The following is a 144,179-nucleotide window of genomic DNA, read 5'->3' on the forward strand; positions in this document are numbered from 1 at the left end:
TCATCTTCTCACTTTAGCTAGCTGAATGAGCAGACTATGTTAACTGCCAACACTTTTTTACATTTAGTTCTGTGGAGGGAAGAGTGGAACTTTTCTATGGTTTGGTTTTGTTCCCCAGAGCTGGGTCAAAAAGACTATATTCATTCATTCTGCTAGCCTGATTCTCATCCTGGGTCATGGGATCATACGTTTTTGGTTTTTATTGTAAGATAAAGGGGACATATTAAATTGTGAAGATTATGCCTTACCAACATGTTATCCAGCATATCATCAGCACACCAGGGAGGGATAATGTACGAATTCAAGAACAAAGTCTCTTTGTGTACTATCCGAAAAATGATTATAGCAGTGATATCCTCCTTGTTCTTTTCTTCTTCTTCTTCTTCTTCTTCTTCTTCTTCTTCTTCTTCTTCTTCTTCTTCTTCTTCTTCTCCTCATCCTCGTACTGCTCGTCGTCCTCCTCCTCCTCCTCCTTCTCCTCCTCCTCCTCCTCCTCCTCCTCCTCCTCCTCCTCCTCCTCCTCCTCGTACTGCTCGTCCTCCTCCTCCTCGTCCTCCTCCTCCTCCTCCTTATCCTCCTCCTCCTTCTCCTTCTTTTTCTTCTTCTTTTCATGACAGGGTTTCTCTATGTGTAGACCTGGATGACCTCAATCTCACAGAGATTTCCTGCCTCCGTCTCCCAAGTGCTGGGATTAAGGTGTGCACAACCACTGCCTGGCGTCTCATGTGCTTCTTGATTATTCTAGTTCATTAGAAATTAGTATATGTGAAAAATAAAAGCCCTTTGCTTTGGTGGCAAAGTAGATTGATTTTTCTTTTTAGGTCATAGTTGGCCACATCTAAACTCATATATTTTCTGTCCCAGAAAGTCAGCAATATACTTTGTTCCAATTATTTTTGGTTTCATAATTCATTTAAACAAAATGTGTTCCTGTCTTTGAGTATCTGGCTGTCTTGGCCTTAGCTTTTAGAATTTTTTTGTTTGTATGTTTATTTTGCTTCTATCCTCTATTAGATATACTCAATTTGTATTTATTATTAGATGATTTAGCTGGTGGAAGAGTGGATGTCAGAGGCTAGGACCAAATAAAGAGCTGCTTCTTCTCTTGATTGTTTTCACTGAGGGGAAGTGCAGTAGTTGTGTGTGAAGGTGTTCATTTTGAATACTCTATTTGCTTTCTGCTGATTCTAATATGGAGCCCAGTATCCTGTATTTGGTTTCTTTGACCATTTTGCACTGATGCACCCTTTCTTATTCTTGTTGTAATAAATGGGCAGTTGTCACATATGCATTAAAAAGGCACTTATGTGAAGAAGAAGTGTCTTCTAAAGTTATCTTTTGAAAAGTCAAGGAGAGGGGCTGGGGAGATGGCTCAGTGGCTAAAAGCTGTGGCTGCTTTCGCAGAGGACCCGGGTTTAGCTCTCAGCACCCACCACATTACAGATGACAACCATCTATAGCTTTGGTTCCAGGGGATCTAACACCTTCTTCTGGCCGCGGAGGGCACCAGGCCCAAAATACTCACACACATAATTATAAATACATCTTTATAAAATAAATGAGGATGACTTTATAAAACTCAACTAAAAGTTTTAATAAGCACGTGTGTTTATTTTAAAATGTCTCTGGGAAACATTTCCAGGTTGCAATGCGATCTCTATTGCTTTTATTTCACCTCACTAAGGCAGACTGAGGACTTCAAACTTTCATTTGGGAGGCAGGGCCTGGGACAGAACGTTTGGGACAGAACTGAAAAGAGGACATTTGCTTAGCTTTGACGTATTTGTTTTGCAGCAAAGCCTATTATTTGGCTGCTAGTCACCCTTGTGTGTTTTAAGAGCCACAGTGTGGCTACAGATCACAGCTGCATGTTTAAAGCATGAGGCCGTATGTCTGAGGGAGCGTTTGGTGCTAACTAGGTGTTGGTATGCCTTTTTCTGTTGCATCTGGCACCGCTTGTTTGTAGGAACCTTCCTGGGACAATGAGGGGATGAATAAAGGACAGACACACTGACAGGAGAGATGGCATCTGTGCATGTGCTGGCTCGGCTGGAGTAGCACCAACTACCCAACAACTGGAAACTCTGCCTGCTTCTTACCTACAGCCGAAGGAGGGAGTGTTAGTCTGGAAGGAATCCCTGCAGGGGAGCAGCTTCAGGTTCCTCCCGGTGGAGGAAGCTGCAGTTGCTAGTTTTGGCACACACTGGTCAATCATTTCTTAACACCTGTACTTGGACCAGAGGAAGGCTTGGCCAATTCCCATGCGTTTGGGGCGTTAGACCTTGTTAACAGTACACTCTTATCCAGGGCTTCATTCACTCCTTACATATTCACTCAGGGCCTCCCCAGCTGCCCACACAACACTACCTTTCTCTTTTTATGAATTATTTCTTTTAACAATGTAGACATCTAAATCAATACATTGTCTTCTCACTGTGCCCTTTCTTGGTTAAGACATGGTCATAGCGAACATTCAGAGTGAGGTGAACTCTAAAGTGTGGTTTGTAATTTGAAATACAGAACTCGCAAACTTTCAAGGTCTTAAAGCAAATACAGCATCTCTCAACCCTTAAAACAGACACAGAAAATAAGTGTTCGGCTGGGCACTGAGAAACGGAAGACCCTGTGCAGGGTTGGGGGGGGGGGTATAAACAGTGCAGTTGCTGCAGAGAACAGCAGGTGATTTCTCAAAGAATAGAATGGTGGGTTTGTACAATGCAGTGCTTCTGAGGTGCCTGAGCTGCGAGTCATGGAAAGGACTCAAGGAGATGCTGTTTTCTATATGCACATTTATAGCTGAATATTCACAACTGTCAGAATGGTGGATGCAGGCCAAGTTCACACTGACGGGAGAGCTGGTAAGACAATGCTCTTATTAGTAAAATGGAATCTTAACTATTCAGCTTTTAAAGAGAAGGAAATTGTGTCACATGTAATAATCCAAATGAACATTGAGGTCATTATGAGAGAAATAAGGCAGCCTCAAAAGAAATATCATCTAAGTGTGGTTCAGTTGATAAATTCTAAGATTTATTATTGTTTTGAATCTAAAACCTTCATAAACATAGAACACTACCACACACACATATGCACACACATGCACACACACAGGCACACACACATGCACACACGCAGAGGTACATCTTTCATGATGTTTACACAGTACAGTGGTAACGTGTGTTTTCTGTAACCAGGCTGCTGATACTCAAATCCTGCCTTTCCTGTCGACTCCTGAGTGACCTTGGACAGCATGACTTCTCTGAGCTCTGGCCTTCTCATTGGTAAGTGGAGATATGAAAACTGTTTATCTCATAAGGTTGTGGTAGGGATTAAAGAAACTCAACCAACACCTGCAGCGATGCTCTAAACCTGCCGTGCTCTAGGTGTGGGAGCTAGCTTTACCAGTTGTGAGTGCATGAAGCCTTCTTAATGCACTCAACATCTCAGGGGCTAGTGATATGGTACATGCATATTCTTTCAGAACCTGAAATAGAGTTTCTAACTGAAGTATCTAATAGACATTAGGTAAATGTGAAAGAATAAAAGCCCATTGCTTTGGTGGCAAGTAGATTGATTTTTCTTTTTAGGCCAGAGTTGGCCACATCTAAACTCATTTATTTTCTGTCCCAGGAAGTCAGCAATATACTTTGTTCCAATCACTTTTGGTTTCATCGTTCATTTAAACAAAATGTGTTCCTGTCTTTGAGTATCTTGCTGTCTTGGCCTTTGCTTTTAGAATTATTTGTGCATTTGTTTTGCTTTTTTCCTCTATTAGATATACTCAATTTGTATTTATTATTAGATGATTTAGTGAGCTGCAAAATCACAAGCATGTCAATTTTGCAAAAAACAACAAGATATCATATTTACATAATGACTACAGTACAACCAAACTTGGACATTTTCCTGTACATAACAATGATATTCAAATTATTAGGATGCTTAGAATACAGCCATAAACTGACCCTGTCAGGTTTCTTCCTGTAAGATAACAACATACTGTGGTCTTTTTTCTTCCTAAAAACATTTAATGAGGCTCTTACCTGTTTCTTCTTCATGTTGCGGTCACTTAGAGTGCCGGAAATGATCATGCATGTGTATGTGATGTTTAAATCAAAGGAAGCTGGATTCTGAATTTGTTCTTCAAGCTTTTGCAACTGCATTCTTACTATAATTTATTATAGCATAGATGTATCATGTACACGCAAGCCTAAACAGAAAGCAGCATCAATATGTATGACTAATACTTTAGTTCTAGAGTAGAAGCGTGGGACTTTTAATTTTCCTTTTAAGTGAGGTGTGTTGACAACACAAGGGCACTGGCTCCTGCTGCTGTAATGGTGGGGACGAGCAGCTAAGTAGAGGATCTCCAAGTTCGTTCCCTGAAAAGGAACAAAGAATTGAACAACCCTGAAGACAGAAGGCCCAAGTCACAGCTAGATATTCTGGATGGAAGAAGCCTAAGGCTTGAGGTCTGTTAAATGGGCACTGGCTGGAGTCTTCTGTAGGGCCTCTGGGTGCTCCCCTTCCCCTATTTGTTCCATCTAGATACCTGACCTTTTACCTTCCCATTGTTCCTCATTGTCTCTTTTTTTGCTTTAACTTCATTTTTATTTACTTTTTCTTTTCCTTTTTAAAACTATAATGACATCATTTCCCTTCTCTTTGTCCCCTCCAAACCCTTCCATATACTCTTCCCTACCCTTTTTCAAATTTATGACCTCTACTTTCATTAATTGTTATTGCATGCATATATGTATATGCATATATGTTTATATTCCTAAATATAACCTGCTAAGTCTATGTAATGTTACACACACACACACACACACACACACACGCCGATTCCTGAATATCCACTCTGAGGCTTAATATTACTCTTTGGCCTATTAGCTTAGGCTTATTATTAACTAGTTCTTACAACTTCAATTAACCCATTTCCATTGTTCTCAATTTTACTACAAGACTTGTGGCTTGTTACCTCACATTGTGCTTTTTCTGGAAGCTGCCTGTGTTTTCCAGACTCCGCCTTCTTTCTCCCTGTATTCAGTTTGGTTCTCCCACCAAACCAAACCACCCAGTTTGGTTTGCCCTGCCACAGGCCAAAGTAGTTTCTTTTTAAACCAATGGTAATGAAACATATTCACAGCATACAGAGGGGCATCCCGCATCAGTCTTAAGTCCAATCAGCTTTTGGTTACTGCCAAGTTATGTGTGCCACTACTCCACCATTGGTGCTATTGTGCTGTGCTGGTCATTGCTTTGTTCATAGGCATCATTGCTGGGTAGGACTGTTGGTTGCTTTGCTCCTTTGGAAGTTTGTATAATGCCTACCAGTACCATGAGAGATCGTCCTCATGGAAGAGGCATTTGGCTCAGCTCTAGAGCACTCTCAGCCTAATGTCTGAAATTCATCGTATCTTCAACAACTTTGAGGGGAAGGGGCGAACCAAGGGTAATAAAGATAACCTGTATCACTGGGAAGTCTCTTTAACAACTCTGACCAACAATTCAAAAGAGGGCTTTTCTTGCCTAGTGTTGGGAATTTTGTTAGATGGTCTTTGGCCCTGGGAGGAAGTACAGTTAAGTAAATTTCACTTAAACTATATATGTATATGTAGTCTTATATGAACTATAGGTATTTTAGGTAGATAATTAATAATATGATTTCTTAAGATTTTTTCAGATATATTACTGTTTTTTTATCCTACTCCCTCCTTCTTCTGTATTTGTCTTCCTCCTCTCCTTAATTAAAGCCCCCCCCCCCATATTTCTTATTTCAAACCTTTAGCATCCTGCTGTTCCCCCTCTCTATTGATCTCCAAATGAACACAAAAGGGTTCCTTTTTACTTTCCTGGTTTCTCCAGCCACTCCAGTTCTGCACTCATATCTGAAGATTTGGAATTAAGAACCTCAGAAGACAGAGGCATGAGACATTTGTCTGTCCAGTGTGTTAAATTTCTTTATAAAAATCTACTCTTAGTAACTCTGTTACAACAGGCTGAACTGATATAAACCATGTGCTGTCCTATTTTGATAGAGCTTTCCTGCTGGGCCAATGTCTTGGTAAATTTTCTCTTATTCTTGTGTCTCTTTCTATATGATGTGTGTGACATTCCTTCCTTTTGATCACCTTGAAAGCAGTCTTTTGACATTGAAATCATCCAGAGAATGTCTAGGGCAGTAGATGTCTGAGCTCAAACTCAGGTGGATTGTGTTCAACTCGAGATAGCTTTGGGCAGTGGCAGTGTTGTAACCAATGAGTTTTATTATTCAGTGTATGACTACTGTGCATTGATAACTTTCCCAAGCTCGTGGGCCGCAGGACTCTGTAGTTTTGCATCCATTCCCAGCTAATGTTTTGCCCACTGAAGTTAGAAAATTATCCTTTTTATCTCATGGTATTGATAAAGAAACATAATATGTATTCTTTGTACTTATAAATATGAATACAACTTTTATACTCATATTTCACTTTCACATTTAACCTGTAATTTGCTGCAAAAATACATTTTACAATGCTGAAATTTTAAAAAATAAAGCATAAATCCTAATACTGTATACTTGTACCCCAATAGATTATCCGTATGTCCTCATACTTTGTGTATCCATGTTCTAAACTTGGAGGAACTTGGCAGGATAGGTTTACTTTATTATTTTATACTAGATTATTTTATTTCCTAAAAAGAGCCAAATCAAATGCTCCAAATGGATGGTAGGTGCGTTAATTCACAACCATGACGATGTCCAGACTGTCATCATATCAAATATGCATCACTTGGTTGAGGTTCAGGATTAACATTTTCAAAAGTTCTCCATATGATCCCAGTGTGCAAAACAAGTTGCAAACCTCTCCATGAGGACAGCGTTTCTCCACCTTGGCATGCATGAGAATTACCTGGAGAGCTTGTTAAAGTAGGGGCGGCTCGCAGTTACATCACGGTTTTATTTTAACAAGCTCCCAGGTGAAGCTGGTGTTACTAGCCTGTGCTATATTCAGCAGCTTCATCAGACGAGATAGGTATCCATCTCTCCAAACAGAATAAAGTTTGAGTAATTAAAAACTGATTTGGCCTATGGCTACGCTGATAATCTGGACTAAATTATTCTTTAAAACAGTTTAAGTATTTAACGAAGTTCAAATACCAACAATTGTACGTTGAATGGTGCCTTTCATAAATCTATAGTCAATTTACATATTGGTCACATGATCTTAGCCACATGATGACCAAGACAAGTTCAGTAACATAGCTTTCCCCTGTTTTGGAAATCTGTGGTTAATATTATATATTCTCCATACAAGATGGGCCAGATTTCTATAGCTAAAGTTTCTTTCTGTTCCAACATTTAAGTCTTCTGAGACTGCTCTGGGACTATGTCTTAACTTTTTATGCATAAAACAAACAGGAATGGAGAGATAATTCTAGCCCAAGATTATCATTTGTTGGCTGTATATGACCAAGAAAGACATTCCTAAGTTTTGGGGTCTTTTCTCTATCTCATTTATAAAATAAATTGGAGGAAATGAAAGTTTTTAAACCCCTACCAGTTCTATAATTGTTATTCTTTTCATTTTACAGACTCCCAGACTCTGGGCAAACGAGCTGTTTTTTATGTAAAAGGGCTTGTGATGGTTCACTAACTCAGTACATTAAAAAGATTAGTTCAAATGTCTGGCTTTTGGGACTTTAGCCTTTTAGCTCTCAGGAAAAAGCAAATCTGATATAAACGGGTATATTTCCATGGTGACTCTGCTTGATCCATCTGTGTCTGGGAAGCCTAGCCACAAATATCTTTACAACTATTAAAACCACCAGTTTAAGTCTTCCTCTTGCAAAAATAATAGAAGGATCCTATCTCCATGGTGGAAATATATCCTCTTGTATCAAAAGTCTATGTACTAAGCCACAGAATTGTGAACGTTATAGCCAGATTCAGAAAAGAAAGATTAGCGAATTTTTGTAAGGTCCCCATTGGATCTTCTATTGTCTACACACAGAGCTGTTGGGTAATTGCCAAAGACCCACTGTGAGGGAGAGCTGAAAGGCTGGGAGGGGCTTATTACTGATTTTAAAGACAAGCAATGTAATACCACAGATGTTCATAAACAACTCAAGAAGCTTTGAGATGTTTTTTAAGAAACAGAGTAGATTATAAGGTCACTGTTAATTAACCAATATCCTGGCTGTACTGCCCAATGAATAATTGTGGTGAAAAGCTGTGTTCATGGAGATGTTGAGATGGATTTGTATGCACATGCAGTAAGAAAAATTTGATGCAGCCTACTGTTCAATAATAATAAATAAAATGTCTATTGAAGTTGTTAAGTGAATCATTCCACTTGTAGAAGGTAATAATATGTACCACTAATTTAATGACAGAGAAGTTAACACATGTGAGAAAGTTGTTACAAGTGGTGAAGTTATAAAGTCTAATGCAAAGTCAGTGCTGTGAATGTTAGTACTTAAGAGACAACACCATAATCCGTGGTTAGAGCAGGAAGGCATTTTGCTCCCTTGCTTCCTAACTTTGCATAGTTATGTCTTTGTTATCCTAGCACCCTGTATTGTGAAGCACATGGTTCACCTGGAACAAAAGGTTGAAGCACAGACTTTTCAGTCATCTTGCCTGCATGCCAAAATCATGTGTTTTGTAGAAGTCAGATGCACTGGGGTAACTCTGTGGCCTCTCTTCTTAGCTTCATAATTTATGCAATGGGAACAATTTTAAAAACTATGTTATATGGTGCCATTTAATGAATATATATAAATGCAAGCCACACTGGAGAATATGAGGTATAATAAGCAGTGTTTATTTACTGTTTTGTGTTGTGTAAAATGATGGCATTGGTTTTGTGTTAATGTTCAATTTAGGAGTAGAAACATTGACTTTTGGCTTTCTACTGTGGAGGTTTCAGTCCTCAAGCTTCGTTGGGCTCATGGCTGGACAGCACATAATGGCAGAAGCTTTTGATGAGAACCAGATCTGCTCTCCTCATGGCAGAGAAGAGGTCCTTATGGGTATACTCTTTGACCCAAGATTTCTCAACAGGGCCATCTTTTCCCCCTTTTTTCCTCTCAAGATCATAGTGTATCGCCTAATATGATTTCAGGTTCAATATCCTATTTTTTAAAAATTATTTAATTCTTCTTCCTTAGAAATTAGAATTTATGTCTGTTGATTACTTGATTTAACAAGCTGACATTGATTGATTTTCAAATGTTAACTCAAATTTTTCATAGGCACAAGCATTACTTGGTCACAAAGTTTTCTAACATTACTGTTGTTGACATATTGATATTTTGCTTAAGGCTTTTAAAATGTCTAAGTTTATGACTTATAGTCACCTAGAACTTTCTTCTTTAAACTTCAAAATTGCTTTTAGTTTAATTTTTTACTGTTTAGTAACCTGCTGAGTTTAATTAAGTTTACTTGTATGAATATGAGTTGAGGATATTTGCTGTATCATGGACAATGTACCAGTGACTACACAACTGAAGAAAATGATACTCTTTCTCCTGACATCTATTAACTGCCAATGTTCCTTTAGGCAAAGATGAGCCATCACATCCTGAAATAACTTATATGCATTGGAGGATCTTCCCATTCAATAATCTTGATGACCTCAATCTTGTGTAGGTTTTGTGTAGGTAACCAGAGCTGCTGTGAATTCATGCATGCAAAGGCCCCACCATATCCAGATGGTAGTGTTTCACAGCACTATTTCCCATCTTCCGGTTTTAACATTTCTTTATGCTCTTTTTTCTCTATGTTCTCTGAGCCTCAGAGGGGGCTGAACTGATATTTAGGACTGAGCACTCCAAGATCACTTATTCTCATTACACCGACTAGGTAGGAGTCCCCAAGTTTACTACTGCCCATTGGGAACAGAATGGTCTTTTATCCTGTAAAGTTTGGTCAGTTGTACTGGTTTAATAAAATGCTGATTGGCCAGTAGCTAGGCAGGAAGTAGAGGTGGGCAATGAGAATGGGAAAATTCTGTGAAAAGGAAAGGTCAGTCTGCAGCCATCACCCAGATGCAGAGGAAGCAAGATGAGGATGCCTTGCTGAAAAAGGTACCAAGTCACATGGCTAACACAGGCAAGAATGATGAGCTAATATAACTTATAAGAGTTAATAAGAAACCTGTAATAATAGGCCAACCAGTTTATGATTAATGTAGACCTCTGTGTGTTTCTTTGAGACTGAATGGCTGTGGACCAGGAAACCTCTGCCAATAAATAGTATCAATGTGGAGAGCTAAATCCACTTAAAACCTGAGTTTGGGAAAGAAATCTAGACAAAAAAGAATAGAGTTAAGCATGACTTCTTGGTAGCATTTTTGTGGTAGGCTCTGTTTGCTAGAGACAAGTGCAAAGTTGTTTCTAAAGTCTGGAAGAGTTTGTATGCAATTAGATTTCATTTTTCTTAAATGCTTAATTGAGCTCAATAGGGAAACAATCAAGAGTTAGTTTTTTTTGTAGAGCATTTTGAATTGTCATCTTGATTAATATTAAAATATATTCAGGTTGTTATTACTATTTACATTTGTTATGTCTGTTCTCATAATATGATTGAAGGACTTAGGTTTAAAAATTGTAAAACTTGTTTATCAGACTCATAATAACACCTCTTTTCATGACCTAATACTGTTCCTGGTCCTTCCACATTGAATACACCATATATTTGCTTCCTATTTTATTGTCATCTTTACTCCAGCCTTTCCCTATGATCTCAGTGACCATCGTGTGTTCTAACTATTACACACTGCTGGAAGTGACAGAAGCCTTTTTATTTGCTTTTCAAGATTTAATATTCTATTTCTCTATCAATCAATCTATCATCTATATCTATCTATCTATCTATCTATCTATCTATCTATCTATCTATCTATCTATCTTTAATGACCTCTGCATAACCAGTTTACCATCCTAAGAAAGTTATGAATTGAGTGAGATGAATATAAATCCCTTGCTCCCTCTTCAGAGAACCCTTCGATAAGTCAAAATAGATAAGCAAGGTTTGATCTGCTGCTGCTGGCACCTGGGGCCAATATCAGAAAGACAGGGTTTCTAGAGATCTGCTGAGCTGCAGTGAGTGAAAGAAAGTTAAAACAGGAGAAGCCTCTCAGTCTGTGTGTGCTCTGCCTTCTGACTGGCTGACCATTCGTGCATTTACTGTCAACCAAACCTTTGACTGTTTTCTAGAGTTCTGATGCTGTGATTCTGATGTTTTACCTGTTTTTAGTCTTTCTCTCTCTTTGGAGTTATCTATCTTGTATCTGTAAGAGATGGATTTCTTCCTTTTTCAACTAAGAACATGTGTTTTCTTCTTTGTGGTATTTTATTTGCATCTTTCAACGTTCTGATGTGCTTTAAGCTTATACAAAGAAGAGAATCTGTGTGAAGTTAGGTGTGGCTATGGCAGTGCTGTGCTGTGCTAGCTAGGATGGCCCTGGACCGCAGGGCGTACACTCTCTGCCAGCACTCAGCCTCAGCTTCAGATCACCTCAGTGCTGTCTGAGAGGATGGTGCTGCCTCACTGAAGGTTTTGGCACTGTAGAGGCAGTACCTAACTGACCTGGGACACCAATTTGTCCCTCTCTTCCCAACTGGAGTAGTGTTTAAGGTCAGCTTCAGAACTTGCCAGTGGGTTAGCTGAGGTGTCCGTGGAAATTTTACCACAGACTTCCTGATTTCTTCCCTTTTCTCCTATATATACTTAGCAGGATGCTGTGAAAACTCTAGCAATCTCCACGTCAGCCTTTCTCCCAGCAAATGAAAGCCTTGAGAGAGTGCTTTCTGGAAGCAATGGTATTCAGTCCCAAAACTGAAGTAAGCATAAGCCAGAATAGATACAGTAAGTGCCCGTGGTTCCTAAGGTTTGTGGGTTGAGGTTGTGAGCGTGTGGTAGTGTGGCTCATGATTGTTGAGGAGGAAGAGAGGAGGTAGAGAACACATTTTGGCTATACCACGTGAGATTTTCTATCTACCTTGGGAAGTTTTGGACCTTAGATACCTATAGAAACACTTTATAAGATGCTAGGAATATTGGTAAAGAGACACCGTGAAATGTCTTTGCCAGATAGGATTTGAAATATAAGGGTTAGGCAGGTGTAAAGGGACTCACCTGTCATCCCTGCACTTGGGGAGCAGAGGCAGGGGATCAGGAGTTCAAGCCAGCCAGGGTACATGGAACCATGTTTCCATCTCCCTCAATAAATGCAAGAAGGGGCTATTTCATTCAAATAGTGAATATTGATATCATTACTTGATGTTCTATAGCACGGAGTCAACAGAAACAGTCACAGAGATGAATATTTGCTAACAACCCAGATCCTCAGAGGAAGACCATTTCTCTGTGGACTCACCCAGGATGATGCCTTTACCCTGTGGGGACCATACCGCCTTCTTCTCTATGGCTTTCAGGAAAATGGCAGCCAAAGGGGGAGTTCTGTACACTGTCAGCCCTCAAATCTGCAACCTGATCATGGCTGTGCATTTATTAAAGGTATAAATCTGAACTTGTGCTGAAGAGGTACAAGAGAAATTTGATTTGTGTAATGTATAACAAAGAAGAGTCACCCTAGTTTCTAAAGGCAGCCTTCTTGCTGCCTCATTAAATGATCAGGATTGCAGTGATATTTCCCAATAGGTGACATCAGTGGCTGATCTGTCCCCTATATTTTAAACACAGCAGAGCAGGCAATAGAATCCTAACCAACCCCAAGCCAATATTCACTTTTTGAGTTGTGAATAATTCATCAGAACAGAAAAATTCTGAATTGATTATTATAAAAGCTGAAACCAAAAATTAAGCTCTCTATAAAATTATTCCTCACAAATATTAAGACTATTAAATTAGGCATGGATGGCAGAAGAATTAAAGGGAAGAAAAGGGGAAAATGAACCTCTGTATGGGCGCATCAGTGGAGAGAAAAGCAATGATGCTTTTCCTGAGATCTGAGCAAGCACTTCTCACCAGCAGAAACATCAGTGCGGTCATTGTGATCATATCTGTGACCAAATATACAAATCATGTAGCAGAGGACAATTTTTTTTTCAAAAGCAACATTGCCACCCTTGTGTGGCAAGCTGGGTCTGAGCACTACAAGGCACTCAGTGGCAAGGGATGTTTGTGTATGGGGTGCATGAGAAAGACTGGGAGGCAAAAGGTTATTTTGTGGTCCAGATCTGACTCAATTGCTTCTGCAGATCTATTTAGCAGCTCAACACAAGAGATGCCATGTCTTACAAGTGTGATAACTCTGTTCAACAAGAACCAGTCTATGCATCACCCACTGACCTTCGAAAAAGGGTGAGAAGGGACTCGGTTTGCGAAGGTATTCCTAGAGTCTTCTGTTTACCCAAGTAACTTTGGTAGGCAATTTACTTTCTTTTCCACATGAGCTGTCATAGTCATCAGGAATTAGCAAGAGACATGCCTGCACATACTTTGATTACTTCTAATATTTCCTCCGTTAGATTCAGATACAGGAGGTCACATTGGCCCGTATGCAGTCTTCTGAATCATTTGCTTCCATCATTTTTACTATATAATGTAACATTTGTGTCCAGGCATTTAGTAATCACTTAGTGAGTCTTTATTTTTGTTGAAGTTCATTTTTGCATACTCATCGACCTTTTCTTTTAACTGGTTTGCGTTTGTCTTGCCCTTGGGAGTTTGACATATCAAAGAACAGCACGATGGTGGATGTGTAACCAGCACCCATCTTGCCGATCTCAATACTTTCTGTGTTCTCAGGACTCTCTGCAGGTCCTTGAGGAACTGCTCCTCATTCTCAACTAAACGTTTTGATAAAGTATTTAACTGTATTTGAATCCTCCTTGGCCTGCTTTTGTTTGACCTGAAATATGTAGCCAGCCAGTAACAGTCCCAGTTTCTACAGGTGTCATTAATTATCATACTAGCCGTATTCTTTCTGCCCTCTATTTCCTGTTTGGTCAGTCATTATTTTAATTCTATACAGTTGTATTATTGCTGCAGTTTGAATCAAAGTCTCTCTCAGCTGTTCAAGTGTAAAGACTGGTTGTCAGCTGGAATTGCTGGGGGGGGGCCTCTAGGACATGGGGTCCAATGCAAGGAAGCTAAGTCACTGGGGGTTACGTCATTGAGCAGACACTGTGACCCAAGTCCCTCCTTCTCTTTCTTTCCTGTCCAGCCACTGGGAAATGAACAGGTTTTGCCTGCCATATGTTCTCCAACATGGTGCGCTGCTACTGTACCACAGCTCTGTAGGCAGACTTTTCTGTTCTGTGCTCCCAAATAACTACATGGAGACTTACTATTAATTATAAATGCTCAGCTGATAGCTGAGGCTTGTCTCCAGCCTGCTCTTGCAACTTAAATTAACCTATTTGTATTAATCTGTGTGCTACACTGAGACTTGTTTGTCTCATCTATGAACTTCCCATGTACGTCTTCTGAGTTTGGCTTGTGACTCCTCCAACTCCTCCCTCCTTCTTCCCAGTGTTCTTTTTGCCCCACAGATCCTGTCTAGCTGTCAGCTAATCAGCTTCAGAGCAGCATATCTTCATAGTGTATAGAAGGATTATTTCACAGCACACCCCAACTATAACTGGACCAGCGGATCATAGAAGAAAACCTCTAAACTCATGAGCCCAAAGAAGCCTTTCTTCACTTAAATTGATTTATCTCAGAAATTTTGTCGTAGAAATAGAAAAGATACTCGTAACATTATCTCTGCATGAATAGAAAAAGTTCCATCAGACACAGGCTATTTCAATGATAGTCTCTTTGTTATTTAGATGGACACCTAAATATATTCAGATGACACATTAACTTCTTGGAACTCAGTTTTGCTCATGAGCCCTTGTATTTGATCTTCAGCCTTTGCTGTACTTATCTCATTTCTTAGTCCCTAAAGTATGAATTATCAACTACCTGGATCTTATTCCATAAGCTGCAAAGTTAAAAATTTGCACAGTTTTCATGTTTGGCAAAATTTCACAGTGAAAGATAATAATGTATTCAGAATAAACAGGATTGGCTTTGGGAATGAATCCAATTTTGGATCTTTAGCAGGGTTGGACTTCTACTGGAAATAAAATTAGCCAAAACTGTGGCTCAAAATCTTTTGAAAGATAAAGCTTCAGGGATTACCCTAATGTATTCAAGGTGGCTATGCACTTTAAGTACAGCTAATAATAAGCTCCCTGGAAAGGACGAGGGGGGCTTTGGCAGACTATCAAAGTTCAACAAAATCAGCATCAACTATGCCCAAGACTACCTTTCCCAAAATACTGGTGCATTCACAATTACCATTTCATCTGGAATGTTATCTTTGGGAGTGTGGGAGGCATTTCTCATTATCATGGAGAAGGGACAATAAGTTTAGCCTCCCACATTCAGTGTGTTTCCTCATCTTTTATCATAGTGTCTGAATTCTTAATTTCTTCCTGCAAAGGATAAGGCCACCCAGGAGCTGAGATGACGGGCTTCAGCAGAGGAACTTGTGGTATAATTTGGCTATAGACCATGAAAGCCCCCCCCCCCCCCGCACGTTGAGACAGAGTCGCTACTATAGGAAATCCTTCAGCCAGTAGCCCTTAAGTTATCTGCCCACTTGGGCATGGCCTTTTATACTATAAATGTCGATGTAAAGTGCATGCCTGCTCTCTCTTCTGGCTGCTGGATTCTGTTGCTGTTCCCTGTTCGAGCAGAGGACTGTGATCTGTGAGTCTACACCTAAATAAATAACCCTCTATTATATTCAATTCTGAGCTAGAGTGGGATTTCTTTTTAGTGGCCATCTTCATCTGGCACCACAAGTGGATACCAACTCCACAGCTACCATGTAGATGGGTCCAAAAGGCCCAAATGGTCCACAGCCCAGAAGGTCTCCCACCCCTGTCCACCTGGCTTGCTTTCACCTACTGTTTTTTTTTTTTTTTTGTAAAACCCCCACCACAGCAGAGCTAAGTGCATAGTGACTTCGAAATTTCCCAATCTTGTGCATATTTCCCCTACCACTGCCGTGTTCTCTGCTGCACAGGGACTTGCACACCTTCCAGGTTGTGCTCCATGCTTGTGAGTCCTGGGCTCCTTGCTTTGTGTACGGAGTTAATTCGATTGCTTTTGGTTTGTCAAACAAAGCATATTTGTCAGTATTTGACCAGCACCAAGGGAGAAGGCCGAAGCTGCTCAGGACTATTCAATACTGTCACAGGTTTGACCACCAGTAGTGACTCTGAAACCATGACATGAAACCTTTAGATTATTATACCTAAAACAATTTACTGGATATCATAACACAAGTAACTATTTGATTAATAAATAAATTAATAAACTTGAAAGTTATATATTGGCAGACATTACCATGCAAATTTTAATAACCTTTTTGCTGATATATTGTATTCTGCAAGGCTTATATGGTTATTGTGATACATCCATTTATTGGATATTGGGACTGAGTTGTTTTCTTCATATTATATCATTAAGAAAATGGTTTCATAACAGAGCCAAAAATGAGGCACTTTTAGAAATGACACAGTCTTTATAGACTAATAATGAATAGTTAGCTGACAGGATTTAACACTATCAAAATCAAAAGTTACCTGAAAAAATTAATACTACTGAAAAAGATAACTTTAATTTGACAGACAAAATTTAATACATTTTAAAGGGTACTGAGAAATTATTTGAAAGAATTCATACTGTTGAATTTGACAGTCAAAATCTATTAAAAAGTTATGATAGTTAGCAGAAAGAGCATCTCTCCAGGAAGGTAATCTGCACACTATCCAAATAATGTCCAAGGATAAGATGTTATCTTTAAAGGAAAAACTTAATACTCTGAAATCACATGCACAGAATGTGGATCAAAGGCTAGGTGCTTCAATATAATTACTAGAAATATATACAGGCCAGGAGATTCAGGCTTTACAAAAGACAGTAGTAAGAAGATTTGAAATGATTGAGGAAACTATTAGAGCTGATGAACAGAGAATGAAGGTACAAGGACAGGATTTAACATTGCCTGTACCTGTCAGAGATTACTTACCCAGAGGTTTAACTTCCTGGCCTGTGATCTACTCTGACAAAGCATCAAGTTCTAAATGCCCGAAAGGATCCAAAGAAGGCATATGGGTACATCCTAAATTTTTTTTTTTTTACTAATCCAGCCACATTTAAAGTACATAGAAAATACTTGATTTTATAAACTCCCCTTTGTAGCCAGGAATTAAGCAACTACCCTGACCCCAGTCAATTTTCAACTAAGGAGTTCATTTTAAAATTTCCTGTGAGACATCTTCAAGAGATACATTCTCTCTGCTCAGAGGCTGGATTTTCTTCCCCAAGAATCTAACTCATTCTTGCCTGGGGTGCGCAGCATGGACAAAATCTAACACTGACCAACAGTTCCTTGTGAGAGTAGGTTGTGTCTCCCAGATATTGAGGTGAGAAAAGGTTGAGAAGCACAGTTCCCCGTCTCATAGCCATATTATTTAGCTGTGTCTTGAGGTCTTTGGGGGCCTCCTAGCCTTCGTTCATAACAGAGTCCTGTAGGCAATGTTCGTTAAAGCAACCTTATGGAAACTATCTATCTTCTCCTGACAACAGAGCTGCTGCAGTTTCTGGTTGAAACATTAATTCTTGTCTTCATGTGAAAATTATATCAACTCATAACGAAAGCCTAATAATCACACGCTTCTTGCAGAAGGGGGGCGAGAAGTTACATACATGTTCATTTTTTAGTGGAAATAGAAAAACACTTAACTACTTGATTAAGTTTGGTCATTTGATGGGTGGAGAGCTTCAAAACATGAGGTAATAAACAATAATAATATTGAAAAGGTTATTATCCTGTTGCTTTTTGGAAGCCACTCTGGGATGCAAAGAGAGAGAACTGAGCTGGGAGAGGAATAGCTGATTTCATTTTAACCAGTGGTTTCTCTCTTAACAGTAACACACGCATTTAATAGCACTCACACATACCTGTTACTCTCAAACAGAATGAAGAAAGAATAGCAAATATATCAAGATGATGTGTCTAAACTTCTAAATGCTGGCTTTTATCACTTACTAATCACCATCCTTTAAAACAATGTGTGTCTTATTTACCCTGAGTAAATTTGAATTCTGCACCCTGCTCTTTCTGGGTTGGGTGCTGTGGGTGGTGAGATTGTGGGAGGCTCAACCTCAGGACGTCACTCTGTAAATTTAGTATCATAAACCAGTTCTTGGGTCTTACATAAGGCATGAATATTTGTCCTAAAAAGTATGTCTGAAAATCCAAATTTGATTAATATAGCTTTCATATTTTTATATAACACCTTATATATTAAAATTTGAATACTATTTTTTCTCTTTCTTTTGCAGAATTTGAAAGAATTTCCTTCAGGAAATTGTCATTAAGATGGGAACATGAGGGATCAGGATGGTTGAGTTGTGGGCAGGACAGAGTGGGAGAGGAATGGGAGAGATATCTTGATAAAGGGGGTCATTGTGGGGTTATGGAGAAACCTGGTGCAAAAGAGGTTCCTGGGAATCCACAAGGATGACCCCAGCTAAGACTCGTAGCAACAGTGGGGAGGGTGCCTGAATCGACCCTCCCCTGCCATCAGAGTGGTCACTGCCCCAGTTGTCATTACCGAGCCTTCTTCTAGTACCCGATGGAAGCATATGCAGAGATCTACAGCCGAGCCCTGGGTCAAGATCCAGGAGTTCAGCTGAAGAGAAGGTGGAGGGATTGCATGAGCAATGGGGGAGGGTTAAGATTGTGATGGGGAAACCCACAGAGACAGCTGACCTGAGTTAGTGGGAGCTCATGGACTCTGTACCCATAGCTAAGCTGTCTGCATGGGACCCACCTGGGCCCTCTGCTTGTGGGTGACAGTTGTGTATCTTGGCCTTTTGTGGAGTCTCTAGCAATGGCACCAGGACTTGTTGTTGGCACATGAGCTGGCTCTTTGGAAACTATTCCCGATGGCAGAATGCCTTGTTCAACCTTGAGGCAGGGTGGAGGGGCTTGGTCTTGCCACAGCTTGATGTACCATGCACTGCTGATTTCCATGGGAGGTCTCACCCCATCTAGGTAGAGATGGAGGAGGAGCGGATGGGGGGCCTAAGGGGGAGGATGGGGGAAGGGAGCGATAGTGGAGGAGGGAGGGGAAACTGTGGTTGGTATGTAAAACAAATAATAAATGATGAAAACACTGAAAGTCATTGTTGAGCTAAGGAAATTTTAGAGGGGAAGAAAAGCTTTTGTCCTCCCCCTAATTCCATTTAAAAAATGCCTGAGGCATGGCGTGCACCCCTGTAATCCCAGCGTATGAGTGGTAGAGGCAGGAGGATCAGGAGCTCAGGATCATCCTTGACTGCATAACAAGTTTGAGGCCAGCCTGGGCTACATGATACCCTCTTCCCAAAACAAACAGACCAAAAATTAGAGCCTGAAACAAAGATGGAGTCGGGTGTGGTGGTTCACATCTTTAATCTTAACAGCCAGGAAGCAGAGGCAGGCAAATTTCTGCGTTCGAGGCCAGCTAGGTCTACAGAGTGAGTCCCAGGGCAGCCAGGGCTGTTGCAAAGAGAAACCCTGTCTCGAAAAACCAGCAAAACAAAACCCCCAAAGATGGTCAGAGCTTTCTGAAGAGCCATTGAGGCCATAGGCATGCAAAGGAGACATGAGCTTCACGGGACAGTTTTCTGGTCTGTTGTGATGCCTGTGGCGGCTCTTAGGAGGCAATGAAAACTGACCTGCTGATGGAGAAAAAGACGTCATCTAATTCAGAAACTACAAAGTGTTCTAGAAGAATTCTGCCTTTCAAAATAATAGTCAGTACGTCCTTTGATTTCTGGTCATCCTTTTAAAGTTAACTTGACAGATATGGGTTGATCTTCAGATAGACTACTGTAGTCAACTAGGAAAAGCGTTTACTCCCTACATAGCAAATGAGCTTTACAATAGAAATATCTTTGTGCTAGGGGAAGATATTTTAATTTTCAACACACAATAAATATATTTGCTAAACAAATTATTAATTTCATTGCATGTGATGCATGTTCTGTAGTATATTAGCCATTTTTCTGCCCTGTATAGTAAAATATTTTCTACCATAAAACACTCACCTACCTAATCAACTGACAGTAACAACAGCGACAACAAACAAGTAATAAGGTAGAGTTGGCCAATAGACTACAGTTCCTGACCCCGGGTTTCACACAGTCTTCAGTTGCTGGGGTCACTTATGGGGCTGCTGCAAACTGAGATTGTTTAAGCTGCCATGGACAGATGGGTCTGTGTTCTGCAGTGGCGTCTGCAGCTTTGGGAAGCTTCCACTCTGCATTCGGCATTCAAAGCTCTCTTCTCTGTACATCTGTGTTCTACCACGCCCACTGTCCAACACTGCTTTGCTTTGCTTCCAAACTGCTCAGCACCCCATATCCTGGTCTAACGAGCGAGGCTTCACTTTTTCCTTACTGCTGAAATTCTAAAACCTGAACTATAACAAGAGTATCGTCACATCTTAGAAAAGCTTCTAGCAACTACAGAGTCACCATAGCAACACACAATTTGGGGGGATTAAAGCATTTTGAGTGGAAACTGATGAGGAAAAAAACGATGTATGCAGCCAACTGAGATTCTGACTGTAGGCAGGAAAATACCCTGAGGTTTCCCCAAAGGTATAGGGGTAGAGGAAAACACAGAGCTCCAGAAAGGCCTCTGGCACAAAACAAATCTGTGGAGGAGATGAATCAATGACATTGCTCAACTCTCTGCAACCAAGAGTGAAATGGAATGGTCTGTGTGTCCCTGGTTTGTTTCGTTGTCCAGGGACATGTTTACTTTGTAATCTGTGTTCTCTGCTTTGCTCTATCCTTGCTTAGATATACTGCATTGAATGGCATTCTTTTCCAAGTCACAGCTTAGGAAAGAGCACGGTGTGTATTTGGACTATGTTTGGCATTTGTTCTAAATACATGAAACATTTGGTTCTTGGACAACAGAGCAGGATGTGGCAGGGTCTTCAATGGTCATGCCTTTTGCAAGGGACTTGTGCCTTGGAGTGGATTTTCAAGTCAATGCCTACCCTGTGACCCAGCTTTTTTTTTCCATCCTGATGTTTTTCTCCTTCATCTCTATTCTTCTTGAAGACTGAGGCAGAGCCAGAAAGTGGTAAAGCTTTGTGTACAGACTTCTTCCAAATTGGGAGCAATGTGCAAAAGTTTTGAGGAACCCTATAGCTGTGTGAATTATAACTGCTAATCTCATAGTAGGAAATTAGCATAAATTAGCCTAGTGATGATGATAGTTATGAAGAGGTAGAATGAGAAGGATCTCATTGACTACTAAAATAATCATGAGCTGTACACTATCCTAGTTTGACGTTAGTACCTTGTGGTAAACTTATATGTAGAATCTAATTGTAACTGAATGACTTACCAGGCCTACAAAGTCAACAATTCAAAGATGGACCTTCCATGTCCTCTCTTAGCCTCTAGAAAGGTTAGGAGACAGGGATCTGGAGACAGCGATAAGGATTTCAATCCTTGTTCTGCCTCTCATGTCTCATCTGCCCCAGAGCATCCCTAGAAAGCCACTAGTATTTGAATGAGGTGTGGATACATGCTTGATGTAAGACCTTTATTAGTGTTTGCAGAAACAAAAACAACTAAAATAAAAATAAGCACCATTTTCTATTTATCTGCAAAGTTTAGATGGTAACAAGACCTACCCCGCCCCTCAAACCAATCAGAGCTCCAGGCAGCCAATTAACTGATTTCTTTCTAGGATTTCATGTAATAGAGTCATGGAGCCTTCACTATACTGTGTCTGACTTTTCTTCTGCAGGTAGATTCAGACTGTCTTGATACACAATTTGGGCTATCATATCAATGATTCGTTCCATTCTATTTCCTAATAGTAGTCTATTGTGTGACTGAACCTTACTCTTTGTTTATTGCTTATAGCTTTTGGTTATGATGGGTAGAGATACTAATGAACATTTGGTTATAGATCTTTTCTTGGCCAAGGCATATTGTTAGTCATCTTAGGTACATACATACATACAAAAATCCTGGATCATATGAAATGTCCATGCTTAGTTAAACAAACAAATAAACAAACAGAAAAGAAAAACAAAGCAATCCTGAGCTATCCAAAAGACTTCCAAATGTTTCAGGCTATTGTCATTGCCTTTGGTACCCCCACCCCCAGAGGTAGAAGATAATTCTCTGTTGCTGAAGACACCATGCCCTTCAGAAGTATGACCCAGAGGCCCCTGATGGGAAGTGACCTGAATGTTTCTTTTCTGAGGACTAGCATTCATGGTTTCACAAGGTACCATTCAAATTTCCAAAAGAGGAAAACAACCAACAGTCCTCCAAGCTATTATGGCTATGAATCACAAAAATGACCATCATGGCACAATAACCTTAATGGTGCAGTACTGGCACACATACTTTGGCGGTCACCAAAAACTTTCTAATTGGACTTAAGATTCACTCAACAAGAGGGAACCCACACTAACTACCCATGGCTAGTGAAATCACAGATTTTGGAGGAGAATCTACAATCACCACTTTACTATATCAGCATAATCCCTAACATCATCCTCAAATATTTCCTTATATCCATAGATAAGTACAGTTCTCACCCCTCATCAAGGAAACTTTTCTTTGCAACAGATGGAGACCATTAAAGAAAATGATGGCCAATCAAAATGCAGAGTGTGAACCTTAGTCCCAATTGGTACATCTACAACACAACTCTTGCACCTAAGACTCAGAGATAACTGCAGAAGAGGGGACTGAAAGATTGTAAGAGTCAGGGAGTTTACTGTGAGACTGCTTCTCATAGTAATGTCAGAAGTAGCATCCATAAAATCTCATGAATATGGATACCCAAACATGAGCTAAACAGTGACAACAATAGACACATGGATGGGGGAAAGCTCAGGAGGGTTGAGCGCTACACAAAGAACTAAGGCAACAAAGGAATGCCAAGAGTGGGAAAGATAATCTTCCCTAGGGAAGAGCACACCAATTGGGTTTTGATACCAAATAGTCCTAAAAACATATCTAAAAGTAATATTATGGACTGATTGGGTTATACTTAGAAATATATACATACATATATGCATATAACAATAATTTATGGAAAAAATAGTCCATGGAAAAAGTGGTCATGAATTTGAAAGAGAGGAAGAAAGGATTATTGGATGGTTTGGAAGGAGGAAAGGAAATGATATAATTATACTGTAATATAAAATATATAGTAGTAAAAATAGCCCTGCCAAGTTATTTTCCAATGGTCGCAAATTTGCATACCCATTAACAAAGCATGAGGGTTTTAGTTTCTTATATTCTCAACTCTTAATACAACTTATCTTTAAGGTATTGGCCATTTTTGTATGTTTAACATCTCATTCTGCTTTACAGTTGCATTTTCACGGTGAACAATTTGTAGTGAATGTATTTTCTTGAAATATGTCTTCTTTTGTAAACTGTTCAAGTATTTACCACAATTTTCAGTATATTTGAAGGAACTAACTTTGCACGTGACTGCCTTCTCTTATCACAGCCATCATAAAGGCTATCTTATCCGCATTGGTTCCTATGGCAAAAATCAATCGACCATCTATAGATATACATGGGCAGAAGTATATATTTTTCTCTGGAGCCTCTACTTTCATTCACTGATGAAATTCCAGTGTTGAGTCAATGCTATACCGTTGTGATCAGAGTGTCAACAATAAGTCTATAAATCTAATTTTGTGAGTCTTCCCACTTTAAGCATTAAAAATGTTTATGCTTATTCTACTTCCACTACATTTTTCAAGTGAACTTCAACACAGTCTTTTCAGTTTCCACAAAAAAGGAGTGATGGATTGGATTGGATTGAGAAAATCACAGTCCAGTATCCCAGCAAGTGACTTCTTACTGCCTGGTCTTCTCATTTCTGGTCCAGTGTCACTTGGTTTATTTCAGAAGCTTGATGCATCTCAAAGTACAGAGTACACATATTTAAAACATTTATGTCTGAGTATTTTATTTGCTGAAAAATAGTACTTAAAAATAATTTTTAACTTCCATTTTTTTAATTATTAGGAAGGATAGTAATTTATTTGGGGTGTTGATATTAATTTTGATTTGAGTAAGCAGTGATAGGCTGTGAAGCAGAATTTTCAAACATATATATCACTAAACTTTGTTCTTACTCATCTACTAGGCTTTACTTTCACACCTTGCTGGATTCTCTTGATCCTCCTATAATCCTCCCTTCTTCATTCATGTCACATATATTTCATACCTTATTTTAAGAAAATATCTTACCTCTCTCTCTTGAGATTTATTCTTTATCTTTCATAGTCTCCTTTCTATTTTTATAACCTTTACACACACATATAAATTTAATGCTGTATTCTGTATATGAGAGAAAAGCTGCAGTGATTATTTTTTCTGTGTATGGCTTATTTGATTTAATATAATAATCCCTATCTGCATTAATTTCCCCCAAAATATCACGATTTTTTCCCTTTATGATTAACAAAATTATGTTGGGCTTATGTACCACTGTGACAGATAATTCTGTCCTGACCACTCCCACAGCTGTTCAGTCTCAAAAAGCATACACAGAGGCTTACAATATAAACTGGTTGGCCTTTAGCTCAGGCTTCTTATTAATCCTTATACCTTACATTAACCCATAATTCTTATCTGTGTTAGCCACTTGGCTTGGTACCTTTTATCAGTGAGGCATTCTCATCTTTCTTCCTCTATGTCTGAATGATGACTGTAGACTGAACCTTTCCTCTTCCCATAATTCTCCTGTTCTGGTCACCCCTCCTATACTTCCTGTCTGTCTACTAGCCAAGCTTTATTAAACCAGTACAAGTGACAAACCTTTACAGAGTACAAGATCATTGTCCCACAGCATACCACATTTTCTTTATCCATTCTTCTCTTGATAGATATGTAGGCTGGTTTCATCTCCTAAGCTTTGTGAATGGTACATCATCATCATCATCATCATCATCATCATCATCATCATCATCAACAACAACAAAAACGACAACCAAGTCAACTCAGCATGATTAAGTGCCTCTGTGGAATGTTGACTTATCCAGGAGTCATAAACTGGTTCATATGGTTTGGTTTTTATCTTTTGAGAAACCTGTACAGTGACTTCCATAACAACAGCACCAATTTACTTTCTAAGAAGTAGTATATACATACAGTTTTTTCTTTTACCACTGATGATGATGGAGACATCAGCATTTGTTGCTGTTTCTTTTCTTGATGTTATCCAGTTTTCTAGGATGAGACAGAATCTCAAACCAGTTTGAATTTATATTTTCCTGATAACTATTGATGTTGAACACCTTTCAAATATTTATTGGCCATTTGTATTTCTTTGAGAACTGTTTGTTCAGCTAATTAATTGACTTACTGTTTGGATGTCTAGGTTTGGGGGCATTTAATTTTTGGAGTTCTTCATATATTCTAGATATTAAGCCCTTGACTGATATTGTCTTGGCAAGAATTTTCTCGCATTTTGTAAGTTTCCTTTCCACTCTGGTGGTAGCTTTCATTGCTGCAGACTTTCTTTTCTTTTTGATTTTACTGCATATCACCTGTTAGACTTATGATTTGTGCTAGCAGGGAACTTTTAAGAACGTTTTGTTATATCTTGGAGAGTCTGAATATATTTTTGTAGCAATTTAAATGTTTCAAGTCTTATATTAAATACTTATTCAGTTTCAAAATAATTTTGGGCAGTGTAAGATATAGGGATCTAGTTTTATTCTTGTACATGTAGGCATCGAGCTTTCCTGTCATAAATTTTATGTGCTTTGTTCTGATGTATATATATACATACATACATATACACATATATGTATATACACACATATAATATATTGGATATATATATATATATATATATATATATATATATATATTGCTTTTTGAGACAGGTTTTCTCTGTAGCTTTTGGAGCCTCCCCTAGAACTAGCTCTTGTAGATGAGGCTAGCCTCAAACTCACAGAGATCCACCTTCCTCTGCCTCCTGAGTGCTGGAATTAAAGGTGTGTACCACCATCTCCCAGCCAGGGGTCCTCTATTATTTTGGCTGACTTAAAAGTCTGTTTTTGTTTTAATATCATGTTGGCTTTGCTCTTTTGGCTTTGTAGTGTCGTTTGAGAGCAGGTATTGTGATTCCTCTAGTATTGTTCATTTGACTCATAATTGTTTGTATTGTTTGCACTTATTTGTGCTATCATATGAATTTTAGGATTACTTTTTCTCAGTTTATGAGGAATGTCATTGGAATTTTGATGGGAATTGTCTTGGCTCTGTAGATCACCCTCAGAAATACAAGCTATTCACAATATCAGTTCTGTCATTCCATGGGCATGGGAGGTCTTTTTTTTTTTTTAAACTCATATTGTCCTTATTTGTTTCTTTAGTGTCTTCACGTTTTGTTTTAATTGTGGAAATCTTCTACTGCTTTGGTTAATGTGTGCTAGGTGTCTTATAGATTTGAAGCTTTTGTGAATGGGTATTTTTTCATGACTTCATTCTTAGATTGTTATTGGCATATATAGAAAAGCTATTAATTTTTCATAGCTGATTTTATATAGTGTTACTTTGCTGAAAGTACTTGTAACATCTAAGAGAATTTTCATGAAGCATTTTTTTAATGTAAAACCATATAATTTCCTATTTACATCATTTGTAATTATTTTGTCTTGTCTTAATGCTCTAGCTAGGACTTCAAGTATTTTATTGGGGATAAACAGGTCACAGTGGGCACCCTTGACTAGATCCTTAACTTATAGGAGTTTCTTTTATTAGTTATTCTTTATTTATTGTAATGTTGATCTTTAGTTTGTTGTTGAGGTATGTTTCTTCTGTTTATAATTTCTGCAAGGACTTTATATGAAGTCATGTTAAACTTTGTCAAGGGGAAGATTATGAAATTTCTGTCCTTTAGACTATGCCTGTATTGTTTATTGATTTGCATATATTGAACAAACCTTACATCCCTGAGTTGAAATTAGTTGGTGTAAGTGTATAATCTTATTTATGCATCCTTCAACTTGACTTGCAAATATTTTTGGTATCTATTTTAATCAATAAAAATAGTCTGTAGTGTTCTTTTTGTGTTTGTGTGGTGTGTGTGTGTGTGTGTGTGTGTTGGGAAGATCATTTCTCTGCTTTGAGTATCAGATTAACATCGGCTTTACAAAATGAGTTTGATAATGTTTTTTCCCTTTCTATTTGCAGAAGAGTTTGAAGAATATTGATGTTATCTCTTCCTTAAAAGTTTAGTAGATGCAGAAAAATTTTCATCCTCTATGTTTACTGCTGCTGTTATATTTACCATTTAACAAGGAAATGTAACCTGTCTAGTTGTCTATCACCAGGTGAATAAATAGTGCAAATCTAGGACATATGTAAACAGTGTGTTATTGAGTTCTAAAGAAGAACAAAATCACAACATTTTCAAAAGAGTGTATAACATTGAAGTCACCCAGTCTCAGAAAGAAAAATAAATCACATGTTTTCACTCACAATCACAGCCTAGAGTGTATATATGTATTATACATGCATATATGTAAATGGCTGTAAGTGTGGGTACATTGTGCAATGTGATGAGGAGAACAAGAAAGGCTACTATTAGGTTACAAGGAAAGATGGAACATGGGTAAAGGGTGTGGGACTCATAAGAGAACATATAAAGCTAGTTGCTTTTTTGAGTTTAAATTCTGTCATGGATTATTCATTTTTGTGGCTGAAAAATGCTTAATAATGAAATTGAAAATTGATGTTGTAGGCAAAAATCCAAAGTGAAGCCCGTTGACTTCATTATGTCTGTCTCAAATGTATAGAAGTGGATTAAGCTGTATAGACTTTGGGACTGGTCATACAATCCTGACTGAATGATGCTTTTATTTAAAAATAAATTTACAGGTTATTGAAAATAAAGTGGTTTTAAATAGTGGTAGACTCCCTCAGTAAATATGTCTGGTCCTGGGGTTTTCTCCATGGGAAGAGTGTTTATTGTTGCTCCAGTCTCCTTTCTTTTTATGGATCTAAGTTGCTTATAATTCTTGATTTAATTTTAGTAGGTCATATGTACCAAGTTATTTCTCCATAATATATTTTAAGTCTTTTTGACTCCTCACCCTCCCAACAACAATATTTGAAAGAAGAGATAAAAGTGAGCATCCTTTTATTTTCCTAATTTGAGGGGAAATAATTTAGACGTTTAAACATTTGTCTAAGAGTTAGGTTTCTTGTAAATGAGCTTTTCCTTTTATGATGATTCTTAACAATGTGATTTGACAAATACTGTATCATAAATGAATATTGAAATTTTTCAGATGCTCCCTTTGGTCTACTGAGAAAAAGCACATTTTCTCCTTTATTTTCTTAATAGGCTAAATTATAATGATTGATTTTCGAGGCATAAACACTTGGATCTCTGGGATTAATACCATTGCCAGAAACTTTTAAAATGTGCTGTATTTGGTTTACCAATATTTAGTTAAAAGCATTGCCATTTATGTTCATGAGGATTATTTATCTGTTGCTTTTTTCTTTTCTCTTTTTAAGCACCTTTCCCTGGTTGGTTGTTAACTGACCTTATCTAATTAGCTATAAAATGTCCATCCTTGTTTTTTTTTAATTGTGAATCTACTTTATTGACTAATTTTAATAATAATTACAGTTCATTTATTTCCTTGGGCACACACACATAAATATATAATGTATATATATATATATATATATATATATATATATATATATGTATAATGCTTCTAACATGATATTAGTTGTAGAATTTTTAGCACAGTGCAAGCTTGGCTCATACCTCTGGGCGTAGTGATAACTGTCAATATTTCTTATTATTACTTTGACAAAAATTTCATTTTATTACAAAACAATTTAAAATATTTATGTCTAGTTAACTTATTTTTAAATGTTAAACACTCCTTAGCAGCTTTCAAATTATTATTGATGACCTTTGTTTTGGTAGAATTTTTTCTTTCATGTCCAGGAATGTATTATTGAGTATTTTTCCATAACCCGATGATATCTGAAATTGGGCATGAAGACACCTGAAATTTACATTGTTGCATTTTTGTGTTTTATTTTTGTTGCCTTTATAAAGATTGTCAGAATTCAAGAAGTCTGCTAAATGTTCAGGGGATTGGCATATTTCCTGCAAGCCTTGCTTGTACGCTGTGTTAGGGGTTATCTGGAGACATCCTCACTCTGCAGTATTCTAGCACCTCTGCTATCTGTGAATATCAGGATCATTAAGGTGGTGCCCAAAGATTCTCAGGCGTCATTTATCGACCCTGATCATATCTGGACTGTACGTGATACCTATGAACACACGCTATGCGTCTCCCACTTTTTTCTTAGTACTTTTTCTCCTGGCCTCATTGTGTTTTCTTTGTGTTGAGAGGTTGAGAGGTTAACAGATATCATTTCCTGCATGTAGATTTTGGAAGGCTCTTTTCTGTGTGAGTTCTTATCTGCTTCTGCAACCCACCAATTCTAGCCATGTTAGCTCCCTTTCTTGTGTGTATTTCTCTTCAACTCACAAAGATGAGCACAGTTTGGTTAAGGATTCTCCTGTGTGTAGCCAGTTTGGACTGAACTAACATCAGGCCCTCAATGTGCACCTTTGTGGTTTCTCCTGTGCCTACGTATGTTAGCTCAGTGCTTCCCAGAGTGTATCTTCTGAGATGATTGTTTAGTTTTTTACGCGTTAGTAGAGGAATGGTATGTCTACTTCCCATTTTTAAAAATCACAACCAGGAGCATCATCCTTTCCCTGCTTTGTGTGGTTAGGAAAATCGAAGCCTTTAGCCATAGAGTAACAACAACAGTGCATTAGCCACAGGCTGAGGCTTCCTTTTTTTTTTTTTTTTTTTTTTTTTTTTTTGGTTGCACAATCTTCCGGGTGGTTCCTAAATTTCTGAGTTTACTTGTGCATCTCTTGATGAAGATACTTCTAACATGAAATCAGCTGGGACATTTTTAGCACAAGCTTGGCTCATAGTACTGGACTTGGTGATAGCTATCAATATTTCTCATTATTACTTTGGTAGAATTTTATTTCTTTAAAAACAAGCAAACCATGATTTAATATATCTATGGCTTCTAACTCATTTTTAAATGTTAAACAGCCCTTGGCAACTTTCAAATTATTGTTGGTGACCTTTGCTTTGATACAATTTTTTTTTAATTTCAAGTCCAGGAATGTACTATTGAATATCTTTCCATGGACTATCAAAAATACTTTTTTCCCTTTAAAAATGTATGCCAGAACAGAAAATAAGTGTGCTCATGCCCACGGGACCCCAAAATATCAAGTGCCCCAGGTTTTATGATCATAGACAAGAGTCACCGTATCTTGCTCATGGGGAAGTTTTAAGGAATAATTTTGTGGATACTCCATCCCAAATTCTTAGTTCAGGGTACATATCAGAGGGCTAATTCCTCATGTGGTGGATATCCTCTTTATTAGCCCGAATACAGTGTGTATTGTCAGTATTCTACAATCCCTCACCTATTATAGGCATGGTCCCCAATTTGCGGCTTTGGGAGATGGTGGAATCTTTAGTAGGTAGGGCCTAATGGGAGATACCATAACCTTTGGGTTCGTACCCTTGAGGGTAATTCTGGGTTCTTTCTTTTTTTCTCCCAACCATGAAAGCTGTTATATCTGTCACTCCATCATGGACTGGAACCTCCTCAATTGTCACATTTTCTCTTTAAAAGTTGACTCATCTAGGGTATTGGTTATAAAGACAGCATAATCATTGACTCAGACCATAACAGACTCTTGATATCATATTTACAGATAATTGATTTTATAATTCCTGAGGGTATCCCAGGAGGAAAAAAAACTGTGGATCCTCAGGTTTCTTGTATAAAATGATGACATATTTGCATATAAAATGCTGCCCATGTACTTTAAATCATTCTCAGATGATAATACTACAATACTTAAAGTGATATAAATGTATAAATAGATGCCATGCTGTGTATTCAGGAAACAAAGACAATATAAAACAGTCTGGACACATTCAATGTAGGCACATTCTTATCCTTTTCAACCTGAGATCGGTAGAGAATGGGAGATGGTGATATAGAAAACTCTATGACCACTCAGAATACAACTCTGTATGTGTATATGTGTGTGTATCCCTCCAGCATTTGTCATAGCCTTGGACATCAGCCTCTCAAGCCCTGGCACTACTGACATGTGAAATCATGCTTGGCATTCAAACTACAACTTTTAAAAATCTATCTTCTATCATATTAATAATTACTTATCATCTATCTGTCTGTCTGTCTATCTATCTATCTATCTATCTATCTATCTATCTATCATCTCATTTACCTATCCACCTACATCTATCTCTCTATCACCTATCTGTTTAACTGTCTCTATTTATTCTGGGCATCAAACCCAGGGTTTCATGCATGCTAGGCAAGGGTTCTACCATTGAGCTGTACTCAGTGCTCATCAGCTATAAAATCTTGTGACAAGTAGAGCTTATCAGAACAAAGTCAGAAAAAATGAACATGCCCATCACTGAAGATCAGATGATGTCATAGGCTGATTCTCACAGACTTCAATGTCTATGATAGGAAGGTAGGAGATGTGTCAGCCATACGTAACCTCATGGATTAGTTGGACAAGGGGGGATACAGGAGTCTTGCTTTGCCATTAGGAATAGCAGGTGTGCTAGTCAGTAGCACCCACGTGTTCTCACAACACCAGTTGTTTCACTCTTGTTGGTGTTTGGCTTGTTAATAGACTTATATTCATATTATCAGGTAGCACAAATACACAAAAGGCCTTACTTTTGATCTAAATGACCTCTGAACTGTATGTCCTTATTAAAACTTCATAATAATGTTGGGTATTAAAATAAATCAATATACTATCTATTTCTAAAAAATTCAGTGATGATATTATTGACTTTTTTCCTTTCCAACATTGAGTTGGTTTATAAGAATATAGAGTTGAGTGTACTTTGGATGCTGTTGCTACAGAATTGCCTGAGTATGTCCAGAAATTCTCTGTTACCAGTTTGACCTTTAATAAAGATTTGACACTTTGGTTGTTAGGTTAGAGCTATTCCCTTATGATCAGTTATTATTCTAGAATGATCAAGTTATACTAACAATGTTATGAAAGTTAGAGCAAAGACATTAATGTGGAAGTAGAAGAGTTTGTTTCTTTACAATGCATCTGTTTCCCAAGGCTTTAGCTGAGGAGCTCATTGGAACAATCTGGAATAAAGACATATGCCCCCTGCTGGGGGTGCTGCCACCACTGTCTCACGCTTTAGACTTTTTGAACCTAGAAAGTAGCTCCAATGTGAAAACACATGCAGCGCAGATACTTATCCTCTGCCCTCAATCCCCCCTCATTTCTCTTCCCTTCTCACAGAAAAGTAAAGAGATACCCATGAGACTCGTATTTATGCTTGCTTGATATCTTTGATTAGAGCAGCTCAAATATCAGGATGGTTCCAAAACCCTAAAACTGAAAGATTCCATGTATATTTCAGTAAAAGAAAATCATCACGGTGCTGTAAAATATATCTTTCCATCTTCACCCAACCTTCCCTCAGATCAGTAGGACAAATTTTCATTGAGTTCAGCTAAAGAAATTACAGCTGTTCAAAAGAACTACCAGTTGCAGCTTGTTAGTTCTGGAACTTTGCTCAGAACTTCACTGAACTTGATATTTTGATCTCTTGTGTTAAAAAAAAAAGTGGTGAAGGTTGATCCGTTAGGCTCCAACAACAAAGTCTGCTCTTAACGGGGGTGGTTCTATATTTTTATGGGCTTTTTCGGAAGGTGACATGTTGAACATAACATCCCAATTAAGTATTGATGGGATGTTGATTTTCTAGACATTGGAGTTTTAGTAATGATTGCTTGCTCAACGTGCGCCATTCTAAAAGTAAATAAATAAAAACACCACAGAGGTAGTATCAGTCAAATGGATTCATCAAAGAAATCTAACCCTGCTACCTTCTTGGTATTCTTGTCACGTGATATGAATTACATATGAGAAAAACCATAGACATGACAATGTCTTTTCCTTTACTGTTGGCTGATACTTTGGTCCTCTGATTTTTTTTTTAACAGGTTTTTACAACAGATTTTTACAGATGTTTTTTTCTCATACTTTAATTCAAATTCATATTCTAGAAATCAATCCAACTAGTCAAAATTATGGTAATACAATGCCAGTGCCACACTGTAGTCATGATGTAATGTTTAATGTGCTGAGTACACCATCACTTATTAAAAATAACACATGAAAACATGAATAACATACCTGTCTGTACAGAGGAACATGGTATGATTTCTACTTAACATTTGACATCACACTTGCAAAATCTCCCTGCATTAACATAGTGGGAAACAATAAATACTAACACTAACTAATATGAGAACACAAAGAATACAGGCAGGTCTCCATGGATCAAGGCTGTAAGCCCTGGAAACTCTAAACTCAGCTATGACTTGTCTCCTGGGAGCCCACCTGCCTGGGCTGAGGGGTCACTGCTCACAGAAGTTCCTCCTAGAAACGTCCCTGAAAACTAGAGTCATTTGATTTTCTATGTCTCAGACAGGAGATATCAGGAAGACTTTATGTTTCTGTCGGGTTGTAGTATGTCCATCCTTTGCTGAGATGGGCAGCTGGTGCAGGCTGGTGAGGAGACTGTGAGTGGGCATTGGTTCCTTGGGACTCTGTCCTCTCCACCCTTGGATCTTGAAAGCTGAAGACTAAACCTGTGGAAAGAACAACAAAAGCTCCGCTCTAAGGAAGTGGAGAACTCGGAGGTGGGGAGGAAGACTGGTCTAGGCAAGAAGGGTTAGTGACTTCCTTAAATTTAGGCCAACACTGTGGTCACATGAATATTCAATATGAACATTCTGAGTAGAGAATGGTTATCTTACCCACACTGGCCCTCATTCCATAATCTCCATCTCCACTGTTACTGCTTTGATTCATCCAAGCACACAGGCCGGAGGTGTGGGTGGCATCAGCAGTACTGTTTCTATTTTTCCCTGTCCACAGCCAATCAATTGGCACATCTTGTTTTACTCTTGAACAGTGCTAGGCACTGAACCCTGAGCCTTGCACAAGCTAGACAAGCACTCCACAGCAAAATCCCCAGGCCCATGGCTTCCAAGTCCTGGGAGTGTTATCCAAAGTCTATGCTAAGCTTTATGATGTAGAAGGAGCTGTAGTTGAGGACATCCTTGATGTCTCTCCAGAACAGCCCAGATGGTTGAGCACATGTGAGAGCAGAAGGGAGATGAGATGTACTGGGTAGGGAACGAGAAGGTGGATGCAAATGGGGACCAACATATTAAGTGAAATAAGCCAGAATCAGAAAGACAATGCGTACACCTGTTCCTGTTCTGTGGACCTTAGATTTTATATGGATAATATTAAAAGCAAAAATGAGGCTGTCTGGGGGAAGGAAGGAAGAGGAGAGAAGGAGGAAGAGAAAGGGATAGATATAGGGGATGTGTATGGTCAAAGTATATGACCTACTTGAATAAAAAAATGGTGATGAAATCCATATACCAGTAAAGATTCTGGCCTTAGCAGGAGTTCTGTGTGATAATAAATTATGTCCTGTAGTCATGCCACCGTTGCCTCTCCTTGTATGAGAACAGACTCAGTGAACAATAACAAGACACATTTACAGTTGCCAAAAATGCTCCTGACGGCACGTCACACACCTCTGGTTCTTTGATTACAGTGGCATTCAGATGTAAACACAAGACTTTTTTTTTTTTCCTTTGGTTTTTCAAGACAGGATTTCTCTCTGTAACCCTGGTTGCCCTGGAATTCATCCTGTAGACCAGGCTGGGCTTGAACTCACAGAGATCCATCTGTCTCTGCCTCTTAGTGCTGGGGTTAAAAGTGTGAGCCACCACTGCCTGGCTAAACACAAGATTTTTAAGTCAATTACAAAAATTCAAATAGCTGTTTTTGAGTATGGTGCCAACTATTTTGAGAATAAAATCATCTTTGTTCTCACAACTGTTATCAAATTGAACTATAGAGGAAAAGTTGAAGCCAAAATAAGTATTAAGGCTCGATGTGGTGGTTATCTTGGTTATCAGCTCAACGGGATCTGGAATCAAGTAAATAAGAGATCAACCTGTAGGAATACCTATGAGGATTTTTCTCTTCTTTGAAATGGAAAGAGCCACTCCAAATTAGGGTCCCACCTTCCAGTGGCAGGACAAATAAAAGGGAGGCTAAGGGAGACTTGCTTTTTACCTGTTTGCCTTACTCATGCTGCTGCTGCCACGGATGCATCCCTTCATTGATATCAGAGCCCTGTTTCTTCAGGCATCAAATGTGCACTGAAGATCAGTAGCTCTCCAGGAAGCCTCCAGGCCAGAGCAGCACTGCAGAGGCCTTCATCCTCAGGGACTGAGCTACTACTGGCTTCTCAGTCTCTCCAACATGAAGGCAGCTCTTGTTGGACTAGCCAGCCCACACTGTGTGTGCTAGCTGAACAAGTCCCTTTTTAGTATATATTTGTTTATAGAGTCTGTTCCTCTAGAGCACCCTGACTAATACATCCCTCAATATGACACTAGATCTGCAGAGTAAGGGAACTATTTTCTAGACCCCTATCAACCCTCCTATTGTTATACACATAGCAGGTGAACGGATGAGCCAGCATCTTTCTGTAATTGTTTTTTATTTCTCATGTAAGATTTTATTCTTCCAGTCAATAATCCTTTGCAGAAGTCAAAGATCACAGCTCAAAAGTTTTTTGGACTTCCTGCCTGCCCTGCTAATTCACATTAAATATAATTACCTGAAAAAAGTGGATGGTCACTAGATGAAACAGAAAGTGTTAAATGTATCTAGAATGTTCATTTGAGGTGACAGATTTGAATTTGAATGATTGTTTTCTGTTGCATACAGATTCGGAAACCTCTTTGCTCCTTCCTTAATTCTAACGAACTCACTCCAATTCATTCTGAATCTCCGCGTTGATATCTGATTTTGAGTTGACAACCCAGAAATTACTCACTGGTTATTACATTCTAAGCGCAGTGACAGAGATATGTATGTTGAAGAAAAGGTAACACAAATAGATGGTACAATTGGCAGATGTCAAACTTGTTTCTTCCCACACCTTTCTGATCTTTAGTCTTCTGAATATGGTTATGCAATCCCAAAATTATTCAGAAGAGCAACAAGAGTTGCGTAGGTTTGCAAATCCAAAGAAATCGTAGCCCAGGAATATATATTCTGCAGGTGTATGATAGGTATGTGTTATATATGGTGTGGCTATCTCTGTCCAGGCATGTAGGCATGCACACGAGCACATGTGGAGGCCAAAGGTTGATGGCGTCTGTCTTGATCATCCTAGTATACTGAGGGAGAGTTTCTCACTTGAACTCAGTTTACCTATTTGTCTAGTGCGGCTAGTTAGCTTGCTTGTTTCTGGGGCAGTCTCTTTCCACTGCTGAGAACTAAGATTATAAGGGGATTGCCACACTCATCACACATTCAAGGAATCCACAGTGACATCCTGACACTAGTTCAGGAAGCACTTTACACACCGAGTCATCTCTCCAGAGTGGATTTTTAAAAAAATATTTCTTCCATTTCTAAATATTGTCAAATGATTGCATCATTGCCCTCTTCCTTTTCCTTCCAAATCCTCCATATAAACCCCCCCTTTCTCTATTTCAAACCCATGGCTTCTTTTTTTATTAATTGTTATTAAATGAATATATGTATATATGTAGCACTGAAGAAGTAAATACAATTGACTCAGTCTATACAATGTTTCTTATATATATGCCTTCAGATATGACTGCTTGGTATTGCATAACTGATGGATGTGCTCTTCCCTGGAGAAGATTTTCTTTGGCTCTCAGTATTCCTTAGTCGCCTATAGCTCTTTGTTTAGGGTTGCAGCCTACTGCTAAATGGGAGTTGGATAATCCCCCCGACACACACTCTGCATCTCTCCCTGCCTTTAGCCTTCCCCATGTGCCTAAGGATTGCTACAGTTTCCTCTTCCTTCATTTGGGTGATGCTCCCTTGTGAATACAGGCCTCCTGCACCTGGGTTAGGCAAGCTTCCATAGTGCAATGACAGCTTGAAGGACTTTAACTAAGACTGCATTTCTGGTCACTCGGTTTGAATAGTTTGGTGCACATAGCCATGTTTCATGGATCTAGAGAGGAAGTGCCTCTGGATGTGTCCTTAGGCCAGGAAGGTGGTTGGGGTTTTGGTGGAGCTGGACTACCAGCTCTGAGCCAGCCTATGGCAGGAAGGTACATCTTAAATCCCATGTAGCTTCTGTTTGCTGTCACTCCTTGCAATAAACTACATGCAGTAAGCTACCGGTCTGTATGTATTGCCCCCGTGTCCTGTGAGTTGCCACTACCCTATGAACGTTGCCTATCCCAGATGCAGGAGGATTCTACTCACAAGGAAACATGGGAGCTGTGTCATTCTTAGGCAGTGGGGAGGGCCGCTGGAAGAATGTTCTAGAGTCAAGACAGCAGTTGTTTTTCTGATAGCTTTTCTTACAGTCTGTTTTTAGACAAACAGTCAATGATGCTTTCATTGACAGCAACCATTAAATGCTCAGAGTTTAAAAGTCTATAAAATAATCTGAGGTATAGCAGGCTACGGAAGCAAATATTAATGGGTGTTTCTGTGAATGGGATTAGGGAACTCACATATTTATTGCCCAGGTATAGGGAGGATCCATCAGCTGTCAGTTCTTGGTTTTCCCCTGTGCAGAGCGCTCACCTGAGAATAGAGGAGAGGTTTGATCTATGTGCTCAGAGAGATGAAAGATGAAAATAAAGTTTCCTGGATTTTCATTTTTTTTCAAGGAAAGTTCATTTTTTTTTCTGCAAGATTGTCATTAAAGTCACAGTTTGCCTCTTGGTATTATCTGGAAATTATTTACCAAGATTTATGAGCTTTCTTTGGCTATCTTATATTTTCACCCTAAAGGATCCATGCTAGCTCACTCCCTGGGGGTGAGGGTGTGGACTAGGAGACGTCTCAGGGGAGATGCCAGATGGGTCATTATAGAGTTTCCCTTTATGGCTTTTTCCTAGGCAAATCCACACTACATACTTAAAGTGCCATTTTATCAGGAAGGTATTCTTGGGTCCTTCCATTTAAATAATTCAGTGGGAGCTTTGGGGAAACGATTTATAAGCCAATGGGAATGCTTTAGTGACAGTAAGGGAAGCATATAGGTGATATCCCTCAATGTCAGTGATAGTCTGCTGTTGGATAGAAAGGTTAAAGGATGAACCCGGATGGTGGGAAGATGAGAGTCCCCAAGCACTTTTTACACGATACTGAATTTGTGATTTGCATCCTGCATCCTTCAGGGAGCATCAAGTATCAGCGCCCATCGTCATCTATGGATGGAAGCATTGTGGGTAAGATGCTCCAGCTGTTAGGATACATGTCATCATTTTACTCTAGCGTTTATCTGTCCGTGCTTAGCACAGCTGTCTTCCAGTGCCAACGTATGTGTCACCAGTTACTCTCACAGGTGTGGAAGTCATAAATAGTATCAGAGAGCCAGGAGACAGACTCAGGACTCTTTGCAGTTGTGATGTGCATAGAGGTCCTGTGCTGGAGGAACTGCTGAGCACAGGGTGACATTCCTTGCAGCACCAATCATACTACAAACTTCTGCTTGCATCTCTTTAGTTTGCCAAAGGCATACCACTTACCTGAGGCCCATGGCTATGAAATAGAAGAATAAGAAGTAAACTAGATACATTTTCATTTAACTTCTTCTATGTGACAGAAATCACATAAAGGACATTATATTGAGAACTCATTACAGTTTCTAATAGTTGACCTTAAGTTCTGTCCAATCAAAAACAGACAATATGAGAAAAACTCGGCACCATAATGGTTTTGGTAACAGTTATTTTAATACTGATATTCATGTGTAATGATTTGAATCAGAAATGTCCCCCACAGGCTGTATTTGAACACTTGGTCTCCACCTGGTTCACTGTTTTGGAACTTCAGTGAGGGGGAGCCTTGCTTGGGGGAGTATGTCACTGGGGGTGTGCTTTGAGAGTTTAGAGCCAATCCATACTATCCTTTCCCTGTCATTGTTTTGTGGGTGTGCATGAAAACGTGGTCATCTTCCTGCCCCTGCTCCTATGCTCTGCCTTTCCCACCAGAAGGGCTCTCTGCCCCTGGAACAACAGGATAATGTGGTGACCAAAGTAGAGGAAGAGGATTTGGGGAGAGGAAACTGTTAACATTGGGAAAATGACACGACACTTAATCACAGCCCCTGTACTGTCTGTAAACAAACAAAAAATAATTTTAGCATGCACTGGAACTTTTCTTGAAAATATGAGGTTTTAATGTTCATTTTTTCCTTTTCCTTTCTTTATTGCTTATTCCTTATTCAAATAAACATGTGTTTATTGTTTCTCTTATGACATAATTTGTTTTGAGGTAAAAGTCCTGAGATTCTATAGTGAGACATGACTGTACCCCAAACCATGTATGGCTGCTGAGATTCCAATTTCATTGTATTCCCATTTATGCATATTAAATAACACTGTGTGATTTAGACTTTGAAGTAAATAATGTCAGCTGTAGCAATCTTCAATTATGATTTATGGGCATGCTGATGTCTTCTTATCAGATGCATTTTTTCATTTAAGTATTTTAAGGTTATTACTTGTGAAAGATAAACTTGTGAAATTATATTAAACTCTATCATTTCAGGCTCTATTCTAGTTATATTTTAGGAATGGTTTTAGCATTGGTCTTGGGACAAATGCAAAATAATTTAAAAAATTAAATTTCTTACGAGGGTGGTGAGAAAGATGTTATAAAGAAGATATATTTGAATAAGTTTGAAGGGCACTGAGAAGACATTTGATTGGAATAATGAAGTCACCAAGTCTTGTTAACAATAGACTTTAATCAAAATTCTGTAGTCTAAGGACCATTTGAAGGTCATTATGCTTAGCTTCTTAGTTCTAGGTTATTAAAATTGATTCTGAACCACCAGTTTCTATCTCATTCAGATATTTTCCAGTGGTAATCAGCTGGATTGGCCTTTGGGGTAATTTTGAAAGCAGTATGGTTCCCAAATCCAACTGGGAAGGAAGGAAAGTATCAGAGACAAACTCTTAACAGGCCTAAGATAATATTACTTCTTTAAACATGGATCTTAACAAACTCCTGTAGGAAGGAAAGGGAAACTTGTAAGGTTGAGGATCATCTATCTACATTATCAGCTTCACTTGTTGCAAGTACTATTCTGAGAGAGCCAAATCTGCTGTGCAGTTTGCAAACAGAACTCAATAAGGTTTCAGGGTTTGTTGTTGTTTGTTTGATTTTTGAGTGGGGGAATTCTCTTGAGAAACCTATGATCCTAACATCAAGTGGTCTTTATTATTGCCAGCTCCTTGCAGCTATCACTTGGAGATCCCACGCAATACCTCATCCCACATCTCCAGAGTAGAGGAGACTGTAGTGCACTTGTTCAAACTCCTAAAGAAGGGCAGGACAGCACAGAGAACCTTTGTGATGTTTCCTGGCCAGATACAGGCAGATTCTTGAGAATTTCTCATGATCAGTGGTGTTATCGTGTTCAGGCTCTCTCACGTGCTAACTAACGCACATTCAGGTCGCTTACTCAATTTCTCACTCCCTTCGTTTGTGCAGTAGAATAAACTTGGCTACATAGTCATTGCTGGTGAGTAGCCAAGAAAATCCTAGACATGGATTTATATTACTCTCTGGATGAGTTTGTTGTTTTGCTTCATTAGATGAGGTTACTCCTGAGAGAGAAAATAGAGAGGACATAAAAGAAACACAGCAAAGAATATTAGAGATGCAAGAATAAAAACCAGCATCCCCTTAAAAGAAAAATGGTGGACGGAGAATATTATCAAAGGGAGAGCACTTGCTTAGTATAACTCTTGGTTCCTTCTCCAGTGAGGAGAGAAAGGAAAAGAAGAGAGAGGATTAAAGTCTATCTGTGCTGTGTTGGGGGCCCTGGCTTTTCCAGTCCTGTGATTTTCTATGATACTTTATTTTGCTTGGTGCATCCTGCCTGATACTCAAACAACATTAAACTTTTGATACCTTGCTTTTTGTTTTGGACACTACTTAGAGCCTGTTGTTTTGTGAATTTTTTAAACTACTATAAATGTTTATTACCTAGCTCTTCACTCTAGTGTTCATTGGACATAACACATGATCCTGAAACCATGTAACCTGATATTTAAATTAGAGCTCTATGGATTACTTTGTAAAACTTAGAAGTTGTTTTTAATTTCTCTGTTTGGTGATATCCCTGCTTTAGCTACCAGTCTATTTGAACCAAGGGAAAATAACTGTTAATTTTTCAAAGCAAGCTTGCATATTATTTGTTATTGATCTGGACACAAACACATCTAAAACAAATCACATCTGCGCTGTGTGAGAATTTTATATTTCCAATTGAGTCAAATACGGATAGGGAATTAAAGGCACAAATGATGATTATATCAATAGGAAAATTTATTTTGTGCTTCTTGGGAAAGTTAGTTGAGATTGTGTGAAATAATATAGACCATTGTTTATATTTTAACTAGAAAATCATAACTCCATATGACCACATAGACACACACACACACACACACACACACACACACACACACACTCACTCCTTGCCCAAAATAAAGCAAAACATCAATAGAATTTTGAAAACCCTGTTAAACTTTCTGGTCTTTGGGCCATTTCTGCAGAACAGTGAAAGTCTAACACTACTCCCCCCTCATTCATTAGAACATGTCTCTACTTCTACCAAAAGCAACCCCAGTAACGCAAGGCTCAAGACTCCAGTTTATGAAAATGACATCTTAGGAATCATATCCTCTCCGTAGCAGGAATTTGCATTTACTGAGAGCTACGGTGGAACTATTTCTCAAGTTCTGTTTGGGGCTGTTTTTCATGGACTAAAGCCCAATGCTGGAGTCAGATTGCCTTCTAACCACCTGTTTTTTCACCAAATGGAAACTTACCAGACTCATGAGAGATTGTTTTAACAGTGAGCAGCTTCACACTCTCTTTATCGGACTGAGGCCTGTTTGATACAGAGACACTTGAGTTAGCGCCAAGGTCAAGTGCAGTGTGTCTGCACAAGGAAGCGGATGTGGCCCAGGGGGAAGAAAAGGTACAAGCAAAGACTACTTTTTTATAAGACTCTATGACAAACTCCACGTTCCTTCACTACAAATACAAGCGTACTGTGCAGCCTTTTCCGGTACTTTTTGAAGCACAATGGCAGATTCCATCACTGTCACAGTGGTGACCATCAGTTATAAGTTTAGATAAACATCACCTGGATCATGGAGATGAATGCCTAAATGTCCTGTGTCTACAGCTCTGAGTTATGAGGTAGAAGACACAGAAACATTCATGAACTTTCTGATTGAATAGTGAGGCCCAGGGACATTCATTTTTATCAGATCAGAAGATCGTAGTATCTGAACCGACTCTTTTAAAGAGACTTTCCCATATTGTTTCCCAGATTCCAGTTCCAAAACCTAGCTGCTTCCCTTAGATATCCTGAGAGCTTCCATTTGGAAGTAAGAGGATAGGTCTCCAAGAGTCATTATTCCTATAACAGTAACAATTTAGTGAAATAAAAAATATCACTATGAATGAAGGATACATATTCAGGTAAATAAAGAGAATGTAATGACTTTCTTGATTTTCAGCACAAACACAGTGCCTCCTGGCTTACTAAAGCCGTGCATGAAATAGCTGCCTGTGTTACTACCAGCTATTCTGCTTGCTTTGCCAATCAAAGTAGAACAACATTGTGCCCAGGCAAAGCTCGTCAGAAGCAGCTTGAAGAACAGGCACTGCTTTCCTTAGCTGTGGTGAACGTGTTGAACATTTCATCAGGAAAACTATCTTAAAATGCTATGTCATTTGCATATTTTGTTTTGTTATATGCATCTTTCACCAAATCTTTTCTTCATATTTTTTTCTTCTTTCTTATACTTTGTCTGTATTTAAAAGCAAACTTCTCTTTTATTTGTCTTTAAATAGCTCTGACAAACAACCAAATACTTCCTTATATATTTTTTTTAAAAAGAAAACATACTATTAAGAGTTGCAAAGTAAAAAGGCCAAGTAACGTAGAAAGGCAGATCTATCAAAATTATATCTAACTTCTCCATGGAAACAATGAAAGCCAGAAGGTCCTGGTCAAGTGTTATGCAGACACTAAGATACCAATGGATAACAGCCCAGACTACTATACCCAGCAAAACTTTCAATCACCATAGATGGACAAAACAAGATATTTCATGACAGAACCAGATTTAACCAATGCCTAACCACAAACCCAGCCATACACAAAGTACAGGAAGGAAAACTCTAAACCAAGGAAGTTAGCTACATCCACAAAAACAAGGATAATAGATGATCTTACAGCAGTAAATCCCAAAGAAGGGGAAAATATACAAAAGAACATCACCAACGATGAAAACTGAAATAATAGGAACTAGCAATCACTGGTTAATAATAACCCTTAATTTAAATGGACTCAACTGACCTATAAAAAGACACAGGCTTACAGATTGGACACAAAAACAGAATCCATCCTTCTGCTGCATACAAGAAACACACCCCAACCTCAAAGATACATCACCTTAGAGTAAAGGGTTGGGAAAAAAAATTTCCAATCAAATGGACATAAGAAATAAAGCTGGTATAGCTATCCTAATATCTAACAAAATAGACTTCAAACTAAAATCAATCAAAAGAGACAAAGAAGGATATTCATATTAGTTATAGGGAAAATCCAAGAGGAAATCTCAGTACTGAATGTCTATGTCCCAAAGCAAAGGACACGGTCAACAAGACAAAAAGGCAGCCTAGAGAATGAGTAAAGATCTTTACCAAACCCCACATCGGACAGAGGGCTGATGTCTAAAATATACAAAGAACTAAAGAAATGGTCATCAAAAGAACAAATAGGTCTAATAAAAAATGCGGTACAGACCTAAACAGAGAACTCTCAACAGAGGAATCTAAAACGCTGAAAGACACTTAAGGAAATGTTCAACATCCTTAGTCATCAGAGAAATGCGAATCAAAGCAACTTTGAGATTCCATCTTACACTTGTAAGAAAGAATAACCAAGATCAAAAACACTGATGACAACTTATGCTGGAAAGAATGTGGGGTAAAGAGAGCACTCCAGCATTCCTGGTGGGAGTGCAAACTGGTACAGCCACTTGGATATCAGTATGGTGATTTCTCAGAAAATTAGGAAACAACTTACCTTAAGACCCAACAATACCACTTTTCATTATTACCCATATGATGCTTAATAATACTACAAGGACATGTGCTCAACTATATATAGTACCATTATTTGTCATAACCATAACCTGGAAACAACCTAAATGCCCCCCTACTGAACAATGGATAAGGAAAATGTGGTATATTTACACAATGGAGTACTGTCCAGCAGAAAAATATGACATTTTGAAATTTGTGGACAAATGAATAGATCTAGAAAACATTATATTGAGTGATATAACCTAGACCCAGAAAGACAAATATCATATGTACTCACTCATAAGTTGCTTTTAGACATAAAGGAAAGAAAAACCAGCCTACAATTCACAATCCCGGAGAACCAAGACAACAATGAGGACCCAAAGGGAGACATACATGAATGTAATCTACATCAGAAGTAGAAATAGACAAGATCTCCTGAGTAAATAGGGAGCATGGGGACTACGAAAACAGGTAGAAGGGGTGGGGAGAGAAAGGGAGGGGAGCAGAGAAAAATATATAGTTCAATAAAAACAATTTAAAAAGAAAACAATACATAAAATGTGAGTATAAGTTAAAAATTCTTCTATATGTAAATGACAGGATTGAATGATAGGTGGGAAAAAACAGCGACGCAGGCCAACTTACTGATCATTCCCGTTTTCTGGAGCTCCTAGAAGAGAAGATGGTTATTAAATGTGACATCAGGGCCTCTTTCTGCCGAAACTCTCTCTAAAACCAGTTTTACTTTTCCTGTCTACTCATAGACATTCACTCAGACACAGTTAACACTCAACCTGGCATGGAGCTGTCCTTGTTAAATAAACTACAAGGAATTTGGTTCTGGTTTAATTTTTACCTATAACATCACATTACTTTGAGAATGCACCATCTAGGATTGTCTATCATGTGGACACTAGAAACTTCCATATCTTTGCTATCTCTCAGAAACTTCTCAAAGGATTGGTTGCCCTTGACAGCCAGAGAATAAACTTTTCTATTTTTTTTTATGCACTGCTCTTTCTTGGGAGACAAATCACTATAGTTATGGCAGGTGAGAGGGAGATATCCTTTCTCTTGGGTTGTACCACAATGTCACTCCCAAGACAAGCCTTCGAAGTGCCACTGAGGCAGCAAGCTTTCCAAGTGTCTGATAGACACTCCTTGGGTTCACTGTGAGATTGTTTCCTATTGTAGGGTCATGCCCTCCCTGAAGCAAATGTTAATATGTTCCACTCATTTGTTTTGCCCTGATTATATTCCATTCCATTTGGCTCCTGTGGCAATTTCTCTTCATATCTAATCTGGGTCCATCTTTGGGATGGGCCTCTTGAGTATGTCTCGTCTGCTTTTGAGTATTATTATTTTCATGAAGACCTTGGATATCATTAACATTTAGGCTGCTTCTATTTCTGTTGCCCAACCCAAGACATTCAACTCGATCTCTAGTTACCTAAGATTAACCCATTGTACCCCATGCAGCTTGCTGATATCTAACCATGTCTTTCTCTATCAGACATGTCTTTCTCTATCTATAAGCATCCAGCAGTATGTTCTTATTACCATAAGTGCTAAATACAATGTTGCCTGTGATGTTCATAGACCCCCCAATTCAGAGTAAGCTGATCCTATTTGAATGCATGTTTTAGCATTTTTGCTTAGAGTATGATAACAATGGGTTAATTAACGGATAGATGCCTGCCAGCAAACTTTCTGCATATATCCCATGCCTGATCATCTATGAAAGTTCAATCTACGGCAAACATTGCTCAGATGAGCTTCATCTCCAACTTCTGCTTCATGTTGCCTTCCAGAGGGCAGAGCGGGCTTATTAATACTGTGAATGTAATGAAGTCTCCCCCGACGTACTTGGTGATTAACTGCAGGTGTTTAATGGTCTAATTTAAAGACAACAATGCTGGAAATTCTGTGTGGAAACAAAGCTAACAGTAAGCAAATAGACCTGGCTGGTTATATAACTTCCACACATTATCCCATTAGAGTCAGTTTTAATAGAAAATGTCACTTTTAGCCTCACACATTTTCAGAGTTTTCCAGTTAAACAATTCTTTTTCAATACGTGGTATTTTTTATAAGTGGATTTAATATATTAGTCTTTATCCATCTCATAGACTGACCACCCCCAGGCTCCAACTGTGATACTGTGATGGCTGTATTCCCATAGAAATAGGGCTGGTGGCTTAAAAACGGGTGTGTGGGGGGGGGAACTGGTTTATGCAAGTCCTATTTCCTCTTTGGAAACTGGATAAGAAAATGTTTTTCAGACATAGATTTGCTCTCTCACTCCTACAGGAAAGCGCATTGTTTTCTTTTCCTTTTCTTTTTTTTATTTCCCACCCAGAGAGCAAATGAATGCCTCTGTTTTGGTCTGCTAACTTCTCCTTTCGCTGTCATGATCAGCTCCAAGCGTCTGTGAGATGCACAGTCAGTGGCCTAAACCGCATTCATTAGCGCCCTAGGGTAAGAAGGTAACCATGTAGCTTATAAGCCATATAAAAATAAGTACCTTTTACCTTCTTAAAATCTTAAGAGGCTTAGGTAGAATTGTGTTAGTGAAATAGTCAGAACGAAAATAAAGGGAAGATTTGCTTCACAGGCCATTTTAAAATTTTACCTCAACAAGCGTAGAATAAAAGTCTACTGCTATATATATCAGGCAAAATGCAAAAGGAACTGTATGTGCTCTATGGTAGGACAGTTATTGCTGGGCTCACAGGGAATACAGGCACAGAGCAAAGTAAAATTATCATGAAGCTGTTAATCTGATTTGTAGAGTAAAAATTAAAGGTATAACCTGTTCTGTTTAACGAAGTGGTATGTTATCAAAAGGTACAGTTGCTGACTGAATCTTATGGAGTAAGTTGCAAGTGTGTTCTAAAAGCCAAGTGGTGGGCTGGCTTGACATTCCAGAAAAATGACAAGAATGGATAAACATATAAAACCTGAATTTCATAACCTATCCAGGGCAGGTGTCTGGAATTGGCTAATGGACTGGAGTTCACGCGATAGAGGGATTAACCGAGCTAAGCAAGTAGAGGGAGGTGCCGGCAAAGCATCCACTCAGAAGACAGCACCATTCTGGGACTAGGAGAACAACTAAATATAGAAGGAAGGACCATGAGTAGAGAGTTTTGTTTAGAATAATGCATTAACATCGGCTGATTGGATGAGACAACTGTACTGTTCTAAACTAATGTAAGCGGAGACTGCACATTTGTTTCCTCGCTGCCCAGACTCGAATAATAACACAGAAACTATATTAATTACAACACTGTTTGGCCTGTTAGCTCAGGCTTCTTATTAACTAACTCTTACATCTTAAGCCAACCCATTTCTATTAATCTGTGTATCACCACAAGGTTGCGGCCTACCGGTAAGTCTGGTGTCTTTTTCCTTCAGCAACTACATGCCGTCTCATTGACTCCACTTGCTCTCTTTATATATCTCTGTTCAGATTTCCCACCTGGCTTTGCTCTCTGCTAAACCACTGACCAAACTCCAATCCATCAGCCAGTTCCAGACACCTGCCCTGGATGTGTTATGAAATTCAGGTTTTCAGCCGGGCGGTGGTGGTGCACGCCTTTAATTCCAGCACTCGGGAGTGAGTTCAAGACCAGCCTGGTCTACAAGAGCTAGTTCCAGGACAGGCTCCAAAACCACAGAGAAACCCTGTCTCGAAAAACCAAAAAAAAAAAAAAAAAAAAAAAATTCAGGTTTTCATACGGTTATCCATTCTTGTCATTTTCCCGGAACGTGAAGCTTGCCCACTACTTAGCTTTTAGGACACATTTGCAACTTACTCCATAAGATTCAGCCGACAGTTGTACCTTTGGATAACATACCACTTTGTTAAACAGAACAGATTATACCTTTAATTTTTTATTCTACAAATTGGATTAACAGCTTTGAGGTTATTATCGAAATTGTACTTTGCTCTATGCCTGTATTGCCTGTGAGCCCAGCAATAACTGTCCTACCATAGGCCACATACAGCTCCTCTTGCATTATGCCTGCTATATAGCAGTAGATTTTTATTCTGTGCTTGTTGAAGTATAATCAATCTGCTAAGCCACTGGTCAAAACAGCTTCTTTATTAACCAAAGGTAATAAAACATATTCACAGCATACAGAGGGGAAACCCATCAAGCTAAGATGATTATGATGACAGAGAATTGATGATGGTGGACTCTAGATGAAGAACACGAGAGAATGTCTTATCTTTATAAACCATCTACTCTAAAATATTAATTTAATACAATAGAAAGCTTATTGTAAGGAAATGATAAGCCACACAACGCCACCACAGAAGAAACCTGTGTTGGAAAGAAGTTGAGCCTTCAAGGAGGGAAATAGGTTCCAAAGTATAATTCTTGAGATTACGTCCTTCTAAACTAAACTTTCATACACCTCTGCTTACTCGATGACCCAGACACATTCTATTGCACATCATCTTCAGAGTACACACCTGTGGCTGTCCCCACAGTTGAGGACATTTCATTAGCTTGAATGGATCTATATTCTACTACCAGATCTTAATCTTCACTTCTTACTTTGAGCAGTATACAGAGAACTTCTCCCTGTTCTTTCTGATCAGGAGACATGATATCGTCACTAAAACTCTTCTCCTTTTGACAGTTTTAAGTTCAAGGTTGCACTAAGCAAACACCCATCTTACTTTTGGGGAAACAAAATGAAGCAAAACAAAAGGTCGTCACTTGCCTGGTTCTCTCTTCCAGCACATTCGATACAAACCCACTAGAGTAAATACCAAGAGTGTTATGACAATCAGCGCGATGACCACAGGCAAAATAACATCTGAAAAGTATTGGAGACATTGTCAGCTGGAGTGATGCTGATTCCATACAAACAGACCATGCTGGACAAAACATGCATGCTTCTTTCTTTAAACAACATCCTGTCTTAACACTAGTATAATTCAGGCAATAATTAATCTGATTCACAGATTTGCTCTGCGTGTCATTTCTAACATATCCACTTGATGTCACTCTTGTAGCCTTTCTTAACCAAACTTCCAAACCTCGAGGAGATGGCGTCCCATCTTCCTGGAAGCTGGGCGCATAAGGAGAGAGGAGACCAGAGACAAGAGTTCTCTAGATTAGAGTTAAACCACTCTCATTCATTATACTTTTTTTGTATTTTATAATGATGTTACTTTAAAAACAAAGTGCAGCTGACTTGGGTGGTTCTAATCCAAAGGCTGAAACTTGCAAGTTTCTTGGCAACATGCTGCCTTAAAGCTAGAAAATGGGTGAAAGAACACTAGATGTATTAGATAGCATTTTAGAAAGTCTAACAATGTCAGTAAAAAGAGTTGGGTATGTGCCCACGTGCATATGTTTGCAAGGGGGTTGCTTGTTGTTGTGAATTCGTGGAAGGCTTTCCTGTTTTGGCTAACAAGAGGGTTTTTGAGTTTTCAGTGATAGTCGTGTGCAAGGGTAAAAGGTTAGTGGTTAAAGCAAAGGAGCAGGGAGGGGGAGAAGTAGTCAGGTCTTCCCATCTACTCCTGTTCTTCTTGCCTATTTATCAAGGGGCAATAATATTATAATTCTTCAGTAGGGTAGCTTACATTTCACTATCAAGTCAATATGAAAGCGTACTTGAAAATAGATCTTGAGTGACGTTTCCTCCTCAAAATGAAAATTTCACAAATCAATGGGTCAGTTCTTTCTGGGATACCTTATTTAATGAAATGGTTTTACTGAAACCAAAGATAATCATTTGTCATTTCAGCTTCGCATACATTCACCTTAATGTTAATTACTAAGGGAACAATCAAAATAATCTATTCATACTTAGCACACCTCTAAGGTGTTATATTGCCTATGTATGTTCAAGTTAAAATAAAATTAACTACCATCAATATAATAAAATTCCATCAAGGTGAAAAAATTGTTATGTAATTTAATTGCTTTAAGACTATTTAATTGGCAAGTGAAGATGGATATGTTGAAGGCATATGGCATGGTGATCTAGAGAAAATTTATGTGTGGTGATTTTGTCTTAGCTGAATACAGTTCCGTCAAGTCATTATTTGTTTTTTTTTTTTTCCTGGTAATTGCTTACCACTAGGACAAGAGTGAAAAAGAAAAAGAAAAAAAGAAAAGAAAGGAAGAAAATGGCCAGGATATATAATTAAGATCAGATTTATGGGGGATTTTTAAAGCAGGCTGCAGTTTGAGTTATAATGGAACTACAGACTAAGTAAAGTAGAGAAAAGACTGTCTATAACCCTGTCCTTCATGGTTCTCACTTATATATTCTGCATGCCTATTTCCATGAATGGAGATACATATGCTACTCACCGGAGTATTGGGAGATGCTTAATGGAGAGGCTGTGACCTCCCCACCCGCAGTGTCTGGTATTTTGAGAGAGAAAACAAACAAGTCACCTTTGATAAATATGTCAATCTATACAACCGTCCCTCTTCCCCCATTTAAGGAAATATCCGTGATTTATAGTTATGATGCTACAAAGGCAAAATTTTCCCTCACTCTGCAAGGGCTATGTTTTGAAAATCAAGATAGATGGTGTTTATGTCATAAAGAACATAGAAGTAGAATACGTTTCCTTTCATATATTCAAAAATCATACCCTGAACGTGTGAGATGCTTTTTGGAGTTGTTAGTGATGCCGAGGGTGATGCGGTGGTTTTAGGCGAGGCATCTGGCAATTGAGTGGTACCTATAGGAAAATCACAAACCCAGATTGAGTTATGGTATTAAGTCTCCATATTGGATTTCTTTGCAGATTTAAACAGTCTGCATTTTCAAAGACCTGGGAAAGCACTTGATTTCGGTATAATAGGTTTCATAAAATGGTATTTCTTCACGTATTATTTCTGGAAAAATGATTAACTTTGGCATCGCACAAACTGAATATCAGTATTACATTGTCCAGAGCAGAACTGGCCAAGAACATTTGAGGAAGTTTCCTACTCCAGTCCACAGTGCAGAAATAAAGTCGTGAGGTTCTTGACAGGTATAAATCTACGATAAACACGAACTCCTTTTCAGATACTTTCAACTATGGGAAACTGTGTTTTATTCAATACCTGTGCTTAAAACAGATATAAATGCAGAAAACTTCAGGTTTTATGATATTTCCCAATGGTCGGAGATAGACGATCACTGCAGAGGCTTTGATGAGAAGTAGGGGAGAACCAATGGACCAATGGAGACTCTTTGGTTTCCCTCCTTAAAGCTCCGCAGCTATATGAACACCTTCCTTAGAAAAATAGATGCTTGATTGTTTCTTCTCCATTTACCGTGAGCTTTTTTCCTTCAAGCAAGATGTCTTTGCCATATTCAATCAGAATACCAAGCAGATTATCATTATGAGTAAATATTATTAAAAATTTAAAATATAAGACAACATACCTTAGTAGATATAACATAATGCACGACATATCAAGAAAGAAAAGAAAATACAAACACGGAATGCTTTATAATTCAATCACACTCACTGTGAAATGAAAGTAAAAATGTAGTTTAGAACTTTTGAAAATGAATTCTTTGTCTCTTGTGGCAGAAAGTTCTCTTTTGTATCATAGCTGCTGGCTCATCTTTCCACCTCACTCTCGCCATGCCTCCCACAGAGCTCCTGCCTCAGCCTGTGTGCAGTAAGGCAAGGCTGGCTGTGTCCCAACGTTGCTTAAGATTCGTTCTGAGTTCTGAGGCCCCGGATAATTGCACCAGGGAGATTGATATTTCTAGGGCTGCCACGGCTGCTCTTTCCTCCTTTGCCACCCACAGCCCAGCACACACTGCGAGCTCTGTGGGGGAAGAATCATGTTGGGAGTCTGCCCTGTGCTTGCTTGCCAGTCAAGAGATCTGTGGGAGGGAGCTAGATGCATGCCCATGAGAACAAAGAGAAATGTCAGGCTAGTGCTCAAAGCAGGCAAGGAAAAAAAAAAAAAAGGAGTATTAAGAGAAAGGGTGGGAGCTCGCTGAAATCCCGGGACTGTTAGTTGTGTTTTGCTGTGGGGCTGGATAGTCTTCTAGGTATTTCAGGAGAGGACAAGATGGCTGGCTGAGTAACCAATGGGCTGGAGATTTACCAACAGCTAGTTACCAAGGCTCCACACCCCACCTCATTTCCTCCTCAGGTTCAGGCCAAAAGTTGCTCTCAGAGTGATTATTTCTGATGTAAACGACACCATCCCCAGCTTTCTGTGTTAAAATGTGTTGATCGCCCAGGGCCGGTACTGCTCCATTAACCACAGACCAGAAGATTGCCTTGTTAACCCCACGTGAACGCTCAGCGCTGCCGAGACAGAAACTTCCAGGTTTCTATTTTGTTTCTCTTCTAACTAGAAGTCTTACTTAAAAAAAAGATCTTTTCTGAATTTAACAAACACACATTCACACAGAAGCACACATGCACGAACGCACACGTGTGTGTAAGACTATTTGGTGTTTGCATTTCTTTTATTTTTCTATTTAATTAAAAATACTTGTTATGACATTTCTTGTATATTAGTGCCCCTCCATTTGAGAAACCCCGTCTCTAGCAGGATCATATGGCTGAATGGTACTTGGATAAACCCACTAATTGTGAGCCTAACGTTATTGTTTCTGTAACTATAACAGAGGGATTCAGTGTAGTCTGATGATCTCCATTTATTGTGTTGAAAATGTGCTACTATAAATTTCGACCAAAATAACCGTGCCGGAAAGGGCTCAGCGGAAGAATAATGCGGTAGTTAGGGACATGATGCTGAAAGCCGGGGCCAGAACAAAACTCTGACTGTAAAGCTGACTTCCTGTGGAGGCTTGACACATTATTTCAGCTCCTTTTGTCTGATTTGCTGATACGTAAAGGGCTTTAAAATAGTTTTATATTATATTGTTGCTGTAGCGATTAAGTAAGAATAAATTTAAATTGCTAGGAGAGCCACTGGTCCTAGTATGGTTATTTTAAGTTATATAGTGTCGTATAACATATGCTGTATGATATTGCTATATTGTAGGATTATGCCTCTCAGAAAGTTGGGCTTCCCAGCTAAAAAGAGTTTGTCCAATTCCTCCAAGATTCAGAGTACAGCTGTGTGAAGTTGGCTTTTCAGACATTTCCATGCTTTCTGGTGTTTCTTTTCTCCAGTCAAGAGTGGAAGAAGCTGGAAAACAAGTTTCTCTTAGATCCCCCAGTTTGCATCTGGATCCTGATTATTGTGACTGTGATGGCTATTAAACTCTAGGGGAATTGTTAAATTCACAATTTAATCGCAGCTTCCAAACTTCAGGTCAAAACTCAGAGCAAGCTATGTGGAGCAAGTTCTCTTAGAGCCAAGTCTATTCTTTTGAAATATAGTCACATTTTTCTCATAGGCCCTGACAAAAGCCTTTTTTTTTTTTTCACTATGTAGCCTTGGCTGTTTTGAATGTAAAGGAGGCTGGCTTCAAACTCACTGAGATCTGCTTTCCTCTGCCTTCTGAGTGCTGGGATAAAAGGTGTACATCACCACATACATGCTTTTGCTGTTAACCTCCTACTAACAGTGTAATTGACTGTTGTGTTCAGGAGTCTCAGCTTGACTAGAGAATGGTCTTCAAAGGCCTGAAGCTATAGAATTGTATGTGGCTGAGATTCCCCACTTGTTCTCTGAGCTCCATCTTGTGCTGGTCTGAGGCCGTACTGCCCTTCCCCCTGCCCCACCGCAAACTGATGAAAGCCAAGTGTCAGGCTGGCAGGGACAATCATGCCCACCACTTCTTAAGAGTCATGGATGTCTCCTAAGATGCTCTTTGGCTGCAGTGTTCCTTGATGACTTTTCTAAAACTTCCTAAACATGAATGTCAAGCTAGAAGGCTTTCACTGAACTGCCCTCTCCTGTAAATGTATGTTTCCTGTCCCAAATAACTGACTCAGAGACTGTATATGAATTATTAATGCTCGGCCAATAGCTCAGGTTTGTTACTAGCTAACTCTTACACTTAAATTAACCCATAATTCTTATCTGTGCTTTGCTAAGTGGCTTGGTATCTTTGCTCAGAATAGCATTCTCATCTTGCTTCTCTGCATTTGCTGGTGACTCTCTGTCTCTACCCTTCCCTTTCCCAGTATTCTCCTTGTCTGGCTCTAGCACTCGATCTTTTCCTGCCTAGCTATCGGCCAATCAACTTTTTATTAGCAAATGAGAGTAATACATACTCATAGTGTAGAAGACAATTGATCCACAGCACCCTCCTGCCTTCTTTCCACATCAGACTTACTTTCCTGTCTGACAATTTCTCTGCCATTGCTCTCCACTTTACTTTCATGTATTATCTCCATTGGGGGTTTCCCCTTTAATCACTGTTGTATTTATACATGTGTCTAAATACATAAATACAACCTGTTGCGTCTCTTTAGTGTTGACTGTATGATTTTAGTGTTCACCACTTGGCATTGGATAACAAATTAGAGATCTTGTCCCTGGGGAAAACTGATTCTCCCTCTCTAGAGCATCTGTTAATTTCTGGTAGCTCTTTATCTAGGGGTTAGATACAGAGGACTTTTGTGAGATCCTCATCCACGCTGACAGGTTGCATTGTATTCATTTTTATTTACTCAATAATAACCACAAATTATTATAGGCCCACTCTATGTCTAACAGTAACTGATTGAAGAAAGCACAGTACAGTCGAAGATACAGTTAAGGTATTTCAAATGATCTAGGCGAAACTAGGGATAAAGAACAAGCATCAAAATATTCCAAGTGTCATGATGAGTGAGCTATGCTACCTCTGATGAAACAAAAGAAAGATTTGAGGAGCTTTAGTATTGATGTATACTGTAGGTGAAGAAACCAGCACCAGGAAATAAGAGCCAAGGCAAATGGAGGAAGTAACCATGCTACAAGAACTTGCGTAAGTGCAGGTGCTGACATTAGTCACAATGATGTGTGCTGAGTATCCTGACACCTAGGGAAAGGATGGAGTCTATGCTGGGCTTCCATTATCAGAAACAAAATGGATTTGGATAAAAAGCAACTAGAACATACGTGGTTCAGCTAACGGATGCTATGCATACAGTTGGTAGAGCTGTGTTTGTAGAGGGGACTAAGACAATGGGAACACTGAGTACTCTTCCAGCTTTAAGAACTTCAGGACTTCTTGCTTTGTCATAGTTTTTATGAGGATATATCCATGATGGATCCCTCTGGTCAGTTAATAGGTAGAACACCAGAGGAGAGTTTTTCTGCCTTTGAGTGGCTGAGATTGAGCTTGAGTGTCCTCAGCTTATGTTTCTGCACTGGGATACTCTGATAGCAAAGTCAAAGTTTTATCTCAAATGTCCATCATTTTTCTTTGAGCCACCAATGTAATTAACCTGAGATATAACATATTCTTTTCAGGAAATAATTGTGAACTGAGATCTATTTAGTTTAGATAACTCTGTTGAAGTTGATACTGAGGGAGAATAATTTCCCATTTCTTATTAGGCTTACATAGGTACTAAATGCCAAAAAATTATGCATGAGATCCAAGAAGAAATGAAGCAGGATATTATTACTTTTATATGCACCAAGTAATTTCATTCCTAAGAAAGTATGCTTAATCTTGTGTCTTAAGGAGAGATACCATGGCTCAGGGAGATGAGGTAAACATATCTGAGAGTGAGAGAAAATGTAAGTTAAATGTATTATGAAACCATTTCTGTTTCCCTTACATTCTTCCACAGGATCAAGAGATTTTTAAATAAGACTATTGTATTTGCTTATATATAACCATGCATAAGGTTAATGAAATTTGTTCTTTGAATTATGAAAGGTTTAAAATGTTCTTTCTCTACCAGTATCAACAATCTCTAAAAATATTAAGGATTTTACCTCTAATCTGAATGGGACAGTATATATCAGATATTATCCTAAATGTTTTGCAAGGAATAGGTCTCTCAATTATTATTGTGTTATTGCTTATGGTTTTCAAAGCAAAAACTGAAGCCCAGAGAGATTAAAGATCCTCCCAAGATCACATCATGAGTAGGCTGTAGAGCAAATATTTCATTGCAAGCTCTAGAGTCAATTAATTGTTTTGGTATTATAAAACCCTAGGCTACACACTCCAGGTAGCTTTTGATAGGTGTATTCCTAGCATGAGTGGGTCCTTGCTGAGTAGAAATGTCAAGATTCTGTCACTGAAAAATAGAGAACTCAGTAGACAATACTCTGCACAGAGTGATGCATGCCTCACTTTTTACAGCCTTCTGGAGGTGGGGAGCACAGTGAACATGCTCACACATCATGGCCCCTCCTCCTTTCTAATGGTTTGGTGGGTTGGTCTTATATTGTCTGTTCCTGTTTCTACTTTTCTACCAAGCTTTATGTCCACATTGTAATCACAGTTCTGAAGCACAAATTTGAAGAATGAAGGTATCTTGGGACCTTAATTGTGCTGGCCATTACAAGAGAACTGAGATACCACCGTGATGGTTATCCATATATGGCCAGACATTGGGCCAAGCCTTACTATGGAGTGCTTTTGGTTGAGGTTAACATTTGAGTTGGTAGACGAAGAAGATTGCCTTCCCCAGTGTGAGTGGGTATTGTGTAATCTGTTGAAGACCTGAGAAGGGTAAGGAGAAAAATTCTGCTTCCTCATGGCCTTGAGTGGTGACACTGACTTTTCTTGCTTTAGATATACCAGTTTTTTGTGTCTTTTAAAAATAACTTATTTTTAAGTTTTGTATTTGTTTATACATGATGTGTGTATGTGTACTTATGTATATGTATTTTTATGTGTGTGAGTATGAGTGTGTGGCATATATGGAGGTCAGAAGACAATCTTCAGTGTAGATCCATAATTTCCATCTTGTTAGGGACATTAATTCAGAGTAAAAGTCAGGTGGCCAGACATGGGGACTTTTTGATGTTAACATTTTAGCTTTTAACTGTTGTTTACAGCATCCTTTTAAATACCAGGGCCACATTTTCTGTAAAAGTAGATGAAGAGACTGTACTCCTTTGAGAGGACCCACTGACCAGTACAGAACTGGGCAGCGACCTTCGTAGGTGTAGTTCTGATCCCAGGACTGGCTCTACCTATCCCCACCAGAGTCCTCACGCTTATCCTTGGTATTCCTAGATTTAGCTTTAAAACTTGAAGCCTCCTAACATTTAGTTGTCCTGTATTGTTCTCTATTTCACCTTGCTTTCAAACTGGCGTATGTGTATATACATACATACATATACATACATGTATATACACATATACCTATCTGATCTCATTCTTGGGATATTTCCAATGAATATTCAGAGAAGAGAAAATGAACTTACCTGGCACTTCTGGTGTTTTGATTGAACTCTGATTCTCAGCTTTCAAGGAAAAAAATGGAAACATTAAAATTAATTGTTGATTATAATACCTGGTTTTATGGTTGTTTCAAATGTAAGTTTTATAGACATCAGTTTATTTTGGATATGATATGTGTGTCCCTCAAGCCATAGAATCATGGAGCTTTATGACTCCAAGAAACCCCTGAGAAAGAATCAACTAACTTTTTTGTCTCTCCCCTTTTCTTAATTTTAAACAAAAATTTCCTCATGGTATCATCATAGGTACAAATATACTTGTAACTTCCTCTTTTTTGCAAGACAGTGTTTCTTTGTGTAGTTTTGGTTGTCCAGTGCTCTGTTGATCAGGCTGGCCTTGAACTCACAGAGATCCATCTACCTTGTAACTTCTTCTTTTTTTTTTTTTTTGATTTTTCGAGACAGGGTTTCTCTGTAGCTTTTGGTTCCTGTCCTGGAACTAGCTCTTGTAGACCAGGCTGGCCTCGAACTCACAGAGATCCGCCTGCCTCTGCCTCCTGAGTGCTGGGATTAAAGGCGTGCGCCACCACCGCCCGGCTTGTAACTTCTTCTTTAAGGCTTATTGTGCTATGAAGTGTTTGTTGCAATGTCTCAGCTCTGTCTTTTAGTGTGAACTGTCATACATATGAAACACCTAAAGAAAGTATATCATGAACTGAGCCAAATACAATACCTAATGAAAGCATGTAATTCTATATTTATAAAACTTTATTTAGAAAAAAGAGGCAGGGGCACCTATTTTGCATCTCTGACTAACTAGATCTTGGTCCGGATCACTTTTACATGATCTTACAAATGAAATACCTACATACAACACAGTGAGCCACAGGTACTTCTATTTCTGTCTCAAAGGGGCTAGCCTGTGCTATTGTCCTATTAAGACCATATACATCTTATCTTGGAAACAGGCAAGAGTCAGAGAGCTATACTTGAAACTTAAGGGATTCCCGGGTGGTAGCTACAGCCCAACAGAGATGGCAACAAGAAAAATCACTTTAGAGAACCTTCAGAAAAAAAGCCCTTTCAGTAACTTTGATGGCATGGTCCATGAAGAAAGAGGATTTGCCTTGTGAAAAATATAGAAAATAAAAAAATAGAAAATACTTCTGAAGCAAGTTGAGGCCTAATAACACTTACAAATGATTTGCATCTTGTATATATTCAACTCGGCGGCCAACATTAGCATCCCACATTCAACCACCTCAGACAGTACCCTTGAGTGGTATCCTCCAACCGACTTCTTCCCCCCTGCCTTCTTGGATCAGGGCAAGGGACCCTTGTCTTCCAGTTGCTTAAGGCCAGAAAATTTCTTCTGGAATCTCCTCTCTGTTAGCCTCTATACATTCTGAAGCTCTAGATTAAAGTTTGTTCATCTAGCTCCCAAGAACTTTTACGAAAATGTCTTGAAAGTTAACCTTGATTCCGCACCACATCGCTGTTCCTTAGTGTGGTTGGCCTGTCTTAATAGGATCTGGGGAGCCCTACCTCGGTCCTCAGTCCTCTGACCCATCAGCTGCTTCTTTAACTCTGCTCCACATTGTACCTGGTGCTGATAGACCAAAGGTTCAAAGATACAGAGTTCTTCCAGACCTGTGTTTCTTGTGTTCTTCCCTGTGTTTCAGGGTTCTCTCAAGCCACCTCACTAAACTGTGTTTGCACATCCTTCAAACCAGCCCATCACCTGACTTTGTTTGCAGCCCTGCAATTTTATTATTATAGTAACATTTACTTTCTGCTTGAAAAATCGCTTGTTGTTGCTGTATTGTATCTCTCTGAGGATAGATTTTCTACCTTAGATAGAGCTGTGATTCTAGTACCTATCCCTAGAATATGCTGTAGTAAGTCTCTAGTATATGGAAAAGAACACATTTTAAATTTAATGATTATGAGAGATATTGTTCCCAGTTTGTAGATCTGCAAATATTAGCTGAGGAAAATCAAATTACTGTCTTTTTTTTTTTTTTTTTGGTTATTTTGAAACAGAGTTTCCTAGTAGCTATGGAGCCATTCCTGGAATTCGCTCTGTAGACCTCGAACTCACAGAGATCTGTCTGCCTCTGCCTCCCAAGTGCTGGACTTAAAGACATGCACTACCACTGCCTGGCCCTCAAATTACTGTCTTAAAAGTGGAACCACAGTGACAACTCAGAACTTTGGTTCCAAACCCATCTACTATCACTAAAAGAGACAGTTTTTTTCCTCCTAAATATTCTAAGTATAAAGCTTATATAATTAATTTCTCCTTTGATAACTAATTAAAATACTTTTGAAAAATGGCACAATGCTGCATTTGGGAGATGCAGTTAAAATATTTATTAGCAACTAGGATTAGAATACAAAGAAAATCAAAACCCTTTCTTCCTTTTCTTAATATCATGTCACAACCTTTTCTGCTGATAGACTTATCTGGGAATGAATAATTCTAAGCTTGGATCAAATAAGACCTTCTGGCTCTCCTTTATTTGAATTTCTTTTAGCCTCCAAAATGCATAATAATTTTATATGAATAATAAATAAGGAGTATAACTGTGTTCTGAAACTTTGTTGGAATGTAAAGAAACACATCAGTTCATCTCATTATACTGAAGAGCCCAAGGTCAAAGCCTATATACATATACCTGTGTATGGAGGAAAAAGGCTGAGAACAAAATTCTACAGTTGTCAAATACTTAACCAATATGACTGAGCATAGTGGCCACAAACCTACATTTCCGTCACATTGAAAACTGAGGCAGGAGGATCACAAGTTTGAGATCCCAAGTCAGAGCTCCACAGTGAGACTGTCTCTCAGTAAATCAGGAAGTTAGGAATAGCTCAGTGAAAGGGTACTTGCCTAGCATGCTCAGTGCCTGGGTTGGATCTCCAGTACCTTCAAAACAGAAAGGAATGTGAGCCTCCTTCTTGAAATAGAGGAAATAGTTTAAAGACAACAAACTGTTTTTAAATGAATACAACATTTAACACAGACCCAGTTTAGAGGGCACAAAAATCTTAGCAAAAAATGAACGCTCTGGCATATGGCTAAGTGTGAGTATCTCTGGTTTTTATTTATAACTGTAAGGACGCATATGCACTGTCAGAAGGCCACACTCGGATCTGTAGAGGAAGCGACAGAAGTCAGATCACAGATGCATATGGGACACTTTTGCTAATATTCTCACAGTTGGATGATCAGTAAAAGACAGAACTGTTGGCATCTGCTGCTGAGTTGTAGCCTGTAATATGAAACTGTGCTCTTAAAAACTGAAAATATATTTTCAAAGGTAAACCTAAACATTATTTAGAACAGAATGCTTTACTAACAATACAATAGCTAACTTTGCTTATTTCACAGGAGAGCCTGTGTTTTCAGATAATGCACTATAGTGACACACAAAATGTGATGTTAAAGGAAAGAGAAAGACTATATAGAGCTATTTTTACATATGATCATCCGCTTCTATTGAAAAATAAGTTATGAGCAATTTCCATTGTATTTCTTTGTCATCTGACAGTAAGACAGTGGGCATGAGATTATTTTTGTTTTTCTTACGCTAGGCCTTGCGACTAAGACTATTATTCTGCAGATGCATCCTGTTTGTGCCCACAGCATATGTTGTCAAATAGCTAGCCAGACAAGGGGGAAAGCTGTGGTTAAATCCTTGCCTATAATGTCATGGGGAAATGGCTCAGATTATAAAGTAGCATTGGCAGCTTTGGCAATCAGACAAATTAATGATTTCTAAATTGTAGGATGATAGAGGCTCGCATTGCATAAAATAGAGTCTCTCCAGTGGTTGGAAGGGAACATTCAATGAAGATGTTATTTCCTGTCAGTTTAATGGCCGTGGGGATACTATGAGGATGCGATGTGTGTATGCGTGCTTGCACATGTGTGTGCCAGCATGTGAAGGTGTGCTTGCCCACGTATATGTCTGCAGAGTCCAGAGGTTGATGTTGAGCGTCTGTCAATTGTCCTTCACTTGAGCTTTTGAGACAGGGCCTCTCACTACTTGACCTGGCACTCACCGATGGCTAGATTGGCTATGCAGCAAGTACAGGGAGCCTCCTGTCTTTGCCTCCCAGCCCTAGGTTAGAGATGTACACAACCATGCCTGGTTTTTCACGGTGCTGCTGGGGATCTGCCCACAGGTGCGCATGCTTACACATGAGCAGACCGTTGACTTCCTGAGCAATCCCCTCATCCCAGGTTTTATCTTACAACAAATCTCTAGGTCAGTTCTTCTCAACCTTCTTAATGCTTGGCCCGTTACTCCAGTTCCTCTTATTGTGGTGATCCCCTAACCATAAAATTAATTTTGTTGCTACTTCATAACTGTAATTTGGTCTCCGCTATGGATTGTAATGTAAATATTTTTGGAGTTAGAAGTCTGCCAAAGGGGTCGTGACTCAGAGAGGTTGAGAACCATTGCTCTAAATGAACATCCAGAGGCCCCAAAGAGCTTCACAGATGGTCAAAGGCCACAACACAAATGAATGTTTGTACTTAATTTTTTTTCTTATCTAAGCATTTTAAATTGAGAATCTTTACTCATAACCACCAGCCAAACTTTCTCTTGGCATGATCAGAGACACCATTTTTTTATTTTATTTTATTTGAAGACAGGCTTGGTGCCTTGGAGAAAAAAGTCCTGGGTGTGGCTCATTCACATGGTCAGATAGTAGTACCTCTGAAATGTCTACCAATTATTGTGAAATCAACTCTTCTTTTGTATAACAGTAAACTCCACATTAAACCACGAATAATTATGTGATAAGGGAGGAGGAAGTAGTGGAGGATGGGAAGTCCAACACAGGGCCTGTGGGTCACACCTATATCTGAGAAAACAGCTGAACACTCAGTTGTAAACTTACTGAAAACATTAGGGCACATTTCTGAGATTTTTTTTTTAAATTGTAACTCAATTGAGCAAAGGTTCAAGTGTAGGCCATAATTTCACGTCACAATATCAAGAGATATTGTGATGGGAGAAGGGAATTGGGATTTATAATAAGATTGGAAAGAGACATCCTATAAATGGCCAGAACTTAGCAAGAAAAAAAGACCATTATTCCCTCTCCCTCATATGAATTCTGTCATGACTGAGGAAGGAATACAGAACAAGTTTATGGATTGATGATCCATTGCAAATCATTATGCAATAAGGAAATTTACTTGCTAATCCATTTATCGTATATAAGTATTATCATTAATGATCTATACATAATTGTTATGCATTTTGATTTCCAGAGGCATCAGTCCACAGTTACTTGGCCGTGTTGCTTTGAACTGTGCTGAGGTGGTGTGCCGTGATGGGACATAGAGGAATTAGCTGGCAAAGGCCATTTAAAGCAAAACCATCCATAAATGTAACACACCATCATGAGGCCAGAGCCTTCACGAGCCAATCACCACCCGAAATTCCAAGCTCTGCCTACTGCCCTGTGAAAACCAAGCCTTCAAGATAAGTGTTTTCGGGGACACCTGTGGGACCCAAGGACCCAAACCACAATAGCACAGGAAATGAAAGAAGTGAATGTCATATTTTCAGCACCTTAGTCCTAAACTAGAGACTCAGAGTGAGAAGATTAGTATGTTTCCATGTAACACCTGTGCACTTCATGTGCTGGCTCACAAGAATCACTGTTATTGGCCTTTCTTTTGAATCCCATCCCAGTGCCCAGGAAGTTAAACCTACATAGAGATGGCGAGTGTGTAGCAGCAGAGCTAGGTGCACTGAAGGCTAACACAGGTCATTGGTCTGAGATGTGTTTCATGGTGACACCCTCCAAAAGTCTTGTGGATATGGGATCTGTGGGAAAGGGATCTATGAAATATAACATATCTAAACCCTTGTGATGGAATTCTCGTAGATTAAAGTAGGCTTTGGATCCCATACCAAATGTCTTGATAAAACTGAAAGCATAGACTCCATGGAGAGGAGAGCATGAAAAGAAACTCATGTATAGACACGCAGACAAAAGGTGGTATGGAGGGACAGAGTATCTGTGATACCACAAGCAAGTTCTATCCAAGAAAAGCCCGCAGTCTCCGGAAAGGAAGTGAGATCCCATTCCCGGCCTCTAGATGGAACCCTGATGCAAGCTGGATTAGAGACTTTCTGACACTAGAATTGTGAGGTGATAAATCTCTGTGGCATGATTGTCTTCCATATTTAGGCCTTTTTATGGATGAGACATTTTTATACAGCTTGCATGTACATAGCTATACAAAATAGACAAATTATTAATTTTTAATAAATCAGAATAAAGTGGTTTAACTTATCACTCTAGTATATGTATAATTTTTCCACTTATTAAATATGATGACATATTTATACTATTGAGATGGGTGTGCTTGTTTATTTTTTATAAAGAATTAATTCTTTGGTACTGCAAGACAAAGAATTTCTTCAATAGTCTACGGCTGGCTGATGCCTTGATTTGATAATCATCAGTGCCAAGCCTGCCTCATATAAGTATGTAGTACAAAATGGTAGAATTATGCATAAGGAAACTTCAGAAATTGCTAAAAATTCTGTCCTACTATAAAGCTAAAATTCATTTAATAATTTTAAAAATTAACTCAAGTCGGTAGCTCAAAGAGAGACTTTAGAAATCAAACATCTTAACACAATACCATCTAAAGCAATAGTAGTTTGATATTTGTATGTTAAGAAATGATGGAAGTTAATATTCAGGAGGATGCCTATATGTTTTTCTTTGGGTTCTCCTTATTTAGCTTCTCTAGGATCACTAATTATAGGCTCAATGTCCTTGGTTTATGGCTAGAAACCAAATATGAGTGAGTACATCCCATGTTCCTCTTTTTGGGTCTGGCTTACCTCACTCAGGATAGTGTGGGTCTGGAAAAGCCTGGGATAAAACCGGACTCTCTGAACACAGCGGACAATGAGGACTACTGAGAACTCAAGAACAATGGCAATGGGTTTCTGATCCTACTGCACGCACTGGCTTTGTGGGAGCCTAGGCAGTTTGGATGCTCAACTTACTAGACCTGGATGGAAGTGGGGGTTCCTTGGACTTCCCACAGGACAGGGAACCCTGATTGCTTTTCGGGCTGAGGGGGGGGGGACTTAATTGGGGGAGGGGGAGGGAAATGGGAGGCGGTGGCAGGGAAGAGACAGAAATCTTTAATAAATAAATAAATAAATAAAAATTAAAAAACCACCAACAACAACAACAACAAAAAGAAATGATGGAAGGCTAATATTAAGTCTTTTCCTCATAAGTAGACCATCATGATTCTTTAAGGACTTTGTATGTACAGTATTAACACAGTCATGGCAGTCCCTGCCAAACTACCCAAACTAGGGTTTCTCATGGTTCATGCTATCCAAGGTACTGTGAAGGTACAAAATGTTTCACTGGGACTAAGAATAAAAGCTTTCTTCAGTGGGACATGAAGGCTAGAAGTGCTTCCAAACCTCATGAATGAAGGAAACCTGAAGTTACTCACCTTCATTCAACTAACCCAGGGACCACAGACAGGTCACACACAGATGTTGCCATCGTGGATGGACTTATTCTTCAGAGGAAAGAAGTGGCAACCTGCTGAGCACACTGGAGTTCATCTGGACTTCATGAAGTACTTATTACACGGCATTCGTTAACTGCCCACTAGCTAGTAAAGTCCTTTCATTTGCCTAGTATATCACATTTAATGTCAATACGCACCTGGTCAAACCTCTCTGAATATAAATTAATTAATGGTAACTTTTCAAAGTTGGCATAGTCATTCATTCATATGTTGTGGCTTCCATACTGAAAGTGTGATTTTTTTTTAAAATAACTTTTCAGTTTTGTTTTATTGAAAACACGGGCGGTGGTGGCGCACGCCTTTAATCCCAGCACTCGGGAGGCAGAGGCAGGCGGATCTCTGTGAGTTCGAGACCAGCCTGGTCTACAAGAGCTAGTTCCAGGACAGGCTCCAAAACCACAGAGAAACCCTGTCTCGAAAAACCAAAAAAAAAAAAAAAAAGAAAATGTTTGGCAGTTTTCATCAAGCTTCTTCAGAACCAAGTTTTCTAAATTTCAGCACTCCAAATAATAAGTCACTTTTCCTCTCAACATACACTATCTGTTTTCAAATAGAATGCTTAAAATGTCAAGTTTGCGGGTTTTATTTCACAACCAAGAATTCTTGATTGATAAACGGCCATCTAAAATCTGGACAATTATAAATGGAAAGTAGTTTGTGTTTTGTGGTAAAGGGCATACGTTCTTAGGGCATATGCCCTTTATGACGTCTTTGTCCTACTGAAGACATGTGTGCCCATGATCCCTTTACTTAGCAAGAGCCTTAGGTTAACACGAAGCTTCTCAGAGATTCTGGTCTATGCAATCTGTCATCTAAGATGTCAAAGTTTAGATTTTTTTTTTTTGTACAAAGTACTGATGAAATGTTCAGCGTGCTGTACTGGTTTGGGCTTAATGACACTATTTAAGCTATTAAGTTATGATGTTAACACAGTCCAAGCAATGTTGGGTTATCTTTCTTTCTTTTTAAACTACCAGTCAGTTAGTATTTAAAGTTTATATAAAAATTCTGTGTGTTGTTGGGACATATTTTGGTTCAATTAAAATCCTTTACATCTATAATAGAAGCATTTAAGACATTTTATTTCAGGGAATATAATTTCTGTCATCATTGGACTTAATTTAAAGTTTAAGATCCTGACATTTGCATTTAACTTTCTGTTTATTCTTTTTCCTCTTTTATTGCCTTCCTTTGGATTGAGCATTTAATTAAAAGATTATTATTTTTTAATTATATGTATGCACATGAATCTGTGTATGGGTATGTGCACATGTGTGCACGTGTTGCAAGAAGCCAGAGGAGAGCACCAGATACCCATGAGGCTGGACTTAGAGTCAAGAACTGTCTAATATGAGTGCTGGGGATGGATCTTGGGTCCTTGGGACGAGGACTGAGCCATCTCTCCAGTCCCTGTACTAAGCTTTCTTTTAGGATTTCAAATTTTCCATTATACATCTTGCAACAGTATAGTTACATCTCTCATCTCAAAACGTATGCTATTGCTTACATATATTTATATTGTTATATATAGTTTACATATATTTATATATATTGTTATATATATTCTTAAAATATATTTCAAGCCTCAAATGCACTTGTTTTATTTTAATCAAGCAGTTAGTTCTGTTGAAAGGATTAAAATGAGGCAGAAGCTTTTTGTATCTTCTTGTGAGTTTGTCACTCCCAACTCCATTTTCCTTTATTTAGATCTAAATTTTCGTCTGGTGATATATCTCTATGGCTGAGTGTCTTTACTCATCATGAAATGTCTCAGCTCTGCACGTCTGTAAATGTCCCCACAGAACACCAGGGTGACAGTTTCCCCTCCAGGAGGGAAGATGTTCTTCGCTGTTTTTTGGCAGGCATTGTTCCTGAAGGAGCCTCGCTGCCTTTTCCCCGTGTTCTTTCACTTAATGTGTTGTCTTCTCCCTAACAACTTGTTTCAAGATTTTCTCTTTATCTTTGGTGTGGTTTCTTTTCTGTTTCTTTTTTTATTTTGGGCTCATCATGCTTTCCAAATCTACTGGTCTGTAATTTTTAATCATATTTGGGAAAAACTTTTCTCTCCACCTTTCTTGTTCTTTTTTCCAGGAGTTCAATTATTTGCGTTTGGATCACTGGGACCCATAACTTTTTAAGTTGTTTATTTCCTAGGCTTTCTTTGTAGCATTTATCTCCCTTATTTTCTCCCTTGCTTCTATTGCTGTATTATGTTTAAAGCCACAATTTTATATTTTATTATTCTTTGATTTTAATTCACGAATTTCACACAAAAATGTTGAGACTTTTTTGACCCAGGCCATGATATAATATAATAAAGAATTCTTATCCAGAAGAAAATCAGTTGCTTCCTGTAGTTGAGATGTGGTGTTCCTTGTGTATCCATTAGATTAATTGATTTCAATAGCATTTATGGGCTGGGGCATCAGATGGCAACATGACTTCAATCAAATATTTATTACAAAAAACTTGCAAATAAAAAAGTCCTTCAGTGAAATTAAACAGATCTAAAGCCTTGGCCTGTTCTTCTTGTGGACTTTGAGGATAATATATAGACACCATTCTCTCAGATTGGGGCTCCTTTTCCTCTTCCTTCCTATTTGCGCATCTTTCTTTCTTTCCCTATCTGATTGTTCTGGACTCTGAGTGCTCTATGGGGTAGAAGTAGAGAGGCTGGGCATCCTTAATTCCTGATATTAGAGTGAAAACTTAATGTTTTTCTCTACTAAGTGTGAGTGAACTAAATCTATTACATTGATGGAATTGTCCTTTATATCCATCTTGTTGAGCACTGCTTTCAAGAAAAAGTGATAGATTTTGTGATGTTCCTTCTTTCTGTGTCAATTGTGATGAGTACATTTTATTTATATTTTGTCTCACATGGTAGTTAGTATTTTTACAACTTTAATCAATTTCTGTTCCATGGGTAAAGCCCACTTAGGGTCACATGTTATAGAAATATAAGACACCAGACTATGAGCTCCAAACAAATGAAACAATTCAATAAAATGGACTGATAGATCTTTGGAGTGGTGTGTGGTCCTACTTTGCTTTTCTGTTGCTGTCACAAACACTGACTAAAACATGCTTGAAAGATAAGGGGTTCTTTTTGGCTTACAAGTTCATTATTGATAGAAAACAGGGTAAGAGCTTGAGGCAGGAACTTGGAGAACCGAAGCAGAAAGCTTGGTGCTCACTGGCTCGTTTTTCTTGACTTGCTCATCTACCTTCCTTATATGGCCCAGACCCACCTTTCCAGTGGCGGTACTGCCCACAGTGGGCTGTAACTTATATATTTAGCTAATTTTAGGTACATTTACAATGAGAGCTAGAAGCAAAAACAGAGTAGAAAAGCTTGAAAAAGTATGCCGTTTGACTACAAAAGGAATTTGGTCAGTGTGGATGAGGAGTGTGGCTGTGACGGTGGTTAGCACCAGTAAAATAAGATGTTTTGAGGTTATCTCAAGAATTATTCAGGTGCCATCTACCGTAGGACCAAGAGATAAAGGTTTTCCAACTCATTTGGAAGCCTGTGCCTGAGAAGAGAGCTGTGAGTTGCCATGCATGTACAGGGCCATGGGTGTCCGTTGCTCAGACACTCTGAGGCCATGGAGGCTAAAGTCTAGTGTTATTCAAGTGATGTTGGTATTGTAGACCTTTGGAGGACAAGGTTTAAGGAATTGTGGGGGTTTTCACTCAGATATCAAATGAAGGCTTTAGAGTCAAGGCATCATGTGAGACATTTAGAGTCCTTGTAAGGAGCTCAAGGGTAATAGGTGAGGAGTAATTGAGGATGAGTATTGATCCTGAGCTACAGTGGAGACCCCAGAGGCTTAGAGATGTCAGGCATATACTGACAAAGCTGCGGATGATGAGTAAAGTCCACATAAGAAAGCCCTGTGGTCTTTAAATGCAAAGGTCGTAGGAATAGCAACAACACATTTGAGATCCTCTGGAACTCACTTTACCACGGTTTACAGCACAGATGCTGCCCATTGATCTGCAGGGTTTAATGTTTGCTCTGCTGGGTTTCCAGCTTGATCTGCCTATAGAACCCTTCCTTTGCCTCAGTTTCTCCCTTTTGGATTGAAGATGTTCATGCTGTATCCTTGTATCTTGAACACATAGAACTTTCATTTTGATTTTAAAATGCCTCACAATTAAGAGATTGCCTTTAATAACAGTAGACTCTAGATTTTAGACTTCCGAACATGATGGACGTGTTAAGACTTTGGAAACTCTTGGAGATGAACTAAAATCATTTTGCCATTGTAAGTTGTCCATCAGCCTTTGGGACCCACAGACAAAATGCTCTACTTTGAACATGTATACTCTGAATTTGGAATATTCCTTACAAACTCGCATATTAAACATTAGGTGACCAGCTGGCACTTTGGGGGACAGTCTCACTAAAGTAAGTTGGTCACTGAGGACATGCAAACTTCTCATTTCATTCTTTTCTGCAATGGGACGAGGAGTCTCATTGCCCATATATCCCCACCAAATACAGAGTCAAGTATGTGTGGGTTAGCCCCTGCAACACGAGCAAAATGTCCCCTTCCCTTAAGTTGTGCTGGTTAGGTACCTGTCACAGTAATAGGAAAAATAATACAGGATCTAAGAAGCCTAAGAGTAGCACATACTCTTAAGTACCATGCCATCCAGTGATGCGGACACACGTAGAAACTGTAGAAAGAGTATATCATATATTTAACATATATTTATTTAGTGTATGATATATTTATTTAAATATACCATATATTTAAAGATTATATCATATATTTATCATATCATTGCTTTGTGATGAGAATTCATAAAATTAGCATTTTATCAGTTTCCAATCCTATATTTTATTATTTTTTAACAGGGATTATGTGCTGTAAGATCGAGCCCTAGAACTGATTCTCACTGCCTCCCCAGAATATTGTCATGCCTACCCCAAACGTTTCCCCATCTCCAGTTCCTATTGTTCTTTTGTGTCTGTGGGTTCTCCTTTAAAAAAAGAACAAAACCCGAGACCAAGTCTTGCTAAGTTTCGCAGGATGGCCTTGGATTCACTATTCCCCTGGCAGCTTTGACCTTGAGCTCCCCTTGCCTCCCCCTTCTAAACAGCTAGAATTTCAGGCCTGCACTGCCAAACTCCTAAGTGTTAAACATCTTAACATTTCACACGTAAGCAAGCTCACGAAATGTTTTTATTTCTATCCCAGGCCTATTTCCCTTAGCGTGATGCCCTTCAAATTCACCCGAACCAGTTCACCACCACACAAGGTATGTTTCTCTTCTTTGTACAGTCTTAGTTCTCTCCAATTTTATCTACATTTCACTACTTTTTCTTTTTTTAAATCTCTCATCTGTTGAAGGGCATTCATGATTGCTCTCTATCTTGGCTATTTTTAGTGTGGTTGCAATAAACATAGAAATAAATATATGTCTCCCAGATACAGATTTAATTTATATATATTAAATTATATATACGTGTGTGTATATATATGTATTCCAACACACACACATACATATATATTCCACACACAAATATATATTCCAAATATATATTCCACATATATATGTAGACTGTTTCTATATATGGGATTACCAGATCATATGGTAGTTCTGCTTTTAATTTTCTGAGAAACATCCATATGGTTTTCTTCAGTGTTTGTACTAATTTTTATTTCCACCAAAAATCTACCAAGGTTTATTTTCTTCCAAAAATCTCATCCATATAATAAAATTCATTCGAAATCATATGAGGTTATATCACATTATGATTTTGAGTGAGTTTGGTTTTTGCCATCTTTATGTTTTTACTGAGAAATATGTAAGTATTTTGTCTATTTTCTTAGTGTTTCTTGCTATTGAGTGAGTTTCTTATATACTTAGTATCATAACTTATTAAATGTATGGCCATTTCAAGGTCTATTTTTAGTCGATAAAATGTCACACCTTTGATCTTTTCTGTTGTTGTCACCTGTGATTTTATGGTCATATCCAGGAAATCATTGCCCAGACGAATATCATGAGCTTTAGCACTGTGATTTCTTCTTGTTGAGTCCATGTCTTTTGAAGATATGAACAAGTTTGTGCTGTTGCTTTGTTATTTACCCTGTACAATTTATTAGAATTCACTGTGGCCTCTTTGGCCTTGTACAGACAACAGCTTGATTCCAACTGTAAGTCTACCTAAGTCCCGTTCATTTCAACCACCAGACCTCCTCTTTGTTAGTTAACCTAAGCTCCACATCCATTCTTCAGCTTCTCTTTGCAGACATCTTACGTTTATGTCCCCTTTATTTGGTTTTCCTTGCTAAATGCCATTGTTTGAAAGGGCATCCTCGACTCCAGAGAAACTTGCAACATCGCCATCACTTGTTTGTGTCTTACTTTGTTTTATTATGATGAGCACACCCATTTGTTATTATCAGGTTAATATTTACCTTCTAAACTGTTTTTGCCATCCACCGCTAGGCTAATTCTATTGCTAGCATTGTCTAATATACAACTATAGCCCACAGCGAGAGTAATGGTGATATAGAAGTTAGTGAAAAAATTCATGCATTAACCCCACATTTCTTTATAATTTCAAAAGAATGAATTGATAATTTCTGTTTGTAGAATTCTACAACTTTAGGAGCTTATCTTCTACAGACAGAGGGAAAGAATAATGTGAGAGAAATAAATGTGATTGAAAAAGAATACTAAAAATTATAGGAATATTTTATTTTCATTTTATTTTTTGAAGAGGGAATTAAGGAACAAATCTCATTAGCTCTTCTACCCTAAAGCAATGTGCTTTTGCTCTAGATTTTAGGATTACTTTAGACACAAATACTTTTGTCTAATAAACTTGACCTAAAGAACTATCAGCCATAAAATTAAGGTTGAAGGGAATCGTCGGGGCTCTGCTAGCTAGCATCCAGGGAACAGGACAGATAACTCTGTCATATTATATATATGATATATATTATTAAACAAAATAGTCCTTATGTTCAAACTTGATTATTAAAGCTATGGAGTAAACTTAGAAATTGAGCCCTGCGTGTTCTTGAACATTGTTCATTGTCAAAAGCACTTTGACCAGTCTATATTCAAGAGGAAATGTTAAATCTCTCAGTCTTTCCTGAGTTTGGAAAAATTGATATAATTTACATCCTTAATATATTGAAGACATTCTCTGTTGGGATTTTCTTCATGTGAATATTCCCAATTTGCATTTCAATTTCTTTCAATGTTATACATTTTCACATTATATCTTAGTGGATTGCTTTTTTGAGAGAATGTTCTAATTTTATCAGAGTTGTGTATTTTGCTGTCTTCTTGAAGACGAATGATTTAGTAAATGATGACTCAGCTTTACCGTGATTTCCATTGGAGCCCATACCATTGTGTCTGTGGACAGACCATAACTTGGAAATCCAGTCAAGGTTGTCAGATTGGCTTTGTTTGATGGGGAGCAGAAGAATGCAAAGGAGGAGCATGGGCCTTCTGTAACTGTGGGCTGGCAAACATTCTGAAGGTAGTTCTCCCTGATACATTAACACAGTGCAATCACCATACTTACTTTTGTTCTGGGAACTTGGTAGTGTTGAAGTAACATTTGAAAGAAGATTTGGCACTGTTGTGTTTGTAGTGAGATCTTGGTTCTTCATGACACCAGGAGTTGTTTTCTCTGTTATGTGAAAAACAAAACAAAACAAAACAAAAAGAACATCCATCAGGAGTATAGTAGAGAACCAGCAAGTTTCATTAACATTCATGCCCATGTCCATTCACAACCTTCAGGTTGTTACAGAAAATATTCAGACTGAGAGTTAGAAATCTTACATTCTAAATGGTCAGCATTAGAATGACGTAGGTAATTGCTTCAGAAAGTAGGGTGATGCAGGAGTTTCTTGTGTGTTCGTGATAACTGTTCTCTTACGTGATACTACTAAGTACATAATCAATGAAAATCATTGTATGCGTGAGACTCAGAGAGTCTGGTCATTTCTCCAGTCACATAACTTCCGTGTGAAGAAAGTCATGCCTGGGATCCACCCACATTTGATGAAAAAATCAGTTAAGCACTACCAGAAAGGAGAGGATCTGGAAATGGCAGCAGTTAAAGAGGGCACTGTGGTCTCATGCTGCCGATGAGAAAATTTCATGCATGTAGAAGAGCCAGAGGAGTGGGGGGCGCCAGGAAAACAAGAGAATCTGTTTTATATTGTATTTAGTCAATTCTAAAAGGAAAGCTAAAAGCAATGTTGAGCCGAGATGTTAAAAAAATAATACCGGAATAAGTTGACTTGAAACAACCTATATTTGCATAATCATGTTTGAAATGATCAGTGTTCTTCAGTATTTTCAAAGTTCAGTATAGGGACATGAGACTAGTAGAGAAAATGCATACATGTCAGTCAGTGCGCAATTTGTACTGCCTAGATGGGAAATTTGCTGGCACTGTTCAGGAAAGCAGGTTAGAGGATTCCTATTACAGAATGGGATGGAGTAGACATTTCTGACGCCCTCCAGTGCAGGAGGTCTTGGAATTATAATAATAAGCAAGAATCAATGAAGAAAATTCTTAGTGCTCCTAAGGCATTTGTGTTACAGAAACCAATATAATAAATAGTGACAAATACATTCTCAGACAGAGCTGTGCTGTTTTGCCCCATGGAACTTCTACTTGTACTGTTGACTGGACAGATGGAGAGTACTTTGGGATCATTATCACTCCTGGGCCACTATCACACCAGAGTCCCTTGCTAGTGCCAGGATTACCATTAACAACCCCTGAGGAGGAGGTGCCAGGCAGTGGTGGACGCACACCTTTAATCCCAGCACTCGGGAGGCAGAGGCAGGTGGATCTCTGTGAACTGGAGGCCAGCCTTGTCTACAAGAGCTAGTTTCAGGACAGGTTCCAAAGCTACAGAGAAACCCTGTCTTGACAAACCAAAATCAAACAAGAAAAATTTCACTATAACTTTATATTAAGAGTTTAAGACATTAAAAATTTTTTAAAATCCGAGGGGGGGAAATGTGTCATAGCCTCATCTTCACACCACCAGCAGATTGCTCAGCAACATTTCTGCAGGCTAGGAGGGAAGAGAAAAAATATTCTAAGGCCTAAATGAAATAAACTGCCAACCAACATTACTATGATCTGTGAGGTTAAGAAACTGAAAGGAAGTGACAATATCCAAAAGCAAGCAAAACCCAAGGGAATTCGTGTCCATCAAACCAGCAACATCGAAGATGCTCATGTCCATCAAATCAGCATCACAGAAGATGCTCAAAGAGATGCTGTTACAGAGTGAAAGGAAGACTGTCACTCTCACAAATCATGGTCAGTGCACATTCCACGAGAAAAGTAGATTCACACAGGGGGCATAGAAAGAAATCTAGTGTTACTGGTTCAATAAATTCTTGAACCACAAAATGAATAACATAGGAGAAGAAGAATGTTAAAAGTAACCAGAAGAAAACAAGCCAAATGACTAGCAAAAGTCTCAATAATAGTTTTGAATTTAATTGAACTAAATCCTTCAAGTAGAAGATTTGAATCACTAGAATCAATAAAAATTATATAAGTACCCAGTAATAGCCCAGCAACTCATTTAGCTAGTTAAGACCCACATAGACAGAAAGAAAAGGTTTTCATAGAAATGTGTGTTCTAATGGCTCCCTTTCCTGAGGGCATTGACCCAATCAAAGACCTGTTTCTAGTCTCTTGGTTTCTAGAGGTGCTCCAAGTTAAATGTACAAATGTAAAAGTTTGAAGCTAGGACCCGTGAAAAAGCAAGAAGATGGCACCATTTGTCTTTCTGAACCAGGCTCACTACCTCAGTCATCATGATTTTTTTTTAACTCTATGTATTTGCATGTGTTATTCTTTACACCTGAATAAAATTTCATTGTATATATGTATCACATTTTTATCATCCATTTGTAAGTTGATGGATAGCTAGACTGCTTCCTTTTCCTAGCTATTGACGCAACAACTTGGAAAAACAAGTATTTCTTTAGTTGGATAGAGAGACCTTTGGATATACTCCAAATGACTGTTCAAATTGGGTTATATGGTAGTTCCATTTCTGTCTTTTTGGGTTGCCTCCCCACTGATTTCCTGGTGTGGGAGGTCCTTCTGTCTATTTGTTGCTTTTATTGGTTAATGAATAAAGAAACTGCCTTGGCCTATAGTGTGGGAAGAGGAAGGCTTCGGATTCAGAGAGAAGCCATGTGTCTGTGCAAAAGATTGTGAAAAGTGAAAGCAAATCATGAGCAGAAGAATCAACATGGGACACCTCGCTACCTGACTTTAAATACACTACAAAGCTAGAATGGTTACACAGCAGAATAAGGGTGTAAGAACAAACACACAGACCGAGAACAGAACAGAGAAGCTTCTCAAGCTTCTCTGTATCTACCATTAGCTGATTCTCGACAATGGCACCAAAAATATTCACTGGATAAAGAACAACCTCTTCAATAAAGAATGTTGGAAGACTAGATATTCTTAAGTGAAAGGCTGAAATGAACCTTACTTTATACTCGGTTCAAAAAGTAACTTAAAATGCGCCAAACAGTTAAATGTAGGATTTGAAATTCTTAAACACACAGGAAGAAAACTGGGAGTGAATCACTTCAAACATTGTTCCAGGCAGTGATTGTCTGGATAGGACCCAAAGAACAGGAAGAGAAGCAAAAACTGACAAGTGAGATGATATCACTTGCCAATTATTTGTGTTCAAAGAGATGATACACAGCAAAGAGATATATAGAACATTTCTAGATGAAAAGCTAAAAACAAGGGTAAAATAAGAGAAGACTCAGGGATGCAAGCCCTAAGACTTGGCTTAGAGAATCACCTGTTTAATATGGAACTTCACAGATGAGAGTGGAACCAGAGGCCATACTTCGTTCAGGACTGATGCTCAGTTACCCCATGAAGAGGGGGAATGGAGGGAATCTTGGGTGCTGTGAAGATAATGTATTTTAAAATGCATGTAGTGGGCCTGGAGTACATAGAGTTAAGGTGTGGAGCATAAATGCTAGCAAAGATGTAAAGGTTTGGCCTCTGGCAGCACATGTAGATAGGCTTAGAGTCTTGGCTTGAGGACAGAAAGATCCACACATAGATGAGGGAGAATTATTACCATACAAGCACTGTAATAGTAACACGGTGATGGGATCTTTTGATTCACACATAGTATGTTCCAGACTTCAGCTAAAGAGCACCAATAATCCAGAGTAAAAGGGGGCAGGCTTAAAGTTGCGTATTGCTTTCATTCAGTTTTTCTGACCACTTTCCTCAGATTACAGGGTGCACCGCTGTTGGACTGACTATAACTTGTAACTTCAGAGGTTGCGATGTACTTTAAGTTCAATAAATAAAATTTGATATTTGAATTAAATTAATTTAAGAATACAAACCTTAACTACCATGCATATTAATGGGATTGCATGCTCTTTTGACACTTATCTATATTGTGTAATGTTGAAATTAAGGTAAACATATTTCTTCAAATACTGTCAATTCTTTATGATTAGAAGCTTTCAAATCCTTATTTTTTTAATGCAATGTGTTTTGAAACTATATTCATTGTATTGTACCAGAAACTTTTACTCTACCTCACTGAACTTTTCTCTAATTCTCCCTGTCTCCTCTTCTCCCTAGGCTCTGCTACCTATCATCTAATCTCAGCTTCTTTGACAATTATTTTAGATTCTACATGTAGTTGAGGTTGGTGTCATTTGTCTGTCTACTACTGACTTATTAAACTTAGCAGGGTGCTCATCTCTATCAGTTTAGTAAGGATTTCATTATATTTATGGTTGAACATTATTCCACTGTGTACCTGACTACAATTTTAGAAGTTCATTATCAGCTGCAGTGCTTTGGGTGGATTCTATTCTTGACCATTGCAAATGGTGCTACGATGAACATGGGCATACAGAGGTCTCTTTGAGATAGTGATTTCATTTCCCCTGAATGTCTACCCAGCAGCCAGGTTGCTGGATCACATAATTATTACATGTTAATTATTCTGAGAAATATTTATATGATTTCAGACTACAATATCTACATTAATTGCATCTCTCACCAACATAGTATTTATTTCTTTCTGAAAATAACCTTTCTTAGTGGGGGTAAAGTGGCATCTCATTGTACTTTTGGCTTACATTTTAATTCATAGAATTGTAACATCAAAGTAATTCTGATTTCAGTGTTAGAACCTTTGGTTTTGAGTCCATGTTTCTGACATTTTTAGTATTTTGAGCATTTTTACTTGTATAGGGGTTAGAATAAAGCAAATTTAGTATGAAACATGTTTGAAGGAGTCATATCAGCACCAGATTGACAATTTACCCACCCCCTGAAAGTCAATCATTGCTTAGGGTTGAGAAGAATACAAGTGCAAAGTTAACTCCATTTTTCTAGAATTAACATTTTAGAAGCTGAATTTATTTGGAGAAATAATGAATTTTTGTGACTTACTGTGTGGTTATAACTAATTGACTTCAGGGAAAAAGCTTATTATTTTAATGTTAGAGGAAGGATGATAACCTGCTTTATACATTTCGATCTCTGTGATGAAAAGTACTGTTTTATCTGATATCCACAGTAAAGTCAGCTTTTTTTTGAATAAATTTGGCACAGGAGAATAAATTCTGACAATTTTTAGTTTTTAACATTGACAGTTTTAACATTGACTAAGGCATATACTGGTGAATGTTACGGTTGAGAAATGACATTTGGCTTAGTTTTATTTTTAATAGATGATCCAAACCTACTTATGAATAAATTTAATCTAACAGGTGATGGTTCTGAACATAAATAATTATATGACAATTATAGGAGAACTAGAATAGAATGAAAACAGTTATATCGTGTTCATAGCTTAGAAGAATTAGTTAAAATCTCCATCTTACCCGGAGCAAAGTGCAGATTTGAAGCAAAATTCCACTGACTTTCTTTATAGAAACAAACAAATTCTGAAATATATATGGGACAACAGAAGGCCAATAAACCAAAGCAATTTGGAGAAAGAACCATATTGCAAAGCCACAGTTATCAAAATTGCATGGTACTGGCATAAATCACATATATTGCAGTGAAACAAACAAAAATAGAGAATCAGAAAAACAAAACCAACTATGCATAACTAATAATTAACATGACATCTAGACGTCACAGTGGAGAAAGAATAATATCTTCAACAAATGTTGATGAGAAATCAGATTGTTGTAATCAAAGAGTGAAACTAGATCTCTATGTGATACTACCAACAAAAATAAACTCAAAATTGATAAAAAGGCCTAAATGTGTTATGAAATCATAAAACTTCTATGAGAGAATATCTTAAAGATTCTACAAAATACCTTATTGTAGAACACAAAGCAAATACCAAGAAATACAAGAAAGCTGATTTGATTTTTGTTTTACATGATCACAGTAGATAGGAACTAAAAACCATCATCAGGAAAAACTGTAGGACCTAAAATGTAAAGATTGAGCACACACTATTGAATGATGGAGAGTCATAAGGAAACTAGGAGGGGAATTTAATATCATGGAATTAAATGATAATGAAAATACACCTTACCAGAACCCGTGGGACACAATAGCAGTCTTAAGAGGGAAACTTACAGTTGTAGATGCTTCATTTAAAAACTTAGAGAAAACAGAAATACAAAAAAAAAGATACATCTGAAGGTCATAGAAAAACAAGAAGCCATGTCCCAAATCAATAGATATAAATAAATAAGAAAGATTCTCAGAAATGAACAGAGCAGAAATTGAGAGAACAGTACACAAATTCAATGAGACAGTTGATTCTTTGAAAAGACAAAGGAAATTGACAAAAACTTAGCTGAATGAACGAGAAGAAAGAAAATGAAGGCTAAAATTGCTACATTAGAGACAAAAAGGGGGACATCACAACAGATACCAATGAAATTCACAAGACCTTTAGGACATACTTAGAAAGCACATACTCCAATGAACGCAAAACATGTGAAATGAATAACTTCCTAGACACATATGACCTAGCAAAACATAATCAAGAAGATGTCAACAATTTAGGCAGCTATGTAACAATGAGATTGAAGCACTAGTTACATAATGTCTCAACAAAGAAAAGCCCAGAGTTGAGAAAATTCATTGTCAAATTTTAGCAAATTGTTGAAGAAGAGCAATACCATGTTCCTCAGACTCTTCCTTAAGTTGGAGAGGGAAGGAATGTTATCTGACTCACTTTTTGAAGCTGGTATTGCCCTGATACCAATGCCAGATAGAAGAACAGCAAAGTCTCAGGAAACTCACACTAATAAACATACACGTAACTATTCTCAATGAAATACTGGCAAAACAGATTTATGAAATATTTATTTTATTTTCATTATTTTGAAATTATTATTTTTTAAATGATGAATAATAAGTTTAATTCAGAACTATATATATCTAAGACATCCACAGATTTTTTTGTTAGGACAATATTTTAATGTGTGCTACTGTGCTTGCAGTAGAAATGTATTCTCCTAGGAGTTAATAATAATTTAGAAATTTACAACGGACAAAGACTCGCATTCAAGGAAGAATTGAAGTCAATACTTGACAGAAATTCTGTCTTTGTAACAAGATGATAGTCAGGGGCAGATTTAATTAATGTCTGGATTCCCTCAGTGCCTTCTGGGATAAGATTGTAGGTTGTCTGGATGTCTACACTAAATGTCCTAGGAAGATAGTTCAAAGCCTTGGCAGAGACTGGAGCAGCAGAAACTTATTGAAGACTCTTTTGGCCTCTTTCTTTGGAATAAAAAGAAGAGGTAAAGTAGTGTGCTTAGTCAGTTAGTTTAAGTGTTGCACTAGAAGGGAGGAAACCATTACGAAGGAACACAGGTGGAACTAGGACTTGAACCTCTCCAGTCTTCGTTACTGGGAACAAGAGCCCGAAAACTGGAGCCAAGCTATATGGATATGCTGAAGAGAAGAGAATAGCGGCTAAATTTGGGCAGTATTTGAACATTTTAAAAAACATTTCTTCTAAAGTGTGTGTGTGTGTGCGCGCACGCGTGTGCACGCACACACTCACGCACAGGGTACAGGTACCCAATGAGGTCAGAGATGTGGCAGCTGTGAGTTTCTCTATGTGAGTGCTGGTAACTAAACCTGGATCCTTTCTTTACAAGAGAAGTACATAATCCTAGCCACTAGCAATCTCTCCAGACTCTGGACTTCAACTTTTAACAAGAGAAAAATGGGAAAGAGTTTCTTGTGCTGTTGGACAAAATAGGTTCATTGGGGTTGAACACATAGAATGTCCTCACTCTTGAGAGTGTAAAAGGACCTAAGATGAGTTGTGGTTGGGGACTGGGAGCACATTGCTCCTTAGGCCATTGTTAACAGGATGGCTGGATCCCCAAATCTCTTTATTTTCAAACCCCAGTTACTAAGAAAGGATCCTGTAAAAATTGGGGTGAATCTAGGCCATAAATAAAATATCACTTTATTTTAAATAAAAGTCAATTTGAGCTCTACTTAGAGTGACCTTTGTATAATAAAAATTCCAGAAATCAAATAAGTTGATGTTGTTTGATATCATCAAAGGGATTCAGAATTTAAAATTTCCTTCTTCCAGGCTGGAGAGATGCCTCAGCAATTAAGAGTACTGGCTTCTCTTACATAGCATCCAGGTTTGATTCCCAGCACCCATATTATAGCTTACAACTATTTGTAACTCCTGGTTGGCCATCAGTCACTGTCTTCTGGCCTCTGTGGCACCTGGCACATATACATGTAGTACACAGACATGTACACACATATACAGTGCACAGACATATATACACACATACAGTACCCAGACGTATATGCACATAAACGGTGCACAGACATATATGCATACATATAGTATACAGACATATGTACAAATACAGTGTACAGACATATAAGCATATGTAGAGTGCACAGACATATGTATATATACAGTAACATACATGCAGGCAAAATAGTCATACACATAAAATACAATAAAGAAATATAAAAATAAGTAATAAAGCCCATTGTTCCTTAGAAACTACAGCATCATGTTGAGTTTTGAACTCTCTTTCCCTACAGCTTTGTCTATAATGATTTGGGGCAGAAAATGTTAGTTGCATTTTTTTTCTTATCTATATTTTTTAAATTTATTTATTTATTAAGGATTTCTGCCTCCTCCCCGCCACCACCTCCCATTTCCCTCCCCCTCCCCCATCAAGTCTCTCTCCCTCATCAGCTCGAAGAGCAATCAGGGTTCCCTGACCTGTGGGAAATCCAAGGACAGCCCACCTCCATCCAGGTTTAGTAAGGTGAGCATCCAAACTGCCTAGGCTCCCCTAAAGCCAGTACGTGCAGTAGGATCAAAAACCCATTGCCATTGTTCTTGAGTTCTCTGGGTCTGAAAAAGCATGGGATAAAACCGGACTTTCTATATTTTTCTTATTTCTCTGTTCGTACTAGACTCTGTACAGAAGTCTCAAAGAATGTCCCCAAATCCACTTTCTCCTCCCACACTTTTCACCTGCTTTACACTTGAGTGAATTCTTCACACTAAGGTTCTTCTTAAGTTAGTTTTAAGAGAATATTTTCTTCTGATGAAAAAGAAGATAGATAAGGGTAGACTGATCTAATGTTGAGTGTTCTTAAAGTGGAAATTTGCCTTTGTAACAGGAAGAAATCACAAAATCTTTCCAAAAATTGCAGAGAAGGGAACACATCCCAACTCAATCTGATGATGCTACTATTACTGTGATATTAGAAGATAAAGGTTGCAGAAAAACCACAAGCTTATGTATCTTATGATAATTCTTAGCAAAATAATATAGATGGAACTGGCCTCATAGGAGAAGTATTCTGTAGTGTGACCAAGGAGAATTTTTGCCAAGAGAGAAAGGTTAGGTCAACATGCAGCAATCAAAGGTGCATGCCATGTTGATAAAATAAGGAACAATAACAGGGCAACTGCAATAAATTGAGAAAAAGCATTTTTGAAAACGTAAAATTCTTGCATTATAAAAGCATCTCTAAAAGCTAATTACAGGAGTTTAAAATCACACTAAATGGTGAGATCCTGTAGTTAGATCTCTTGTAGTTAGGAAGAAAGGAATGATGTCCTTTCTCACCACTGTTCAGCATCGTTCCAGCAGTTTTATCAAAGAGACACAACTAACAATAAACCTAAGTAGATCAAAGGCATTGACTTTGGAAATGATGACCTAGATTACATCATGCTATCTATAGAAAATCCCAGCCGCTTCACACACGTGTGCGCATGCACGCAAGCACACACACACACACACACACACAACAAAAACAACAAAATGAATCAGTACTCACCTTCATGTTTTACTGTTGTCAGTGAGTTAGGTGCTGGAGTCAAAGGATGCTCGGGCACTTCACCATCAGTTTTTCCTAGTTTGATAAGATAGATGATGTTGTTATTAACCACAGTCTCATCTCATCTGCCAAGGAATGAGGTTTAGAGATGATCTGCCATCAATCTACAGATGTACCAAGTAACCCTTGTCCTTTACTGTTTTTCAGCTTATTTTGTCTAAACGGGAATGCAAGTACGCAATTATTGAATGACTGATTTAAACACACGCACATACACAGCCACACTGACACTCACACCCATACTTCCTCATCCCCCCGCCCATACACTTCCAGTCCTCCACCCCCATATATACACCATTCACACACACACACATACATACCCACACCCACACACACATACATACCCACACCCAAACACACACACATACACATACATACACACACGCAAATACACACACACATACATACCCACACCCAAACACACACACATACACATACATACGCACACGCAAATACACACACACACACACACACACACACACACACACACACATTCAGTATGAGTGATCCAAACATCCAAACAGCAAGTTTTTATTGCAGATTATTACCTGGATATTATCAAAAATGTAAAAAAAAATCATTTTTAATTTAAAACTAAATTTTGCTGTTTCAAAAATCATTTATTTTTCCTGTGGGGGGAAAAATCCTTGTCAAGTAGGATCACAAAATGTAACATTTATTTTAGAGTTATATTTCATTTCCTTAACTTAGTCATTCATGGTAATGAAATTTGAATAAAAACCAGACATTGAGAAACTTAAAAACTTCTGAAATTAATCTTTTCTTTGTATTTTTGCTATATAAACTTTAGAGACCCAAATAGTTCTAACTCCTAGTATGTCATGCATATACGAAGCAAGATTGTAACGCATTTCCCAGTAAACTTGGGGCCTTATTCCTGCATACTACAGAACAATGGAAAGTATGTTGAGAAAGAAGCCAATGTTACCGGTGAGTAATTGTCAAAATCAGGAGCTATGTGCACTGCACATGACACACACCACTGTCCTTTGCTGATCTGCATGCCTTTGTGTTTCCTTATTTAAAAGAATATTTATTAAATGCCAGGAATTGCTCTTGAAATTACTTGGAGAAAAAAGATGCTGAGGATGGGTATTGCCCACAAAGTCATGGAGGAAACCCTCTTCGTAAAAATCTAATACTGTAAGGGCATCTGTGTGTATATGTGAGTGTGCGTGTTTGTGTGCATGTGTGTACACATATGCATATGCATATGTTCTTGTGGTAAGAAGCGTAACACTTGGGGATTGTTGCTAATTTATCAGTAACCACTTTCAGATATGTGCAGCATGCTACATATGGTATGGTGAATTTCTCTTTATGTGCTGAATATATTAAAATTCTGAAGAGAAAAATATACCGTTATTATGAGGAACTGCTGGTAACCATTAGCAACTGTGATTTGCGTTAATTTAAAGTTCATAAACAATTCAACAATTTCAAACAACTGTTCAGAGAAACAGACTGAAGTTGACATAAACATAAGTGGATTCTGTATATATATATATACACATACATGATATTATATCACAAATTACTATATTTTTCATATTTACATTTTCCACAGAGTGTTCATTTTCAACTCAAACTTAGAGGTAGGAAGATAATTGAGAAAGGAAAGGTGAGGCCCACAATCCTATCATAGTTCCATCTCATCATACAAGGACGTTTATGAGACTAGTTTTTTTTTTTAAAAAAATCTCTTCTTTGCAGTTTTATGCATTCATTTCCTGCACAGAAGATGCGCAACTTAAACACCACTGTAGCAGAGCCTCATATGAGATAGCTGGCCAGAAATACCTCTGGCTGTAGTTAAAATTTAATGTCTGTTTTTATACGTGAGATTTTAATATTAATTCTGAAAGCTTGTTGTTCTATCAGTTAATTTATCTCATTTAACACCACTTCGCTATCAACTCTTTTTTTTTTTAAAAAAAAAAAAAAGGAAGTGCAGAGTTGGAGAATTCTGTTTGAGTTTTAACAAGCAAAGCTTGCCTGAAGATCAGAGTGCAGAGCTAAGACACTAGAGGCCAGGCAGTGGTGGCCCCCATTTTTAACCCCAGGATTCAGGAGGCAGAGGCAGACAGATCTCTGTGAGTTCAAAGCCATCTTGGGCTACAAGAAATTAATCTAGTCTCAAAAAGAAACAAAGCTCACATAAAGGTGATCCCAGTGCTTGGGATCCCACGCCTTTAATCTCAGCACTAGTGAGGAGGAGACAGGAGTGATATGACTTTGCGGAGGGAGGAATATAAGGTGGGAGGAGACAGGAGCTCAGTGCAGTCTGAGGCAGCAGTCTCAGCCTTGGTAGAGACAAGAAAGTGCCTGGCTGCTCTGCTTCTCTGCTCCTTCAGCTTTCAAACCCTGATAGCTGACTCCGAGTTTTTATTGTTAAGAACGATTAGAACTCGTGCTACAGGAGAGGTAGCTCGGCGGGTAAGAGCACCTGTTGCCACGCCTGCTGACCTGAATTCAATCCCTGAAAACCACGCAGGGGGCAGGAAAGTTTGTGTGCGCCATGATGAATGCGTATCATGTAATAGTAGTTTTAAGATAAAAATATAAGAAGGTACATCTGCATCTTTGGACCTCTCTTTCCACTATCTTTCTAAATAGAAAGATATGGAAGCTGTCTTTGGTAGACATCTAACACTGTCCAGTGGCGACCTGAGAGGAGAAAAATCACATTCAAATGAGCTTATTTGCATCCTTTAATATTAAACATCTCTTAATTGAATATTTTGGAAGTTGTTTTGTATACAGCTAAGAACCTATACGGGGGTTTTTGTTTAACTTTTTTTTTAACCAGTTATATCATGTTGGTAATACTCTACCAGAACTCCAAAGTAAAGGCATTGACTATCAAATGTTTCTAAATTATGCCGAATAACAATCAGAGCTATAAATAAAATTTCAAATCTGTTTTTGTGTGCTTCAAGTTCATTTTCTAATGACGACACACTTTGCCTGCTGGATGTTACTCTTACCGTTTGACCTTTGAACAAAATGCACAGGTCACTTGATGGGCATGACGGAAGAGGTTAAGCCTTGCCTGTAATTGGGCAAATCTCTGGAAGCAAGACCTGCTCCAGGCCAAGCTCTCAATCAGTTCTGCCACTACAACTATGTTGCTAGGAGGAGAATTCTCTTCTTGGTTGTGTACCTTACCCACTCCCCCAGCACTTTTCCTGTGATAGAATCAATGCTATCAGCAGGAGGAAGGCACTTAGAAGGTCTATGGGACCAACTCTGCTTTGAAATGTAACAAAGCAAATCTGAATAGGAAGCCTAAATTGAAAAGAAACAGGTTTCTATATTTTTTGTTTAGTTTATAAAAGCTTTTTACTGTGGCTAGAATCAATGAGTTAGCCTTAAGAAAGGAAGAATGAGGAGTGGCTGTGTGTGTGTGTGTGTGTGTGTGTGTGTGTGTGTGTATGTTTGTGTGTGTGTATAACAAGTAGTTTGGTTTAACAATGTCATGGATGTTTGTGGGGGTGGGCCAGCTTATAAACCTGCCTGACATTGAAGTTGTTCATACTCTGACTCTCTACGTAGAACATAAGGAGTCGAGGCACCTTTTTTCCCTGGTGTTCATTACTGTGTGTAACTGTATTGCCTTTAGGAGGATGGGCTCAACCAGTGCGCATACTCCAACTTGCCTTAATGCAGGATGGTGTTAAACAGACTAGGCCGAAGCTGTTTCATGTCTCCCTTCTCTAGTGCTCTTCCTCCATAGATTGGTACCTCAACCCACCCTCCTCCAGCTGCCTGCTCACTTCCCCCAGCTCTGCTTCATCACTACCAGACTGTTTCTCACAGCACAGTGAGTTGCCTTTCCCAGTCCATAGGTGTTGTCACTTGGTCTCATCAGAGACCCCAGAAGGGACTTGCTTCCCACTGATCCCTGTCTCAGTACTGTATTCATGGCTACACTTATTTTACCGCTTAGAAGTACTCAATGCTGGGGGATTCTAAAGTCATAATCATTTGGAAAGGAGGTTTGATAATGGCATTGTAACTTTTTGATAAACTGTCTCAAAATTTGACACACATTTTTAGTGTGGATTCCATAATACTTTAGTTACCAAATAAACAGAGAGATTGAAGTAAGAAGAAAGAAGGGTATGAAAAAGAAAAGTTGAAAAATGTAATAAACACCTGTAAAACTGATCTAGGGAGATAAACATAGGGAAAATAATGAAAATATTCCTTGTTTTATTAGTCTGAATATTTTTGTAATACAAATTAATAAAAGGCAAAATTTATATCTTTTATCACAATTTCACTTTTGAAAGTGGGAATTTAAAATTCACTAGGCGAACTTTTGAGAACACACACCAGAGTGTAATATTTATTGAATGGGTATTATAAATTATCATCAGTGTATATGAAGTGAAACTTGATGAAATATGTGTGTACATTTGTGTGTGCTACATTACGTTCAAGTGTGACACACCCTTGCTTCAGAGAAGCAACTATATTTATGCTCAACTATAAGACACACCCACTACAAAAAATGATAAAAAGATCAACTTTCTCTGCCTCAATATGAACAGGCTTGAAATAACATCCTAATTCAGCAAAAACAAGGCGCATTCCTGGCGTCGCAAATTACATTACAATCCTGCCCAAACTCCTTCACTGAACTCCTGTCTCTATGGTTCATGTAACTAAGCATGCTTCCAGGATTTGTGTTATTATTGGAATAGTACTTTTGGCCATAGAATCTTAGACAGGGGCTGGATGTGACACAGCACCCATAGTCTCTGTCTTGGCTCTTGTGCAAACATCACTGATCGCAAACATAATATGCTCTTGTCAACTTAGAGTCAAATTCACACTGAAGAGTTGAAGCTTGGAGAAGAGAGCAGATAGCCAAACTTTGTAAAAATCCTATTTGAAACCTGGGAACACAGAGGTGAGACAGTCCTTCAAAATGAAACACAACGTTCAGGAGATGGCTGGAGGCTTTCTAGACTGTGACTTCTCCATTTGGAGCTTGGCTTCGGTGGAGCTAACATTCCCCAGTGTACCGGGACTAAAATCCCCCATGCCCCTGTTGTGTATGCTTTCTCCTGATTCAGTCAAGGAGTTCTGATAGGACTGTTTGGTTCTCACTGTAGAATCGAACACAGTGGAAACAGATTCTGCTTGTGAATACCTTTGGTCTGTTAAGTTACCATCAAGTTCAAGTCCAGATGGTTGATGTGTTTGTGTGCGAGCTTGGCCTTAGAGTGAAAATTAAGGAAGGTACAGAGCTGAGAAATACAGCCATCCATTCATTCTAAACATTCAAATTTCTAGCAATTAGCTAGCAAGTTTATTTTTTATCCTTTTGGATACCGAGCCTGAATGAGATAACCCTATTTATATATTTTCCCCTTATGTTACAAGGTAAACAATGTGGCAAACATTACCTTGAAGTGTTTGTATTTTTAGTCGAGTGATTATAATGGCTTTTCTTTTTCTCCCGTTTTATTTCTTTCTGAGACAGGCTCTCTCTGATTAGCTCTGGCTACCCTGGAATTCGATATGCAGAATAGGTTGTCCTCACACCCACTGGGATTTACCTGCCTCTGCCTCCCAAGTGATGGGATTAAAGGCATGTGCCACCAGTCGCAGGGACATTTCAAATTTTCAAAGATGGTTACTGTGGTTTGAGTAGGATGGCCCCCATGGACTCAGGTGTTTGAATGCTTGGCCTAGAGAGTGGCACTCTGAGGAGGTGTGGCCTTGTTGGAGTAGGTGTGGCCTTGTTGGAGGAAATGGATCACTATGACAGCGGGCTCTAAGGTCTCATACATGCTGAAGCTACACTTAGTGTGATAGACAGTTCACTTCCTGTTGCCTGTGGACCAAGCTATAGAGCTCTCAGCTCCTTCTCCAGCTCCATGTCTGCCTGCAGGCTGCCATACTTCTTGCCATGATGATAATTGATTGAACCTCTGAAACAGTAAGTCAGCCTCAATGACACATTTTGCTTTATAAGCGTTGCTGTGGACATGGTGTCTCTTCACAGCATGGAAACCTTAACTAAGATGGTTAAGTATCCTCCTTCAATACTTAGCCAAAATTTTTGACATAGTTGCTGCTCCATCCAGTAACAATTGTGATAAATGTGTTACAGAAATCTCCAAACTAAATCTATTATTAGCACCTATGACCAACAAAGTCTGTCAGTTTGTACGGCTTCCAATTGTTGGCTGTGCCATGTTTAAGTGGAGAACTGAGAGATTTGCAAGGATATTTTTATGACTTAGGTATGATAATTGTTTTCTTCTCTAAAAATAAACTTTGTTTATGTAACAATCACAATAGAACCTTTCCCAAACAAGAAATGATCTAAAAGAATATCATTAAGGAAACACGGCAAGGCCTCCAAACTATACAGGAATTTGTAAATAGTGAAGTATTACTTAGCTTTATAACAATATTTCTCCAGAGTACATATATAGCATCTACTAATTTTGCTTTTAAAAGGGATACTACATCCTCATAGGAAGGTCCTACCTGTAGGAGTTGTTCCATTCTTTGCGTTGTTAACAGGGTTTGTTACTGACATGTTGCCTGGGGTTGTGACAGATAATTTTGTTGTAGAAGTTTCTGGCAGTGATGAGGCCGATTTATTTTGAACATCTGAAAGAGACATGTTTAAGTAATTTCATTAATATTTATTTTTTCAATCAACAGACTAATATAGTTAACTATAGTAAATTAGCATAATTGAGTATGAATGTATCTCTAACTATAATCTATCTCTATCATTTATGTATCTGTCACACATATATGTGATATTTATTGTGATATGATATCCACGATAGCATATATTCTCTTCGCCCAGTTAGTAGAGAGTAGATTCATGATCGATTTCCAGTTGTAAGCAACTGATCATAGCTCAGTATTTGTCCCCCAGGGCCACCCGCTTCTCACAATGGTGTGTAATCTAGAGGATGGCCAGAGTTGTCTGTATGTCTAGAGTTACGTAATAGCTAAGATGACAAATGAAGAACACGTGTTACATTTGAAATTCGATACTATTTTTACTGTAACTAATTCCACCAGCGAATATAACTAAATGTGCATTCTCTGGCAATGGATAGTTTGCTAGATATTTTCATAGCACACTGAAGGCAATCATTACTAAAATGTCAATATTTGTTTATACATCCTTTTTTATTTTTGCTTTTCCTCTCTTACAAAATATCTTCTATTTTATATTGTCCATATGTAAAGCATAAATTAATATTTTATATATAATCTATTATTTGTCATTTATATGAAATATATTTATATACCATATAATTTCTATGTGTTTGTTATATATACATCCATTTTGTATATATTATATACATAAAGCTTATATTTGTTAGTGTTTGTGCTTTATGTTTTTTAAATATTTACTGTGTCATATATGTATGCATACGTGTGAGAGAGAGTGAGACCTTAACCAAGAAAAACAATAAACTTTAAAGAAATTAAACAACTGTAATAGTTTACATCTGGGGCTATCATAAATCCATATTTTCAAATTGCTTATTTTTCTAAGTTGTACTTATGCTTGAGAATTTTAGTCCACATTAGATACTTTTTTGTAATGCTAATCCTTTAACACAGATGAGGGAACCAGTCTGTAACCGGCAGAACTGGGGAAATCAACACGGCTTCATCATGTTTCCAAAGTGAAACACAAGATTTGATAGTCCAAGAGAGTCTGTTCTCTGAATCCCCTTCCTTGTGTGCGCGCGCGCGTAAGTATCTTCCACCAGAAGTGGGAATGTTCCTCGCCTAGAACAACTACAAACGCACAGGCTCTCCACAGAAGTGAGACTGTGGGCACACGGCATAAATGCAGTAAAAAATGTCATCGGGGTGTAGAAAAATCAGTCACGGGGGGAAGACATTACTCTCGGTCGTGCCTCGGTTTGTACAGTGTGTAGAGTAGGTTGTGCACAGCGGACGGACCTAGAGCAATGAGGACTTCGGTTCATATTCTGAACTAGAAATGTCCTGGCAGTAAATGTGTATCAGCACGGAATCTCAAATTTACTTTGTATGTAAAATTTCCTTTGAGTCGGAGACAAAGAAATATTGGCATGTCAGACAGCTGCAGAGTCTCTGATGTCCGGAGGCAGATGCATTTGCTGTTCATTTCACAGCGCTGATGCTCGGAAGGGTTAACTCTTAGCACCGACTCTGTTTATGAACACAGTAAATGAAACTGCTTGACACACAGGGATGTGTTTAGCACGTACAGAAAAGAGCTACGTTTTCACAGGCTCTATGGAAATCAAGTCAAAAGCTTTTTCCTCTCTGGAAGTAAATCTCACACCTTTCATCTGGCCTTCCAGCCCCAGGATTCAGGAGGGAGCTGGAACACTGGAACACATCTACGTGGAACTACCGGTCTCGACGGGGACCAGACCGGACCAGATGGGTCTCGACCAGATCCCCCCCCCCCCCCCCCCCCCCCCACACACACACATCTTGGAGCTATGCATCTTCCTTTTAGTCTTTCATTTTATGATCTAACACGACTTCTAAATCTAGTTTTAAGTGTATAAATTACTCAAAGACAAGTAAACATACCCGTTTAGACTACTAAATTTACTAGTAAATAGCTTGGATGAGCCCTGTATGCAGACTTTCTAAACGGGAACAATCTTGCTTTCCAAACACCATTGCTATCTCCAGAGGTGTTTCTTGTTCCCTTTCTTACTCAACACACATAGAATGACGATTTACATGAAAATCATGTTCTGATAGACTAAAAGGCTCTGTTATATTCCTCCTGGCACCAACCTCAAATACCTTTGAGTCTGGTAGGGATCATAATAGCAACACAGGTTGTCACTGTGGGCTATGGGGCTGTGTTCTGCAAATACTGGCAGTAATTAAAAATAAGTAAGGATTTGTTTGTGTATTGAGAAAGGGTTACCTAGCAGTGTTAATTCTTTTAAGAAGTTCTTTGTAGAATATTTGTCCAAAAAAAAAAAAAAAACAAAAAAAACAAAACAAAAAAAAAAAACCTGAATTGTAAAAAGCATCTTAAGTGACTGCCTTGGTCAAATTCAGGATGGAGTCTGTTTTTGCATCCTAAGGTAGCATTACTTTTGAATTTTCTTGCTTAGAAAACGAATTTTTTAAAGGTTGTTTCCAAAGTTCACAGGGACAACTGGTTAAAAGACAATTCAGCTTGTTAGCATTTCTGCAATCTTTATTGTATGATGTTAAGGTTTGTCTAGCCATTTATTTCCTCTGAATTGAAACATTCCCTCCAAAATCAGGGCAGGAGTGGTGGTGGTCTGAGCTCAGAGGTAAACAAAATGTCACATATCTGGGGAAGTGAGATTCTCAAGGTGTGAACTGCTGAAAGAGGCCACTGAACAGCCTAGCTGGAGAGAGGGAGAGAGAGAGAGAGAGAGAGAGAGAGAGAGAGAGAGAGAGAGAGAAATTAACACAATTTCTGTGTGATTATTTTGGTTCTCGGCATCTGGGACGAACGAGCAGGCCTTCCTCCAACAGAAAAAACTTAATGTACAATGCTGCAATCAAATGGTATCTTTACATCGTTCTTAAATTTCATTTCTCATAAGAAATTAATGAGATATTTGCTAGCTAAAGAGCCATTTAACTTGATAAACACCTATGTCACTAAGTGCTAAAATGTAGGGGTTCTATCTAGAGGAAGCCAGAGTTCCACCACAGAAATTTCGCTGTATGATCATACTGTGCAGATGTGGTTGTATACAGTGTAGTGACATAGCATACCTACAATGATCAATAAATGTTTGCAGGAGAGATTTTGAGAGGAATTGGAACATGAAGCATAACATGGAAATATATATTTCATATGCAAATGAGAGGGGAATTCAAAAGTAACAAGTAAATTTGAGGCCATAGGGGCACCTTGAAGGGGTGGGCCCTTGATTGTGTTTGGCACCCTTAAATCTTTGGGAAATAAAGACAGGAAAATCCCATTTTAAAATGGAACTTCAAAGCTATTGAAAACTTGAAAAACAGGCTTTTGATTTACATTCTCAATTAAGCTAAAAATATACTCCTGAAGTTATGAGTGCTTAGACTTCTTACTTGAAATGAATGGGGTGGAAAGATAGCTAACAGGAAAATCTTATCCCTCTCTGGAAAATTCTTAGATAAGTGGAGAAATTCTGCACCTGAAAGAGCCATCTCCTCGGGTCTCCAGCCATCTGTGCAGTGGGGAGGAAGTGCCAAGCCTGGCAGGCTGCAGGCATGGACAGGTGTCTCAGCCACCTGGCCCCTCTGGGGAGAACAGGGCTCAGCGCTGCATTGGCGAGTTTGTTAAACACAAAACATTATCTGCAAATGGACCTGAGGCTCTGAGGCATTCGGCTGACTAGTGGAGTGGCTTGGCGGGTCAGAGGCATTATAGGGCCAATTCTCTCCACCCACCCAGTATTCCACTCAATTCTAGGGGACGATGCCAGAGACGTTCCGTTTGCAAATGGGATTTGTTGAAGTTCATGTTTAATAATGAGATAGTTTAGGCTTGGAGATTTATTACAAAACTTTTTCTATTTTGTGCCGAGTTTGATTGATGAGTATCCACCCCTTAGGCACACACCTTGGCAATGGTGGTTATGTTTAATAGTCATAAGTCTGAGTGGGAGGGACAAGGAACGACCCTCATGTACTCTCTGACTTTCAGACAGGACTGCACTAGGACTTCTTTCCTCCTGGAAAAGAACTGATTCTGAGGAGCTCGGTTGGCATCTGCCTGGTCACAAGATGCTAGGGCTTGGCATCTTATTAGCTCTGTCAAATGTTACAGGCAGGGCCCTTAGGTCATCTCAGGATCAGTCCTGGTGTCTCTCCTATGAGAGCTCTGCCCTTGTGCCAGCCCGGGAACCCAGAGGCTGTAGCTAGCCAAGTGCTATACCTGGTTTTATCAATCCACACCTTCAGCATATAACTCTCATTGAGTTCCTGTGTCCATCAACCTTCTCCCCAAATTCTCCAGGAAATTCCACCCAAGACTTTTGACTCACAGACCACTGGAGGAGTCAGGAGCATTGACTTTCACACACGAAATGGCAAGGGCACACTTTTGAAGTTTGGGCGCAGTATTTGTCGGAGCTGGGGGTATCTTGTGAATCACCTGCTCCAATTTCCATTTTCTCCAAGTCCTAGTTGAATTAAAAAGCCCCTTTTTAGCAGCCAAAAGCTTACTTCTGGTGAAAAAAAGGGTAAAATTGAAAAAGAAGGAGTTTTTCTCATTTTCTGAAAAAAATTAAAGATAATCTTTTCTTGTCCTGATTGCACAAAGACAAATTACAGCTGGATGTATTTACAGGGGGCAGAAAATGATGTTACAACTCCTAAGCACAATGGAATAGTTAAATAAGGTTAATGAAAATAATAACCACCTCAAATACGTAATATTCTGTGGATTAATCTTTAAAATTTACTCATAGTAATGTTAAAGTGTATAATACATATTTTGTAATATCAATCTCTCAAAAAATCTCAAAGATATTCTTCTAGTCCAATTGAGAGCCTGTCCTCTTCCGTTCCAGCCACATTTTCTCCATCTCCATGCCTCTGTGTCCACTGTGCTCCCTTGGCTTCTTTCAGTAGGATTGTGTCCGTGTAGGTGAGGTGGCGCAGCACCGGCTTGCATGGAGCCATACCTACCTGTACTGTGCCCCCGCAGTTTTCTCTGCATGTTTCCCTAACATTGTTACACAGTTTCAGGTCTTACATATAAGATTTAATCTATTTTATGTTGATTTTTGCATATGGTGTGAGACAAGGGTCCAATTTAATTCTTTGACAAATGGCTATCTAGCTCCTTTCAAATGTGTTTACTTGGTGCTGTTGCTGAAAGCCATAGCGTCTGTGTTCATTCTGGGTTTATATTCTGTTTCATTCATTGATGCGTCGACTTCTACTACAGCACTGCACAGTATTAGATATTATTGCTTCTCTGAGGAACCAGATGTGCTATAGAACCAGATGTCAAGAGTTTATTCATGTTTCATATGGTTCCAAAGCTCATCCTAAGACCCCACAGAGGAGAAAGGTCACTGCTGCAGCAATATTGATAAACAATGCATGAACAAAATGCGAACTTTGATAGGAAAATGGAGCAATGACAAAAAAGTGAAATTCTAGAGATGGGTAACATAGTGATTAAAGTGAAAGAAGCCAAAAGGTCAGCAGCATAACAAACGGATGACAAGAGCAGAGAGCTTGAAGACATTTTATATTTATATCATCAGATTTGAGGAACAAACACACACACACACACACACAAATAATTGTTCAGGGATTATAAACCTTCAAGAAGATATATCTGTATGCAATATTAATTTAAGAAGGAGGAGAAAAAGAGAGAAAAGGCTAGAAAAAATTATGGAAATAATAGCTGAAAATTCCCTCATCTGTGGAAAGATACCAACCTCCACTTACAGGAAGCACAAGGGTCTTCACATTGATTTTACCCCAAGGGGATTTCACAAAGACATCTGTAACCAGACTACAAGACCTCAAGAAAAAAGTGAGAACAAGAGAGAAGAAATTGCTAGACAACAAAGTGGACCCTAAGAGAGACATACATGGATCTAATCTACATGGGAAGTAGAAAAAGACAAGATCTCCTGAGTCAATTGGGAGTGTGGGGATCGTGGAGAGGGTGAAAGGAGAGGGGAGCAGAGCAGAGAAAAATACATAGTTCAAAAAAAAGCAATAAAAAATGGAAAGAACAAATCTTTAAGTAATTAGTAGCGTTTAATTTCTCTTAACTCGTTCAGTGGGTTTTACTATGACGTCCCTAGAAGTCTTGGGTATTTTTGTATGGAAATGGGGTGCTTCTCTTCCCCAAATTGAGAGAGAGACGTTGCCATAGATCTTCAGATAGTGCATCTTCAGCAGTGATGTTGGTCTGACTACTCTGGGCCTTAAATAGCATCCCAGAACTGAGTCAGAAATATTATTTTTTCTGAGTCATTCCCTTCCGATAGAGAATCACTTTAAATGGTTGTGACATAATTTATAGTTAAAACAGCAGATGTTCCTGGGCAGGAGAGTTACAGCCCTTTGGTTGCAGCACAGACCAGTCCTGAGTTCCAGCACAGAGGTCTTCCTTTTCTTTCTCTGTGTGTGTTCTCCTGCTCACAGCACAGATAGAAAACCGGTCTGACCACATGCTCAGCGGGAGAACATCAGGTACTTAGCCAAGAACAGAGATGACTTTGTGTTTTTTTCTGCTCTATGATTTTAGAGATTAGCTTTGCAAGAGTATATTATCTTTAAGGAATAAATGTTCTGAAAAATTTTCTAAAGATGCCACTGAAGAAGTCACTTGTGGGTTAATTGCATCTCACGTTTTAAAAAATAACTCTGCATGGTGTGGGGCAGATGCAGCCCTCATTACCACAGAATTTTTTTTTTTAACTTAATGGTAGGCGATTGACATGTTTCCAGGATAAGGTAGGTCTCAGTACCAGGCTGGCAAGCACACATCCTGATAGTCTGCTGAGAATATGGGGCTGGAGGCCTACGTTCACTGGCAAGGAAAATAAGACATGTACTGCATGCTTTCCTTTCTAATTGACTCAAACAGACCTCAGGACTCATCTAGGGGGACTCATTCTATGATAGTGCCTTCCAGTTTTCACTAGAAAAACAAAGCCCCCTGAAGGTCTGTCTCCAAGACAAAGACTTGGGTGGAATGGTGTTTATTAAAAACCCCGAGGTCAGAGTCCTTATAGTAGAAGATCTTACACATTTAAAATGATGCCCAGAACCAAAGGTAGAAGAAAGAGCTAAAGAACTGAATTCACTGAAAACTGGAAGCTACTTTTTATCCTTAGAATGCAGGAGGAAAAAAATCTTCCAGGGTTGAGATGGAACGTTACTGCAAGTCAGTAGCAGAGACATCTAAAGTGTGCCCTTCACTCTGCCTCTCTCTGGTGGCAACCTGCTTGCCTTCACTAGCAATTGGAAATATGCACCAGGCCTTTAGTTAAGTCTTTTTTTTTTTTTTATCTGCTATGCATGGAAGAAAGGGAAAGCATATTTTGGTTCCTGCCAAAGCAAAGCTAAAGGACTTGCCCTAAAGAACAGAGACACACTACTTGATGGATGCAGAAAGCTGGCAATAAAAGGCAAGTGTGAGAACACGTCCCATCGCGTGTCACACTTCCAGACATTTCCCAAGGGCTCAGTGTACATTTTCAGACTCACGGTCGTGTATCAAAGAATGAAGAAGCATAGGCGCCATTGATGGTATCTAAAATCCTTTTCTTATTCAACTAAATATCATCTACCAAATCCAGAAGCACATGCCTTCTGTGTCATAGCTTTGTGTTTGGGAGGCAGAGGGTAATTGTAACTTGCCTCTGTAGCTGTCCTGCACGCCGTTGGCTGGAAATGATGCTTTACATCTATAAGAGGATAATCCAAAGAAACGGGCTCTGGAGCTCTGGGACGGGCTACCCAATCTGGGCAGCACCAGCACTGAGGGATGTCTTTTATGAGGTTTTCTATGTCTGAAGCCAGAAGTACATTACAGGGAACATTTATGAGTTGATTTTGTTCATTTTGGAAGATAAATTCACTTTATAGCTATTAAATTTACTTTCCTGATATAGAAACAGAGACATACATAAGAGAAAATCAAAATATGTGTAATATCATATTATCAATATACCATGAATTCAGCCCTCTGGAATAAGTTTGATATAATTAAATATTTTAAAAGTTTAGAGTTATGAAAAATGTGAGAATTATTAATTTTCAGACAATCTTAGTGACATTTGCAGGTATCTGTGTGTGTCTTTGGCTACCAGTGAGGTGTCTGCCATTCGGTCCTTAATGTTTATTAAATGATAGACATAATTAAGCTTTGTTGGAATTGGATTGAATATGTATAATGCCGCAATAATTATTCTAACCTTTAAGGTCGAATTTACATCTCATAAAAACGGAAGAATAAAGAACTGCATTGAATTTACAATGAACACGTGACCTACTCCGGGTTTATGCTTATTTTTAAAGCATTATTTCATTATTTGTTACTGTTTGGAAGGAGACCTCAGCTCTTTGTGACCTGAATAGGATGGAATATAGTATAAGTTTGGATTTATGGTCCTTTAAGGAGAGGGCCATTTTAACATCTGGGGATAACTGATGGAGCATTTCGTGAGTCTGCTGCATTTTCCTGTCTCTAGTGAGATGGCAATGTCAGATGACATCACTCTCCTTCTGCGATAAAGGCTGAAGTGAGATGCACTTTGTGCATCCAGAGGAGCTGTTGACTAAGCATCAATGCATTAGCAAACCCTCCGCTGCTGCCACAGGCCCCAGTGAGAGAAACAGAGCTGGCAAATGAACTGTCAAATATGCCTGCAGCAGCCTACTAAGGTTTGAGTTCTTAGGAACTTGGGTTACCAATTCCAGCTACTCATGTCCCACTTGGATTCTTACTACTACCTGGCTTTTCATAGCTTTTTTCTTTACGTATTACTTCCTGACTCCTGTTTTCTTAATGTCAGTTCATCTTTTTTTTTTTTAAATCAATTCACTTTATAATATGTAATACTATGATATACAAAGTAAAATGACATTACAGATCTTGATAGAAGTAATCACAAAAATAAATACTATTAAGAGTCACTGGAGAAGTGTGTGTGTGTGTGTGTGTGTGTGTGTGTGTGTGTGTGTGTGTGTTTGGAAGCAAATATTTTACCACTTATCTATTTCTCCAGTCATCAGTATAGAGTAGGCATCATTGTTATTGCTAATTATTATTTTCAGGTATATCCTCATTAGGTAGTTTGGGCTAGTCTTCAATTTTCTCTATAACAGGCCAACCTCAAAATCACTTTCTTCCTGTCTTTGCTTCTTGAGGTCTCAGATTATAGGCATTTACAACTAAATTGGGATCATTGGATTTTTGATATAAAATTTAGTTATGATGTCTTCAAATTGATTCATGCTTTCTCAGCTTTAAAATAGAAATCAGTGAGTGTTAGAACATAGTAAAAACATGAGAATACCAATCACACATAATGCGCTTTAGAAACCAGAAGCATATTGAAATTTGGATCACTATTATTCTAAGTTCTATGATTATTTAAACCATCTAGTGACATTAATTGTGCTATTTTAAACTGGAAATGGTACTCGTGAGAAAATCTTCCCACTGCCATGCAGGCATGGATGTTGTACTGCACCAAATCACCAAATCAGATAGCTTCTCTATCTGAGGGAAAAATGAGTTTCTCTTTCTCAAATTCTAGCATGAATTGTATTCACTTCCTTTGAGATCTAAAGGCACATGGTCCCAAAGATCAGTGTGATTTTAAACCCTGATAACAAGTAGAAAATAAGGGCTGAACAGTTAATTGACAGTCATTAATGTTTCATATGCCAATACAGAGGAAATATTTTACACGAAAAGGAGCCAAAAGGCCTACAACAATCTAGACAGGCTCGAGTAAGACTTGATTTCTCATTTCATACATCATAACTACCTAGCAGCAAAACAAATTAACCCATAAACCACTAAATACTTTATCTAGGGCTACAGCTATCAACCAGTCTTCAAAGAAATCTGATCTTTACCTTAGAAAGAGTAAATGGAATTAAGTTTCCAAAGAGCAGTAAATTAAACATTTTAAAGTATCTTGAAAAAATAGAGAAAAAGACAATAGGCAAAAAGAGAATTAGAGAAATTACTGTATATTTGTAGGACGAAGTTTAGAAGGAATAAACGTGAAGGAAAACCCAAAATATAAAGGTAAAACTAGAAAAAGGCAGAATGGTACAAGAAATAAATAAAGAAAGCAGTAAATCATCAAAATACAAAAGAAAACCTAAGTTTGGGAATAAAGGTGACATTTTATGTTCAAACTATGATAAAGTTATACTAAACAAAAACTAGGACTAACCACTGATATGTCTTCAACAATGATTTGATTCTTATACCAGTGTGAATTTCATTTTTACTCTTTTAATTTTAAGCAAGAGTAAAGTCATCAAAGAAAACTAACATTGGTAAAGGTGTAAATTGAATTCCAGGAGGAGACAAAGGAGGAGGTGAAATGATATTTCATAACATTGAAATAAATTTGTCTCAAAAATTTATATATAGAGCAAGTTTTCATTGACAGCAGCTGTATTAAGCTGCTCATATTGCATTGTAATTTATCCCTACACAACCATCTAGTATTCCTCTTTGCCGGGCAGTTTGACAAACGCTTTGAACAATTGTGGTTTTGTTTGCATTGCTCTCTGACCCCTGCCAGATGTTGACCGGGACTGGCAAGGCTAAATGTAGGGTGAACTAGAAGAGTCCACATAGAAGACAATGGCTGATTATGTAGATCCTGCCTTTTTCTCTATTGGTGATCACCATGAAGTTCCTTGATTCTTCTCCCAGATAAAGCAATCCAAGAAACCAAGGTAGAAAACAGCTTGTTACTATGGACCTTCATTGTACTTTGCTAGTTGTACAACTCAGTTCAGACACACTGTAGAAATGACTCACTCAGATTCAAGAATACCACCAGACATAGACCAGTGTGTGTGCTGAGACTGGCTACGACAAATCACTAAGGACAAAGACGATCAGATTTTAAAACATGAATTTCTGCATCCTAGAGGAATCTGTGCAGTTTTTTAAAAATATTTATTTATTTATTAGAACCTACTTATCCTAATTCCTATGGCTTTCCACTGGAAAAGCTGAATTCCAAGCTCTCTCTTAATTAAGGCATTTTTATATCTACTTGTAAGTTGTCCAGGTGTTTTATCTCCCTCTTTTTATTTAAGAAAGCCCCTCTAGAATGCAAATGGTTTTTCTTCCACTAAAGTTCAGTTGTACTCTCTGTAATCATTTCCCCAGAACTCTGTACAGACAGTTCCTAGAGCCCACAATGAGACACTTAATAGTTGTTTCCCCCAACATAGTTACTCAATGTCCAATATGTTTTGGGACTGTGTTATGAAATGATAGAAATCATAGTTATGATGTAGGATGTCCTTCTGTATATGTGTTGCTTTTATTGATTGATAAATAAAGTTGTTTAGGCCAATGACTTAACAGAGTAAAGCCAGGTGGGAAATTCAAACAAAGAGAGTAGGCAGAGTCAAAGAGATGCCATGTAGCTGCTGAAGGAGAAAGATGCCAGAACATTACCAGTAAGCCACAGCCTCGTAGCAATACACAGATTAATAGAAATGGGTTAATTTAAGATGTAAGAGCTAGCTAGAAATTGCCTGAGCCACTGGTCAAACAGTGTTATACTTAATATAGTTACTATATTACATAACAATATAATAGTAGCTATCGTATAGTTACTGTATTAATGACACTATTACATTGCTGTAATCAATATGGTTCTGTGTAATTATTTGGGACTTGGAAGCTGGGAAATAAAAGCATAGTCTCCATTTACACAGTTACTTATCAACTAAGATGATTTATGTTTGTATCTTATAATCACAATGCTCACATTTTGTGCGTTTTGTAGGTGAACTGCTCAAGATTTTTAAGAATGTCTTTGAGTACCCATACTGTGTGCATAAATTATTTTTCATAGGTTAGTTAGTTTTTAGATGTCAATATTCAACTATTTTAAAGTCACAGGAAAATACAACTACTTCCTGGCTAAAACTTCTAAATTTAATTTGCCTGTGCTATTTTTCTCCTTATTAATATACATAATTTAGCATCACTTTCAAGGTACTTGTAGTCTCACTCACGTTTTCTCACATTCTGGGCTGCAGAGATAACACAATGGTTAAAGGCACATATTGATGGTGCAGATGATCTGAGTTCAGTTCCGGGCACCTACGCTGATTGGCTCACATCCACCTATAACCTCAGCTCCAGGAGATCTGATGCCCTCTTCTGAACCCCTTGCCACCTACGCTCATAGGTACGTACATATATGCATAGATGAAAAACAAAATTTTAAAAAAGAATTTAGAAGTTTAGTAAAGTTTAAAACAACATCTACCTCATTGTCTGGCTTTTAGGGATTCGTAAAGATAACATAATTTTTTTTTTTTTGTATTTCCCAATGGATACTCAAGTGCTACAATATTGTTATTCAAATCCAAGCAAGAAATGCTTTGGTACTGAAGAACTCCACTGGTAAACAAGGCACACTGATTTGCTGAAGCATGCTTTTGATAAATGTTTCATCACTTTGCAAATACTTTTTAAAGTATTTCTACCCTGTTTTAGATGGGGTTCTAGGAAAGTTAAAATTTAAAAAGAATTGAAAGTCTGTGAGATAGTTGAAAATGTTGTTCCAGATAATGATTTCTTGTCTTCTGCACCAAGAAACACAGCAAACAAATAAAAATAAAATAAAATAAAAAGAATCACAGCAAATAAACCTGAATATGGGCTTAAGATCCTGCCTTGTCTTTCTCTCAGCATTTCTGGGAGACTAGGAAAACTGAGTGGTCCAGCTAGCCTTAACTCTGCAGCATCATCTTGAGCTGAGTGAGATGACACTCCGAGGCCGCTATCATCCCCAGATTCATCAGCTTATTAAGGACAATGAATGCCTTTCCCAAAATAATTGGAGGCAGTCACATCTTGCAGACCGCTACCTCACTGCAGGGGACGAGCCTGAGCAGAGGTGGGTGTCACAGGGCAGGTGTCTGAAGTCAGATAAGCAAGGTTTAATGAGAGAGAATCTAAAATGGCATAATTTAAGTTCACAAGTATAAAATGGTTTTGCATTAATAGACATTATTCTAGAGATGTGGAGAAATAGAGTATCCAGAAATTGTTTAGGACTTATGATAATGGTGCTTTATTTGGCAAAAGAAACTATTCTCATAACAAACATTTGAGAAGATTACAGACATTTTCCTCTAGGGCTTCTTTTCTAACATTTCCTAAGATATTTTTTGATTAAACACATTCAGCTTCGGATAAGTGTTAATCACTTTTAAGACCTTGAAGATTCTTCTCTACCAAATAAGATTGCTTATTTTCATTTTAATAAATTTCAGTTTAATTGCTAAATTTCTAAGCTTAGCATCTCCGTTCTGTTCTACCGAAGCTCAAGTTGTCCTGCCTGCGTGAAGCCTCATTTGTTAGTTCCATCCACAGTCCTCAGCTTTCCTATAGTACAATGCTTAAGCCTCACCAGTGATAACCCCCTCTTTTCCACTCGGCCAGTTGCTACGTGCCAACCATGTAGTGGGGGTGCATTAGCTACATTTTCAGGAATTTCTAATGTTTTCAAATTGTTTATTTTTACTATAAAAGGTAAGAGATAGAAGTGGAAAAAAGTGAATGCATATACATCAAATAAAATCTTGGCTCAAACATGGGCTAACGGTGATCTGGAAGCTCTTTGGGAATGTGCTTTTATGAATGGCCTACCTCCCACCTTTACCCAAGTAACCTTTATCTGACATCGCAATAATTTCTACAGGCTCTATATTCTTTTAAGTGTAACTGGGTTTAAACTTCATACTTTTAATTTCATGAAATTGGAAACATGCATCTGTGTTTCTGTGCTTTGATAGGTTAAGCTTTTTTCATCTTAAGAGTGAGGGCTAATGCACATTTATTGTATTTCTGCATGCAATCTAGTGAATGGGTGAATAGCATCTCACCTGTTTTGTGTCTGTTGCTGTGATAAAACATGATGAACAGCAACAACGTAAAGAGAAAGGATTGATCTGGTGTTTGGCTCTAGAGTCTGAGTCTAGGACAGAGGAGGTGTGGCAGCAGGAGGTAGGAAGTTGACGCTGGCCAGTCACATTTTATCCACACACAGGCAAGACTACAAACCATCAGATCTTGTCTCCAGGGTTGTGAGTCCTATATCAAGACTCCAATTTTTAAAAGTTCCCTAACTTTTCTCAAACAATGCCATTGACTGTGACAAGGTGTTCGAATACATGGCACTAAGCAGGGGGACATTTCACACTGAAATGACCACACCAAGTATGCATTTCATTTATCCCTGTGACTCCTGCCTAACTCTGCTCTTGACATGGAATGATCAGTAAGGAAGCTGAACAGAGAGACAAGGCAACAGAAACTGAGTCCCTATAAAGATGTGTGTTGGACTGAGTCCCTATAAAGATGTGTGTTGAGGCTGGCAAGGTAGGTGGCTTACTGGGTAAGGATATGAGCCTTCAAGCTTGATGGTCTGAGTTCAATCCCTTGAACCCAAATCAAGGAAGGAGATAAACAACTTGGGTTGTTCTCTAACATCCAAATGAATGCTCTGGTAGGGATGCACCCACATTCCCACACTTGTAAAATAAGGAACATAAAGCAGACATTGCCAAAGAGCTTATGATGTAGACTCTTATCACAGGCTGTCATGACCTATAGAAATTAAATTTCAATTGTTATTTTCAATTATATTCTAACTTTAGATTCATGCATTCTTCAAATTTCCATACAACTGTCCATTTGCGAGACTGAGCGGGAAAGGATGGGTGTCCAAGAGTTCCGTCAAGGTCAGGAAGTTTATGGCCAGCAGTCAGTAAGAGGAGATGAGAGGAAACAAACCGCTTTATTCTCATGCTGTGATGTGTGTTCTCCATCATTTAAATCATTCTCTCAGGTCTCCAATTTCTTAAGGCTACACAATAATGCCTTTACTATTTACAGCAATATTTTAAGACAAATATTCTTCATCTTAATAAACAAAGAAAGACTGACCAGAAAGCCTAGCTAATTGTACAAAATAATACCGTAACAATTGTTCTTCATTGCGCACTAAAAGATCAAAACATGGATGATGTTTCACACACTGTCTGCTGGCTGGTTAGATGCAACACAGGCATTACACGACAGGGGATGGGATTAAAGCCGGAGTACACAGGAAGTCTGATCATGCGTGCAGTGGGCAGGGTAGATGTGCACACACATTTAAGAAAGAGAGCCTGTCTACAGGGCATGTGAAACTCAGTATAAATGTCAAGTAAATACAAGCCCCAGGGTTACTAAGAAAATGCAGGAAAAGCCTCTCCTCTTTGCATTTTTTCTTTGTGGCTAATCTGTTTTATCAAATTTTCTTTGAAGAAATACTTCTGAAATTATAAGATATTGTGTGGACAAGCAACACCCCTTCTCATTTCATGTCAAAGATGCTTGGTTTAGGACCTCTGGGCAACAGTTCCTAAGTCGTTTTGGCAACTGATCTTAATTGAGTGCCATCAGGGTAACGAGCCAGCTGACCAGTATCACCGTGTGCCATTTCGCTATAACACAGAATCTCAGCTCCTCTCTGTAGTCCCAGTCTCTATGTTAATGCCAGTCATTTAATACTCCGTGAGTCCTCAAACATTTTTTTTTTTGTATCTTAACAATTTACTGAAACCAACTTTGTGTTTGGATTATCAGCCACATGCCCACTCCACATGAGACGCTGAAGAGAATGTAGCATTTTCTTCCTTAATTAACTTATTATTAAAAGTGGATAATTTTCCTGAGTAGCCTACAGGGTGCTCCCAGGTTAATAGGGTGGAAAGAGCGAGCAGAATTGAGAGGGAATGACAACATCCCATGAGTAAGTACTGAAGGGGCGGGCCAGACAAAGTAGGAATTTAAGTGTAGTGCCTAGGGGAATTCAGTAGTTCAAATAATATTTTTCTTGGCCATATCTACTTTCCTATTATCCTAAACTAGTACAAGAAAAAAAAAAGACAATGAATTCATAGCAAAAATTTCCCAGAAAGCAGCAGAGTATGCCATTTTCCTTGAAAAGTAAACTTCCCAGTGCCTGCTGTGAAGTGGCTTGGTGAATGGAGTTGGATGGCCATGGCAGAGAAACACACTGGCTGCCAGAAGAAGGGCTAGAGGCTGGAGGGCACTCTCTTCCCAATCAGTCGGACTGTTAGGGCGCCTCCTCCCAGCACCTCCATCTGCCAGTTCCTAGTTCTCTCACTCAGGGCCTCTCCCTCCCTGAGCCTCAGCAGTTTTCAGGTCTTTTATAGTCCCATTTTTCCTCTGGGCAACTCTTCCTGGTTGCTAATGAGTGCCACATGAATAGTGCCAATAAAAGAAGAAAATGGGAGGGCGTCTTGCTGATGTGATCTCTGGCCAAACAGAACAGGCCTTTCATGTGCCAAGCCCCTCTGCCAAGCAGCCCAAGTGAGAATCCCCAGAGCTGAGCCCTGCTCTGCTCTTGGAGGTGTCAGGATGAGGAAGAGGCAAGGCAACTTGGGGCAAAACGTACAGAAGTTGTTAGAGTAAGAACATAATACTGGAGCTGTGGAAGGAGCAGCGTCCGCCATCCAGCCCAACGTCTTTCTCTTCGTAGATGTGGAAAACCCTGCCTGGAGAACCTGGAACCTGCTTGCCTCAGTCACAAGAGAAATGGGAGCCACTGGCAACAAAGGCTAAGGGCTCTTGGCTCGGGGAGCAGTGTCTTCTCTCCATGGTTAGGTCCTGGCTCAACCTGGTCCCAGGGCTCAACTGGGAAAAAGATAACTCTATTCCGTTACCAAATACGTCCAATCATTTTTAGATAAAATTTCTTATTAGAACAATACTCAGATAAATGTGTTGTGAGGGATTGGGTCTGTTAACACTCGCGTCAACCACATAAATTCCATTTGGAATGACTACTGACCTGTGAAAATTTTAAAACTTCAGAATGACTGAATGATCCGATGTTCCTACTTTTTCAGGATTAGACTGAAGTTAACTTGAGAAATTATGGATACCAACAATGTAATAAATTTATTTTTATTTGAAGTATAACAGTTCAGAATGACCTGACAGATGGTGTAGAGGATTATGGGACCTTTTTTTTTGGGGGGGGGTTGTTATGTAAGGAAATCTGAGTCAACAGTTGCTGGTCACTTTAATGTGATTTGGGAAAATGTTATGATCCAACAGTCGGCACAATCTCCATTATACAAACTAAGATGGCAGAGGAGTTTCACGGGTCCGGCAAGCAAATGTAACCCACCAGACCCCTGCTTCAGTTCCTGTCTCAGTTTCCCCCAGTGATGGACTGTGACCTGTAAGCCCAGTACAGCACCAGAGAAACAAAGTAGAACTCCAAGGATAAAAGTAAATATGCCTCAAGCAGCAGAGCACATCTTGGATGCCCTGTGTCTTTTTTTTACTCTGATGACTTGCAATGAAATACAGTTTTCCACATTAAAGTAAGGCCACTAACTAACCCAAAGATAGATCACAGGGAAAGGAAAAAGCATCGAGACATTATCCTCAATGCCTGAAGAGTCACGTACCATTAAATGGTGGACTGATTCTACCAGTCCTGGTAACCTGATGTTACCAGGATAACAGGTGACTGACACCATTTTCTTTTAATTCTGTTTTTTTTTTAAATTTTGTAATTCTTCCAAGTTTTAGAATACTATGTAAAATTAGGTCACATAAACAAAGCTGTCAAAACCAAAAGAAACAGAGAATCACAAAAAGCTCATCGAGTCACATGATTGAATCATTAATTAGTGCAACCTCGATCCTGCAATTGCTATAAATAAATCCTAATAAGCTAATTCTATGGGTTTAAAAGGCAACTCACATCTCTTAGAGTCAGATTTGCAGAGAACTTAATCAGGAGCTATGCCAGAGTCAGACAGAGGAGTTAGAGTCCAGGCATGCAGCCGCGGCCTCTCCGCCCTGGGGAGAGGATCCAGGAGCTACTTCTCTGTGTCCTCACACTAGCTCAACACTCTAGGAGGGCAATTTCACACTTCTTACCACAAAAACAAATTTCTTTTCCCACTTCGGTTAAAAATAAAGTCAATGTGTTATACAAATGGTTTTCTCTGTTGTGTGTGTGATTTTTATAACTCAAGCATTATTTTGAAACGTGGCCATTGCAATGTGAACAGCCACAAAGAATAACATTAAAGGTATATGGATAAAGAATAAGTAATGGAACAACAGAGTCCAGTTATTAAGAAAGAAGCCTGACAGAATTCTAAAGTTTATAAATCTACTTATTGACCCTATGATTTCAATATTAGTTGCCATAATCATAGACAACCCAATGGGAATTCATAGTATGTATTACATTTAAAATAAATCTCTTATTGCCATGTAGAATAACTGCTTGTCAATACATAGACTTTCATGACTGTCTAATAGAGAAACTGATGCTAGCATAAGTTCAGTGTGGGGACCAGTTCTGTTACACACAGAAGCAAGACTAAGCTTCATTGCCACATCATGACTGAATGTCCATCACTAACATGTCCGAACTCTCAAACCTACTAGTAGTTAATTTTTATGAAAGATTAGAACTGTTTGTGGGTCTGCTGCACATGATGACACGTATGCAGAGGCAGGTATCTATAGGTTTATGAGTCACATAATAAGTCTTAGGCCAGTCTTGTCTACAAAGCAAGATTTAGGCTAGCCAACACTATACCATGCATTAAAAATAATTTAAAAAGTGGATATTGACTATTTTCAAACAAAAAGATGTTTCATTAAATATAAACTTTCAAAAATAGTCTTATATTAATTCTTTGAAAATTTATTTTGTACGTATCTTTTGATAACATTCACTCCCCTCTCCTCCACCTCCAAGATCCACCCCCATTTTCCTACCCAATCAACTTCATGTTCTCTTTCTTCATAGAGTTCGATTTGTGTTTCATGAATAGTCGTGGGGGTAGGTCAGCCTATCATTAAGGGAGTCACACCATTAAATAAATCTCCCTCTCCATTTGTGTCTACTGCTCTAAATGATGGATTAGTGAAGCAAGTGACATAACTTTGAAAAACACTCTCGAAATTATGCAAATTCACACACATAATTTTCACTTGCATATATTGTGACTGTAACGTAGCTCAGCATCCATCCTCTAGAATACTATATTGTGTGAAATTATTTCAGGAATTTATATTTCATCAGGGGAGAGTTGACAATATCCTTATTAGTTGATTCTGTCTGGAATCAACTTGGAATAAAAACATTTTATCTAAATGGTGAAATGTGATAAATGGTGGAGCATAAAGTTCCAAATTTGTATGGCACTTGCTGCCCCTCTATACATTTTGTGTGCATCGCCTCACAATCAATGTCCCCATGAGGTGAGAATTGCACTTACTCCATCTAATTACTCAGAATGCCAGAAGTTAAGCAATTCATCCAAAAGTCAGAATCTGAATCACATCGTCTGAATCTAGAACTAATACAATTTGACATTAAGTGATTAATTCTGTAACTTCCATCTCCTATAAACCGTATATCTGTTCCACTGGCATTTGGAGGCAAGTCTCTTTTATTCTAGCCAGCATGGCAAAAGGCACTACAGTTCCTTCTACGAGATTCATGAGTATCATTTGAATGAGGATGCTAAAAATCAGTATGTCCAAGCAGAAGTTCTTGTAGGTGCCATGAGAGGTGGCAGTGGTTTCTCAACTGATGGAGGGGGTGTCTCTAGCTATATTCTTTTTTTTTTAATCAGAAAACAACTTATAGAAATGTCATCACCCTGGAAGGTAGCAAGCTACACAAGAAAGTCCCAAAGAGCGTCACTTCTTGTGTGATTTCATGACATGTGACCCTACTATACCCTCACACTGTTTCTAATCCTCAGCTTCTTGGACAGCAAAACAGATGCAATACCAATGGCTGTAGGGATAAGTCCCGCCCCTTAAGGGGCGTGTTCGCCTCGGGCTAATGTCTGCCTATAAATTTGGCGAGCAAGCTCCGAGCGCTTGCTTCTGCTTTCCTGGTCTCCGCGGGAACGGTGGTTCTGTAAGTCTATTTCTACATTAAAGCTATATATATATATATTTTTACACTCTGTCTGCATTCATTTACGCCGTTACATTTTGGCGTCCAACGTCGGGCTATTTTGCCCCCGACTCAAGCGGGTAGCCCGCTAGCTAACACAGCACCCTCCCCGGTGCTGTTTTTCAGTTCGTGACTCCGGCCCCAGTGCGGAGTCCGAGACACACTCGGCGACACAGGCCCATTCTGCCTGCCTTGGCTAAGTTTTGCAGCGGAACCCCACTGCCTGAATTAGCAGAAGCTCAAGTAATTGCGGTTTTGCAACAAAAGCTGCCACAGCGTCAGATTTGGTCTGTTACAAAGTGACTTGGCCGGTTGTGGTGGCCCACGCCGGTAGGATTTGCTGAAGGAGGCAGAGGCAGGAGGATCACAAGTTTGAGGCCGGCCAGGCAGTGGTAGAGCACGCCTTTAATCCCAGCACTTGGGAAGCAGAGGCAGGCAGATCTCTGTGAGTTTGAGGCCTGCCAGGCCTTGGTAGTGCACGCCTTCAATCCCAGCACTTGGGAGGCAGAGACAGGCGGATCTCTGTGAGTTCAAGGCCAGCCTGGTCTACAAGAGCTAGTTCTAGGACAGGCTCCAAAAACACAGAGACCACCACTGGCAGGAACCGATCTTTGCAGGTAAAAAAAAAATTTTCTTTTATAAATAAAATGTCTGAACACATTACTGTTCAAGAATTTAATGATTTTTTTAATTGTACCATGTGGGAGATTTTACAAGAGGTGTCTATCACCCCACATATATGGATCCTTCTGGGATTCGTAGTTTTCATTGGCACCAAATGGTTTGATAATAGAAATATGATAAAGTCTTTACGAGACGAATCCAGGATTCTTAAGGTAGAGATTGAACGCTTAAAAACAATTGAGAATGACAACAATCTTCTCAAGAATCAGTTTGAAGTTCTCCAGGCTGATAACAATCTTCTCAAGAATCAGTTTGAAGTTCTCCAGGCTGATAACAATCTTCTCAAGAATCAGGTTGAAGTTCTTCAGGCTGATGTTAAGGAGAAATTCATTACTATGGAAGAGGGAACAGCTGATCTGGACCATAAGATTCAGTCCCTTTCTGTAGGAAATGAAACATTAACTGAGAGAATCAAAACTGCTGAATGTGACAATCGGATTTTGTCTAAAGCTTATGACAGATTGACAGAAAGATTGTCAATACAAGAAGGCACGGTTTATGCCATAAAAATTATGTCCAAAGATGAGATGTTATCTCTAACGGACAAACTTCATACATTAGAATCCTCAATGAAGGCTTTGGAACATAATTCTGGACAGGAAATTCAGACATTGCAGAAGGCAATGGTGAATAGAATTGAAAAGATTGAGGAATTTCTAAATTCTGATGAAGAAGAGCAAAGGGTAGAAAGGAAAATTTTAACTACATCTGTGGGTAAGTCTCTCCGGGACAATTTCCACAAAGCTCTACCTACAGCTCTACCTGCCTTTCCCGTAATAACAACAGAGAAGGTGATTGGTTCCAAAAACCCTAGGGTCATCAAGGAGGATACATGGGAGCCTGTGCGTATGAATGATCTCAAGGAAATAAAACAGGCTGTCATGACTTTTGGGATGCAAGCCTCTTTTGTTAAAGAGATGCTAAGATCTTGGGCCACGACAAGCAGAGCAACCCCCTCAGACTGGCTCCAGCTGAGCTCTGCGGTACTTGAGAGTGGACCGCAATTGAAATGGAAATGCTTATTCAGGCAAGAGGCTAGACTCTTAGAACAGCAGGAAAAAGCAAAGGGAATTGACATTTCCCTAGATCAAATTCTAGGTGAAGGGCTCTTTTCCGATCCTCAGGAACAAGCTAATTTGGATGAAAACACACTCTCCATGTGTACTACAGCAGCCTTAAGGGCTTGGGACAGGGTACAAGACCCAGGACAGAGAATGGAATCATTTGTCAGAGTTAAACAGGGTCAGAGAGAACCCTTTAGTGACTTTTTACAAAGATTAACTAAGGCTGTACAAATAGGAATATCTGACCCAGAAGCAAGACGTATAATGATTGAGTCTTTGGCTTATGAAAATGCAAATGTGGAATGCAAAAGGATTTTGGGTCCTTTAAAGCTCAGATCAGCGCCGTTGGAAGAATGGGTCTTGCATACACTCAATGTTGATACATTTGATTATGGCACTGAAGCATGGGTAGAAGAAGCAATTTCCAATGGTAAAAGGAGACACCAGAATACCAAATGTTTTAATTGTGGAAAAATGGGTCATATTAAAAGGAATTGTAGACAACGGATTTTCAGAAATAATAATAATAATAATAATGCATCTTTCAGAAATAATAATAATAATGCATCTTCTAGAAATAACAGAAATAGGAGGACTCAGCCTTCAGGTTTATGTAGAAGATGTGGAAAGGGCAGACATTGGACGAATGAATGCAGGTCTACAAGAGATAGACAAGGCAACCTGATACAGCCGGGAAACGTGAGAGGGGGGGCCTCACAGGCCCCCATGGCAAACATGGTTCAGTCATATCCAGTTTCTGCAGAGAACGTGCCTCATCAGGACAATTAGGAAGCCCCATGCCTACTGTTACAAGCAATAATGATCAGAAAGATAAGTTACGTGTGTTTTGGCAAACTTCTATAAATGATCAAAGACCTAAACTGAGAGTGTGTGTAAATGGCATTTTTATTACTGGCCTGCTGGACACAGGTGCTGATGTAAGTATCATTACCCCAGAATCTTGGCATCCGTATTGGCCTCTTCAAAATGTAAATGTTCAGCTCCTGGGAATTGGAACCCTATCTCGAGTAAGGCAGAGCACGAGATGGGTTGAATGTATAGGGCCAGAGGGACAAATAGGAAAATTAAAGCCATATGTAGCCAATATCGCAATGAATTTATGGGGTCGTGACCTATTACAACAATGGAATACTGAAATTAACATTCCTGCTAAATCTAGAGCCTATATTTCTGAGAATAATATTAAAAGATATTACAAACGGAGAAAACCGGCCATTCGGGCTGTACAAGAACAAGCAATTGATGTCCCTTCAGAGATACCAACAGCCTTGCCTCTAAAATGGTTGACTGAGAAACCAATATGGACAAAGCAATGGCCTTTAGCTGAGGAAAAGTTACAGGCTTTAGAACAGCTGGTACAAGAACAATTAGATGCTGGACATATAGAAGAATCTACCAGCCCTTGGAATTCTCCTGTATTTGTGGTTAAGAAAAAATCAGGTAAATGGAGAATGGTGACAGATCTCAGGGCCATCAACAAGGTTATTCAACCTATGGGCCCTCTGCAATCTGGAATTCCTTTGCCCTCTTTATTACCAAAAGGATGGCCTCTCATAGTTATTGATTTAAAGGATTGTTTTTTCACTATACCTTTGCAAAAAGAAGATAGAGAAAAATTTGCCTTCACAGTGCCTAGTTATAACAATTCTCAACCTTCGAGGAGGTACCACTGGACCGTTCTCCCCCAGGGTATGTTAAATAGCCCCTCCCTGTGCCAATATTTTGTGAACCAACCATTGCAAATAATACGCAAGAAATTTCCCAAATCTATAGTATACCATTACATGGACGACATCTTGTTATCCGATTCAAACATGGATACCTTGAACAGACTGTTTGAAGAAATAAAGATACTTTTACCTAAATGGGGATTGCAAATAGCTCCTGAAAAGATTCAGAAGGGAGATTCTGTTAATTATTTAGGTTATAAAATAGGTTTGCAAAAAATTAAGACACAAAAAGCACAAATTAGGAGAGATCGCCTACGGACTCTTAATGACTTTCAAAGACTGTTAGGAGACATTTCCAGTCTACGACCAGCTATTGGAATAACACCTGATCTAATAATTCATTTGAACAAAACCTTGGATGGTGATAAGGATTTAAACAGTCCCAGAGAATTAACAGCTGAAGCAGAAAAGGAACTGACAATGATTGAGGAAAAATTACAACAGGCACATGTGGACAGGGTGAATCCAGAGCTCGATTGTATTCTCGTCATACTACCATCAAAAATTTCTCCTACAGGAATTTTAATGCAGAGAGATGATATTATTTTGGAATGGATCTTTTTACCACATAAACCAAGTAAGAAACTGAAAACTTATGTGGAAAAAGTCTCTGAGTTAATTATAAAAGGCAAGCTGAGACTTCGTCAACTAGCAGGCATAGACCCAGCAGAAATTATAGTGCCTTTCACTGCTGATGAACTAAAGAAATTATGGGAAGATAATGAACCATGGCAAAGAGCTTGTGCTAATTTTTTGGGAGACATTAATAACAACTATCCAAAAAGCAAGCGGCTTAACTTCATAAAGAGAACCTCTTGGATTCTTCCTCGAATCGTCCGTGATGCTCCAATAACTGGAGCCCGTACATTCTATACTGATGCCAATAAATCAGGGAAGGCAGGTTACAAATCAGAAGACTTGGATAAGGTGGAACAAAGTCCGTATAATTCTGTCCAGAAGGCGGAATTATATGCCATTCTTATGGTGCTAAGGGATTTTAAAGAACCTATTAATATAGTTACAGATTCACAATACGCAGAAAGAGTTATTTTACATATTGAAACTGCTGAATTTATACCTGATGATACTGAACTAACCTCATTGTTCCTCCAGGTTCAAGATTTGATCAGGAACAGGCTTTGCCCTATGTACATAACACACATCCGATCCCATACGGGTCTGCCAGGTCCTCTAGCACAAGGTAATGCAGAAATTGATCAATTATTGATTGGTAGTGTGCTACAAGCCTCTGAATTTCATAAAAAACATCATGTTAATAGCAAAGGTTTGAAGAAAGAGTTTTCAATTACATGGCAACAAGCTAAGGAGATTGTAAAGAAATGCCCTACTTGCTCTTTCTATAACCAAACGCCACTGCCTGCAGGGGCTAATCCAAAGGGCACCCAAAGGAATGAAATCTGGCAGATGGATGTGTTCCACTTTGCAGAATTTGGCAAATTAAAATATGTACACCACACCATAGACACGTATTCAGGTTTTCAATGGGCTACTGCCCTGAGCTCAGAAAAGGCTGATTCAGTAATCACACATTTATTGGAAGTTATGGCCATCATGGGTATACCTGCGCAAATAAAGACAGATAATGGTCCAGCATATGTATCTAAGAAAATGAAATGCTTTTTTGAATATTATAATATAAAACACATTACAGGTATACCAAATAATCCTACAGGTCAGGCAGTTATAGAAAGATCAAATCGTACTATAAAGGATATGCTGAACAAACAGAAAGGGACCGAAAATACCCCCAGAAATAGATTACATAATGCTTTATTAACCTTGAATTTTCTTAACGCTAATGAGAAAGGAACGACAGCAGCAGAAAGACATTGGATAATGGAAAAGTCTGCTGAACTAAATCAACCGATTTATTTCAAAGATGTGCTGACCTCTCAGTGGAAGCCAGGAGATGTGCTACGTTGGGGAAGGGGTTTTGCTCTTGTTTCCACAGGAGAAGAAAAATTGTGGATACCATCAAAATTAATAAAGTTTCGATTTGAAGAGGAGAAACCTCTTGGAAAGGAGAAATGACAACTCATCCACAACGATGATATTCATACAGGTGGTAAGAAAAACATATAAAATGGGGGCAGGGTTCTGTTCTTATCTCCACAGGGAAACACTCATCTTTGAGAAATTCAAGGAACCCTGATTGTTTGGATACTGACAGATGGAAAAATACCTGCCCAATAGGAAATATCAAGACAACTGAATGGGTTGTGTAAGTAATATTAAACCATATTTCTAAATTTATAAAGCTGGTTTTGAAGTTGGACTCTGGCTCAGTCCCTCTCCAATTCCAAGCCTGTTGGTAAGAGAAAAACCCAGAGTTTCTGGAATTTCTGTCTCATGTCAAGAGCCATGATATGGGACAGAAAGAAATATGAGTTTAGAAAACATCTTTGCATTTCTTCATATCTATCATACTTTTCATTGAATATATCTATCATGTCTTTCATTGAATATATATATATATATATGTCTATATGATTAATGTTTAAGTTTTTTATAATGAACAATGAGTTTTTCCTGAAGTGACATTTGAAGTTTCCAGGAAGAAGATGGGGCCCCATAACAACAACTCCACCTGGTTGATATGACGTCATGATACTGATAGCGCTACTACAAGACCTGCTTTTGATACCAGCTGCACAAGACAGTTCCAACTTGGTTAGCTGAAATGGTGCACATCTTATACAACATTTTGGCCAGACCTGCACGAAAATACTCAGAGACTATTTGCAATTTTAAAAGACATTATCTTGAAATTTAACCATCATTTTACTTTCACAGGATCCCCCAGAAAGAACGTCGCCCCTATGACAGCAGGAAGTAATTCTAGAGAACGACGTCCCCTCTCCCAGTAAAGTTTGCCCTTGGGTTTAGGGACATCATTTAGGGGTTGATTATAATTAGTATATGATTGAGGGTTGGGAGAGGAATTTTATAAGCTCAAGGATCATTTTGAAAAAAAAAAAAAGAGGGAATGATGGGATAATAGATTTATAATTGTGAGTTACTGCTTTTAGACAAATATATTGGTATCAATTCTTGTATAATGAAACAAAGTTAAATTATATGGACTATTGTATGCATGCATGTTTCTATGTCTGTTTAAAACATTTTTATGTATTGACATATATTGTATTGATATATATATTGTATATATTTACCATATTGCAATGTACATTTCTACCTCTGATTAAGATACTTATATAATGTTTGTGTATTGATGTATATTTGCCATATTGCAATGTATATTTGTACAGTGTTTATATTTGGAGGTCATTATCCTCATTTGTTACACAGTTGTTTATTGTCTTAGTCTTTAAGTTAGATAGATATTGAGAATTATATAGACTAATTGTCATCTAAGTTTGTCATTTATAATTAGACTAATCAGGTTCTTTAGATATATAGAGATTATACTCAGTATAGATAGATAATCTTCAACCTCTTCAAAGAGCTGTAGAAAATGGCCTTTAATCTAACTCAGAGTTTCGTGATAGTGAGACACAATTGCTCCTGGCAACACCGCTCTATTCCCGAGAGAATGTTGAGCACCAAAAACACTACACCTGGAGCCTTTCTATTTGGCAGAACTGGCCTTTGGGCAAAGAAATGCCCATACCTCAACCACTGACACAGATACAGAGCGTGCATCAATGGATAAAACAGGACTGTCATATCCTGCCAAGACAGGGTAAGATAGTTTTGAAAAGTTCCTTGCCTTTAATAATGGTATGTCAGTTATGTTAGGCCTTAGCCAAAATTGGTTGACTCAACATTGCAAACGAGACTTTGGGTGATTGCCCAGGTAGTCAGTTGTCTCTGTCAATTGTTGCACATTTTGTATATATCTCATTTGTTGAGTAGTGTTTATTCCCTTCTCAGATCTTTGACTGAGTTGAAGATTATATAATTGTAGTTACTCTTTACATTATTTGGACTTCTTGAGATAGAATGTTTAGCAAAGCTTTTGTTCTCAATATTGTTTGTTGTATTTATTATTTGTTGTTATTGTATGTAGTTGTATTTGGTTTAGTTCTGTCTTATTTAGACAAAAAGGGGAGATGTAGGGATAAGTCCCGCCCCTTAAGGGGCGTGTTCGCCTCGGGCTAATGTCTGCCTATAAATTTGGCGAGCAAGCTCCGAGCGCTTGCTTCTGCTTTCCTGGTCTCCGCGGGAACGGTGGTTCTGTAAGTCTATTTCTACATTAAAGCTATATATATATATATATTTACACTCTGTCTGCATTCATTTACGCCGTTACAAATGGCCTTGAAATGAGAGAAATGAGAGAGATTCTCAGCAGCACCAATGGCAGATGCTGCAGAGGCTGCGCAGATACTGCACACTTCAAAAAGATTTCAGGCAGAAGATGACGGATTGAAGAGATTACTAAGTGGTGCACATTTCAGTAAAATCAACGGTATTGATTGATGATAAGCCCCATGCCCAAGCACTTTCACAGGCACCAATTGTTAACTATAAGTCAATATTGCTTTTATATTTTGGAGGTGTAGGACTCTAACCCAGTGCCATAGATAAATTAAGAATCTGCTATACCCTGAGCTACAGATCCACGGATGGATATTAATCTGTCTTTCCCACCCTCTACTCAATGTCTCCTGATACCATACTTTGCACAGTGTTTCTTAGTATGTACCCAGACTCAAGCTACAGCTTCTTTATATTTATAGACTAGAATGCCCTGCTGTTTCAACAGTGTCCCTATTCAGGAAATTTTTACATCTACCTTGAGCCTCCCGATTTTCAAGTTACAAAGTTTGGCACATTTTTTATGAGAAGTTGTGAGATTTCCCAACACACCAAACTAGGAACTTGTGGTTTCTCTATGTCATTCTTTCCTTATTCCTCAAGACCCATGATAAAATTTGTGTTGCTTGGCTCTTCCTTTTACCATTCTATCTAATACAAGAAATGAGTCCTATTGGCTTTGATAAAGCTACAGGATTTAGCACAGCATCTTCTTATAGTATATTCAATCAGTTTTTTTGCTTTATAAAATTGGATGCTCTATCACTAACAAACGAATTCTTCCAAGCAACTAAACCCATCTGCTATCCATATCCTGGGGTCTGTTTCTGCCTACCCCAAACATTTTAATCTCTCTGAGACTGGTGCAACATTTAAAAATAAAATGATAGAGAGAGTAAACGCATACAGCTTCCAGGCTTCCATTTTTCTGAAGTCGTCTTTTAACATCGCTGAGTCTCAGCCGTCAAAAGCTCACCCCTCTAGACCTCAGAGGCACTGGAGTGTCTGTTCAGTTTTAAGTACAACACAGAAGACTTCAGGAAAGACTGGCCATCTCCTTCATGAACTTCTGGGACATATTTCTAAAGAGCCGCCTTCCAAGTTGAACACTATAAATTTTTAGGCCAGCATCCTATTGACAAAAGCTACTTGCTGCCATACAGAAAATTCTCTGGGTCTCAACAAAAGCTCCACCACCAGATTGTATTTATTTAAATCTGAGATTGACAAAAACCACCAGAAAGAAAAGTACTCAGTTTCTCAGAAAAGAAATCATATTTAGCAGTCAATTTCAGAGCCAAAAAGCATGCATTTGCTTGACAATCTGAGCATTAGAGCTGAAATGGCTCCCTCCCAGACCCCAGTAATTGACTCTGCTGATGAATTTGTTGATTATTCTAAGTGTGAGGAGCCAATGAAGCTCAGAACTCAATGTACTCCGGGTACACGGAGTTAGGAAAGAGCTGATGAGATGAACGTAGGAAATGCTTCATTTCCTGTGCCCATTCTGCTAAGGAAACATAAACTGGCAGAGCCAGGTGCATCCAAGTCATCTATGTAGCCTGGAAAAACTCAGTCAGCCCTACCCAGGCCACTGTCAAGGGTCAGACTGTGGTGCCAAGATACAGCTTCTGTTTTTTAAGATCAGTCTCTCTTCACTTCTCTTCTCTTCTCTTCTCTTCTCTTCTCTTCTCTTCTCTTCTCTTCTCTTGTTCCTCCTTCTCCCCCCTCCTCCTCCTTCCCCTCCTCCTTCCCTTCTTCCCTCTGCCCCTCTCACCTCTCCTTCCCACCCCTCCCTGTTTTCCTCATTCCAGATACAGGTCTTAAGTTATCAAGTAGGTTTGTTGGCAGATGCGAAGGAAATACTGTCTAAATATTTTCCCTGCCACAGTGAGCAATTATCCAGTGTGGGCCAATAACTTGTTAGAATGTTGACCCTACTAAAGCGAGGGTGGACGCTTGACCAGTGAGCTGAAGGAGGCTGGTGTTTTCCCTAAGTGGCCACAGTGGAGAAGGCTGTGGGCCCTTCTGTGTTCTCTCCATGCTGGTTCCCTCTCTTACAGTCAGCTTGGAGGCCAGTTCCTCTGACTCCCTTACTCTTTGTTCCTAGGATGCACAGCCCATTCAACATTAAAACGTGCTGGCGGTTTGCTGCACGCTCGAAGGCCTTCAGACTTGAAGGAGTGGAGAGCCTAGCCCAAGCCTGCATAACTTTTAAGAGCCAGGCACACGGGTTTTGAGCAGAGTGTTGCAGGGTAGACGTTCTCATGAGCTGTTCTAACACATCCTGAAGAGACCCTCAGGAGCAAGCCGTTGAACTCAGATACTCCATGAACACGTTTGTAAAAAAGTCGGATTCTCAGGAGCTCTTTCTAACTTTCTGGCCACATGCAAGATAAGCAAGTGTGATGAGGAAAGACTTGCAGATTTATCCTCAACTTATAAAAAAGATTTCTTTTTTTTTAAATAATTACTGACAAGGTGTAGCCCAAGTTGGACCATTAGTTGTGTTCTCATGCTTTTTTTAAAACTTTACATTGCTTTTATAAATTAAAATTTTGTCGGCAGTAAACATTGGGAACAGGTGCAAGCAAACTTAGAATTGAGTTTTCTGGATTATACCCCCAACCCCCAACACACACATACCCTCCACACACACCCTCAGAGTCAGAACCAGTCTCTCCCAGTTATGTCTTCTCTTACATTTTAACTTTCATGCTTATTAAAGCTGCCTAATGCTAGAATCGCTGGCCTGTTTCTCTCAATAGCACATCACCACTGAGGGAGAGGGAAGCAACTGGCTCATTTTGCTGTTCCTTGCACCGCCCAGCACAGGATAGGAGCCCGATAAATTAGTGCTTTAGCTTAACTGTTTATTTTGTGTTACTTAAGAATGGTTAGAAATAAAAACAGTGGCGCTTGCAGCGGCTCACTAGGGCGGTGCAGCATGCACCCGAGGGTCTTTCCCGGCAGTCGGTGGTGGGTTTTACACATCTATCTTTAAAGTTCTGAAAGCCACACAAAGTATTGAGCGACTGTGTTCACATCCGCATATACTTCTGTAACGAACGTCTGTACATTTAATTCCCCGCTTGCCCAGTCACCTAAGGTGCTAATATCCTCCTAATGGTGAATCAGCGTTCACTTTAGCTAGCTTTACCTAACCAAAGCTGAAAGGGAGCTGGGATTGACACCGGCGCTCTTGGCAACACAGTTTCCAATGACAACCTTTCCCTCATACAGAATTCTCTTTTCATTCTGGGCCGATGATAGAAAAAAATATGTCTTTTTGAATTAACACATTTTTAGCCAAAATTCTATCTTAGTCTCCGAAAAGGTAACACATTTCCCCAGTTGTTTTATGAATCCATTAAACACACTTTCAGGCCATCAGGCCAGCAAGCATTTCCTTTTAGCAGAAACAAGCTCTCATGTGTGGCGTGCCTTCTCGGCCTCTTCCCAGCCTAGCTCCGTGTACTCCTTCGAACAAATCAATGAGAACAGCAGGAGGAAACCTCCTGAAGGTCAACCGGGGCTAGAAGCTCACCAGCTCCGATTTCTCATCCACACCATCAGAAGGATCAAAGAAACGGTACCTTCACTGGCCTCACTGCGGCAGACACGGTTGCACAGGAGGAGGAGAAGTGCGGTCACCTGAAGCAGCTGCATGGTGCCTCAGGAGGGTCTCAGTGGCTTCTCTCCCGGGGTAAGGCGTGAAGGATTCCTCCCAGCCTGTCCGGGCCGAGTTAGCAAATGGAAAAGGTGTGCCGCATGTGGCCAGACGCTGCCCATTCCTACTTATTTTGGGGACTCTGATAAAGAACTAGAGGAAACACACACACTCCCTTTGGGAGGTCAGCAGAGCGGAGATTTATTGTTTCAGCCCCTTACAGGAACTCTTTTTCCCCCCCTCTCTCTTCCTTTGGCAGCCACTTGTGTTTTTGTTACTGCATTATTTTGCTCTTCTTCAACAAAAAGGTCAGGATGGGATTGGAACAGGAAGGGACCCTTCTCAAGAAAGGGCCAGGGAGCTTTCTAACTTTTGTTTTGAAAGCGCGTTTTGGAATAGCTGTTAGGATGCCTCATCAAGCAGCTACTCCGCCTGCCTAGGAAGGCTGTAACTTTTCAAGGGCTGGGTTTGAGTCCAAAACCCACAGGGAAAAGCTTTTCTTCCCTCTTTCCCTCACAAAGCCACCTTCAAATGCAATTATTGATTAGATTATACTCCACTTTTGAGAAAGCAAGCGGGCCTTTTGTGAACATTCAGAAAGTTTTTTTTCAAGACATGTCTAACAGAATTAAGCAAAGATCTAACCCCCTGCTCATTTGGGATTTGATATTTACCCCCTTACTTTGCACACACAAGAGGGTAGTGTACCACCACCAAGATACATCCCTAGCCTAGATTTCTGGGTTTTATTAGTGAGTTTTTTATGAACAACAAGAAAAAAAAATACGACATTGTAGGTATAAGGAATCTGTCTCAGTCTGCTTGGGCGGAATGAGGCATTGGGGTAAGTCAGGGATGCTGTGAATTATGTGTTCTGCAGGACCCAAATGCCAACCAGCAGTCCCTTTGCTCTCAGTGATGACCAATTAATACATGATAGTCACACAGACCCCTGCACACAGCACCAGCCTGAACAGGAGAATAAGAGGCTTTAGCCACAGGCTTCACATCTAGGCTCATCTTCTGGCTCTTTAATACACCACGAGAGGCAGGCTTCCTAGGGAAAAGTGCTGGTGGATTCTTACAGACTAAGCTACACAATCATACTTTACTCCATCCATTCCTTGTTACACCATCCAGGGAAGAAAGGACTCCATAGAAAAGTGACCAGAGCAGCTCACTGGCTCAGACCCCTTGAAAAGATGGCTTATTTCATCCTGAACATGGTCCAGTCTCAGAAGAGCTGGTTTAATTTTTAATTTTGTACATAGGTAAGAGTAATTTTAGCCTCTTGATTGACTTTTCCAAAACAGAATGCCTTTGGGCGTCCCCTTTATTAGGGATAGCCGGGAGGGTACAAAGACAGCAGAGAATGAGGCTCATGACACACGCATTTCCCAGGAATAAGCTGGGACACCGCCCTGTGTGAGCAGGGTGACACACACTACCTCACTTCCTGCTCTTCTTGGGAAGTCATCCTTTTTGGGAGATTTCACTCACCCACATTTCCATGAGTCCTTGGTGTTTGGGACTTTCAGCATGTTTGCTGTGAATTTTCATGGAGGGCACGAGACATCCATTCCTGAGTTACTCCTTGGAAATTTTCAAGGTACTTTTGTTTACTTTGCTACTTGAGCATGTGTGTGTGCATGCATGCATCTGGGATACATTTGTGTGTATGCACCCATTTGGGCAGGTGTGAATGTGAGGAGAGACCAGAGGTTGACGTCTTCTGCCTTTTTTTTTTTTTTTGACTACATCTGTCACTAAACATGGAACTTACTGTCTCAGCCAGACCTCCTGGTCACTGATCCTCTGGATTTGCCCATCTTGAAGTTCCAACAGGAGGGTTGAAGACACACACTGCCACACTGCCATACTGTCACACTGTTACACTGCCACGCTGTTACACTGCCACACTGTCACATTACCACACTGTTACACTGTCACACTGTCACACTGCCACACTGTCACACTGCACACTGTTACACTGTCACACTGTCACACTGCCACACTGTCACACTGTCACACTGTCACACTGCCACACTGCCACACTGTCACACTGTCACACTGTCACACTGTCACACTGTCACACTGCCACACTGTCACACTGTCACACTGCCACACTGCCACACTGTCACACTGTCACACTGTCACACTGTCACACTGCCACACTGTCACACTGCCACACTGTCACACTGTCACACTGCCACACTGTCACACTGTCACACTGTCACACTGTCACACTGTCACACTGCCACACTGCCACACTGTTACACTGTCACACTGCCACACTGTCACACGGCACACTGTCACACTGTTACACTGTCACACTGCCACACTGTTACACTGTCACACTCTCACACTGCCACACTGTCACACTGTCACACTGCCACACTGTTACACTGTCACACTCTCACACTGCCACACTGTCACACTGCACACTGTTACACTGTCACACTGTCACACTGTCACACTGTCACACTGTCACACTGCCACACTGCCACACTGTTACACTGTCACACTGCCACACTGTCACACGGCACACTGTCACACTGTTACACTGTCACACTGCCACACTGTTACACTGTCACACTCTCACACTGCCACACTGTCACACTGTCACACTGTCACACTGCCACACTGTCACACTGTCACACTGTCACACTGTCACACTGTCACACTGCCACACTGCCACACTGTCACACTGCACACTGTTACACTGTCACACTGTCACACTGTCACACTGCCACACTGCCACACTGTTACACTGTCACACTCTCACACTGCCACACTGTCACACTGCACACTGCCACACTGCCACACTGTTACACTGCACACTGTTACACTGTCACACTGTCACACTGTCACACTGCCACACTGCCACACTGTTACACTGTCACACTCTCACACTGCCACACTGTCACACTGCACACTGCCACACTGCCACACTGTCACACTCTCACACTGCCACACTGTCACACTGTCACACTGCCACACTGTCACACTGTTACACTGTCACACTGTTACACTGCACTGTCACACTGTCACACTGTTACACTGTCACACTGCCACACTGTCACACTGTTACACTGCCACACTCTCACACTGCCACACTGTCACACTGTCACACTGTTACACTGTCACACTGCCACACTGTTACACTGTCACACTCTCACACTGCCACACTGTCACACTGCCACACTGTCACACTGCCACACTGTCACACTGTTACACTGCCACACTGTCACACTGTTACACTGTCACATTGTCACACTGTCACACTGCCACACTGTCACACTGCACTGTTACACTGTCACACTGTCACACTGCCACACTGCCACACTGTTACACTGTCACACTCTCACACTGCCACACTGTCACACTGCACACTGCCACACTGTTACACTGCACACTGTTACACTGTCACACTGTCACACTGTCACACTGCCACACTGCCACACTGTTACACTGTCACACTCTCACACTGCCACACTGTCACACTGCACACTGTTACACTGTCACACTGTCACACTGTCACACTGCCACACTGTCACACTGCACACTGCCACACTGCCACACTGTTACACTGCACACTGTTACACTGTCACACTGTCACACTGTCACACTGCCACACTGCCACACTGTTACACTGTCACACTCTCACACTGCCACACTGTCACACTGCCACACTGTCACACTGTCACACTGTTACACTGTCACACTGCCACACTGTCACACTGCCACACTGTCACACTGTTACACTGCCACACTGTCACACTGTTACACTGTCACATTGTCACACTGTAACACTGCCACACTGTCACACTGTTACACTGTCACACTGTTACACTGCACACTGTCACACTGTCACACTGCCACACTGTTACACTGCACACTGTCACACTGTTACACTGTCACACTGTTACACTGCACACTGTCACACTGCCACACTGCCACACTGTCATACTGTTACACTGTCACACTGTCACACTGTTACACTGTCACACTGCCACATCCATCTCTGATCAAACCTTGAATCCTTATGCTTTTGAAATGAACACTTTACCCACTAAGTTATTATTAGTCTAGCCCTATACACCAACTATTTAGAAGACAGGACCATTTGTTGGAAAAAAATAAAAGAGGAAAAAACAAGCTAACACAAAAGGAAACTGCCTAAGCAGAAAAAGAGAATATTTTCAAAGATGTGTGAGTTGATGTCTGAGTATGTGCACTGGGGTAGATTAGAGATACGTGAGCTTAGATAGTAAATAATCTGAGTAGGGTGTGTATTTATTTAATCAGTGTTTGTCAAACCTGTTGCTGACCATTTAAAATAGTTCAATTTAAACACATATCTTACCTCAAAAACAACAATTTTTAAAAATATGTTAAAGATTTAAATGGGGAAACCAAAATGGGGAAAATTTTAGGAAAAAATATGGGTGATGTTACTAAACTGCTCCAGAGAGAATACTTTATAAATGATTAAAACATTTTGGCCCGATATCCACAGGATAAAAACCCAAATAGGAAAACTGGAAAACTGCTAAAAACGTATATATCCTAAAAATAAATAACTTCTTGTCTACACAAAACAAAGGTCACATATGTAAACGGAGACTGCCTTTTTGTTCCCAGCTGTCCAGACCCAGATAATCACATAGAAACTATTTTAACTACAACACTGTTTGGCCAATAACTCAAGCATATTCTTAGCTAGCTCTTAAATCTTAAATTCACCCATTTTTATTAATCTATATATTGTCACAAGGCTGTGGCTTACCGGTAACATTTTTCAGCATCTTTCTCCCTCAGTAGCTACATGGCATCTCTCTGATTCCACCTATTCTCTCTATATATCTCTGTACAGATTTCCTACTGGGCCTTGCTCTGTTAAGCTATTGGCTGAAACAACTTATTCATTAACCAATAAAAGCAACACATATACAGAAGGATGTTCCACATCACACATACCTGAAAATGAGCAAAATGTTACCAAAGAAATAGAAGGCCAATGAAGGGAAAAGTGGATGCACCTGACTGCAAAATCATAGAAAAAGACATGAAGATGACAAGTTAAGCTACTGTTGCCTTTCAGATATAATTGGGTCTAGGTACTGGTAATACTTGTTATGCTTCTCTCCTGTTACATAGGCACTGCCTCCTGGGCTGGGAGAGGGGATTACTTGGCACTATGCATTGACACTCTTGAAAGACAGTGTTAAAATGTTAGCTTACTCTTAAATTCACTTATTTTCCTTAAAAAGTCTTTCTAAGTATCTTCAACAATTTGTGCTGGCATAACTGGTATCAACATGTAGAAGAATGAAAACAGATCCATGTCTATCACCATGCATAAAACTGAAGTCCAAATGGATCAAAGACATCAACATAAAACCAACAACACTGAACCTCATAGAAGAAAAAGTGGGAAGTACACTGGAACACATTGGCACAGGAGACCACTTCCTAAATATAACCCCAGTAGGACAGACACTGAGAGAAACAATTAATAAATGGGAACTCCTGAAACTGGAAAGCTTCTGTAAAGCAAAGGACATGGTCAACAAGACAAAATGTCAGCCTACAGAATGGTAAAAGATCTCCACTAACCCTACATCAGACAAAGGGCTGATCTCCAAAATATACAAAGAACTCAAGAAATTGGTCATCAAAAAAACTAGTAATTCACTAAAATAAATGGTGTATAGACCTAAATAGAGAACTCTCAACAGAGGAATCTAAAATGGATGAAAGACACTTAAGGAAATGCTCAGCATCCTTAGTCATCAGAGAAATGCAAATCAAAACAACTCGGAGATTCCATCTTATATTCCACCGGTAAGAATGGCCAAGTTCAAAAACAATGATGACAACTTACGCTGGACAGCATTGCTAGTGGTAGTGCAAGCTGGTACAGCTGCCTTGGATATCAGTATCGTGATTTCTCAGAAAATTAGGAAACAACTTTCCTCAAGACCCAGCATGTTTGGGTATATAACTAAAGGATGCTCAATCATACCACAAAGACATGTGCTTAACTATGTTCATAGCAACATTATTTATCATAACCATAATGTGGAAACAATCTAAATGCCCCTCGACAGAAGAATAGATAAGGAAAATGTGGTAGTTCACACAATGGAGTACTACACAGCAGGAAAAAAAATAATGACATCTTGAAATTTGTAGGCAAATGGATAGGTCTAGAAAACATCATATTGAGTGAGGTAACCCAGACCCAGAAAGACAAATATCATATGTACTCACTCCTACCTAAGTGGCTTTTAGACATAAAGCAAAGAAAACCATCCTGTAATTCACAATCCCAGAGAACCTAGACAATAATGAGGACCTGAAGAGAGACATGCATGGATCTAATCTACATGGGAAGTAGAAAAAGACAATATCTCTTGAGTAAATTAGTAGCATAGGGACCAGGGAGAGGGTTGAAGGGGAGGGGAGAAGCAGGAAGGGGAGCAAAGAAAAATGTATAGCTCAATAAACTCAGAAAGAAAGAAAGAAAGAAAGAAAGAAAGAAAGAAAGGAAGGAAGAAAAGAAAAGAAAAAAAGTCTTTCTAATCTTTCTAATGCCATCAAGGTGGCTTGGTGGGTGGAAATGTTGGCTACCAACTGTAAGAGCCTGTGTTTAATCCCTGGGACAGACCAGGTGGAAGAGAGAAGCGACTCCTCCAAGTTGTCCTCTGACTTCCACAGGTGTGTTGTGGCACACATGTACATGTGCACACATAAGTAAAAGATAATATGAAAGAGTTTAAATATTTTCCCGGAACTAACACGTACTATTTCCGCCATCTAACCGCAAGAGAATGGCCACTGACCTTCCGTTTTTGTTTGAGTAAATTCTTCCAGATGTAATATTTAGAATATGTATTTACACAAGTATTACTAAATATTTGGTGTTCTAACCAGCTTGACTGTTTTAATCGTTACGTAGTGGGAGATTTAAGAGCAAAGGAAAGATGAGTGACCAGAGTAAACTATTCTATCCTGAAAGAAGAAACTCTGCAGGATTTGTTTTCTTCACAAAACTTTCAATCCCATGTATAAGGAAAAGGTCATGTGGGAACCATCTCCGAGTTCTTCCCAGACACTCGCCAAGGGCTGCCTGTGACATCATGGACAATGGAGAATTTGGAGGCCCAGACTGTAACAATGGTGACTTCTCTCAACCTGTGTGTCTCTGAGAAGATTTATTTAGGTGGCACCATTGTTAAGGCCACAAATTAAGGCCTTCTCCATACCTGTCTCCTTCCTCTCTGCTGGCTAGTCTAAATCATCTAATCATCAAAAGTGGTTGGAAAGCCTTGGGATGATCTCATAAGCTGGCAGATTTCAGTTCCCCACCCCTTCCTTCAGTGCTGTGCTCACTGGCTGAAGTTTTTGTCCTCTAACTGTCTAGATTCCCCACGGGAAATTGAGGGTGGGCATTATGCCCTTCTCCAATAGTGTATAGAGGAAAACGTGAAAATCTGGGATGTCATTTAACAGTGCCTATGGAAATAAATGAAGCAAGAAGAGAAACCTGATGTTGGCTTCTAGAATCTTTAGGCTAAAGCCACTCGTTTTAGTTCAGTGGTATGTTTTCATGCTGTAGGATTCTATGGGAGACATTATTTCAGAGTGATAATTTGATTTCTGAAGAAATAGATAGTGAATGTCACAAAGGTGAGGAGAGACGATAAAGAGAGCCACAACCCTTATTTTCAGAGGTTTGCTCCATGCTCAAATGTTAGGTGCTCTCAGGGGAGATGGGACCTCACCGCTTGTCATTGCCATTTGTTATTAAAGATGAGAATCTGGAGCCACTGGGAACAGAACTAAACAGAACAAAGACAGGGAAAATTTAGAAGTCATGGTAGAAAAGATGCCAATTCTCCCTTCTTCAGAACCAAAATAACCATCGTTGGTGAACGTTTCAGTCATTTGGCCAAACCTCTGCCACCAATGGCAGCATTCTCCTCATATATTTTCTGTTAGTTGGGTTCAGGTGGACCAGGCTGGCCGTCAGTACTCAAGTTCATTATCACTCGGGGCATTGTGGCAAGCTGCATTGGGTTTCCAAACTGTTCTCTGCCCCATTCTCTAACCGTCCATCCATCGTTGTATACACAACATGTAGGGATCATCTTTCAACTCACACTAATTCCCCAAGCTTACATTGGTGCAAAGAGGCATCAATATGACAGGGGCGTCATTAAAAACAATAGTTCAGGATTGAGGTATACATTTATTTCAGTGCAAATATACGAATCCTATGACATCAGCACCCAGACATCTGTCAACAGAAAGAATGATGAAAACACTCTTCTCTGTGAGACAAGACCATTTCCCAAGTCAAAAGGTTCAGCAGCCATTCCTGCATCTTTACCTGTTCTTACGACCTTAGGAAAACTGCCACATGTTGAATCTCCCCACACAAAACTGAGCCACGGTGGTATTTCCCACTGCTTATGTATAGCACACAAATAGAAAACATAATATTTTTTCATAATAAATAATACTTTCTGGTGTATACGCCCATTTTCAAAAATGATTCTGCGTCATTTACCTCAATGCCCAAAAGTGACATTGCATTAATGTGCTATTTCATCCCCGTCAGCCTGGCTATCACAAACAGGGTAAGTTCTAAAACAACCTAATTAACTTCCTATTTGGGTCAGCTGTTACTAATGTAGCACCCTGTGTCTTAAATTTCTGCCCATATGTCTTATTGTTTGGTGTGCAAGAAATAGCATTTTAGGGAAAGATTCTTTCATGTCGAGTAACGTCTACTAAACCTGTTGAATGTGTCCGTATGTGCCCATGAGATTTAGGACTGAAAATGTGACTCCAGGACTAAGAGCACTGGTTGCCTTTGCTGGGCAGTCCCCAGAACACTCAAATCATCTCTACCTCCAGTTTCCAGGATGGGGGATGGACAGAGAGACCTGATGTCTTCTTCTGGTCACCAGAGGCATCTCATGCCTGTGGAGCACAGACATACTCACACACACAAAATAAATGTAAGCAAACTTTTTTTTTTAAGCGTGAGGCTTGTGTGAATTAGTTTTGTCTCATCCCTCCTCTCACTCGGCATTCCCTTTCCCACCTAGCTCTGCTAGTTTACCTCTGGCTGTATCCACACATCCTTTTGTCTGCCTGTCTTAGCTGTTCTCAGTTTCTGAAATATCCCTTTTGGATTTTTTTTTTTCCTGTTTAGCCATTTTGTGATAATCGAAGGAAAAGTTCAGCTCAGCCAATTTAAAGTCATGATGAGGTGATTTATTTGTTTTTCCTCTTTCAAGTTCCAGATCAATTGAGGTTGAAGTTAGTTCTACAGAGATGTGTCAGTTTTTCCTTTTTTCTGTTCCCAATAAAGAAAGGAAACTGCCAACGTAGTTTTTGGTACTCATAGAAACATGAATTTAAAGTTGGAAGCAAAGTGTACCGTGTTGTTCATTTATAACCCTTAGAGGTCAGTCACGAAGGATTTGTTTTCCAGATGATGCTCAGAAAAGATTCAAGATGCGGCTGCTTTCTTAGAATAGTGACTTGTTAAATCAGTTTATGTCTACTAATGGTTTAGATTGGTCTTTTTTTGGGGGGGTGATACATCTTAGATTGGTGTTCTGTGAAAAGATTTCCTAGATGATAATGTTTTACACTTCCTGACCTGTTACTGATCAAAACATTTATCAGTTTGTTACTGATCTACTATGTAGATCTACTGTATCTATGTAGTACTACTGATGTACTATATACATGCTTCAGCTGTATATAGTGCAAAGATGAGCAGGTCTGGGTTCTTCATGCTTTCCATCCCTCATCCTTGATGGTCTTAGAAGTCATCTATCTCTGATCATGTAGACTGGGTTCCCGAGTGACTCTGAAGCAGAATTCTTTTTTCTCAGCAGAACTTTATACCTGCGTGAACAATATGGAAATATTTGGATCCTATTAAGCCCCTGGTATTTCAAGTTGATTTTTTTGGCGCTAACCTCTGACAGGTGGAGAACTCTGTTATCTTCTCGAGATAAGTTTTAATTTGATGAAGCTGGCACTAAACCCATCACACCATTCATATAATGCTCGCCTCCTACAGTAGATAGTAAACTCATCAATGGTGGAACTTTTGGGTCACTTGCCTGTCCCCGTGGCTCAGCACAGTTTTGATTACAAGATAATCTAACTTTCTAATGTTAATGAGGCTATTTCCTCAGCTCTGATCCTTCAGGGGATGTCTTCAATTGGTCCTACCCCTACTCAGTTTGCCAGATGGAATTTACCTCCAGTAACAAAATACTATTGACATTTCAGGAACCCAAGTGAGGAGTCACCATCGGTCTTTGGCCCTTGATTTTGTTTCAGTCTAGGACTCGATTCTCAAGTTGCCCATAGGTTTAGTTTCTACCGGTTCTGCCCCAGTTTCAACATTCTTTAGAATTCCAGGAGATATGCTGAGTTCTACCATACAGCATGGACTCATGGGAATACATGAGGTGAGTGGGAGGGTCAAGTACAGAGAGGTCTTCATGAGTCCAGGGGATATTTACTTTAGTGACAGGAAATAGTGCTACATCGAACACAGTCTCAGAGGGAATCAAGGCAGGAGGTAAAGCTCTAATTCTTGTTTATCTGCTTTTCTCTTTTATGTTTAGTTTAGTGCCATTCTAATGAAATACCTGTCACAGGCTCATGCTGTTTGGCTCACAGCTTGGGAGAGTCAAGGGGACAGTGCTGAAGTCAGTTGAGTTATCTGGTGTGTCATATACTGGTGGATGGCAATGGCAGGGACAGAGAGAAAGAGCGAAGGGAGGAGCCACAGCGGCTAGAGGGACAGCTGGGGTGGGAGAGGGGCAGGGGCTAGCTAACTCTTTCTTATAACCTCCTGAGAATTACAGGGTCTTGCAGGAACTATGACAGTTTCTAGTTCATGCTCTCAGAGACCTAAGAAATCCTACTAGGCTTACCCTTAAGAGTATATAATACTTTCAAATACCACCACTCTACAGCCCACGCCTCCAGTCACAAGGCATCTGTGGTGGTTTGAATAGGAATGGGCAAATGCTTATATTTGAATGCTTAAAGAGAGATGTGACCTTGTAAGAGGAGGTGTGGCCTTGTTGAAGAAAATGTGCCACCAGAGGTGGGTTTTGAGATTTCAAAATGTTGAAGCCTCCTGGTGGTGGTGGCACACGCCTTTAATCCCAGCACTCAGGAGACAGAAGCAAGAGGGTCTCTGCGAGTTTGGGTCCAGCCTGGTTTACAAGAGCTAGTTCCAGGACAACTAGGTCTATTACACAGAGAAACTCTGTCTTGAAAAACAACAACAACAACAAAACAAAACAAAACAACAACAAAAGCTTAGTCTAAGACATACTTCCTTATACTTTCTTATTTGGGCTGGGTGCACGCCTTTTAATCCCAGCACTCGGGAGGCAGAGACAGGCAGATCTCTGTGAGTTCCAGCCTGGTCTACAAGAGCTAGTTCCAGAACAGCCAGGGCAGTTACACAGACAAACCCTGTCTCGAACAACCAAAAAAAGAAAGAAAGAAAGAAAAAGAAAAGTTCAAACCAGACCCTGTCTTTCTCTATTGTCTGTAGATCCAGATGTAGAACTCTCCAGCACCATGTCTGCCTGTACACTGACATGCTTCCCACCATGATGATAACTGAATGTTAGAACTGAAGCCAGCCCCAATTAAACCCTTTCCTTTGTAAGAGTAGCCATGGTCAAGACATCTTCATAGCAATAGAACACTGACCAAGACAGCACGGCAATGGAAACTTAGCACACACTTGAACTGTAGTAACACTGTTGGAAAAGAACAGGAGAGGGACATATCAGTTACCTCAGGCAACTTTTTATATCCCTGTTCCATCACACAACACAAGAGCAGATAGCAAAATGCTTCCTCCATGTCTTGGTTGATTTGCCGGCACAATAACAGCTCTTGGTTCTGAACCCAAGAAGCAATACTATTATTTAAAACATCTGAATGGAAATATTTCACTCTTTATTACTAAGTACAAACCAGACAGTGCTTTGTGTGTTTTCTCAAAATTACTTGAATCTTTTTTTTTAAAGTTAATACAAATAGTTTTAGCAACAGGTGTTAATAATTATGGGCACGGCCAATGTAAAATCCCCACACTTATCAGAATGGAACATTTTAACAGAATGCAAATCATTTTCTTTCACAACAAGCTTCTCAAAATAAACCATTTCCATTTCAGCCCCAACTAGAATTGTTTACAAGTGCTTTCAACTTCATTAAACATGTACTGCATATATCTAACTAAACATTAAAATATCTTGGACGAACAACAAAGCTGGACCCTCCATGACCCATCCTTCCAAATGCAGCCTTTGCTCGGAGGAAATGACACAGCAATTGCTCTCATAAGTGGACCAGAGCCACACCTGAGTGTGTGTCCAACCATAAAACACAAACTTCCTGTCCTATGAGGTCTGTGGTGTTGAGAGCTCCGAGGAGCCTGATGCTACAGCACTGACTTGTTGTCTGTGTTTAATTTGGTCCATGTCTGTCTGCAGTCTTAGCACTAGATCCACCCTGTGGAGATTTTCAAGAGCATTTATATTTAGGGTTTGCTATAGAGCTTAGGAAGCACAAGGTAGGATCCAGCATCTATGCGGGGGAAGCGTCCCTTGGTAATTCTGATGGCAACTCCGAGTTAGTGATTACTGGCATGGGTCATTAGGAAATATTTTTTTTTTAATGTTTGCTTGTTACTGAAAGGAAACATCTGCATTTCCTGGTCCTCATTGTCACACTCAACAAGAAAGCCCTCTCTTTTAGATTCAATAGATGTTCTTAATTGGCTCCGCTCAAGACTTCTTAACATGAACACCCAAATTTTAAAAGCCGCAAAAGAAATATTCTTTTAAATCCACTTTTGTAACTTTTTATCACCTTAAAGTATAAATTCCCTTTGTATGGCAGAATGTATAGTTGCTTGATGTTGCCCTTTTCTAGCAGCAAGGATGTGAGCCCGCAGGTAGGCACAGTTACTGCTGTAGGATTTGGAGATGGTATGCTTCAAATGTTCCTAGTGGCCTTCAATGTTCATTCACGAATCACCTATTTGGTCACACTGTATTGGCATGCTGGTTTACAGAACAGGAAAAACACAAAGTGAAACAGAATAAAACAAAGCAAAACACCTTTAGGCTTTATAGAAACAGTTGGAGAGAGGAGGTCTCAGAAGACTTTTCTTCCTATTTGACCAATGTGTCTTGTAGTCCCTCAAGTTTGAGACTTGGTGATTGAGGTATGATCCCACTGGAGTAGTGCTAGCTCTAATTTTTCAATCACCCCATGTCTTACTTCATACCTCCAAAGTAGCCTTCTAGGTTTATACCAATAGAATTCTCCTCTCGGGCCCGAGCTGTGCTGAGCTATGGAGCACACAGCTGTGCTTCATAGCAGTGATTATACTGCTTTCCTTATTTTACCAAACTAACTCTTTCTACTACAAGATACTCTAAGCATGGGATCCTAAATGTAAAACAAAGTTTGGATATCCTTGTCTTCCTGCTTTTATGAACAGTCATAACCTTCCAGTGATGAAATTTTTAGGTCTATTTGGGGTTTTTAAAGTGCCAATCTATTAATTGTCTTATTTGCTAAATCTTTTTATTTCTAAGTACAGAAAGCTTTTGAGGCATGCATGCATAGGAAATAGCTCAGGAACCTCGACCACACTTAGTTCGGGTTGTACACACATCCTTCTCACCGCTTGGCAGCCTGGGAGCTTTATCTACTTGTACTATGTGCACACACACAGCCTTCTCCCAACAATGCACCCAGCAGCCTACTGACAGCCTCAGACCTCCACCTGTATTGTGCTACTTGTAGGTCTGTTTCAAACAATGGTTCCTTAGCAACTCCTCGACCATGTCCTGTTTCTATTCAAACACATACTGGAACACAACCAGTGAACTAGAACAGAGGCTGTACCAGCCTGACTCAGTTTCGGGTACATGTGCAATAAAATGATGTTTTCCAAATGAACTCTTAGGGAGAATACCCTGATTACCATCTAAAGTCTATGTATAATTTGGTAGGCATACTCCTTAAATCAGATGCAGCAAGCCTGCCAATCAAAGCGAAGAAGCTTCGCCCCCCCCCCAAACAACAATCCTTAGCCACAAAACAACTTCTCTCTTGAACTGCGTAAGAGGAAACCCCAAACATTCATCAGGGGCCTTTAATATCCTTACTCATGTGGTTTACTGTGACTCTTGACAGTATACAGTATATTCTTTCATCCTGTATTATTTTGTTGCTTTGAATACAGTTTTCTTGTCAGCTTTTAAATCTGTGTACTCATTTCAGTTCTGAATAAGACGCCAAAAATGTGGCAGCGCCAGACCCAGACCCTAACCGCTGGTAGCAATCTCACTTTATGGTTTTATATACACACATATATCTTTAGTGGAAGTGTGTTACATGTTGGTAGGAAAGAGAAAGAACAAGCCAATGTGCTGACAGTGGTTATGGCCCTCTGCAGCAGGACTTCATTGGTTACTTCACAATCAAACCACGTTATCCAGCTCTCCCTTTCTGAAGCCTTTAAAATTAGGGTCCAGAAACTCAATTTCTGATACTGATCCTGAAATAAGTATCTCTGAATTTAAAGAATTCATATTTTTTCTTACAATTTGTACCAATTTCACTAGGAAACTGAAAAAACTTGTAGTGGCTATTTTGTTTTACCAGATTGCTTGCTTTCTTCTGACTATGATTTATCTGGAAAAATTCTTATTGTATTGGGCATGGAAAAAAGATAATATAAATGGAGTAATTTATAAAAACAACACGTGAAAACAGAGAGACTTATCCACGCCAATTTCTTACCCCAACATCAATATAAATCTCAAGGTTTAAAACAGTGCTTTGTTGTGTGACGCTCACGGTGTCAGATTGGGATGAATGGCTGTCACTGTCAACTTGACTAAATCAAGAATGACCCAGGAGACCAGTAAGACACATCTCTGGGTATATCTGGGAGTGTATTTTAAGAGAGGAGTGTGAGGCAGAAGATTCTTCTAGAATATGATGGGCACTAGCTATGAGCTGGAGGTTACAGGAAAATAAAAGAATAAATACCCTTTGCTTCTGTTTTCTGATCAAGCTAACGTAGAGACACTCTCTTTGGCACATGCCCCTGCGACCAGGATGTTCTTCACATTTGGCAACTTTGCAAGTGTGCAGGTCTTCCAACCAGGCGGTGAACACCTGGAATGAAACCATTCTCTCTCTCTGTCTCTGTCTCTCTCTCTCTGTCTTTCTCTCTCTCTAGTAAATTTGCTATGATACAAGCACCAAAAACTACTTATACATCATTTGCATAATGTAAGTAACATGGAGTGATTAGAAGTATGTGGACAGGGTGTATGATGATACTTCACTATTTTGCACAGGGAATTTCAGCAACCCCAGTTTTGCCAATGGCAAGGAACCTGCACTGATCTCTACAAATACTGAAATATGCACTTAAGGTAATTAATAATTAATAACCATAACAATAGGTGGTGAGTATTATATACACTGATCTTCTCCTGACTTTTGGGAGGCCTCACAATTCACTCATTTAATTAAATTGTGTTGAGCTCCAATTGGGATGCAACATGGCCAAAGGGACAGAAAACCAGGTGGATTTCTTGTGCTCAACCCTTCACCGTTTAGTTTATGAAGATGCAAAGTTAATTAAAGTATCTGTCTGGAAAGCATCTTAATTTAGCACTTAGAAAGTTAAGTGGATTACCAGGCCAAAGAGACAAAATGGAGGAAGAACTTTTAGGTGTGAAAGACAAAAAAAAAAAAAAAAAAAAAAAAGGAATAAGCTAAAACATTAGGACTAGCTGTTGACTCAAATTCTGCTGGAGACTGACCTGATTTATATGTAGCCCTCAAAAGAGTTCAGCTTTGTTAACTTGGGCTTGGAAATCTATAGTTGTACTTCTTGAGTATGGCAAGGAATCATGACCATAAAACCACTAGGAGTGTTTGTTTGGAACAAGAAGAAGGAGGTTGAGAGGAAGAGGAAGAAAGGGAGAAAAGGGAGGAAGAGAATGGGGAGAAAAAAAAGGAGAAGGAGGACGAGGAAGAAGAGAAGAAGAAGAAGCAGAAGAAGAAGAAGAAGAAGAAGAAGAAGAAGAAGAAGAAGAAGAAGAAGAAGAAGAAGAAGAGTCCTATGATTTGGATGTGCTTGGTCGATGAAGAAGTACAAGAAGGGGTGGGGGAAATGGGTTCTAAGGCAAAATCTCTATGATTCTGAGCAATAGTCTTGAGAAGTTCACACATGTAATCTTATGTCTATGAAAGTTTCAGAAGCACCACTCAGAGGTTTTTGTGGTTTTGTTTGTTTGTTTGTCTTGGTTTTGTTTGTTTCACCTGCATCAGGTTGTTGTGGTTTTTCCCCCTACGGTTTTCCTGCAGGTGAACTCTGGGTGGAACCTGAGGCTTGTCAATCAACACATAAGAAAACCAAGCCTTTCCACCTGGATCAAAGCAACATAATTTTACTGAAGGTATTTTAACATTTTCGTGCATAAGTCATTGTAGATCTGCTTCAAAATGGGGAGCTCTGCCAGTACCCCAGATGTCAGCCTTGTACCCCCCTACATGCTTTCTAGCCCATGGCTAAGTGTGGGAAAGCCAGGGAGGGCTCTTCAGTTTTACAAGTCCGCACTAACTACTTGGCTATGCCAACAGTTGCAGTGCAGTAAAACACAGATTTGGGGGATTTGCTTATTGCTATCCTGCCACTAGATGGCTAGTTGTCTCCCAGGACAACGTTATTCAGCTGGTGCTCGCAATGATCAGAGACTTTTGAAGCTAAAGGTGGTGTGCAAAGAAGAAACACAAGGCTAGCAAGGCTGTGATGTAAGAACTCACAGCCCACCCAAATGAGTTAATTTCATATTTCATATATGTTCTCATCGGGGCAGCTACATTTTGTAGATAGAAAACACAGCCTCCCAATAGGAAGATAGCAGGCTGTCCCCTTGGTTGATTCTTTGCCTGTGAACATAATGAAAAATCGAAGCGCTTGCTATGCCAAGAATAAATTTATTTTCTCCTTGACATTCTGAGAGACAAAAAGGACAAGACGTAAGGCTCAGATCTCAGTGCCTTAAGAGGCTAGATCAAGTCTCCAGTCTGCCCGAGGCCAGATTTCCTGTCTAACTTGGTGGCCTTGCCCAAAACAACAAGCTGATGGATGAGACCTCACCAGGGACAAAACTGAGGACAGGGCAGAATAGCAAAGCTAATGGTGTTTAGCTTTTAGAGTCTTTTATTTATAGATGTTCCTTGCAAGTTCTTCTGAGTGGAACTCAGAGATGAATTCATTCAGCCATGTTTCTGCTGTAGCGTTGGTTCTTTAGATGAAATCAGTCACAATCATGCTCGCTCCTTTGTTCCCTTTCTCTGCCAAATAGCACTGGAAATTGGTATCGTGGGGATGTAGGTAAGGGCAAGAGGGGTGGACAGCCTGGGCAGGATTTAGTGGTATATTCCAGGGCTCTTGGACAAGTGTAGGTATCAAGTTAGGAGTGACGGTTTCTGTGTCCTGGTGTTCACTGCACTGATTGACCTTTGGCTCAACATGATTATACGAAGGCATTTTATGGCTCTCTGTACTGGAATTTTGTGGGTTGTGGAAGCAAAGCAATGTCAGAAATGTATGGAGTGGCAGGCTAGTTTGGGGATAATTCTTATAATTATCAGACATACCAGGTTAGAAGCAGAGCATGCCGTCTTGGGTTCTCTTCTGTGAGGGATGCTTAATAAATACCATACTCTCGATCCATCGTGCAATGTAAGGGTTTTGTTTTGATAAAAATCATAACAAATAGAATTTACCATGTTGTCTGAAAGTGTGTGTGTGTATGTATTCTGACATGGTTAGATATCACAACTGAATGTAACTTAACAGAAGTTTCATCAATTCATGTTGACTTCCTTTTCTTTCGGGAGAAAATGGTTTTCATAAGCCTTTTAAAATCATATAAAATAGTGACCAAATATTACAAAGTCAAATATGTAGAGGTTATTATTATTAAGAAGAATATTTATTGTAGAGTTTCTAGTTCTTTTGACATTTATAGTTTGTTGTGATTTTTCTCCCATTTATAAATGAATAATTACTCTAGCACATTTTTTTTTCTGAAAGTGACCATGAAATTTTATAAGCTTCAGAATTGTTTATATCCTTTCTGGAGGAGATAAATGGTTTATACTAAACTGTCTACCGTGTCACTAAATAATGTGACTCTGAAAACACTCTAGAACTGTGTAGTAAGCCTGAAATTATGCCTGGTCTCCATTTCTCCATCTCCATCTCTGTTTCTCTGTCTCTGTGTCTCATCTCCTTTGCCTCTCTCTTTGCACACACACACCTCACACACACTACACAGAACACGGAGAGACATTATACACATACACACACACAACTCACAAACAACACACATACAACACGGACAGACACCAATGCATGCACACACCCACAACACAACGCACACACAACATACACACAACTCACAGGCTGTTCAAATTTTTCATACTTAGAGAGTAAAACAGACCTTCTCCACATTTAATGTAGCAATTTGCCTAAGAGTCCAGTCACCCTCAGCCTGAAAAGTGTATAATGAACAAAAGCTCAGATAACACTTGCCCTCTGTTTACTCCAAATCATCTTGCAAAGCTCATTCTTCTGAAGCTTGTGTCTCTGAACAGAGTTCATTCTGTGCTGAGAGCCATCCTTAGCCTCTGCCTAGAGCCCTGGGCATTTGTCCTTGATTATGCTGCAGATGCTAACTAGGAAAACAACCCAAAACCACAGAGAAAAAAAAATCTAATTCCCCTTGGGAAAATCCAGAATAAACAGACAGCGTAGTCAGATGAGTAGATCACACAGTGAACTTTAAAAAAACGAATGACTCAAGTTTTTACAACAAATTAAAGCAAAACGAAGTCATTCAGCTGGACACCTTTCCATTAAAAGAAACAAAGACGCGCATTTAATCCAACATGCACATGTAAGTCCAGGAGCTAGGCTAAGTCTCTTCCAGACTCTTCCTCGGTGTCCTGACCCTGAGTGTATGTCTTTGAGGTTAATGCCTTGCTCTCTGTCCCACACCTGTGTGACAAATAGCAGGACTGTTGTACTGATACATTCAGTTTCAGCATCTCAGAGTTAAGTTTGAGTCTGAACTTTCTGGATATGTGGGGAATACTCCCAAGGAAAACATTGACTCAGAGCAACGCTTCAGTATTCTATACAGAATCTGTAATCTGTATAGCTATACAATTAATATTAAATCACTCATTTAGGAGATATCTGCCGAATACAAATTATAAACCTCTCCTTGTTCTAGACCCTAAAAACAAAAGAATAAACTTGATTTATATATATATATATATATATATATATATATATATATATATATATATATATAATGTCTGACTTAATAGTCTGCATGATTTGAGAAACCAGGCTCAATTTAAAATTTACTTAATGATATTTATTTCTTTAAAATATAGAAATGTAATCAAATATTAAGTGTTAACAATTACTGTTTTATTCAGATGTGAAGGAATTTGTAAGGGAAATATATTGAAGAATGAAAATGTACAGGAAAGGAACTTAATTCTAACAACAGCATTCCCTGAGGAAGTTACATTAAATATATATTCAAAGAATGAGTAAATCTTTGACAAACAGAGTTTGAAAATTTGATGGACTCTGAAATAGAAAAATCTGTTGCATTCAAGGCAGAGGAAAACAAGGCATGGGGTCGCAAAAACATGAACAAGAGGTAACAAATCTGACATTTGGCCAGAAGCTAGGGTGTGAGGCTTGCTTTTAACTCTACTTCAGAACTGAGAGACTTTACAGGAGCATCACAGACAGGGGTGCAATGTTGGTTTCCTGAGAGAGAAAATGCCTTAGTTCTAATTCACAGAGTAAAGAAGCAAGAACACCTTGAAGCCTGCTCTTCAGGAGAGACCCTCATGGAGAAGGAGGACTACAAATCCCAGGATCTCTGCGAGGAGAAAGTCATGGGTTACATCAGGGGAAAGCAATATAGTATAAATAAATAAAGTATAAATAAATATAAAGTGTAGAGTGAGGAGCCAGTGAAGAGAGACCCAGGGCTCATGTGCATTGACTCTGGGCAGTTTTCCTGAAAATGAACATCTTCAGTACAAGCACAAAAATCCATAAGAGCTGTGCGTGACCTGTGTGTAAGAATGTGTCAGAGGTTGTGTTTCCCTCTAGGTTCACCGAGGACATGGAATCTCAGCTGCCTATGAAGATCCACGAGCTGAAAAAGAAGCAGGAGTCCCAAGGTCAGGAGTCAACAATAGCCACAAATGTAGGTGTAGCTGTCTGTGTGGCAGGCTGTGCTGAGCCCCGTGCTTGCATTTCTTCACATGGTTGTCGTGGGAATCGCGTGCCATGGTATAATTATTATCCCATCTGTCAGGAACCAATGCTCAGTGAGGCCAGAGGTCGCAGGTGCATTTGGTGGCAGACATAAGTTTGAATACCAGGAGCACTGCCGTGGAGTTCAGCTTGTAATTGCCATGATAAAGAGGCACCAGTGTGGTTCATAATGTCAAGTTTTCAGTCATATTCAAATATGCAGAAGGAGAGAAGCTCTAAGCACTATGACATATGTGTCCCTTAGTTTCCCAACACACATCGAATGTCTGTCTGAAGAATATTATTCTAGGCTCTATGGACAAACTGGATATCACTAGCAGAGTCCTCAAGCTCACAGCATAGTGGACATGGTTGTAGTGAGAAGCAAATATCTAATCAAGCAGTATGTGATGATCGGTTGTTTATACAAATAAAGCGTGCCTGGCGATCAGAGGGCAGAACTAGTCACTAGCTAACCATAGAGGTCTGGAGGTCTGTACAGACAGACCGAAAGTGATATGGTTGGCCAGAGAGAGGAAGTGATAAGGCAGGAGGAAGCAGGAACTCTCTTTTCGGCTGCGAAGCTGAGAGGTAAGGTGGCAGTTGTTTGGCTCCTTCGTTTCTCTGATCTCAGCATTTTCTCCTATATCTGACTCCGGTCTTTTATTCTTAAGACCTATTAGAACTTATACTATAGCAGTATACCTCATAAATGAGCAGAACATGTTACTTTCAACATCTACTTTATACAGTGTGATTTGAGAATATATTTGTAAAATTTGGCTTAGTGAAATCTGTATACAGGCAGACTTCCTGGAAGAAATTACAACAGTAGGAAAAGTTAAATAGTCAAAAGGAGAAATGATCAATCGCTATTGACAAAAATCTCATGAAGACTTTTCATGAAGAGGAAGCACAGAAGAACAGAGGGAGGCTACCATGTCTGACCAAGACCAAAATGGCAGACCCATGGGTGTTGCACAGGTTGTTGACATGAAGATGTGGGGATTAATGGGCCCTTTTATCCCAAGAGTGTTCATCCAGATGTGTCCTTTGACAAGCTTGCCTGTCACTTTATTGCCATGGATCTGGCAGATGCCAGGGCAAGCGTGGTCTTGTCAGAGGTCTCATCAAAGCCAGTGGTGATGCGGATACACTGATGGGAAGGTCGTTGATGCTCAACCATGAAATAAAAGGAAAGAAACTAGAGAGGTGGTGATAGTTACAAAGAGAAAGGAATGTAGTTGAAAGCTCTAGGAGGTGGTTTGGGGAGCACTTGAAGGATTGACTTAAGAGTTGGGGGAGAGTGAACTATTGAAAGTTCGTAACCTCCCCCCCGCCAGCTTAAAGAAACAGGGTTTCAGCCACAGTGCTAACAACAAAAAACACAATTTTCACCCATAGTGCTATCAATAAAAACACAGTTTTCAGGAGGATGTTTCTAAACTTGGTTTTGCCGATGTTGAGTTTAGAGGAGACTCAAGTGGGCACATCCGTCTTTCCATTCACAAGTGAGAAAAACCATGAGATGAAGAGATGAATGTGGTCTATGCACACTGCCATCTAATTAACAGCAATGGATGGACCTGTGCACAGAGAAGGGGCCTGAGGTCATCCCAACATTTAATTGCTCAGCGAAGGATAAGGACTTCACAAAGACATAACGAACTTCCAGAGAGATAAGATTGACTTTCTTGATGGAGAGCAAGGAAGGGAACGGAATCACCTCCCACTCCCACCCGCTGCTGCAAGGTTAAGTGAAATGAGATTTTTCAGAACACTCCGTGGGGTTAGCAAGCTCTAGTGCTTTAAAAATATGTCCCGAGTGATGTAGACAATAGAAGACACGGAATCCAGGGTGTCGGCCGCAAACATGTGTTTTTCTTCCCTGGCTCCCTATCATAGAGGTACGGGTGTAGGGTGCTTTTCTTACACCACAGTTTGTCCCAGAGGTCACTTCTCTTTATTGTGTTTTACCATGGAGGAAATCTTGGACATCCTTTCACGCTCTAAGAATGGTTAGGACAACAAAAATTAGTGACAAGCCAGCTTCAGGGGACTGTCAGCTTCAGATAGGACTCACAGATTGTTAAATACGTGCTACACCATGTGAATAAAAGATGCATGATTTTCACATTAGCAAGGTGAGTTGAAGTTTAGACTTTAAGTTATACTTTAGTTTTCATTTGGGAAGAGTTTGTGTTTGTTGGCAGACAGGTAAAACGCTTGGCAGCCCCGAAAGCCCAATCCAGCCAGCCGTTATCATGCCTGGAATCCTGGTATGGGAAAGAGTACATTTCCATCCTGATTTTCCAGTTCCAAGAAATAGGAGCGATTGAGTCATCATGGTTAGAAGCCTCCCAATTGAGACAAATAAGTCTCCTTAGCATGGGACGTGAGACCTCACCACAGTAGTGAAGCCAGATTATAGAGGCTGCATCTTAATGAGAATTTAAATTAAGGCACTGCAGTCTTCAGCTGGTAAGGGGCTAAGCAGCAGAACAGCCAGAGTTATTATTTCTTCAGATGTGCCTGGCCCGGGAAGGCCCTGCACTGTCTAATCCTCAGGGCTAACGTATAAGGGTCTCAGAGGCTCAGTCCTTAGAATCCTACGTTTTAATCAGCGTGACAGGCAATTCTGTTGTGCATTGTTGACACAGCAAACATAGACAAGTGGGCAAAGTGTCCCAGAAAATTTCTCTGTGACATTGGCCTTGAGGTTATCAAGCTGGTGAAAGATAGGAAAGCCCTTATATGTTCCTAAAAGGT

General features: G+C 39.2%; 1 protein-coding gene across 2 annotated transcripts; it reads right to left on the bottom strand.

Annotated features, from left to right (window-relative positions):
- Positions 1–33,166: 33,166 nt before the first annotated feature.
- On the bottom strand, positions 33,167–121,185 carry Emcn (endomucin). Of its 2 annotated transcripts, XM_041653922.1 has the most exons (13): positions 120,867–121,185; positions 89,215–89,340; positions 82,624–82,698; positions 72,829–72,936; positions 60,561–60,596; positions 57,692–57,730; positions 51,028–51,117; positions 50,738–50,791; positions 49,134–49,229; positions 45,042–45,066; positions 42,119–42,180; positions 37,781–37,853; positions 33,167–33,832 (listed from the first exon to the last, which is right to left on the bottom strand). In XM_041653922.1, exons 1-12 carry the CDS (start codon positions 120,937–120,939, stop codon positions 37,819–37,821), a joined length of 819 nt encoding a protein of 272 aa, XP_041509856.1. In that variant the 5' UTR covers positions 120,940–121,185; the 3' UTR covers positions 33,167–33,832; positions 37,781–37,818. The 2 variants fall into 2 exon arrangements, with proteins under 2 accessions (XP_041509856.1, XP_041509865.1); XM_041653931.1 differs by lacking the exon at positions 60,561–60,596.
- Positions 121,186–144,179: the final 22,994 nt, after the last annotated feature.

This window comes from Microtus oregoni, unplaced genomic scaffold (genome assembly GCF_018167655.1).
Source record: "Microtus oregoni isolate MIOR12 unplaced genomic scaffold, Mior012 000000F_ref0000247, whole genome shotgun sequence".
Classification (NCBI taxonomy): Eukaryota; Metazoa; Chordata; class Mammalia; order Rodentia; family Cricetidae; genus Microtus; species Microtus oregoni.

What these genes read in the sequence shown, in the direction of transcription:
- Emcn (XM_041653922.1), bottom strand. Translation starts at nt 120,939, where the DNA reads ATGCAGCTGCTTCAGGTGACCGCACTTCTCCTCCTCCTGTGCAACCGT. An exon ending in GAATGGAACAACTCCTACAG is followed by an intron (nt 82,699 to 89,214) that starts GTAGGACCTTCC and finishes TTATCAAACTAG; the next exon opens with GAAAAACTGATGGTGAAGTG. An exon ending in CAAAACACCAGAAGTGCCAG is followed by an intron (nt 51,118 to 57,691) that starts GTAAGTTCATTT and finishes ATTTTCCTATAG; the next exon opens with GTACCACTCAATTGCCAGAT.